The 101,509-nt window shown below is 39.1% G+C and overlaps 7 protein-coding genes and 1 non-coding gene across 15 annotated transcripts; 4 read left to right on the forward strand and 4 right to left on the reverse strand.

The window, feature by feature from the left end:
• The first annotated feature begins 9,869 nt into the window (after positions 1-9,869).
• LOC103718419 (exopolygalacturonase-like) lies at positions 9,870-12,734 on the forward strand. Its single transcript, XM_089928965.1, has 6 exons — positions 9,870-10,044; positions 10,777-10,917; positions 11,175-11,351; positions 11,509-11,798; positions 11,902-12,130; positions 12,255-12,734. Exons 1-6 carry the CDS (start codon positions 9,892-9,894, stop codon positions 12,477-12,479), a joined length of 1,215 nt encoding a protein of 404 aa, XP_089785091.1. The 5' UTR covers positions 9,870-9,891; the 3' UTR covers positions 12,480-12,734.
• Positions 12,735-13,125: 391 nt separating this feature from the next.
• TRNAQ-CUG (transfer RNA glutamine (anticodon CUG)) lies at positions 13,126-13,197 on the reverse strand. The gene has a single exon. It is a non-coding gene; the product is annotated as a tRNA-Gln (tRNA).
• Positions 13,198-15,386: 2,189 nt separating this feature from the next.
• LOC103718420 (CMP-sialic acid transporter 2) lies at positions 15,387-24,825 on the reverse strand. Of its 2 annotated transcripts, XM_008807234.6 has the most exons (15): positions 24,589-24,784; positions 22,442-22,505; positions 22,262-22,322; positions 22,058-22,169; positions 21,757-21,836; positions 20,108-20,183; positions 19,919-20,019; positions 18,885-18,956; positions 18,630-18,678; positions 18,480-18,521; positions 18,207-18,328; positions 18,040-18,099; positions 17,918-17,966; positions 16,154-16,248; positions 15,387-15,971 (listed from the first exon to the last, which is right to left on the reverse strand). In XM_008807234.6, exons 1-15 carry the CDS (start codon positions 24,613-24,615, stop codon positions 15,914-15,916), a joined length of 1,068 nt encoding a protein of 355 aa, XP_008805456.1. In that variant the 5' UTR covers positions 24,616-24,784; the 3' UTR covers positions 15,387-15,913. The 2 variants fall into 2 exon arrangements, with proteins under 2 accessions (XP_008805456.1, XP_038983990.1); XM_039128062.3 differs by lacking the exon at positions 22,442-22,505 and having other exon boundaries at positions 24,589-24,825.
• A 4,288-nt stretch (positions 24,826-29,113) lies between these two features.
• Positions 29,114-57,123, reverse strand: LOC103718421 (citrate synthase, mitochondrial). Of its 2 annotated transcripts, XM_008807235.6 has the most exons (20): positions 56,637-57,123; positions 56,099-56,172; positions 55,887-55,949; positions 55,103-55,144; positions 54,099-54,164; positions 53,897-53,962; positions 53,643-53,756; positions 51,463-51,526; positions 50,424-50,506; positions 47,233-47,282; positions 47,074-47,151; positions 46,424-46,552; positions 46,268-46,310; positions 46,031-46,117; positions 45,312-45,413; positions 44,730-44,837; positions 44,586-44,636; positions 30,199-30,272; positions 29,748-29,799; positions 29,114-29,663 (listed from the first exon to the last, which is right to left on the reverse strand). In XM_008807235.6, the coding sequence occupies exons 2-20, from the start codon at positions 56,147-56,149 to the stop codon at positions 29,571-29,573; spliced, it is 1,416 nt and encodes a 471-aa protein (XP_008805457.1). In that variant the 5' UTR covers positions 56,150-56,172; positions 56,637-57,123; the 3' UTR covers positions 29,114-29,570. The 2 variants fall into 2 exon arrangements, with proteins under 2 accessions (XP_008805457.1, XP_038983972.1); XM_039128044.3 differs by lacking the exons at positions 29,114-29,663; positions 29,748-29,799; positions 30,199-30,272 and adding an exon at positions 44,304-44,482 and having other exon boundaries at positions 56,637-57,071.
• A 13,391-nt stretch (positions 57,124-70,514) lies between these two features.
• LOC148714790 (uncharacterized) lies at positions 70,515-72,121 on the forward strand. Its single transcript, XM_088714675.1, has 3 exons — positions 70,515-71,529; positions 71,602-71,657; positions 71,816-72,121. Exons 1-3 carry the CDS (start codon positions 70,515-70,517, stop codon positions 72,119-72,121), a joined length of 1,377 nt encoding a protein of 458 aa, XP_088570801.1.
• Positions 72,122-75,604: 3,483 nt separating this feature from the next.
• LOC148714791 (uncharacterized) lies at positions 75,605-77,210 on the forward strand. Its single transcript, XM_088714676.1, has 3 exons — positions 75,605-76,619; positions 76,692-76,747; positions 76,905-77,210. Exons 1-3 carry the CDS (start codon positions 75,605-75,607, stop codon positions 77,208-77,210), a joined length of 1,377 nt encoding a protein of 458 aa, XP_088570802.1.
• A 6,199-nt stretch (positions 77,211-83,409) lies between these two features.
• On the forward strand, positions 83,410-83,901 carry LOC148714792 (VQ motif-containing protein 25-like). Its single transcript, XM_088714677.1, has one exon. The coding sequence runs from the start codon at positions 83,410-83,412 to the stop codon at positions 83,899-83,901; it is 492 nt and encodes a 163-aa protein (XP_088570803.1).
• A 10,094-nt stretch (positions 83,902-93,995) lies between these two features.
• Positions 93,996-98,095, reverse strand: CNX2 (cofactor of nitrate reductase and xanthine dehydrogenase 2). 6 transcript variants are annotated; one of them, XR_605834.5, is made up of 7 exons: positions 97,907-98,095; positions 97,600-97,655; positions 96,025-96,663; positions 95,641-95,813; positions 95,297-95,502; positions 94,231-94,299; positions 93,996-94,080 (listed from the first exon to the last, which is right to left on the reverse strand). XR_605834.5 is itself a non-coding variant. In XM_008807238.5 (7 exons), the coding sequence occupies exons 2-7, from the start codon at positions 97,648-97,650 to the stop codon at positions 93,997-93,999; spliced, it is 1,203 nt and encodes a 400-aa protein (XP_008805460.1). In that variant the 5' UTR covers positions 97,651-97,655; positions 97,907-98,095; the 3' UTR covers position 93,996. The 6 variants fall into 6 exon arrangements, 4 of the variants coding, with proteins under 4 accessions (XP_008805460.1, XP_088572416.1, XP_088572415.1 ...); XR_015975468.1 differs by having other exon boundaries at positions 93,996-94,129; XM_008807238.5 differs by having other exon boundaries at positions 95,297-95,488; positions 95,646-95,813.
• Between the last annotated feature and the right edge of the window lie 3,414 nt (positions 98,096-101,509).

Consider the following 101,509-nt stretch of genomic DNA (forward strand, 5'->3'; position numbering starts at 1 on the left):
CACCTGTTGCATGGCCAAAAGTCACAAGCTCCCGTTCAAACCAGCTAAAATCTCTTCTACGAAGCCTCTTGATCTCATTCATTCGGATGTGTGGGGTCCCTCTCCAACACCATCGGTCATAGGTTTTCAGTATTATGTCTTGTTTTTGGATGATTTTTCAAGATTTTGTTGGGTATATCCTCTGGTGTCAAAGTCTAATGTATTCTCTACATTTGTACAATTTAAAACAATGATTGAGAATCAACTTTCCACCACAATAAAGATGTTCCGTTCTGATGGGGGTGGGGAATTTAACAACCAATGCTTTCATAATTTATTTTCCACTTCAGGCATCGTTCATCAGATGTCTTCACCTTACACCCCTGAACAAAATGGAGTAGCCGAAAGGAAACATCGTCATCTTCTTGAGGTTGTTCGAAGTCTGCTTCTTCACTCCTCTGTTCCGACTGACTTCTGGGTTGAATCCTTACTCACTGCCGTTTTTCTTATAAACAGACTACCCTCTCAGTCACTTCATCATAAATCGCCATATAAGATACTCTTCGATCCATCGGCATCCCGACTACAGTTTTCTAAAAACCTTTGGCTGTAGGTGCTTTCCTTGGCTTCGGCCTTCCGCTCCTACCAAATTCTCACCCAGATCTGCTCCCTGTGTCTTCTTTGGTTATTCTTCTAAACATAAAGGCTACAGGTGCTATAATCCCAACACAGGTAAGATATTCATTTCTCATCATGTCACTTTTGATGAGAACTTCTTTCCGTTCTCAGTCGCCAAGGACACCTCTTCCTCCCAACCATCACTTCTTCCATATCCTCTATTAGTCCCAGCTTCCTTAACACAAAGTTTGCCCACTTCTTCACCAGTCACCTCTATTACTACATCTCATTCCTCTTCCCATTCCCTTCCTTCACCCAATAGCTCTATTTCACTTCCACAACAGCCTACAAATATATATCAAATTTCTACTTTAGTACGGCCATCTTCAGCTCGTCCTCCACTCCGCCATCATATGGTTACAAGGTCCCAAACTGGAACACTTCGACCGCGAAGGATTCTTTCCTTACTCACCAAGGTGTCTTCCCCAACTGAACCAACTTGTTTTTCTACTACACATGCCGATCCTCACTGGAGGGCAGCAATGTCCCAGGAGTTCAATGCCCTACTAGATCAGGGAACCTAGGAGTTGGTTCCACGGTCTCCAGAACAGCACGTCCTTGGGTGCAAATGGACATACAAGATTAAACACAATTCAGATGATTCAATAGCAAGATTTAAAGCTCGATTGGTGGCTCAGGGTTTTCAACAACAATATGGCATCGATTATGTTGAAACTTTCAGTCCGGTTGCCAAGTTCCCAACAATTCGAGTGTTGATCGCACTTGCTCTATCATCTCAGTGGGACATTCGCTAACTCGACGTCTCTAATGCCTTTCTCCACGGCAAACTTGATGAGACAGTTTTCATGGAGCAACCTAGAGGATTCACTGACCCCCTTGGAGTGATCATGTCTGTAGACTGAAGAAAGCTATCTACGGTCTGAAGCAAGCTCCTCGACAATGGTTTGCCACATTCTTCGGTTTTTTACAAACTCTGGGATTTCGGGTAAGCACAGCAGATCCTTCCTTGTACCTACTTCATCAAGGAAACACACAATCTATGTTTTGATCTATGTCGATGACATCCTAATAACCGGCAACTGCAATGCGGCTATCACTGAGCTCCTTCTCAAGCTGCAGGGTAGATTCAAGATCAAAGATCTTGGAATCTTATCTCATTTCTTGGGAATTAAGGCCACTTACTCTCCATCTGGAGTTGCCTTAAACCAATCAACCTATGCCATTGCTCTGTTGAATAAGGCTGGTATGCTGGATTGCAAACCAGTACAAGCACCATTATCCTCAAAGCAGCAACATACCTCAGACCCAACTTTGTTTTCAAATTCTGAACTATTTCGAAGTCTGGCAGGTTCTCTACAATACCTTACCATCACTCGGCCAGACATCTTCTTTGCTGTCAATTACATATGTCAATTCATGCATTGTCCACTACAGATTCATTACTGCATGCTAAAACGGATTCTCCGTTATGTTAAAGGAGCATTAGCTCATTCCCTCTTCTACAAATCAAGCCAACCGACTCTGTCTGCATATTGTGACTCCGACTGGGCAGGGAACAATATTGATCGTCGGTCCACAACGGGGTACTGCATCTTTCTAGGCACCAATCTTATCTCTTGGTATGCGAAGAAGCAACCAACAGTAGCCAGGTCGTCCACCGAAGCCGAATACAGGGCTCTAGCTATTACAACAACTGAACTTATCTGGCTTCGACGACTTCTTCAAGAACTGCAGATCCCTGTCACTTCTCCTACTGAACTGTTCTGTGATAATATCTCAGCCATGACCTTAGCATCGAATCCTGTATTTCATGCTCGTACAAAGCATATTGAGGTAGACTACCACTTTGTACGTGAGAAAGTTCGGTCCAAGGAAGTACATCTTGCTCATATCTCCACCCAAGACCAGCCGGCTGATATCTTCACCAAAGCTCTCCCAGTGAAGCGACACTCTCTCATCTGCTCCAAGCTTCATGTTCTACCAGACCATTCCGCTTGACGGGGGATATTAGCTCACCAGTCTCGAAGCATAGCGTCGGAGCCTCAAAAGAAATATCATCAGATGAATCTCCCAGGCGCTCTACCATACCATCGGATACCATTTCAGAACATTTCAGTTGAAACGCTTCAAACCAACTATAACAATCATAACTGATTCCTAGTAATGTAACGGGGTTTATACAGAGTCTGTTAGACTCTAACAAATTCAACAATCTCTCAGACATAGCTCTATATAAAGCTATCGTCTGAGAGTTATCCGTGTGGAAAATATATACAACTTTCTTCTCTATCATTCTTCCTCTGTTTTCATGGTAACTTCTTCAATTAGGCTCTTTGATTGTGTTTTACTTCGCTACTACTACAATCAGTGTTAGGCAAATGTCTATTATGTTTACATTTGTCTGAATGACGAAATGATAAACATTTAGCATGAGCTGCAGTTTGAGATGCCTCACAAGCATGCTGGACTAGATTATGGTGATATTTTTGGAATTTTGAAGTTTAAAATACAATTTGTCGGGCAATATCTTCGAGGTTTCAGCACTGCAGCACTTCTTTTTAAGGGTATAGCACCGGCCTAACTTTGATATTTAGCACAGTCAAAAAATTATTGTGTGATCTGGAATGTGATGGCACTGTTAAGATCTCAGGTGAACTTTCACCTGCATCAAAGAGCTTGTGTGATGCTATTACATTCCATTCGCCAGGGCCTGTGAATCCAAAATGTTGCAAGGTACGTATAACCTTGCACCATGAAGGAATTTTGGAGGTAGTGGTCGAAAATGAAAAGCTTGCACCATGAAGGAACTTTGGGTAACTCCTGTCACTGGGACACCTGCAGCTCTGTTCATTGCAGGCATGTTTGGGGGGGGGGGAGTGGGGGAAGAGAAAGGCATATGGTTCGAGAAATTTTCCTGCTACGTCGATTCCCATGACTGAGCTAAGAGCTGCTTGGGAAGGTCTTACAAATGCCATTGTGTTCTTACATTGCAAGGAAGTAATATCTGAAGGTGATTAGGCCACTGTCATCGCATGCATTAATGGTTTGATTCATACTGCAGCCTCTAGTCCTCTACTCCAGGTTATTCAGAATATTATCTCGTCACTCACTTACTTCAGGGCTAACCATTGTGCCAAGGGAGGCCAATTTTATGATGGATTGGTTGGTAGGCTGTGGTTTTAATTGTGATTTCTAGGGTGGACTCCTGTTTTGTCTTCTGAGCTTAATCTCTTGCTGCAAACGGATGCAATGGGCTGCTGTTATATTCGTCGATCATAGAGCTTAGATACTGGGCATTTTGGTTGGAGAATATATTCTGGTTTGGATTCCAGAATTTTTGCAGCGTGGTCAAAGTTCATATTGAATCAAAAGCCAATCAAAGTAGCTCTCTCCTTATTGTGTATAATTCAAAAACAAGAAGGATTGACAGATCATTAAAAATCACATCGATTCTTTCTTACTATATAAACTTCCCTAATGTATCCAAGTGTGAGTCCCTGCCTTTCTCGCCTCGCCTTCCCCGTCTGCATGTTTCCTTCTTACATTCCTCTCGTCAACCTGTTTTGTACCATTTTTTTTCTTCAGTTTTTTACTTTAAAAAGTTGAAATATGAAATATGATGCAAAAAGATATTTGGTTTCGTTTTTTATTTTTCAGTTTGAGAAGTAACTTTCATAATTTATGAAAAAAACGGATGTATTTTTTTTTTTTAACATTTACTATATTTAAAAATAGCCTTTTTAGCCATAAAATCAAATCGAGTTTTAACTCACATATTTTTTTTCTCTCTTGGCTTGAGCTAGTAGGACCACAAAAAAGATTGCGAGGTGGCCCTAGTAGAATAGCTCCCTCCACTACCAAATATTTTTTCCTACTTTTTGTTGTGAAAAATAAAAAACAACAGTAACTACCAAACAAGTTTTTATTGTCAAAAATTTAGAAAAAAAGAAACAAATTTTTTATTTTTTAACCTTTTTAAAAATGACAATGATGCCAAACATAGTCTAATTAGTAAACATAATGCCAAAGATCCAAATCCTTCCTTTATCATTGTTATTTATTTAAATATATTTATTTTTATTAAAAATAAAAATATATGCATCATTCGTGCCATATTTTAGTGATACATAAACGAAAGAGTACTCTATAAGTGTCGTTATGATCAAATACTCCTTATTCAACCAGTCACATATATTTTTTTTTAAGAAGAAAGAAAGCATACCCGTCAATTCATTTTAGTAATAGATGAAATCAGATAGTGTAAAGTAGGAGAAGAAAAAAGAGAGTATCAAGAGATAACAAAACACAAGAATGAACTGAATATGGAAAAACAGACCATAATCTTTGCCCAAAGCAGCCCAGCATCTCAAACTGCCTCACAATGAAATCAGCAAAACTTCAACTGCCGATGCCAAAAATTAGTGGCACTCCAACAGCCATTCGCAAGGCACAGCAGCCTTCAACCACCATGTCCAAGGTTTGAAAGAAAAAACAGCCATACTTTTTTTCTTGGGTAAACAAAAATTCATTAAACCATTCTAGTGTAAATACAATCCTGAGAATCAGGAAAAAAAAAAAGTCTAACAGTTGTGAAGGAAAATCAGGTACAAATATCCATAATGTAGATCCTGCGTGAGCCGCAACATATGACGCCATCCAATTTGCGGCACTATTAACTTTTCTGAAAATATATTTAGCTTTAAATGTGTATATTCTTAAACAATCTGTCAAGGATGACTATGTAATTCTGAAGAAGTTGAAATTGTCAACGACTTTATAACTGTCATAGAATCACCTTCCTGTATGATATGAGAAGCTTTCAAAGTATTAATTGCAAAGCACATGCCTTTCGATGCAGCATGCAGTAATCGACTGTGATATCAAATAGTCTAACTTCACCAGCACTAATCGAATTTTTAATAACAAAACTAGCTCTGCCCAGCTCACCTCTATCCAAAATACTATCATGAAAAATTAACCTTGAGGAAACCATGGGTGGCACTTAAGTGAAATAAATCATATAGAGAGACATAGAAGCCGCAATAAAAGAGGAGCCACAATTTTTCCCAGCTATCAAGGATACCTCCGAGTGAGTTATATCCATATATTCTTGAGCCTAACTGCTTTTAGTGAAAAATACAGTCATTTCAAGCCATCCAAATATTATAAGCAATATAAATCATCAAATTGGCCTCTCTATTCCTATTGTCTCTAGTTGACTTGTCCTTAAGAAATTGAATAAAATCTTCAAGAGAAAAAGTAGGAACTATTGCTGCATCAGAAGATAGGGGCTTGTCACTATACCTGGGTCACCACTTTGCACTGTAATAGAATATAAGATGTAGACTCCTCTATCTCTGGACATAGATCACAAAATGTTAGAATATGAAAACCATGGTATTTCAAAATACCATGACTATGGAGTCGATTCCAAGCTATCTTCCATATGAACAGTGACACCCTAGGAATGCACCCCTAATTCCATATCCAACCAATACATTTGGATAAAGGAGCTTCTTTCTTACAGAATTTATACAAATCCACAACTTTAAACCATCAATCCAAAGGAAGGTCCCCATTCTAACTTATCTGCAGCATCTCCATCTAATATAGGAATAGACCAAATTCTATAAACCAATTCCTCTAGAAAGAATTGCTAAATCAAAGTAAGATTCCATTTATTCTCACTTGCCACCATAAGATTTCTAACTCTAAGATTCTGCAAAGATCGAGTATCAACAGGAGCAGGCCAACAAGCAATGAGAGTTTCTGAAATCCAGGGATCCTGAGTCACATTATTAGAAGCCCCATTACCTGCCATCCATCTAATATTAGATAAAACCATTGGAGCATGAGAACATAACTTCCTCTAGATGGATGAACAAATCCATGAACACACTAGAGGGGAACTAAATGACCAAACACCATATTTTGCTCTCATAAGAGAAACCCACAATCCCTCTTATGACAACATAAATTGTACTGCATGTTTGGTTATCAGAGCTTCACTCTGTACCACCAAAGAAGAAATCTGCAGACCACCTGTTTTGAGCGGCTTGCATACACAATTCCAAGACAACAAGTATTTACTACACTAACTTCTCAAAACCATCTTCTGAAAACTCAAGAAGCTATGTACCTCAAAGAAATTGAGAAATTAATTGTACCATCCTTATCCTTTAACCAACATTCTAATTTCTATTCATGTGCTCCATGAGAAGTGTGAGAAAAAAAATCTACGGGTGGTTAAGATCTATGTGAGCATGTATTTAATCTTCTATCGACTATACATTGTGTAGATCTTAGATATACAGAGCCAAATAACCTAAATAATAACTTATAGCTAACTTTTTTAGATGAGAACCTAAATTATTGCAAATATATCAGAATAGATCTAGTCTATGGCCCATGTGGATAAAGATATACTACAGTATGTGTAAAGGCCCACATTTTTTTGGGCTTGGGGTACAATCCGACCCATAAGAAGGGGGAGGGAGACTCCCGATCGGGTCTTCTCCCTCCCCTATTTTAAACCCATCTTCCTCCTCCCGAATCCACCGAAAAAAAAAAGAAGAAAAAGGGGGATTGAATCTTACCTAAATTGAACCAAACTCCATCTATAAAAGATCCCGAAAAAAAAGGGGATCCGTGAGAAACTTGGGTTGTTCGCCACCGATCTTGCTTGAGGAACTCGCCGCCGGAGGTAAGGTGAGCACCCTCTCCTCCTTCTTCTTTGTCTTTAGGCCACCGACTCCTTGGAATCCGGCCGGCAAGCCGCCGGACTGATGGGGGAAAGCCGAGTCTCTGATCGGCCTTCTCCTCTTCCATTCAGCCGGCCATCGCCGGGCATAGCGCACCGCCGGCACCGCCACAGGTCGACGACTATGGGGCGTCGCCGGCCATGGGCCGCCTGCTGCCGAGCACCTCCCCCCTTTCCGTCGAGAAGAATGAAGAAGAGAGAGAGAGAGAAAGAAAGTTTATTTGGGGCTTCTCTTCCTTTTCCCTTTTCTCTTATTATATTTTTCTTCTTTCTCTAGTTGGGGCTCTCTCTCTCTAAACTTGGATCCGGAGAGATCATTGTTTTGAGGGTTATGGATTGTCATATATTTTGGATAAGTTTTAATGATGATTTGATTTCGTAGGGAAACAATCTATTGGACGAGAGGACGCTGAGCAGAGTTCTGCGCATCCCAGTTTCTAGATCGCCGTGAGGGTGGGTGAATAGTTTGTCTGAGTTTTTCAACAAAGGGTAAGGATTCCTGTACGCCGACCTGCATGATATAAATATTTTTTGCACCTATATATGTATGATGTGCTATGATACAGATAAGTTAGAAGAAAAAATAGCTTTATATTAAATTATATTTTGATCATATTTGCTTGTGATTGGTATCATGATGGATGCATGCTTATGCATAACCTACACCTGCATAATTGGATTTATGAATGTGGTTCTTATGATATGAGGGTATTAAACCATATTTTGATCACATTTGTTTGTAATTGATAGTATGATGGATACAATCTTGAGCATGACTTACACTTATATAATTGGACTAATGGATATGGTGGCATGGACTAACCATGTTATTTTGATTACCCTGTCACGGGCCGAAAACGTGACCATGGTTAGTCTAGGTCAGAAATAAAGTGGAAAAAGGGATTGATGTGTGATTGTGAATTGATTAAATGAACAGGGACTTTGGGCTTATCTCGTTATTATTGATTGCCCCATCACAGGCTGGAAATGTGATATTATCGATTGTCCCGTCATAGGCTGGAAATGTGATGCTATCGATTGCTCCATCACAGGCTGGAAATGTGATACTATCGATTGCCCCGTCACAGGCTGGAAATATGATACTATCGATTGCCCCGTCATGGGCTGGAAACGTGATCGAGATGTAGCCCAAAGTTGGAAAGATAATTGATCTGGATCAAGTTAATATAGAATGAAAAGAAAAGGCATTAAAAACAGTAATGAAGATTTATGAGCTATCATATGCTATATCATTCTTATGTGGTTGGACTTTCATTGATGTTTGATGTGCATACTTATATTGATTATTTGAGTTTTTTGGAAATTATTTATGATTTCATGAAATGTGCATCGATTTGTTGTGGTTTTCAAATCTATATTATTATTGTGTTGGTGTGGATGTGTAGGGATTCTTACTGAGTTGTAAAGCTCACCCCCTTTTTTTTCGTTTTCTCTTTTCAGATGCATAAACATGGATGGGTTGGGCGCGGAGCGCGAGTATCAAAGTCATTAGCTAGTTAGTTAGTTTATCTTTCTTTGATGTCGATGAACATTTGAAGATCTTGTAATTGAACCAAATTGATTATTTGGACATGTTAGATTTGTCAATTTGAATTAATTAATTAGTTGTGGATTTATTGGATTTTTGTTTATCTTAGGCCTTGCATGATCTTTAGGGCACTGCTCTAGAGCTCATGCGGCCGGTCACGTACCGGACCTGGGTGCTGGGTTCGGGGCGTGACAGTATGGGTCCATTTTAGTTGACCATGGGACTTAAATGGATCTATGCCCTTAGCCGAGGATATTAGGGCTTAAATGGGAGGAATATGTGAGGACCCGTATGGATGTTATTTAGTCTCACATCGATTAAGTATCGGATATATCTTGAATGTATAGGATCAAGAAACCCGCATAACATCTTGTGGTTAGCTTTTTTTTTGGATGAGATGCCAGATTGTTACGGAAGGCTCACGGCGAACACCGATTCTTGACCTTCAAAGTTGCCAACAACTTCTAAACCCAGCTGGCCTCTCCCACTTACATCACACGTGTATAATGAAGATTAGATATGCATGCAAGCGGTAGTTGCGCAGAGTCGGATATTTGAATATATCAACAGTATTTTATTTGATTATCCAATTAATGAATCTGACCAAAGTCGGGTTGACATCTAACTAATTACAGTTAACATATATTGGATCAAAATTGTTATCCTATTCAAACTAAAACTCAAGTACTAAATACGGGATAAGGTCGTCGTGCGGAAAACAAAATTTCCACCGGGTCAACGTGCATGAGTCCTATTAAAAGAAAGATATTTTAACGGTGATAGGAGTGGGGGAAGGAGGTTACGGTTAGAAAGAGGCGTGTGAGTGGGGAGGTAGTTTACGGAAGTTAAGGAACTCCACACGCCCCTATCTCTAAACTTAAGCATCAACACGTACATATATTGAGCTATTCGATTAAATAAAACGATAATTTTTTGTTTAAAAAAAGGCCAAAATAAAAAAGAGATGGAGATGGAAAAGAAGATGAAGCTCTTGTTCTTGCTTGCATTGTTATGCCATGGCTTTAGCATTACCGATGGTGGGAGGGTCGTAGGCCTAGGAACGTTTAATGTGATGAATTTTGGAGCCCGGGGTAATGGCGTGACCGATGACAGCCAGGTTCGGCACCTCCTCCTCCGCCTTCCTTTATACTTGATTTTTCTGAAGTTTTGTATTGGATTTAAAGGGCTTGATTTTTCTGAAGTTTTGTATTGGATTTTAAAGGGCTTGTTCTTCGTTACCTATGAGCTCTGCTCCTGCTGCAATTTTTATTTATTTGCTTTGCTTTCTCTAGTTAAAACCTTCTATGTTTTGAACTAGTGGGTATTTTTTTTCTCTCTTATTACTGAATATAAATACTGTTATTGTCGCCAGTAATATAATTTATCTGATAATTGGTGAGAATTTATTTTTATGTTTTTTATTCCTTCGAAATTATTTTCAAAACTCTTAAGCTTCTATTCTGCCTCGTAGGAGGTCTACTTGAGTTGAATTCAGGCCTCTTTTTTTTTTTTTTTTGGTGAAGAATTCAGGCCTTTTCTCTCAAGGCTCGTAACAAGTTTACAGTCTAAAGGTCGATCTGTGAATGGGCTCTCACAGATCTGGAAGCTTAATAAATTTAAAAGTGTAACACCTAAGCAAAAAGATTAATTATTGATTCTTCCATTTTGGAGCAAGCTAATTGTCATTATGTTGTAGCTTAATGGGGGCTATGAGCTCATTCTGCCTTCACTTATCGGAGGTGGTGGAATCCTAATTAATCTTGCCTCTCTCTCTCTCTCTCTCTCTCTCTCCCTCCCTTCCTCTCTGTCTCACCACCTTTCTTATTTCTTCCTTGATTCTGCAATGCAGGCATTCCTTGCAGCATGGAAGGCTGCATGCGCTTCCACGGGTGCAGTTAATCTTGTGATTCCAAGCGGTACATACTTCCTCAACCCCATTAAATTCCGAGGACCTTGCAAAAATGTCCAGTCCTTGACGGTCCAAATGAAGGTAAGTTTATATGAAGAAATCTTTGGAATTCTACTTCAGTAAAATTTTCTTTTCTTTTCTTTTCTTTTCTTTCTTTAATTGGTTTTCCCGAAATTTCCTTTCAGTAAAACCACGCTCAATCTTTAATAATATTTTAGAGGCATGGGATGAATGATTGATCAATATAATACTCCAAAATCACATCTTCTGCTTCCTTAATGATTTTTCTTCTTGGATGCTGGTCTTGGCTTAAACCTTATACCTGAGGGTGCATGCAGGGGACTTTGAAAGCCTCGACTGACTTGAAACAATATAAAACAAGTGGCGTGTGGGTGGAATTCGGATGGGTAGATGGCTTAACTCTGACTGGAGGAGGGACCTTCAATGGTCAAGGGGAAGTCACTTGGCCACTCAACACATGCCCCAAGCAAAAAAATTGCAAAATCCCACCAACCGTAAGCAGTCATCATCAATATTTTTTAAGTTTCTCTTGTGCCAACAGCTACATCATACTTAGAGATGGAGATGGAAACCATTTGTTTCCTTGCATTATAAATAGACGCACCTCAAAAACCATAAGCTTTCTTAAAGATATACCTCTTTTGTTTACAGTCGCTGATGTTTGTAAACACGAACAACACCATTGTGAATGGCATAAAATCCGTGAACAGCAAGTTCTTCCACATTGGCGTTTTGGGCTGCCAGAACTTCCAAGGAAGCGGTATCAAGATCACTGCGCCGGCGGAAAGTCCCAACACCGACGGCATTCACCTCGAGCGAAACTCCGGGGTGAACATTTCCAATTCGGAGATAGCCACCGGCGATGACTGCGTCTCGGTCGGACAAGGCAACTCTTATATCACGCTTAATGGCATCAAATGTGGACCGGGTCACGGCATCAGGTACCAAACCCTACTCAGTTCGATCCCTCCGTAGCCATCCTTTCTTGCATGAGCTAACTATAGTCATCGTCATCTTCGCCGGCGGCGGCGACGGTAATGATAGTGTTGGAAGCCTAGGGAAATACAAGGACGAAAAAGACGTTCAGGGGCTAATCGTTCAGGATTGCACACTTACTGAGACGGATAATGGCATACGGATCAAGACATGGGCCAACTCTCCCACGAACAGCATCTGCGCCAACATGACATTCGAGAATATCGTCATGAACAATGTAGCCAACCCCATCATCATCGACCAGTCATACTGCCCCTACGCCAGTTGCCAGTCCTCGGTGAGCGAATCAATCCTTCATTAGGACCAAAAGAACACCATTGCTGACCTTGTACATCTACATTGGTTTGCCTTCGAGTTGGCCGGGAAATCTACATTGCTAACTCTCTCGTGCATTCCTGCAGGCATCATCGAAGGTGAAAATAAGTGACATCCACTTCAAGAACATTACAGGGACATCGAAGACCCCGGTTGCAGTGACCCTGAGGTGCAGCAAAGGGATACCTTGCGAGAGGGTGAGCCTCGACGATGTCGACCTCAACTTCACCGGCGAGAACAGCACGTTCGCCACGTGTCTCAACGTCAAGGCCGAGTATACCGGGACCCAGAACCCCCCTCCATGCCAGTGACCGGCTCTCATATATATACGAAGGGCCAAGTGTAAGCCATTCTTTTGCCGCAGTGGGCAGTATAGTATTCCTTCGTGTCCCCACGGAGTCTGATGTTGGGTTTTCTGTACGTGGGTGAGCTTTTGTTTCGGTTTTATACTCTATTTATAGAAAGTTTAATACGTATATATACAGAAGATTGTCACGCTGTTCGAGTCCTGAAATGATTATTTTTGTTTATGCATGCCGGCTTGCAAGAAGCGGCGGCTTTTGGTTCGGTCGTCCTTCATGTTTTGCATGCTAATGGAAAGTTATAATTTTTTTTTTATGGATGATGGCTGAAAGATTTGGTTTTCGAGCATTAATATCGAATGACAATGGAGGTTTGATACATTGAAAATAGCAAAATGTTCTATGAAGAGATACGACGGTTCTGCTAAATTGGAATTTTGATTACGAATTCTTGCAAAGAGTTACTAATCCAAAAAGAAAATTTAAGATGTCAGTTTTGAATTGAAGAACAAATTGATTTTTGGGATTATGAATTGTTGCAAAGAATTGCTAATTTAAACGAAATTTGTTAAAAATTGGCATTTGGAACAAAGTACCAAAGTGGAACTCAGTTTTGGTAAATAGATATTAAATTTTCAACGAGAAGAAAAAATAAAGGTCCCACCGAGATTTGAACTCGGGTTACTGGATTCAGAGTCCAATGTCCTAACCACTAGACCATGGGACCGTTACGTTAGTTTATCCTTTCTAAACGTAAATATACTTAGTTTACACTATTCATGTTCTCTTAATAAATATAAAGGACCGCCCACATGTATGGCAAAATTCGAAAAGCCTAGTCTCACCGATTCACAAAACGCTATATAAGTCATACCTCAAATATCCCAAAGCAGGAATGGGGGCACCCAACCTCCATGGGGCATTTCAATCCACCTAACTAGTTGACTACCATGGCCGAATCAACCTCTAGCAGGATGGCGTTGGCCCTCAATACATGCCAGATGTTGGTATTCATTTAAGTAGCAGTAAAATGATAAATTTCTCCAACTGTGTAAAAACAAAATGATTGAAAATTATATCCACTATTTTGATGCTTTTGATGTATTTACACAAATCATGTATGATGTATGAATTCATCAGGTTAACCAAAAAAAAAAAAAAATCCACTCTCAAACATCATTCAAAAATATGTGTCCACTCTCTCACACAGCAAACGCTTTAGTCATTTCAATTAAATGATGGCTCACCGCTTTTTATTCATGAACGAAAACAATTAAAAGTTACTTCCAATCTCAAACATAAGTGGAAAGGAAGAAGAAAAAATAATTTAAAACAAACAGGCCAAATACAAATATACAATCAGCCATTTCACCGGATCCCATGAGGACATCCCTCACTCATCTTCCACATAGCCGTTCAGGCTTCCCATTATTCCTCTTCATCCTTGTACATCCGTTCTCACCTCATCTCGGCCCCCATGAGTTCTTCACAACCCTTGGATGTTCCATACTCCATGGCTGCCACCCCATGATCCAGTCAACTTCCACAAGGTCCATCGAGAACCCCTGAAAGCCATAAACTCTCCTCATAAAACCCAGGAAAGGAAAGCTGCATGTAACAAAGGTGGCAAGCCTCTGCCCATTGTAGAACTGTCAGTCTCTGCCAGAAGCCTCAATCGTGAGAGAATTGTTCTTCTTGTATGAGAGATGGAGAGGAATACGGGTACCCATATATTGGTTTCGACGTCTCCTGCGTTGCTCCCAAGCAGAATATTTGAATTTGCTGGAGGAATTGGGGTCAAGAATGCGAAGGACTGAAGCTTGATCGAGTGGGGCTTTACTTTCAAGCATGCCAAGTAAAATGGCGTGCCTTGCACGGTTACTTGGTGTTGAAGACCATTACAGTATTTTCTAGCCGTCAAGATGTACGGGTCCTTGCCAGAGCCTCAAGGTTGCCATAATTTTGCCTTGAGCAGACAAACCCTGTGGTTGCTACTCAAAACAAACCCTGTGGGTTGATCAACCAAAGAAGCAGCAGCAGTACAGATATCATTAGTATAATTAGATCAATCTGTCACGCGTACACTGAAGGCAGTCTCTCTCTCTGAGAGCAAAATCTGTGCAGCCGTGGCAAGACTGCATTATACCTGTTAGGGATAACTAGCATCTAGTATTTCTGGAACCCTTTCGTAGGAGAAGAAAAGAAAAAGCTGGCCATTTAAGTACTTCTCAATCATCTTATCAGATCAATTCAGAAGACCATGTCTTTCTTGTACAGTGCAGTAGTTTCGAGATAGACATTCTTCTTGAAATATAACATCTAGATGGCCTTTTCAAGTTTACACATATAATGTTGGCATTCAGTCTCAACTTTCAATTTCCAGCTGTCACTGGTAGTTTAACAACAAAAGTGCCGCATAAATATACACTGGTCATTGGCATGGCAGTATCATCAACCAAATTGCATTTGAAACAATGCATCTGGAACCATGGCAGATAATTCGTTCTTGTAGACAAGAAAATTGATTCCAATGAGGGAAGATTTGATTCGGAAAACAAAAGAACACTGCATTAGCTTTCACGTCGTCATTTGCATAAACTCCAAATATTTTCTCTGACAAAGTCTTGTCACTTCACGCTATACTATACATGAAAAATTAAACGTTCATCAAGTCACCTAGAGTGGTACAGGAAGGCAACCATGTAAACAGTAAAATAGTATTATTTAACTCCCAAGCATATAAATATTCAGCATAAATTTGTGTTCGATTTGTGGCCCTTGAGGTATCAGACTCCATTTTGTGTTCAGATATACCTGTGTAATACAGTTCTAGAAAATGCCATAATAATGACTAAAGCATTTGCCGAGTGTTTAATCGTGGAAAAGACCCAGCACGCAGAGCAGAGCACACTTTCATTTCAGAGAATCGTAACAACTTCTATATGATAAAATCAGGTGAATACATGATACATTAGCACTCAGTCCAAAAGAATTGTGTATCATTATATTCTGAGTCCAGTAAATTTGAGTAAATGACAAAGCACTCAGCAAATCCATATTCAATACCGCTCAAGCATTTGCCTTCTTTTGTTTAATTAAATTTCCGTGACAGTGGTTCCAAAGTGCCATGAAACAGCTGAGGAATACCAAGGACCAAGAGCCTCAAAATACCAGCACTTCTGCAGCAAATACTAGCAAAACAGCAAGGGCTTAAATTCCGGCCTTCTTCCAGACTGCTCGTCCACCAATCACTTCGATGCATTAAGAACTGATACAAAGTGAGATCCAGATATGATTATGGGAGTGTGACAACACGGCCATTAGCACCAAGAAATTCTACAATGCTGTTTGGCCCTGTGAAACAAATCCCAGTTCTACCAAGATAAGGATATGCAAGATGGGGTGGAAAGAGTTCTCTTCGACCTCCATGCCATGCAAAAAACTCATTTTTGCGGTTGTGGCTTTCCAATAGAGTGTAGATATACGGAGACCGAAACAACCCTGAAAGAAAACATGCATTTAAGATCAAGAGTAGAATTTGGTTTTGGGTCCAATAACAAGGTTGGAGATAGTGTTTGAACATTGGCGACCTTGAGGTTTCCCAATTTAATATTGCTCACCAATCAAAATGAGAAACTACTGTATCCTTAATCAAACCATGGAGCTGGAGTTCAGATGCTTACGTAGATCCAAGGAAGAATGCAAGGGAAAGATGGAAGCCAAAAAGAAACACTGATACAACAGCTGTCAGAAGCATGGCAACTGAAGTTGAATAGACCTGTACATAATGCAAGCATAAACAGTCAGGCAAAATGACACAACTAAAATTCAAGTAGCGGGACATAACTGGATTCATATTCGCTTCTTTGAGGGGGCGTTTGGTATGGGGCGATCATCCTAGGATCAAGAGTGATGTGGGTGGAGGTGATGAGATCACCGCATTTGGTTGCACTACAGTGATCCTACGTGGCGGTGATCCTAAATCACCTCCACTCTTCAAATCACCGCCCAACCCGGTGATGGGATACCCGTCCTTGAGGTCAGAAATTCAAGATCACCTCAGGGCAGTGATCCTGGGTTGAAAGTTAAAGACAAAAATACCCCTCAATTTAGCAGAAAAATTGATATATCAATATACCATCAATATATTATGTCAATCTTATATATATATAATATTATGTTGATATTATATATTATATTAATGATATATATTATATTATAATATATTACTAATCATATTATTATTGAAGGATAATATATTTTATATGATTAATAAATATATGATAAGGGCTATTAAAAGTAGAATATGTGATAAAATTATGGAGCTATTATAGGAATTAGCATATTGATTTACATTTTTGATTCATGAAAATTAAAAATACATAAAAAATCCATTTAAGATATATCAGGGGTATTTGTGGTATAATGTGGTCGATGATCTTGGATCCCCGTACCATACCAAACAAGTTACTCCTGAATATCCGGAGATTTTTAATCACTGGAGCATGACCTACCAAACACATTGATCTTAGATCACTGGGAGTCAAATCACCCCAGCATTCGGATCACCGGAGATCTTAGATCACCATGGTGATCTTGTTGGGGTTACCAAACGCCCCCTGAATGACTTCTTCCACAGTTCTAAAGGAGCGAAATACTGGTCTAAGTCAGATGTGGCTTATTTTAGCTGAATTGTAGGTATATCACTTTTTGCACTTACAACATAAAATTTAATCATGTTCGCCATTGTGTTGACAAAATGGCGGACTAGCTTGCTGAGGAGATGAGATTGAGGGATATCATTTTTTTTTTGATTTTTTCCCTTCCGATCTATGTCAAAGAAGCTCATGTTTTTGCAATTATCCCATTTTCTAACTTTCACACCATGAAAACTATTATGAATTAAAAAAGAGAAGCATCCAAACTTATTTATACCTATCAGAAATCATATGGGCCACAACTCAGGTATATTCTGTAATATCTTAATGAAAATTCAAACTTTGCATCATGTGGAAGCTAATGTTTTACAATACTAGCAGAGAATTGATAGCTTAATTTTGGGAAGTGATGGTGCAGCAATCTTTGAATATGTGAGTGGTATTCCACAAACTACATACTGCATTGATTTTGCGAATATGTGAAGGATTTTATCGGCAACATAAAGCCAAATAGTCCAAATTTTGTCATTAAGCACATAGCATAGTCCATTATTAATTCTGCACATCCAAAAGCAAGCCACTGACCAGAAGGTTAGCATCTTTTTTCTATTTCTAAATGCAGTTAAGCACAAGGAAACCCATCCATCCTTTAAATCTATAAGCTTGAAAATCAACTATAAGAAGATGGCATTTACTATGTATGTGCGGTGCAAAGCTCTACAAGCCTACATAATTAACATAATAACTTTAGTTGATACAATAACAAAATGCAACTTCCACTGTTTTTACCTTCACAATGTTATCGGCATATTTCATAACCATTGATACAGCAATGCCACTGCACATAAATCAATAGAACTCAGATAAGTGCAAACATGGAAACTACATTCTCAGTTTTTTGATTAAGATACCTGAGTGCATGATTGACAATCATGCAAACTGTAATAAATGAATAGCCATGAAAGAATCCTCTGCACAGCAAGGCATAAGTCAGCTCTATCAAATTCAAGATTATTGAAACCAATTTAAAATTTAATGATGAATTATTAAAAAGGGATAAATGATTCTGAATGCTCACTTGTTCATGACTTCATCATAATCCTGAACAATAATTGCGATTAGATTAAAAATCATTCCAAATATGTACAACCAGAAGTTCTGCACATTAATATTTCTTGAAGGGCGTTTTTTAATAATAGCCTGCATGGCAGAAAATAAACATATTATATAGCACGCCAAGATTAGAAGCTATTGCTGAATAATACAAATGATGGAGACTTGCATACAGTTTTTCAACAACATGACAAAATAAGAAAAATGAAATATCCTACATCCACAATATTAAGTATACCTCTGTGTATACCCCAGCAAAGCCACTTAGAAGTGCCATGACCTGGTAAGGAAATTTTAAATATTATTACTTGTATAAAGTCCAACCAATTAGGTAAGAGAATTCCTCAAGTAGAAAAAAAAAAAGTGCTCCACATGATCTATAACTCACAATGGCCATCACCCAACCTTGAAAAGGAGTCTGAAGAACATGATCAGAACTGCATGAAAGATAATGTCTTATGGAGTTACAAAGCCAAAACTTGAAAGAATACCCACAAGGATATTATCGTCATTGATAAAGAGACTGCGTGAGAGAGAGAACCTATGCGACTGGCTACAATTATCATTAACGTGTAAGAGTAGCTGGCGGACCTATGGTTCATAACAAAGCCCAGCATATGAATAAATAATATATTATGCTTACGAAGGGTTAAGTTGAGCTGTAGTGCACCCTGCACACAAAAGAATAAAAGCTGCCCACTGGATTTCACTTAACCTGAAATAAAACAATTAATACAAGGAGCAGAATTAGCAATTTTTGAATTTAGGATATGAGCTAGCAGCAAAAGTAAAGGAAAATAATCATTTGATCCAAATCAGAAAAAAAAAATGAAAGCTCATTTTTTAACATTTCTGCAAATTCCTCAAATATGAGTGACATAATAAGAAGTTTTATCACCAAACCCTGCTAATCAAAGTCTTGTACAACAGTACAAGGTAAGTGCATGATAGAGATTTCCTTTCATCATTTCAATTCCTCCTCTTGATGTGTAGAAATTACTCAGTTATGAGAAATATCAACTTGTACTGACATATGGTACAGAAGTTGGTGTCGACATAGCAAAGGTGACACCAACTACCACATGTTGGTACGGCATGATATGGTATCGAGAGGTACACCGAGTAGCGGTTCTCTACCAATACAGTATGCCCAGTATCGACCGGTACAAATTAGTACTTCAACCCTGATGCTAAGGCTGACTTGATGTCAACCCTCCCATTAGTCATACTTGGTGCTGTTTGACACAGAAATGCTTATGGAGGGGGCTTCACTGCCCACACCATGGTAAGTAAACTGCAGATCAACCAATTGTCATCAGTGCAAACAACACCATAAACAATAAAACAAATAAACACTCCTATGCATAAAGAAAGGGTGTCACAATGCACGAGGCTCCTGCTACTGCAGGATCTGGGGAGGGTTAAATGCACGCAGCCTTACCCCTGCATGCAGAGAAGCTATTTTCGTATTTCAGATCTGTAACACCCAAGTCACGATGGAACATTCTTACCATGGTGCCAAGAGGCCCACCCTCTACAAACAGTTCAATGCATAGTATACAAAAATTAACATCATCTAAGTAGCCTAAGTTAATAGTTCTCATCAGAAGATAAGCAACTGCAGTCGCTCATCAGAAAAGTAAACAACTATATTCTGCTAGATATTAAAGTTCTTACCTCTTTTTTAGAATGATACGATATAACACACCAGTGCTGATAATGTTTAGGTTCTTCAAAATTTGGTAAGCAGGGGCATCCACATATGCAAAGATGTAATACTGGTAGAAATAAAATATCAATTGGTTATAGTATTCATTATTGCAAATCCAAATCTTTACCATCAAAAGCATCTGAATAATAGTTTACCTGTAGTAAGTTTTTAATGAGGTAAAGTATTGCAGGAATAGGATAAACACTAACTTCATCAAAAGATGTATTTAACCTGAAAATTACAAGATGATACACATAAGAGCAACAAGATTAATTAATAAATACATAATCAAACATTTAATCTAACTTCTAAACCAGTCAAACACATAGTTGGACACTTGGACAGGACTTCTTTGTAAGGTTAATATGTATAAAGGATCTAGTAACAAATATTAGCAAGAAGACCAACATATCAACTAAGGACAAACTTAGAGCCTGCTTGTAATTGTTATTGCCTTTGCATTTTTGTTTCTCTCCAAATTAGTGAAATAGCACATGGAGATTGATGCTGCAGATAGCATTTTCACAAAACTTCTGCTATTTTTGGCTTTCATTTTCCCTTTTTTCCTGAAAGCAACAAATCTCTTCTTCCAAAAACTTTAAAAGATTTAAGAGATAATTTTGCAAAAAGGGTTTCATCATACACGAGTAAGACTGGAAATGGGCCCTTTGGATCAAGCCTTAGGCCAAGCCCAAGACTGTTTGGGTTGCGCTTGGGCCTAAAAATAGGGCCCGAATAAATTTCGGGCCAGGCTTCGGCTTGAGCCCAGACCAGGCCCCACCCAAAGCCCAAGCCCAACGTCTAACCCAAAGCTCAAGCCTCAAACCCAGCCCGATCTTGGCCCAAATTCATTAACAAGATTTTGCCAAGAGTCTTTAGGATTGGGCCTGAGCATTTTGAGCCAATTAGTTCAAGAATTTTGAGTGAATCGGCCAATTTGGGTTGAGTCCAACCTTTCATCCTAGACAAGCTTTGGGCCAAGCCAAGCTCGATCTTAGTCCAGGGTTTTGAAATAAACTTCAGGCCTAAGCCCGGACAAAGCCCAAAAAGATTTTTCAGGCCGAGATCAGCTCCAGCTCATTTCTTTCTTGGGTCTTGAAAAGAAAAACAGAAAACAAAAGCAATACCAAATGGGTTGGTAGACACAAATGCATAAGCCTATATAATGAAAATTACAATTCACAAAAAAGATAGCTCTATATACCACATATTCATTAAAAAATAGATAGAATGATTCCAACTATACTAGCTCAACTGTTTTCATTTCTAAATGCTTCTCCATGTGAGATGCATTAAAATCCTACTTATGTAAGTAATTAATTGTCTATATAGACTTTAATGAGAATAACTCTATAGATGACTACAATTTAATAGGACATATTAAGTATCTTTTATGGTAAAATTTGAATACAAATTATGTGTTTCTAATGCTGCTTTGTTAGTGAGCATGGTACATCATTAGCAATTTGTTTCTCTTATCACTTTGTTCAACTAAACAAAAAAATTAAGATGGAAAACTGATTAACATTTCTAACATATTGTAAGAATTTTAAGTTTCATATAAAACTTCTAAAAATTGAATGAGATGCTTTAGTAAGTTAAACAAGGTTTAACAATCTTAGTAAACTTCTATTGCTACCTGTTAATAGCTACAAAATGTTGAGGCACAAAGGCTAAATAGAGAGAATTACATTCATATAGGTAGTTCCTATGCAATAGTTTTTTCTTTGATTTTAAATTTTTAAAGAAAATGGACTTGTAATCAGGTAAAAGGACAACCACTTTTAGTAATGGAAGAGCTTACTTATTGTCTTCAGTGACACCTTGACTCCTCCAGATTTTAGCAAGGGCTACAAGTGACATTGCACATTTTAAAGCCTCCACCTAGTCAAAAAGAACAGAAAACAGATACAACATCACAAAGAAAACTATAAAGATTTCCAAATTCACAACTCTCTCTCTCTCTCTGGCCCCCCAACCCAGACCCATGCATGCACACACATAAAAGCAGATATAATTATCAAGCAACATTTCTTCAATTTAAAAGAACTAGTCAACCAGGACTTGCAGCTTTATTCATTTGACTGAGACTGCTATTCCCTCACCGAAAAGTTTGCTGTTGTCACACTGTATTCATACTTTCCAGCTCTTTTGGACCAAACAATCAGTATTGCCTGTGAACTTGTCAGCAATGTTAATGCAAGTGTAACAATTGATCTGCCAAAGCCATGAGTACAACAAGAAAATCATATCAGACGGTCACTTTATTTCTTTCATCATGTAATTTAAATACTCTGAAGCAGACTTACTTTAGCTTCCAACTAGACTTGGTTGAGCCACCTAAAGAGCTAGGCGCGCTATTAATAACAACTGCAGAAACAAAAATAACTACATGGTTCAAAAGATGGACATGGAGCTGGAAACCAAAACAGGCAGTTACCCATCAAGTATGGCTTCAGGAACATAGCTTAAACTTGAAAAAAACATACCACCAGAGAGAGGCTTCCTATGTAGACTCTCTATATCATTTTGAGATGTATCCTCATAGTTTTCCTATAAATTGCATACCAAAAATTTATTATATTCAGTAATAAGGAAAAATCATCAATAAAGCCCTCATAACTATAGAGCAAAAGATGAAAAATGCTTCAGTTCGATGGTAAAAGTCATGGTCTGTGGTTACTGGAGGGTAGGGTATATAATAATCATCATCATAATCTTTCTTATAAAAGAATCTTAAAAGAAACCCATAATTTGAACTACAAAGGAACATTTTAGCAGTTTTTTGACTTCATATGTACTATCATACTGGTTTTCATATTTCATTCAAGACATGTAACTCTAAAGACAAACCCAACCCCCATTCAAAGAAGAACCATTAGAGGACCTCAAAAAAGTGTCGAAAATGATAAACAAAAACTCGGCCATTCAACGGGACCCGTACAGAACCGGTACCGTACCGGTTTGGGCCACCACCGGTACCAGTATGGCGGACCTTGCTTGTTATAATGCTTGTATGTAACAGTTTATGCTTAGACTGAAAAAAAATCAATTCAACTAAGAGGGATTTAAATGAGAAATCAAAACAAAAAGTATACAAGAAAACTGCTGAAATCAAATTGATCAGTTAGTAGTTGCAAAGATACCATAGATCAACTAATATGCATTATCTACAACTCAAAGAAGAAACATCCATGTATCAAGAAAAGAACAAACAACCAATCCAACCTACTAAAAGTAATCAATCACCATGTTGCCTCAAAAAGGTTTATATTCAAAATTAAGAGGACCTATCTTCTAGCATGGTCATGAATCTATGTTCATATATTTGTGGATACATATCCACGTATATTAATTTGTGTCTACATTGTACGCATAAATATATCTATGGGTGTGCACGCGTGCACACAAATATACATCCTATGAAGTAAAACGGGTGCCTTCTTACCCTAGTTATTTCTCCATCATGCCTCCCTCAATTTCCTCCTCCACTCCAAAAAAAGGGTTTTCTTCAACCTATCTCTCCCCCCTCATCTGCCTGATTCTCCTAAATCTATCTTCTAAAAATAAAACTTCATAATTTCAATATATATCCTTTACACAAAAAACATACCTAGATTACAAGTACCACAGAAATGAGGAAAACATGCAGCAAAAATCATGAGACTTGAGTTTAACCAACAGGTAAATTAGTCGATTAAAGTATTAACAAGCAAAAAAAAAAAGAAGCAAAACATGGGATTTGAATCTGAAAACATAAAGACGAGGAAGATGGGCATCAATTCTAAAGTTGGTTGAAAGAAAATCACTCCAAAAGGATAGTGAAGCTTTAACCAAGACATGTACATAACTCTAAAACTATCTCGAGAACCTAAATGCAACAAACTACACCGCGTGCATACAAGTGAAAGACTGACTCTCAACCTAAAATCTATATAGACTGCAATTTTCCAGGAAAAACTGAAAATTGTTAAAATAATTGCCTACATTCAAGTAAAATACATCATCAAATTCAATTATTACTTGGATTTCATTTGAATAAACCAAGGATTCTAATAAACCATGCAGTACGGATTATATACAGAAAAAAGGTTTCAAATAAACAACTAACACCAAACAAAACATAATGCCCAACAAATAAACCAAGGAATATACACTAAAGATATCAAATGCGTCATTCAAGGAAATTAACAGCAGTTAATTCCGAGTTCACCCCTAATTAACCAAAGAACATTCACGCAAACAGAGAATGTAGACGTGCATTCGAAGTGGAGAAGATGAAATCAAGCACAAACCCAAGACACATAAACAATCAAAAACAAGAAAATTAAAAAAAAAAATCAAAACTAAACAAAATCTAGCTCACTAACTGCCTAATCAGCGCCTCATATCAACACATCAAAGCAACCCCAGTGCTCATATCAAGAACCCCAACAAGAAACCCCAACCGAAGGAACCTAAGAAGAGTCATTTCTTTACCCAGGAAATGTCTCTAGGCCCCGACCGGATTCAAAAAAAAAAGAAAAAAGAAGGCCCTTCAAGTCACTTTCTTGAATCGCTTACAGAAAGGGGTTATCAATTAGAAACGCCAGGATATAAAGAGAAACTGAGAAGAATGGAGACAGATCTCCTTCACCTGATCTTTGATTTTGCGGTACTCCATCTCTCGTCGAGCGCGGAGAGAGAGTGAAGTGATCTGATCGCTCTCCCTTCTCTTTCTTCACTGCTCGCTGGGCTTCCCACCAGTCCCCCTCACCGACGAAACCTCGATGGCGATCGAAATCGTTATAGCTCTCGAATGGGAGCCACATCGGCTGGGAACCGCGAAACGCGAAACATCTTCGTCTGCAAACAGGGACGTCGTAGACGTGATGATGGGCCCCACAGAATTGTGTGGCCCAGCTTGCGAGCCTGTTGGATTTCAAATAACCCAAATGGGCCGGGCTTAGTTGGTGCTTAGGAAGAGATGCATATATGGGATCCGCATAGCCGCAGACATGAGACCGGCCAAGCTCTCATGAGTCATGGCCGCAGCAATTCATGTATCTCAATGAAGTCAGTTCCAACAGTGGAGTTAATGGCAGCTTCTTAAGGCTTAAGAGGGAGTTCTCTAGAGTGGTGAGAGAAATTTGTCTAAAGCGCGCTCTGAGACTTATTACTTTTTAATTTTTTTGAATGTATTTACACTAGATTTGTGTGAGGCATCTCTTATAACAAAAAAAAAGAAGTGGAGTTAATGGCAGCTTGGTATGGCTTGAGAAGGAGTTCTCTAGAGTGGTGAGAGGAAGCTGCCCTATAGCGCTCCGAGACATGTTACTTTCTGATTTTTTTGAATGTATTTACACTGGACTTGTGCGAGTCATCCATTGTAGCAAAAAAAAAAAAAAGTGAAGTTAATGGCAGCTTGGTATGGCTTAAGATCAACAATGAGAAATTTTCAGAATGGCAGAATTGTGTTAGAGGAAGACTCAGACTAATAAGATAATTTCAGATATTGAATTTAACTTTTTTTACTTTTCTTTGAATTGGAAAAGTTATAATAAGCACATGGTTCCATGATCAAACATCAGCAAATACTTAGAAAACATATTGGTCGTCAAACACTGCTCTTAGCCAAGCCACCATGATTCTAGAATTACTAAAATACTTCACCTAAATGAAAAATTTGGATTAGTTTTGACCATTCTAAGATGAAATACCATTCTACAAGGATGTTTTATGTTTCAGGGACATGTTCCTCAAATTTGCTTGAAGAACTTGATGTTTTTTGATGTCCACGATTCCAACATGCAGCTAATAACGGTTCGACTCTTTTGTTCTAGTCTTATGCGGAGATCTTTTAGGAAATTTCCTTCTAGTTTTCCATTAGAGACATTATTAGCTTTCATCAAAATTTTATGTTTATATAACCCTATAATTTTGCCTCTCTTTTTTTGTATCTAGATCAAAATTACATTTACATTTGGAATGTGTACAACTCACCTATATAAGGTGGTCTAGGATTTCGTTTGTGCAAACTTGGGTTTTAATAATAACTTTACGGAGAAGAATTTCTTACACCTCTCTGTTGTCCTTGTGGTTCCGCTTTCTTTTCAACTTGTAGTCTTGTTTTGGGGTGGTATCAGTTGTCATCAAAGCACAATCTCTCCATGGTATGCTTCATTGGAGCATGATAATTGGTGGTCAAAGAAGAAACCAAAACTAGCTAGAACTAGCAAACTGACTAGTTGTTTGCAATCAGCCATAGCAACAAGAGCGTGAGCTACGAGACATTGAGATGGATGAATTGATCAGAAAGCAAATTAAATTATTAATGAGTGCCTTGCACACGAGAAATTATACTCTACACACCATGCCGATCACTTGCTCTTTTTTGTGACCCTATTTATCATGTGTTTGTCTCGGTGATTGGTCTCTAGAAACGAGACAAGCTAGTTGGCATGGTGGTGCACGGCGATGCTAGTCCATATGGTGTAAGGTATAATCTAAAAAAAATTAATGACCTACTATCTAACGTTACAAGGGCAAATTAGCTCGTCTTCTTTCTGTGGGCTAATTATCAAGACGAGCACATCTTGAACGAGGCTCACAAAAAAGAGATGAGATGATTGATATGGTGCACGGCAATATGGTGCATGCAGTGTAGGATATAGTTTCATGGTGTACTCGTCATCTTCTGCTGGGTACAATCAGGAGGCTGTTCATGATGGGAAATGAGGCAACAATAGATAGTGGGTGCTTGGTCTCCTTCTCCCTTGGCAAGAAATATTTTGATAGTGTCCAATACATATGATTGCTATGGGTGCTTATCATCTTCTACTGGGTAGACCACGGCAATATGATGCCGTTCATGATGGGCGGAGAAACACTTGTCTGTTAAGGATTATTTTGGCCCCTACGAAGAAGCATTTTGCTTTCCCCAAGACTCAGAAAGGTATTAGTTTGGCGTCCATGAAGAATATTTTGGAGGCTATCAGGGAGATTGGAGTGATTATGTTAGTAGTAGAGTAAAATGGAGGAGCAGGCATTGTTCTGCTGGAGGAAGTCAGGCTTGTGATTCAGGAGTATCATGTCCTTCAAGATGAGTTGCCCCTAGGGTTGCCAGCCATGAGAGAAATTCAACATCACTTGGACAGTTGGACCTTATTCCAGGTGCTAACTTATCCAGGTGCAAGTTTTGGCAACATGAGTGAGATATTTTAGTAAATTTTGAAAAAGGGACTTCAGAAGTTATAAGACCAGCCTGGAAATTAGTATCAACAACACCATACTCTTTAGTCTCCACGTAGAGTGTGGAATTGGAAACCCTATTTATTTACTTTAGACTTTTTATCCATTAATAAAAAATAATTGTAACATTTATCATAAAGAGAATAAGCTTCAAGAGAATAATTTTGAGTTCTTTTAGAGTGGAGCTATGCAAGCACGAGATAAATTTTTCAAAAACCAGATCTTTTTTTTAAAAGCATGGATCCTCTGTAGTGTGCGGTTTGCACCGCAGAGTGCTATGCATCTTCTGATGGCATGTAAGACACTACAATCTCTCAGCATCAGACGGATGTCACAAAACAGGGGGTTCCCATCCCCCTTCCATCCCTCCTCCTATATCCAATCAATCACTGTGACCAAGTCTTTCTCAAGAAGTTATGCGCTCAACTTCCAACCTCCGTCTCGTGTAGGAGATGCTCTTCCAAGCTGCCCTAAGCTCCGCCTCTATAACTGAGAGCCCATCGACACTCTGCCCGCCCACTACAATCATCTGTGAATCGTGACCTCTGATCACAAAACCCACACCAGCCCTGCTACCGACAACAGAACTACTACCATCAAAGTTCACCTTTAGATAGCCGGAAGGTGGGGGCTCTGAAGACATAAGGAAGAACCTGGGCGCTAAAGCATCCGAACGGGGGTCCCAAATGTCCTTGGCCATCCCAGGTGAACTCGTCGTCGTAGTAACCCTGATGATCACAGTCGCCTGGATATAGGCTCTCTCCAGAATACTCCATGGAGACTCCCACCTATCGTCGAAAACCCTGGCGTTCCTATCCAATCATATGTGGTATGCCACATAGGTCAATCGGATCCTCCACGCTACCGTCCTTGGGCTCCACGCTACCGTCCTTAGCTAGTGTAGTAGGTCGCCTGCAAATCAGGTAGCCTGGCACTGTAGAAGGCCCGCACAGCTCTAGATCTGTGCTGCCCGCTCGCATCGAAGCAACACATGACTGATGAATTCCTCTACATCCGAGCACTAGGCACAACTCGGAGTGATCCGAACACCTCTCCCCGCTAGCACTCTCCTCGTAGGTAGGCATCCCCAAGCCACTTTCCATAGAAACAGGGCCATATGAAGGTGGATCCGCCACCTTCAGATCTACCTACCATTCATCTGCCTAACAAACTCCCCTCCCATCACCCTTGGATATCCGTGATGCATACCCTGGATCTGCCTGTAACCATCCAAACCAATATGTCTGTCACCTCTACATGTAACCATCCAAACCAATCTGTCTGTCACCTCCACTGTGGGTAGTGGAATAGCCATGATCAACTCAACCAGCTACACCCTAAAGAGCTCCCAAATCAGCGGCCCTCTAGCCTGGATCTTTTTGGTAGAGTCCCGCAAACATTTCCGGACTCGTGGTTGTTTTTCACCATGGGCTTCTATGATGGCAAAGGGACCGGGTCAGGCCTTCCAAATGCGCGCGCGACCTGCTGCTTTCAGCTACGTGCTTGCAGATACGCAATCACGCACGATCACGCCTCTGAAGGCACCTCCAGGGAGTGATAGGACGGCCTCGCGCGTACGAAAGACGAAAGAGCTGACCCGTTCCGCCAGCAAGAGAGTTTGGCCGAGCTTGGGAAGCCGCGGAGGTTCTCGGGCGGCAAAGTTCGGTCACGGGGAGTATGATTGGCTGAGATGGCCTCATCTTATCAGAGAACATAGCCAAGCATCCATGGATCTCCACGATGACACCCTACTCCAATTCTCTGTTATCACATAACAAAGGCAGCGACACACAACGAGTTTGTTTAAACATCTTAAAAACTCCTAAACAAACCTAGATGCAGATTAGTCCTTAATTCATCTAACATCTAATGAGAAACGTTCCAGCTTCTGTAGGATTTTGTTACGGAATTAACCTTATCAACCCCCATAGTAACCAATAAATATATCATGTATCAAATAATTCACCAGGGATCACAAATATCCACAACTTCCAGTTAGACTGTTTCCAACTTTCAAGGTGAAGGAAGGAAAAATAACGGCCCCAGCAAAAAAATATAAATTGGATCCGTCACTGAGCAGTTGAAACCTCCAGATCCCAGGGGAACAAGTTTGACCCATTGGATATTACATCAACAAAAAAACTGAGCTGAAATGGTGCTCATCTCTCAGGCTCCAAGCCGTTAAAACATGAGATCACTCACTCTAATCACAGATGATGGCCATCAAAAGTTTTTGACTGCTTCATTAGAGAAGAATGGCGCTCAGATTATTCTACACAATGAAACAACGCATACAAGTCTCGCCTCTCGTGTCCCTGTTTCTCGTAGTACAAGAAAATCGTTCTATCGTGATTAATCTCCAACCATGATTCATTGACGCTTACACGCTCAAGCAGCTTTCTTGCAGTAGTTTTCAAGCCATTCCATCGTGACACTCTTTGGCCTCTCGAGTGGTAATCCAAGCGCACGATCCCATATAAGCTGGAACATAATAGAAGATTAGAAAACCTCACGCAGATAATTAAACAATCGCCTGAGGAAGTAGCAGGAAAGGGTTGCACGAACCTGGGAGCCTATCCCTATGCTTCTTGAGACACCAAATAGAACGGTGTAATACCTGCATATACCCAAGTTTTTATTGATTACGTCAGTCAGCAAACTCAAATGAGTATGTGCAGTGCTAATTATATGATGCCATGATCAGAATAGGCAAAGCTTCTCCTTGCCAGATATACCACAGAATACCTTCTGTGGCATCCGACCATCAGCTGGAGAACAGTAGAGAAATGAGGCTTAGATATGAAAATAAATCCAATATTATATTTAATTTAGATAATGCCCTTTTTAACCACCATCTAATTATTCCATGGCTCCAGGGTGGGCTATCTCCTGTCCGGTGCAAAAGTTTCCAACAGGAACAACTTTTTGGCACGATACTTTCACTAAAGAGATTTTCCCAAGATGAATATGTGGGTATGGACCTTGTAGCCCTGACTTGAAGCTAAAAACAGCCTACCTTGCTTCAGATAAACCAAAATGGTTCAGCAAAACTCCACTATGAGCGTCAACATTGGGCCATGGGTTCTTGACCTGCACAAATCGCAGAACACGCATTACTTAAGAATATAGTGGAAACTATTACAAACTAGAACTCAAACCTACTTGACAGGATAACATCCTAGACATGTTCAAAATCATGTTTTTGTTCATGAATTTTGTTAAAATAACAAAAACAGGAGATGAAAATTTTCTTAATGTATTAGAGGTTTATTAATTTAGAAATAAATGTAGTATAATATCACAAAGAGCTTTAATGTAGTCGTGCATGTCCAAATTTTGGATCAGTATTTCATTAGCCAAATCCTTGTTATTTTTGAGATAGCGACATTAGGATACAAATGTTAAGAAAGACCACAACTAAGTTAATGATATTTTGCATCATTCAAATCTTGGGACTCTTTAATCTGGAAAATCCCGGATGAGAAACAAAGACTGGAGTACAATAAGTGGAACTACTCAAAAAAAAGTATAATTAGTCGAATACCAGAAGGATCCAGAAATTTCCATCATTCTAAATTTTCCAGCTAATGCTGTTTTTTCCTTTGGGTGGAGAAAAATAATTGTCAAGACCTTAACTGCTAAGTCTATGCCACAATTAAAGGCATCATGCCTCAACAACCAGGCCTGGAGAGATTATTTCAACTTCGACAAACTGAACACTCAGATCAACAGAGCTTCTCATTCATCGGATCCTTCACCAAGAGAATATTAGAATAAGACTTAGATAATCATGTCCTTGGCTTAACTAGTTCAAGAAAACCATCTGTTATCTATTTATTTGTGATAATGGCCAGGCTTTAATCAAAAAAAAGAGAACAAAAAGTTAAACAATGTATCCCATCAGATAGAGAGGATCTACAGAGCACCATGTTGCCTACATAATAATGTTGCTTGAGTGACGTGCAACTATCATTTTGTTACAAGTTGTTACTCTTAAAATTTCAACAACGGGTTTACCTTGTTTACCTCCAAACCGTGATACTAATAATTCAAGGAAGACCCCGCAAGATGGGTATAACAACCCTGGGCCTTACCCAAAAAAGCTATCAAAAGGTGTTATTTGGGTTCATTATCCTTAAATAAATACCAAGGTCTACCCAATGCTTAGCCGATGTTGGACTAAATATATGCCCGCACGGGTCATCACATATTTTTCCTTTTAAGCCCTGGTGTCCTTACCAAAGTAATTATCCAAATCCATTGAAAATCCAAACACAAATACCACAAATCCTCATAAATCTAGTCACAAACACCACAATTGGCCCATGGTAGACCCCAATGGGCTCATGTTGTAGTATCCCCTAGTCCACGTGGACCATGAGTTGGGTTCGCTCAAATCCATTCAAATACAAACACAAATACCACAAATCCAATCACAAGTACTATAAATCCAATCACAAACACCACGATCGGCCCATGGTAGACCCCAACGGGCTCATGTTGTAGTATCCCCTAGTCCACATGGACCATTAGTTGGGTTCGCTCTGATATTATTTGTAATGACCTCGAACATCATCCAAAAAGGCTAACCGGAAGGTGTTATTCAAGTTCCTTGGCCTTGCATAAGTATTTAAGATCTACATAGTGCATAGTTGATTTGGGACTAGACAAATGCCTGCATGGTTCCTCACAATAGGTATCTCGAGAAGCAGTGGTTCAATGCTGCAATAAAACACTAAACTAAGTAGTGGATTTGAATATAGAACCCTCGATAGAAATTTACTCCTACAACAAGTCATAGCCTCAGTAAGATTGTCCCTTTGGATGATCCTACCAAGGTTGCCCACGGAATACTGGAGGAGATCCCTAATTCTTAATATTGTTGTTACATCAAGGAGACCAGCCTTCACGACAAGTTTACAAATCAACACAAGAAGGCCAATGCTCAACTCTTGTGCAAGTAGATCTCTCAAATCGTTAAAGCTAGACACCTCCATTAAAGCCAAGCATCAAGTAGTTAATTATGAGAATACTTCTATCGCCTACTTTAGATGCATGGTCAACTAGAGGAGCAGTGCACTCACCCAGCAAAATAGATTAACTAAAAACAGCATCTTTAGCCATATAACTTCATAGAGGTTGAGGGATTAGATGACTCTGATGCAATGCTCATATCATCAAAGATGATGACCTATCAAGGCCCTATCAGCAGACAAACAATATAGAAGCAAATATGGGTAGAAGCAGGGACTCAACTCAACTGAAACTGGAAGACACTCGTCGAGACTTGAATGGGTGGCAGTAGTCGACAAAATCGACTAGGAGACAATCACCAGACAAGGACTATAATCCTTAACGCCACATTGCAGAGTAGTGGTGATAGCAATGATGCACTGCCAATAAAGGAATCAACCTCAGGATCGACGTTTGATTCCTGACAAACTCAAATAAGATAATAGAAGCTCCCCCTATGGGCAGTCAACTCAGCACTCATCTTAATGATGTTCAAATGAAAGAGAGCACCAATCAGGAGGATTCGGTACCAGACCATTGGATGCTCAAGCTAAAGATCAATGGCCAGAAAGGATTGGGCTCGCTAGAGGAGAGCAAGCCAAAAGAAACTTGGCAAGGCTAGGCCTAGTGGAATATAGGCTGGTAAACAAGTCCATTCCAATGTCCGTTACTCAATAGTTAACCATCAAGCCCAATTCAAATGAGTTTAAGCGGACATCCGATGTGAGGAAGTTGGCAAAGATCGATACAAAGTTGGCATCTTCCTTCATTGATAAGTCTGTGAGCTAGGGGCAATTTCAAATTCCAACTCAGGCTGTTCATATAGTCAAGGCAGTAATTAAGGGAGGCCATGACCAAGGGGAATCTACTTTTAAACTTCAAGTTGTGAAAGGTATAGAGATCCTTGCCAGTACTATGACCGTAGATGACCGAAGGGATTGCAACAATCAAATGGCAAAAGGGGAGCTACCCTGAAACACCCACCACACAATGAAGATCCTAATATGAAATTGCAAGGGGACAAGTAAGCCATCCTTCGACAGTGCAACGAGAAGGCTAACAAGTCTCCACAGTCCAAAAATTTGCATATTTTTGGAATCTCGATTGTCTGGTCAAAGCCATGAGAATGCTAACGGATGCCTTCCAAGAACTTGGAATTTCCATGCTATTGATTCCTGTGGGCTTTCGAGAGGGATTATTGTGATTTGGCAAGCAAATTGCAGAAGTATAAATTTATTACCGGTTGTGCACAAGAGGTACTTGGAGTTATTACCAAACCACAAGGAAAGCCATGGATTCTTGTTGGGATGTATGATAATACGGAGCATAGAGGTCATAGAACACTATGGGATGAAGCACCCATGGTTATTCAACAAGGACTGCCAACATTAATCACAGGAGATTGAAACTGTGACTGAGGTAAAAGATATGTACAGATGCAGAGCATTTGCAAACAAAATTTGAGTCACAGAGTTTCGACAGTTCTTTGATGATAATAATTTTATGGACCTTGGCTACACCAGAATCTGCTATACCTGGTGCAACAATAGACAAGGAGTCGCCGGGGTAGAGGAATGGAAAGATAGAACATATGCCAATCGATGGTGGATTAATATCTTCCTTGAATATCAGGCAAATCATCTTCCTAGAACTTCTTCCAGTCACTAGCAACTTCTTATAAATACTACTTTGTTGCCATCAATCTAAAGCTTCCTTTTGAAAAATTCTGGTTGGCATATCCACAATCATGGAGAATTGTGAGAAAGGCATGGAATCAACCAACAACAAGGCATGCTATGAATATTCACTTAGAAGCTGGACCACAGCAAGCATTATCTTCAAAGGTCAAACAAAGAAATGGTGAGAAATATTTTCATAGACTAGGGGCCATTGAAAGAAGAACAGATTGGCTTCAGCATAGAGAGGTCCAGTAGGTGGTCTTTCTAATGTTGAGATGTTGGAGCTTAGAACTAATCTATGGGAGCACAGTTCATTGTTCCAACAATAAGAAACTTTCTGGTGCCAAAAATCTAGAATTCAATGGCTACATGATCAAGGACTGCTGAACCGGTACCGGAACCCATACTGGTCGGCGGTCGGTCCGGTTCGGTACCGAACCTGAACCAGTACGACTACAGTGTGCAAGTTCCGTACCGGCACGTCTATTTTTTTTTACTTTTCAAGAATATTTAATTGGTAATCCAAATCATTGAAGTTTTTCAATGATTTTAAGTGTAATTTGATTTTTTTGGGGTTTTTTCTTGATAATTTTTGAATTTTTTTTATGTTTCTATGATTCTGATTTAACCTAATGATGCATTTTATTGTTTATAAGTTATACAAATTATAAAATATTTAGTGAGATATTGCATGCTACAAGAAACAACATAAAATATCCTCAATTCAAGTAGTCGTGTAAAAAATATAAAATAATACAATCACTTATATACATTTAAAGTACAACATACATATGGATATTTAAAATCGAGTTGAATAGCGATGACTTTCATAGATATCCGGATCATAAGCATAGTCAGAAGGTACATCAACCCATTCCTCTAACCAAGCGGCATTGTAGTCTTGTACGTCCCATAACGAAGGCACGTCGTCTTATAAGCACTCTCGGATCTCTTACTGAAGCTCTAGCTTTGAGAGGTGTCATTTAGCTGATAATACGGCTGTGGCGGAGCCCATCTGAATTTGTCGACAGCAAAATCCAACCCATAAGATGCTCCGGGCTGCATAAGGTAATAACCACCGAAAGATGTCTCAGACGTACCATATCTATGTCCGTATCCGTATAGATCATAGGCTACTTGTGATTGCAGATAATAGGATTCAGTATACGACTCGAGATCCGATGCGTCTATGAATCTTATTCCACGTGCGTGGTCATTTGCATCTGCACGTGTCCTCCTAAATGACTTCGAGGAGCCCGTCTTCTATATACAATCGTATTCTCGCAGGCTCTACCTGATCGTGCATTATGGTCCCTATCCTGTGTAGCATGCATAAACGGAACTCACCGGTGTATCGAAGACCACTCTGCGACTGTCTCATAAATAGTGGTATCCTGTCCTTCACTCTCTTCATGACCATCAGAACTGTCATCGTTGCTGCTCTAGGACTCCTCGATACTCTCCATTGGGGCTGCAGGTGCCTTTTATTTTTTTTTTGGTGTGCTGGAAAGCTGCCTTCTTATCTTTTATGCCCCTCTCTGTCTGGCTAGGTCGCCCTCCTGACCGAGTCGACCAGCTAGCATAGTGGCCTTTTCTAAGTATCTCTCGATTATGTCTCGCACAAGGAGTCATGCGGTGGCTGACTCTTCTGTGGCTGTGGTTGATCAGCTATAGGAATGCGTGGAATATTGCGCTCAGCTCATTGCCTTGCATCGATCCTAGCCTTGCTAACTATGAAGTTGGCCGATCGTGGAGGCAATCCTGCCTCGTCAAGCTCCAGCTCCAAACATAGGATTATCCTCATCATCAACGAAAGCACTATGAATCGAATCTGTATACTTGAGCTCCGCTTCCTCCTGAATACACTTTAGCCTCAACCTCAGATTGTAGTGAACATATATAAGGTCGTTGAGACACTTCTGTGTCAAACGGTTCCTCTGCTTACTGTGGATGAGGATGAAGATGGACCAGTTGTGCTCACAGCCACTCAAGAAGACCATCTGGGAGAGGATCCGGATAGTTATCTGCTTAAGATTTTTCGTGAACATCCCAAAATAAATCCACCATTCAATTGCAAAAATATTTTAAAAAATAGATATAAGATAGTATTATATTAATACCCATCTAACGCCCGGTAAATGTCCTCCTGATGTATAACATACCTGGATTCATACTTGTCTTACTCACGACAGCTGCCCGCACTCCAAAACTGTAAGTACCCTCTCTCAATAATTTGATCTATGAAAAAGAACTGCATTGTACAATATTAATAATAGAAGATACCAATTAACTTATACATAGAGTTGCGACTTTCGGATCAAACTCTATCTTGTAAATGGCATTACGCAGAGCGGTTAGAAGTTCATCATCCATAGCAATTTCAGTTATGTTGTACTAAAACCAAGAGTTTGGGTGTATGCTGCACATAGAGGAGACCATCTTGGTAAAATTATACAAATACAGGAGCAGTCTAATTTTCAATATTCTTACTTACCTACTAGATGCAAGTTCCTATCCATTTGGTAGTCCCGCCGCCGCTCAATGATGCCGATGTACTCTTGGGCATGGGTTGAATCTACCTCCATGACTGAACCTTTGTCCTCTCCATCATATGATACATGAAGCCTATCTGAAGGTACCTCTCGCTATCTACGGCCCGAAGTACTTCGTACAATGGTCTGATAGCCTTCACTATCACAGTGGCCCGCTACTAGAATGTCTGTCTCATCACCAAATGATCAACATTGCTTCCTTCAATGTCGTGCTGGGCATATCTACTTTTCTGCCACTCGGAACTGACAAATATCTGACGTAGGGCTACTTTCTTCTTAAGAAGGCTATCAAGTGCAACATAGTTGGTAGAAAATCAAGTGACTCATGGTCTCAAAATCTCTCTCCTACATACCTCGTCATCAGTAAAAGGACTCAGGTATGGCTATAAATATATCCGGTGATGGTATGGGTTGTCTCCACTGTCTGCTGCACCCTACGATTTTTCGTAATGTCTATCAACATGAGTTCGATATAATGTGCAGCATATGGGATTTAAAAAATATGTGGCTGCCACTCCATCAAGATCTTCTAGCGGCCTTATATTGTGGCTCATTATCAATGATGATCTGCATGACATTCTCCTCTCCTACCTGATCAATCACCTCTTCCATAAGTTTGAGGATGTATGCGACATCATACACTTGATCAGAAGCATCAACCAACTTATGAAAGAAAGTTTTTGTATTACAGTATGTCAGAAAGTTGATGATGCTCTTCCTGGTAGGATCAGTCCAACCATCACACATTATAGTCAGTCCATATATGTACCACTTGCTCTTGTAGGAGGCAATCCATTTTTCTAGCTCCTTATTACTGTCAAGAAGCTCACCGTAAATATCCTTCGGGCCTGGAGGATCTACACCAGGACCGGTGGCCTATATTGACGAAAATGACAGACTTTTAGCACGTATTATTGCCACATTCGCTGGGATGTGGCTACAGTGGAACCAAGATCCAATAGCTCGCCATATATCCTTCTTCAGCATTGAGTCAACCCTCTGCTGCTTCGAATCTCTGCTGGAGAAGACATGTGGATCTAAATCATGGATTGCTGCTCCTGGTAAAGTGGTTTATTTAGTAAAAAACCCACAAAGCGAATGATTAGTATCATGAAATTTCCATGTATCTTGTTCCCGAATAAAGCAACAAAAGTACCAACTGACGATTACCAGATGTATTTATATGAGGCTTAAGATCTTGGTGAATATGAGAAACTGCTAAATGGCTATTGACTAGAATCACCACACTACAGGGTAATAAGGATGATACGAATGGGCCATCAGTATGACACCTATAGCTGCAAGGCTCCATATAAAATGGATGGCATAGCAACAAGGAAGCAATGGAGTAAGGTACGCCGTACCGGTCCAAATCGAACGGTACGGGGCGTACCATATCGTACTGGTTCAATTCTCTCTAGATGACTTCTTTTTGCTACCAAAAGTCTCGAGCATAGATGCAATCCAACCACCGCCTCTCCTGACGGCCTCTCTAACTGAGAAGGTCCTCCTAAACTCTGAATCTGCCCTGCTGCTCGTAGAACCAAAGCCCATCTCATAGTATAAGGGTCCAAATCGAGCCCTATGCTTGGCCACCTCATCTAGTTGTCACTAATCATCCAAGCTCGCCTGCATGGCATCTTGGATTTGTGCCTTCTCGTCATCTAGAGCGGACACTTTCTTTGACTCCCTGGAGTAATAGAAAAGTGGCCCTGCCGCTCAGCGGTCCATCTCCGCCTTCTTCTTGGCGAGCCTCTTCTTTGCTGCTCTGAAATCAGCGAAATGCTTCATCAGCTGCCGAACCTTTTGTGAGCATTTCCAACATATAGATACATCGGAATAACCATCAGCTAAGTGCTGCTTCAACCTGGTCACGCTCTAAGTCGTTTTTTTTCTTGATGGCACTATTTCTGCATGTTTATCAAGTACGCCAGTTTATCAATTATTTAAAATTAGCAAAATATTAATACGATAACGATAATTTTTTTACCTCAAAAAATACGTCTAATTTATCTAATACATAACCCTAATTTTTCATATCTTTTTATTTATATATTTTGAATAGTTTTTAATGTTAAAAAATCATCAGATATCATAAATTCAGGAAAATATGATTTCTACCTCAGAAATGACTTCTAAATTATGTAATACGTACTACTAATTTTTTATAATCTTTGTAATTAATTAAATATTTTAAATTATTTTTTATATTTAAATTTAATTTTTCAATATTAATATTTTAAAAAATTAATTTCAGCTCAGATTCATGTAGAACCCAATAATAAATGCTACATATATTTTTCTAAACTCTCGAACATGCATAAAAGGCTACTTATTTTTTATTTTTTTAAATTTCGACATAGTCTACTGTGCGCATGATCGCATCAAAACTTGAATGAATGAGCACCAAATTTTTATATAAAGTAGCTTGCATGCCCTTAAATACGTGTCTAATTTTATATTTTTTTAAAAAAATATTCGTTTTTAATCCAAATATATATTTTTATTTTTTTAAATTATATATAATCCAAAAATTAAAAAAATTTATGTCAGCGTATATATCGTCCATAAATCTACAACATATAAAAAAATCAAGCCTAAATCAAAAAATTTTGAATGATTTTTTCTTATTTTGCAATTTTTGAGCTATTTTTTCAAGCCCTCCAAAAAAGAAAGGAGAGGAGAGAGAAAGCACCCCTTATTTAGCTTTGACTCTTTCTTCTGATAGCCTGAATTGGTGTTGTTTGTAAATTTTTTGAAAAGAGAGCTCTGGATCTGGATCAAATTTCGTTGGGAAGGCCTTCTCGGACCTTTCCAATGCCACTGTAGGGCTTTTAAAGCCTCCAGCAGACCAATGTGGCATTATTGAAAAGGCCTTCCCAACACCTTTTCCTCAATTTGCAAAATCACTGTGGTAATAATCCTATTCGCATCGAGTCGACTCAGTTTGGAACCGGGGCCCCCTCCCCCCTTCCTTCTTTTGTTAAAAGGTGTTGCGAAGGCCTTTCCAACACTTTCTTCTCTATTTCGTTTAGAGTCTTAAGGCCTAAATGGCTCCCCCTTTTTCTCAATTTGCAAAATCACACTGATTCAGCACGATTGAAGAAAAATCCAAGGCTAAATTAGGTGTGCTTCCTCTTTTTTATCTCATTTTCTCTATTTTTGGGGCTAAAAAAATAGCTCGAAATTTACCAAATAAGAAGAGATCATGCCAAAATTTTTAATTTGGGCTTGATTTTATGATATGTTGTAGATCTATGAATAATATGCATAATGACAAATTTTTTTAATTTTTGAATTATATATATTTTTTAAAAATTAAAATATATTTTTGGATTAAAAAATAAAAAAATAAAAAATAAAATTAAAAAAATAAAATCAGAAGCTTATTTAGGAGCATGCAAGCTACTATTCAAAAAAAAATTAGTGTACATTTATTCAAGTTTTGATGCGATCATGTGCACAGTAGCCTAGGCCTAAATTTAAAAAAAATTGAGAAATAAGTAGCCTTTAATACATGCCTACATAAGTAAAAAAATATATGTATCATCTATTATTAGGTTCTACATGGATCTGAGCTGAAATTAATTATTTAAAATATTTATATTTAAAAATTATTTTTAAATTTAAAATTTACTAAAAATATATAAATAATACTAAAAATTATAAAAAATTAGTAGTACATATTACATAATTTAGCAGCATTTTCTGAAGTAAAAAATATATTTTTCTGAATTTATGATATTTAAACATATCTTTAAATTTAAAATTATTAAAAATATATAAATAAGAAAATATAAAAAATTAGCATCAAAAAAATCGAAATCATAGAAACATCAAAACAACATCAAGTTTGCCTTAAAATTATTGAAAAAATTGAAAAAATTAATCACCAATTAATTGAACTTGAAAAACTCAAACAAAAATGGATGTGCCAGTATGGAACCGATATGGGTTCCAGTACCAGTTCAGCAGATCTTGGTTTTTGATAATATCAACCTACCCCAAGAGATTATGCATGGCTGAGAATGTGCTTCATCTTGTTGGAGCCTTATAGTCAACAAACGAGATACGAAGAGGGCTTATGATAGAATGCGTTGATACTTTGTTGCTAAAACTCTATAACATGCTGGTTTTCATAATAATGGATTTGGCTAGTCCTCGGATGTATTACAGAGCCCTCCTTTGGCTTCCTAGTAAATAGATCGCTTAGTCAGTTCGATTCCATAATTGGTTAACACCAGGGTTGACCATTGTCACCTTTAAATTTCATTCTTCCTGTAGACTCGCTCTTGGAGGCTATATTCTGCAGTGAATGAGGGAAGACTCCAAGCTTATTAAGCTCATGCCTCAGCTCTCTTAGTAGCCTGGGTACCAATACCAATTGCATTGTATTCAGACAGGTTGTACCGGAGTACTGTAAGGAGTCAGGCCAATTAGTGAATTTGTCGAAGTCTACAGTTAGATTCAGTCCTAAACTGAGATCAACATTGAAGCAACAACTGAAAGATATTGGGTATTGCTAAGTCTGCTTCTTAATGGCAGTATCTTGGAGTTCTAGTTACTGGTTGAAGGCCCACCAATGCTGAGCTTCTCCCTATTACTAGAACGATCTCTGATAGGCTCAAAGGGTGGAAATAGAGGTCATTAACGATGATGGAAAGTATATCAAGTCAGTCCCCGTGCCATGCCTGTTTACTTAATGTCCAATTGTGAGATACCAAAGCAAGTCATTAACAATTTGGAGCAGAGTATAAGACATTTCTCCTGGAATGGCACTGATTGTGTTAGGCAGACTCGTCTTCTATCATGGAATGCAATATGTCAACCATAGAATGAAGGGGGCCTTGGTATTCAGTCACTCATTGGACGAAGAGAGGCTCCTGAAGCAAAACAAGCAGCTAAATATTTGTTTCATCCAAATAGCTTATGGTCGTCCATTCTGAGAGATAGTTATGCTACATGGGATTTTGAGAGCCTCATATTCCACTAAATGCTTCATTTATCTGAAAGGCTTTACTAAGTATGCCCCTGTGGTTATGAATCATCTGAAACGGTCAATTGGTAATGGGTTAGGTATAGAAGTTATTTCTCAGCCTTGGTTGTTGTCCATGCGCTTAACAAAACACCAGCCCTTGTGATTATAAAAGGCCCAAAGGTATTACGGTGGCGGACCTCATCACGTATAATAGAAGTTGGAACATAGATCACATTCACAGTATGCTGAGGAGATGGCCGACAGGACTCATGATGCCTATTCCAAGAACTTCGATTCCTGACAGATTAGGATGTGCAATAGTGGCTTTCTCAATCCCAGAGTGAAATATACAAGATCCTACACCAGCCTATTGCTCCGAAAGACACCACTGCACACTAGTTTGGAAGACCAAAAATGCATCCGAGGATCTCTCTTTTGGAGGTAAGTATGTTGGGACCAACTACCTTGCCGAACATTGCTAAATGCTAGAGGAGCCAATGTAACACCATACTGTGATTTATGCCAGGATGAAGTGGAGGCAGCAGCTCATGTTTTGATTGAACGCCCTCAAGCAGCACAAGTGTGGAGCATGGCACAGCTTTTTACTAATGGAAATGCAAATCTACCTACATTCCAAGAACTGATAGAATACCTTCTTCAAAACCATGGAAGAGGATCAATGATCGATAGATGTACACATATCTGCTAGGTTATCATCTATGGATATCAATCAAGCCCACCACCCTGCCAGTCAAGTTCTCAAAGCTGCATATAATGCTGCCAATGAATTTAGTTACTCTGTAGCCAATAGATGTTTGGAAACACAGGCCCTGGAAATCTGGAGTCCTCCAGGCCACTTGCCTCTATCCTCTCAAGTGATTTCTTTCACTTGGAAACCTTCATCCCCTAGTGCTGTTAAAATCAATTTCAATGGCTCAATGGTAGACAATGGGCAGTGATATGAAGTTAGCTTTCCTATTAGGAACTATCTTGGTAACCTAATTGTGGCTGGTGCATGTAACTTAGTGGACGCCAACATCCCAACGGCAGAGCTGCAAGCTTTCTGGGAGGGGGTTACCTATGCCATTGAAGTTTAGAAAGTCAAATCACATCTGGCTGGCAGGGCATTCTGCAACTGTAGTGAACTGGATTAATCACGTACCAGCTGTCAATGCGGATGTCCATCCTTTGATCCATCATATCTGGTATCTCACTGCTAAATTGGACAGCTTTCAGGCAATGCACATCCACAGGGAAGGGAATGTTGCAGCGGATTAGGTTGCATCCTTTGCAGCCCAACATGCAGTCCCATTTTGTTGGGACCCTCAATCTGTGATGTCTACTTACAGTAGAGTAATACATAATTATGTATCCTTCTTTCCACCAACAATAGCCTAGATAATATACTGAGCTCACTGCAGAACACCATCTAATGCAGGCATGTGAAATGCAGCATTGACTCCAAGACCATGGTAAAGATAATGTCTAGTTAACATCTGATATTCGTTCACACCATCAAGAAGGAATATTAAGATGGCTTTTCCCAAATAGAGAAAAAAATATAGATGCAAATTAATAATATATGCCAAATACTAATCAATGGGCACGAGGTAGACTGATATAAAGTAAGAAAAGCCACCAATCAAGTAAATGTATTCACACAAAGCAAGGTAGTTGGCCGCCAAATATCATAACAAATATAGCAAAAACTAAAAAGAAGTAGAGAATTATTAGGACACGGGGGAAAAAGCAAGCATTCTGGTAGCCTGTTGCTTGTGTACTTTGACACAGTCGACAAGGATGAATCGCTCAAAAGACCAAAATAAACCATGGGCCTGATATATCCAGATGATAATACCATGTCCTAAGCACAAAATGGACAACCGCACATACAGCAATTATTCCAAAGGAGCAGCAATAAGCATGCATGCACAAAAGCACAAAAGCACACTCAAGATGATGTAGCTCAAGCATATAATCCTACTCAAGATGATGCAGCCTGAACTTATGACCAATCTAAATCCTATTGTTTATGCCTTCATATTTTAGGACCATACACATCAAGGAAAAGGTAAGAATGAGGTTATAAACCAAGTACTGACTTGTTTGCCATAAATTAAATTGGAATATGTAAGAAAATCAAGTACCAGTTAAAGATAAAAACAAAATTGAGCCAAGTTGGTGCAGATCAGAAAGGATGAAAAAGGAGCAAGATGTACAAACAGACACAACTGTTATGGAGAAGGTAGCTTGACCCAATATCTTGGACAACGGTCAAACACTTGAGGCGGCAAAAATTGTGAAGGGATAGCAACTAAATCCGCTGGGTGGCTTAAAAGAGTTTACCACATCATAAAGAACTAATGAGGCATCTACCAAAGCTTTTGAAAAAGCTGAGAACCTGTGGGCTGAAGGAAACACATTGGGTCTAGCAAAAGCAGTAAAGATGAGGAAGTACAAGACACTTCTATCATCATTTCAAGCATGTTTCTTTCTACTTTTTCAACAATTACACTAAATGCACCATAGCATGGATAAGATGAGAAACATGGGGCCCATATGTTGAAAAGAGTAAGCAGAGCATACAAGTCTTTTTTTGATTCAGCTAGATGATAAGAGCCTGAGGGCAAAGAGTCCTGACCCTAACAGTAAAATTTGCAGTAGCAGGACTATGCACTGGCTTCAGGGTTAGAAAATTGAGGAAAATCATACCGCTCATTCTCAACTCTTCCCAGTAGCAAAAAACTCTTTACACACTCATGACAAGCATTTTTTTTTTTCAACATGAAGTGATGCTAGTAACGTTCCCTTGAAGCATTGGACTTTAGCACCAGCTGCAAGAGCCAACAAGAGTACATGGCGTATGTCTTGCACATTCAACCATATAAAGCCCCGCATATTTCTGAAAGAACTGAACCCCCATGGCTCCAGACCCAACTGACTTATGTCAATAATACTTGACTAATCCATAGAGTTTCCAAGAAAGTTGACCTCAATGCTACCTAAAAAGAGGCCGCCACCTGAGGCTTGTAAAGGTATTCTCTTACCTCAAATTACTAATAACGCTCTACTCATGCTCTGGACAAATTGATTACGTTAACCTTATTAAAGCACAGATATCTAGATTTATCTTAGTACAGGCAAAAAAAAAAGAAAAAACAAGACATCTGAAAAACATTACCTTCCCTAGATGAGTAAGTATTGGAGGAACAACTTCATACAACTTTGAAACCTGAAAAAGAAAAGTAAAACAAAGGTTAAGGAACAATTTTCAACATAGAAAAAGCACAGCAGCAATTATATCAGAAGGGTTTATAGAATTAACCAGCTGGAACAGTGGATCATCTGGTAAATGCTTCAATGCAAATTCCCTTTGGCATGTATATCTTGGATCTGTTTTACGTAGAACTCCATGTCCATATCCAGGAACAACCTATAAACAATTAAAAGAGTGAAATGGAAACAAGAAGTAGTGCCAGCACGAGTACTTCTAAGGTTGGTTTCAAACAGGGATAAAAAGATACACTGAAAAAATCCAACAAATTGCATAGTGGTCTTAAAAACAACTCCACAAGCAGAAGGGCAAGAATGTTCAGAAACCCCTTTCCAGGAAAAGAGGTAAAAGTAGAATGAAATAAATCACCAGATTTTCTTTCATTTCACTTGTATCTACTCAATCTACGATATAACACAAGCCAGCCAGACTTTCTTCACATCCTGAAAATGATGTTATATCTTCATGTTTCTGTATGGTTAGTGCAAGAAGACAAGGAGAAACCTCAATCTTACATCAGTGCACATTTTCCTCTTTTTTCGATGATCGTATTAATTTATTGTGCATCCATTACAACACTAAAAATATTAAACTGCCGCCTGGTCTGTAAGTATGATCGACTAAATGAGTTACCTTGCCACTATTTAAAGTCTTCCAAATATAGTCTTTCAACTGTTCAGTTGTAATGTTTTCTCCACACTCTTCTACCAGGGATTTGATCCATAGCAGCACCTCCTGCAGCAACAAAACAGAAAAAGTTAAAACAGAAAACATAAGACTGTTGTGATGTACGTCTCCATTACATGAATACTGCTCGATTTGTGAATCCTTGTGCAAGATAATCAAAAATAAGCTGGTAGAAATTAAGTAATTAGCACTATCATTTCAGCTATGAGTACAGCCAGAGAGAACAAGAACAGATTGGCAGTACTGTAGTCTAACAACTTCTGGAGGACAATTGTTTGTCATATAGCATATATGCTTCTCATCACTATGTTTAACAGAACAAAATAGAAGAGACACTACTAACGAGCATTATAAACTAGTAAAATGGTATGCGTACCCCAAAATGTACCTGGAAAGAGTATAAACTGGGTTTTCATTGAACCAAAAAGGGCAAACATGGCATTTTGGCACCCTAAAAAAAATCCTTCACCAATCACAAAAAATGCCAGGTTTACACCCTTCTCCAGCATATACTGGGGTATGTGTAGCTGTTCTCTAAAAATAACTTATGATTACTTTTGAAATCATGATTCATGACAACAAGTTTGCTTCAAGATCAGATTGTAGATAAAGCAGCAGCAGCAGATGACAAATAGAAACATGGCCAAAAAAAAAGACTGCATTACCTGATTAGCCAAACCATGGAGTGGTCCAGCCAAACCATTAAGTGCAGCTGCAAATGAAAGATATGGATCTGATAGAGCACTACCAACCTGAAAAAGATGCCAATATAGATATGACAATTAGATTGGACTGCTTCTGGATACACCAACTTCATGTGCTATAGTGTCTAATATGGAGTTGCGCCATAGTAAAAGTAAGATAAAAGCAGAATGAACAATATAAAATAAAGTCTAATTTACCAGATGAGCAGTATGTGCACTGACATTCCCACCCTCGTGGTCACTGCAGAACATAACATGAATCCAAATGTAGAAAATGGAAATGAAATCTGGGGGTGAGGGGGAAATTGGGAAAGGATAGTGGAAGAACAGGGAACATTATAATGGATCAGCCACCTGTGAATTGTTACATAAAGTCTCATCAACTCCATCATCTTTGGGTCATCATATCCCAGCACGTGAGAAAAATTTGCACCATAATCCAGAGAACTGTCAGCAGGTATGATTTGCCCTTCCTTGTAAATCCTTCAGAATACAGGAAAAAAGTCCATCAATACACATGCATCTGAGGTCATGATTGAAGAGCATTACTAAATGTTCCACACCAGCAATTATTTTTTTTTGTAATTGATAGTGTGGCAGACAAGCAGCTTTGAACAAATAAACTAGAGATATTCATGTTCAAGAACTGAAATATGGGAAAAATGAGATATATATGTGCCCGACAATATTAATGGCTACAGCCTGTCCAGTTAAAAAAGAGAATCATTGACACCATGTAGGGAGCCTCTTGTAGAAGTGAAACCATAGTATGATTTTGAATCCCGATTTGGTTATGTCAATGCAGCATCAAAAGCTTGTTCATGGTGCTTACATGAAACAAATAGGGAGAAGATTACAAGTGAACAAGAAAACTTATATGTTATGTACTTGGTAAAATAAAATCAAGTTCACAGAGTCTGGTTCCTACAGGGCTACCTCTGGGATAACATAAGCAGATCAGCATTCTAGTAAAACCACAAGCTCAGCAAGCCAATGAATACTACCTTCGATAAACAAAAGAAGCCACAACTGGAAGTCGTGCAATTAAGTTCATAGAGTCCTCATATGTTGGCTCCCAGAACCTACAAGTTACAATTGTAAATGTTAGGCAAACTTGGTGTATTATTTTTTTTTTATTTGAAACTATATACTTTAGAACTTACTTTGCTTTAGATAACCCTTTATCATATGCCTTTTGAAATTCACTTTCAACCTGAAACAGCATAGCAAGAACTGTCACAAGGAAAACGTCTCCAAATAATATATCTAAAAGATTATAATAAATACAACTCCGCTTGAATTTTTACTTCACTTAAAACATGAGATAGAAAGACATCTACCTTGCATACTACATGCATGCAGCACTACAGTTTAATTTTATCAACCATGACTTATGACCCTGAGTTAACAATCATCATAGCCACTGTCGACACAGGAGACAAGAGTGACCATGCCATTGAGGTGGAGATGCAGATGGTATGTGGGCATGGTATCTGGTCAGTAGACCTACATGATGTTATGTTGGTACACCATACACATGTATAAATTAGAGCCACCAAGCTCTTATGTTTCTCTTAATCTTTTCAGTGTACCTGGACTATTCATCAAAAGTTTACATTCCAGAATCATCAATTGCAAAAAATGCATTTTGAATTAGTATCCATCACAAAAAATGCAAAATATTTAAGAGCACATAAATGGGACATCTGTCATGCATCAGTTATAATATAGCAAGTATCTCAAAGACTAAAAAGATGGTTGGAACTGCCCTGAGGATGGTGGACTTTTGATGTAGGAGACTGTACCAGTAGAGGTCTAATCTTAGGAAAATAAATGAAAAGACAGATTATTGGGAAGTTAAAGCTTGGGGTTAAACTTGTACATGGAAACAAGGGTTGAGTTAGTAGGGCAGAACCATATACAGTTAGTGTACGCATGCTGATAGGTCACATAGAGAATTTTTGTGGAACTTAAGAAGATCTATAGCCTCTAACTAGTAATAACAGTGAATTCGAAACAAAGAAGACAACTGGGCAAGAGAACACTTGAGAGAAGAAAATGGGGGTGTTATCTAGTAGCCTCAAACCATGAATATAGTGCTCCTGCTAAGTTTACAATTTACAGGCCTAACATTAATTCAGTGGCATTATAGGGGAAAATAAATATACAATATTAGAAAAATATAGACTAATCGATAGAACTCCATATAGAAATCCACTAAAACCACTTCAAAACACAAACTTAATTACTTAGAAACTTCGCAGACCAAATAGACACAAAGTGAAAGCTGTAAACAGTAATCCTTACTCGGCATAGGACTAAAAACCTACCAAAGATATAATTTTAAAATTCAAGCTGACTCACAATAATTGAAACATAAATATTTAAACTACTCTTGACACTATACAAATTAAAAAAGAAGCATCCAATAAGTCAAATGAAAACTTGCACATCACTTTATGAAAGTCATAGAAGAATACCTAGCTTTGTAAATCTACTAGCAACTAGGTGAAAGACTATACTAGAATAAATAACCTTAATGGCAATCATCAGAGATGGGTGCTCTATTCTTGGACAAGGCAACTGCTTGTAAAAGAGGAGTGTTCCATGAACTAAAATTTAGTGGTGAAAAAAAAAACTATCTTATTACAAATGTCATATAAGCTCATGCACTAAGGATAGATCCTCCAAAATTCTGTGAACGTAGCGGAGCACAAGGGTTTGGATCAACCCAAGAACCAAATAAAATTGGCCTTGTCAGGTTGGGTTAAGGGAAAACTATACATATATATATATATATATATATATATATATATATATATATATATATATATATATATATATATACATATCAAGTTAATCTTCAGTTATCATATAATGTACACGGCTAATTTTCATAGATTTTTCACCCATGATGTTTGTTAACCATTGCCTTTGAATAAAATATTGGTTTATTAGGCTTTAAGTTGTGACATGTTATATACTAGATTTATAGTTATTTTGGACTTTGTTGTTGTAAGATGCTTAGTTGCTAGAATCGGGAGGGTGCAGGTGCATGTGCAGGAAATGGATACTCTAGAAACACTTTTAGCTTAGGGAGCAGGTGCAGGTTCAAGATTTCAGGAAGATTCCGACATGGGTGCGTAACCCTAGATAGAAGATTCTGACTGCTAAGTAAGATGCCTTCAAATATATTATGCATTGCATTTTGTAAGTCATCTTGCGTTATTAATTTATTTTTCAAATAAAATCAATAGATTTTTTCCTGCTTTGCTTAACTTTTGGGTAATCTCACAACAAACCTGGTCTTGATTGGGTTGGGTTGGGGTTGGTTCCGACATTGATTATTTCAGTTCTTGTTCCAAAAATTAAAACCCACTTGCGTTTGGGTTGGTTCCGAACTAGCCTCTAACCCAAACCAACCTGACCCATGTGCAACCCTATGTGAAGACATCTAGAAGAATGGTATCTAGAAGAATGGTAACAAGGCACCTTTGGCATACAGAAAAAATAAATTCATCAGAAATCAAGCTTGAAAATTCATTATTAGCTGAAGTCATGGCAATAGATTTAAAGTACAATAGCTTTGATCACTTTACTATGGAACAGGACTTAGAAGAAGCTATATAATTGAACAAGAACTTTTCTATGAGAGAGAATAGAACCTATAAATTAAAAATGAAATGTTTGGCATGACTTGGTTGGTTCTTAATTTATTCCAATTGCAAAATTGTACTCGGTAAGGGTTTTATCACAATTGCAATGGAATAAATTATCGAAAAAGCTGAAGTTATGATGTATTTCATGCTTTTAGTTGATAATGCATTAGTAATTAAATTGGCTCTACAAGAGAGCTAAAAGATATAGATAGTCTCACATGTTGCATAAGAGAACTTAAAGCAGATCATGCAACAAGTTTTTCTGCTTTTGGTTAAAAAGATCACCATCAGAGTGTATAAAGGGAAAACATCATGGCTAACATTCTATTACAGGCAACTAGGATATGAAGTTTTAAGTTAATTTCACAACATTTGTGCGCATAATATATTTTTTGAATCTTGTTTCATATTCATGCAGATATTCTGGTAGGTTTTTATTTTACTGTAATACTTCTTCCCTTGCTTATAGCTAAATTAACATCTTTATTCATATATTTATGTTTAGTAATAAAATATATTTCACGATGACAACTCTTATGGGTCCAAAGTCCCACAAAGCAGCTAAACACACGGACGCATGCAGACATGCTTACAGATAATGAGAGAGCAATAGCTGGAAATGATGGAGGATTTTATCTGAAATAATATTTTCAGATATAAGAATGCCAACAGAGTAAATCAAAGCAGAAAATTACCTGTAGTGCCATAACACCAGTGGTAAACTGTGTCATTGGATGAGCTGTTGGTGGAAGAGCATTGATTGCCTTGTAAACATGATCTGCATCAATAGTCCAATTTTAAGATTTCCCCAGTGCGATTTTTAAAAAGGCAACAAAAAGTTAGTTAGTAGTGCATTTTAAGTAATGTGGCCTCGTTGAGGATGCAACCTAAGTAAGTCAAAAATATGGTCTGGATAAACTGTTTCACAAGGAAATGAACATTTCAAGCAAATTGTTAGAACTCTAAAAATATTTAAAAACTCAAAAGGCTTCTTTTCTTTTTTTGAGGAAAATTACACCCTGTAGTGTATTTTCATGACTCCCACAGTTTTATTACATTAGAACAGTAAGGAAGCTACCACTTCTAAATAATACCAACTAGAATTGAAATTGCACGATACTGCTACAATGTAATGAAACAAATATATTCTGTCTTCCTGAAAATATCATATTTCACATGGATGCATATTCAAAACATTTCCAGGTACAGATGATCAATTTTGATGGGGAAAAAAAAACTTGATTAGTCTGTCTTAGGCACTTTATCGTTCAATAGCAATTATACACAAGATACATTGTAGAGACATTTATGCACAGAATACAATTTTTTGCCTGGTGATAAATAAATAGTGGAGCTTGAATAACCAAAAATAATTACATCAGCATCATAGCGTGATCTAACATTCTATGTAACAGGTCTTTAATCTAGTGTTATACAGGTTATCATCTACTTCACAAGGTAATATTTTTTTTTCAACTTCCCCTTTTCAGTCAAAATATTAGAACCGGGATATAAAAATTATGAATGTATAATGTTATTATGCATCTATGAGCTATGACTGTCAATGGTGTTGAAATGTAAAAGAATATCATGATTATAGTTGCTTACAAGAACTACTTAGTTGCATGAATACTTAGTTTATACACATAATATCATGATGTGCACATCTTATGAGCAACCCACAAATTGGTTGTAACACACAAACAAACACAAAAAATAAAAGTAAAAATAAACCTGGGACTTTTGAGCGACTGTGCAGTTCCTTTGATAGTGAATCAACTTGTTCCTTGCTTGGCACCTATGGTAAAAGAAGAAGAAGAAGAAGAAGAAATTAATCCTGAATAAGAAAATATAGTATGAGACAACATTCAACTTTTGCATATATACAATTGACTTGAAAAGGAAAAGGAAAAAATCAATGATAGAGTGCAATCAGATTTATGTGGAATATAGTCAACCTCTATTACACCTAATGGAGATAGTGTGTAGGCAGAAAGCAAAATGGGAAGATTAGATTGTACAGATCCACCAGGTGTTTTTTCAAAGCATGAAAAAAAGTTAATCTACAAGTCATGTTTTTGGTTTGATTCAAATCAAATGTATCCTTTTTCATATTTTTATAATAGTTTCTGTTTTTCCTCTCTTGTTTCTTTTGATGGGGAGTGACTACCCTTTTGCTGGTTGGTAAGAGTGCAAACATAGATCATTTTGAACTTGACTCCAAGGCAGATGAATGACCACTCAGTTTTACCAAAACATAATAAATGGCATGTTCACCAATCAATGCAAAAGCAATGCAGTTTCCTTGAACGAGAAATATGCCAGCATCTTCTCTTTTAAATGCATGATTAGTTTCATGTCTTTAATAATTACAATCCAGATGTTAAAAATTTTCTTTCCAACAATCTCTATACCACCACATCTAATATACAGCACATCCTAAAATATCATGCAAGACTTTGAAAAGAAAGAAGAAACTGGGAAAAAAAAAGAAAGAAGAAAAGAAAAAAAATATGCACTACCACTCTCAGCCTGGAAGATAAGCAATTGAAAAAATGAATATCAGCTGTTCCTTTGCCCAACATCCATTTTGCCTTGTCCTACCTCACAACATAATTTGAACTTCCAGAATATTGTAACACTACCTATTACCATATGCTCACAGCTTAAAATAATTCCTCTAGAGGTCAATCCCTTTATGATTTCCACTTACCATTCCAGCTCCAAGTTAACAAAGATGTCATGCTTATCATTTATCTTCATAATCAATTGTCAGTCCCTTGAACAAACAGCTCCACCAGCCTTTCCCGACAAAACAAATTTAAGAAGTTCCAAAAATACAGATGTCAAAAGTCACTAACTTTACTAGCAAGCAGAGTTCTTCCCACTATTCAGATACTTCAGTTCTACTACCGTGGTAGTTCTAGGAAATATAGATAACCTATCTTTATCAAAAGAGGGAATGGAAAATTCCTTTTTTGATTCTTTCGAACCCAACGTATAAAGAATAGTTCATTCTTCATATTAAAAAACATGGAAAAAAAGATGTTATGGAAAATCAAAGATGCAGATGACTCTTTTATCAAAATTGTCGAGAATCCATAAATCATGTTTTCCAGGTAAAATATGATATCATTGGACAGAAAGATTCTTGATAATATGTCTGAACTTTATGATCACTGACATGTATATGCAACAAAAGCTTGAGTACAAATGCCAGTTGTAATAGTTCGTTACTTCATAGAAGGTGATATCTTATTATATTGCACTACAAATTATAAGAGGTTATTCATCTTTAATGTCGAAAGATAGAACAGTACATGACCTAAATCATGAGAATTGTGGTAGAATTTGACTTGTCAACCCACATATCTCCTGATGACAATCTCAGGTTACTACACAAGATTATGGGGGCCTAGTACAAAGCAAAATGATGTTGTTGAGCATCAATGTCATCACAGATGTGCTGATATTTCTGAATAAAGCACATATCCTGGACTCAAAGATTCAATCAGTAAACACCAATAGAATACCAGCTACATTCTTCACCCATTAGTCCAACAGAAGCATTCAATATCACAATGGAGTCATGCCAAATAGTAATATAAGAAAGCCTACCAAGTGACAATCTGGAAAATCTCCTTACATTAACATGATAAACTTTTTATCTACGCTTATAGGAATTCCTGCAACAAGTCTTTCCCTGATAAACCCCTTTTTGGGAAGCAAATATGCTAAGAACCAAAGGCCTAAATTTCTTTCCCTCCTAATCGCTATTTGCCAAAAATCCTTTTACACCACTATTGAATACTCTCCAATTGTAGAAAGCACGAGTCACCAGAATCTTTTAGACAAGCTTCAAGAAAGCAGTAACAGTAACATATCACTATAAAGATAAGCTACTAAATGATCACCTTGCCAGTCAAAAGAAGCCACAAAAGACCCTCTGGCAAAGGCTCCCCCCCAGGACTCGCAGCAGGCAGCAGTTTCTGACATTCAGGAATAGAGAGGCCTCTAAACCGAATGCCCTGAAAACAAAAGAGTTGTCTAGGTTACCAACTTTGGGAAGAACACCAAGCTTTTAAAAGACAATGTATTTCCAAGCCAGAATCATGTTAAACTGTGATTCTGCATCATATGGCACGTAGAAAAAAGCACGAAGATGCACCTCATCTGGATCAAGTAAAGATGTCTCCCATAGCAGCCCAGTCATTCCTCTCATTCCACCAATAACCTAGGAAAAAGCAAGTTACGATAGAAGAAACTAGTTGCACAATTATCATGTATGGATTATTATATACTCATAAAATAAAATCAACAACTCAACACACTAAAGAATGATAACCAATTGGAATCTTTTACAGATATACCATATCAACAGTGATGTTTCCGAGTTGAACTTTTCCATTTTCTGCCTTCAGTTTCTTCAAGCGCTCCTGTAACACAATAAGAGGCCCAAGTTCATGAGAGTCTATGTCTAAATAGCATGAAGCATAACCCATGATATGGTTACTTTCATCTAAAGGAGTTTTGCCATTCACTGTAGAAAACCAATATATATTACAATAGCCAACATCCATGGTTTATGTGTGTTTTAATGCCTGAAAGAGTTTGTGCTTGAACACATATGCTCATATGCAAATTAGAGAGAATGGGCATATACCAGAAAAAGGGCCATAGCCATATATCAGAGGAACATGTCATGGGCATGGCATATGGCATCCTTTACAACACTAAAAACAAATATGTGTATTGCCTATTATGCAGATTATTACCATGATGAAAATTATGGGCATTTTCAGAAGATAATCAAAGATTTGCTTGCAAGATTTTTCTTTTTTTAATTGTCCATAATCTAAACTTTTTAATAGCTTCTTTTAAATAAAAAAGAGTGTTAATAAAATTAAAATCAGATGTTTGACAACCATGTAAAAAATCCTCATAGGTACAACTTGTTGCTTCCAAATAAATAAATGACCTACAATATCTGCCAAATTGCATATATTTGTTGGGAAATCAATAAAATTCCGGCACATATATAAATTATTTATACCAAGTCGGTAAATCCCAATTGTTCATCCACTAACACCCTACAACAAATACCCCTATGCTCAACCAAGTTTGTAGGACAAGCAAAGGATACATCTAGGTCATAGCATAGGCAGAAAAGGTATCAATTCAAATCATACTACACAACACAATGAAAATTAATATGTGTAACATAAACAATCTAGATTGTGCCAAATCATAAGGTACAATATCAGCATCAAAATTAGTGTGACTCAGAAAACAGTGTTGGCTAAAGTTTAAATCAGAATTAGATGGCATGAAACTAAATAGAGTTTTAATCATGAAGAAGCTTCAAGAAGAAGACCTGTTGCTCTGGAATCAAATCCTTCAATTGAGAATGAAGATCCTGAAAATTACAAAACATAAATCAGATCATAAATCATTAGATCAAATCGGTACAATCATCACAATGAAGACAATGCAGCATTATAGAGTCACAAGAAGAAACAGTTAATTGCCCGATACCCAGAAATCATATGATGAGCATAACAACAAAAATAGTTTAGGATATATAAGAATGCAAGTTGTTGAACTGTGTTGATCAGCAATTAGAGGCTGTATAACAATGAAACTAAAAGTGAGAGAGGAAGTAGATAACCTAGTTGGAATAAATTCAGCAAAAAAGTTTAAAACTAACTATGAGCTATCTGGAAGAGCATTCCAGTTTCTGATAAAGGCTGCACAATGGGGACAAACTATGTAATGGTTTAGACGGTTCCCACAAGGAATGAGCATATATTGGCAGCACAAAAGGGCCGTGTTATAATGGTATGCAGCAACTAGCTAATCTGTCCTCAAGGGACATCAGTCTCCCATGCACATAACACTCATTTGTCATTATTTGATGATATATTTATATACTGAATATACCAATACTGAAAAAGAAAACAGAAAAGAGAAAGAAAATTGACTGACGTCTGTACAAATCAATAGTACCCAAATATCATAACAATAGAAAGATAGTCCTCATCGCTGAGCTCTTTACTACCAAAACAAGATAAAAACTAACTACCAGGCAGCGGGAAAAGCAATTGATGTCATAAGTAGGAACTTCAATCATATCCAGTAGAGAAATATATTAAACTCACAAGATCTGAAGCGCTCTGGATTTGCAACCACCGGACAGAACCCAATGAAGTGGACTGCTGGGCCTGGAATCGAAACCACCAAGAACCGTAAACAATGACAAGAGTAAAATAATCAAACAAATGACAAATAGGGATGAAAAAGAGATTAATAAATTCATACTATATTAGATGTCACAAATTCCAATCAATCAGGATGAAACCAACACACTTACAAGACGAGAACGGAGCTTTGAGAGCACCGCAACGCTTCTGAAGAAAACCATGGCTCCAAGATATCCTCAGAATACTAAACATATCATAACAAAGAACAATCTATCAGATTTGGAACTAAACGATTCAACAATTTTTCATCTTTAGAAAAACACATATAAGTAACCTAATAAAGAAAAACACAAAATCAAGAACTCCAGCTGTGCCCAACGGAAAAACATCGTTTAATACTACATATATCATAAGAAAGAACAATCTATGATTTTAAGCGACTCAACAATTTTCGTCTTTCTTTATAAACAACAGAAATCAAAAATTCAATCTGCGACCAGGGGAAACCAAAAGAACTGTAACAGACACGTCTAGTACGAGAATTTTAGGTACACATGGAGGAGAAAACCAAGCCGGAATCTGACCTAGGGCTAGGGTTTCAAAGAATGCTCTCCAAGATTCTTGATTATTGGAAAAAAGAGAAGAAAATTTGCTAAATAATAAAAGAAAAAGCATTACAACGTGCAAAAAAAAAAGAAAAAGTATCACCTAAAATCTGATTTAATTTCCTCACAGCAAAAGGTGGAAACGAGGGCGATCTTGAGAAAGGAAGGAAAGGAGAAAAGGAGGACGCAGACGAGTTACTGCCGTTTGGAAAGTTCAAATTTATACGAGCACCATATGGAAAGTCCGCTCCTCGACAATATGAACACCGACGCAGAGGCCCCTCCGAAAGCGGCGGCGGACCTCGACAAAATGAACGCCGACGTAGCCGCCTGATATAGATCAAACGGCTAGACCGGGTGATAAAGATATGCCGTATGCAATTGTAGCCGTCTGATTAGGCAAGGGACAGCGGATTAGCGTGCCGCACGGCCACGTGGATTAAAGAGGCGTGTAGCATCATGCCGCCCGGAAGCGGAAGTGCACCCAGGACAATCATCAACAAAAAAAAAAAAAAAAAAGGAACGGTCCCAGCGTCCCGGGTGGTGCGTGGCAAAGGATGTAAATATAAGTAGCTCAAAATTTTGTATATGCTTCAATGTTCCCCGTCACTATTATATTATGTTGGTTCTGAATCTAGCCGATCACTATAGCTGAATCATCTTCTAAGTATATACTGCCTGTGCTCGAAGCACATCTTTCATGAATGATGCCTTTCTATATCGCTTATAGTTCTAATTTCATGACAGACTCAATGAAGATGCACGGCTGCTTCAAATTAAAAGCCGCAAAGAAATTGCCGTTGGATCGCGTAGAGATCGTGCTCTAGTCGGCAAAGACCACGCCCAACAACAGTAATTTGTTTGGTGGACGGCCCAATAAACAACCAATTAGAGAGTTGACAGGTCTGTTAATTCTCAGCTGCCCACTGCCACAAATTATAGGAGAGCTTTGGGAACGGGAAAAATAGAGTGAACAAAGATGAAAAGAGGGGTCAAATTGAAAGAAGAAAATAAAAAATTGAGGGAATGAGGACTCCATTTCGCATTAATCGGTCACGAGGTCTTCCCTGTTATATTCTTTGTTATATATGTTATAACGCAAGTAATTTATCAATTCATCCTAGTGGTATATTTTTTGCCCAACAATGAAAGATTATGAGATCTAGTTTTGGATAGTGATCTCAAAAATATGAATCTAAATAATTATAATGCAGATGAGCCTCCTCCTTGTCTTCTAAAAAATACTATATTTATAGGGCTGTAACTATAAAAAATTATTCTCGATGCATGTAAGGATTAGGCTGACCTGTTTTCTTTATACATAGAGGAATCAGATGATCTGAATCCATATTTTTATTGTTAAATAATAGTTATAGAAAATAATATATGTAAAATATATTTTTTTAATCTAAATTATGATGTTTCTTTAGACAAACATGCATGGTAGAGGGGAAAGAGCTAGTAAACGTTTTCAGACTAGTTAAAAGTTTGAAAATTGTTGTTACAAGCTTATTTTTTTATTTTTTCCAAATAGTTTGAAAGAGGGGGGGGGGGGGGGAGAAAGGTAACTAGTTGAAAGAAAGGGGTGGAAAATGATGACGGTGTGCATGCTATATTTAAGCGTTAGGCATAAGAGTATCTAGAGGTGTCAATTTATGACTAAACCTATTAGCCCAAACCAAAACCTACCCACTTTAATGAGTTCAAGTTTGGCATGAATGGGCATGTGTGAAAAATGGATCAACCTGCCTACACTCATTTATTAAATGGGTTGAGTTTTGGTTTAGAATTTTAACATGCTTTTTTGTTCTTCCAAATACAAGAATTTTGACATGTTTAACTTATTTTGATCAGTTTAATAATTATATCAGGTCAACACCCAACCTATTTTAATCTGTTTAAAACCTAATTAACATATTTAAAACCTACTTAACCTACTCTTATTTTGTTTAAACTGATCTACTTAACTTGCTTAACCCGTTTAAACTTATTTAACATGTTACAAAAACCTACCTATATTTTAACTTGATTCAACCAGTCATGCAAACAGGTTATGCAGATTAGGCTAGGTTATCTATTTAATAAATAAGTATGGTTTAAAATTAGATTTTTGACATGTTTAACCGACAGATTAGATTCTGGTCGGATTTTTTATCTAACCTATATTCGACCCAACCTATATCCAATCCAATCCAACAGGATTGCCACTCCTAAAAATACCACTCGTTCCCCCAGTCGATGTCAATTTCCCTTTTACCAGCATAGATTTGCTTTGAATCCAACGGCCTCTGGTGCTCTATTTACTTGAGCAGAGTTACAAATATATTTTATACACATGGAAAGATTTCATTGGAAGGACTTTTTAAGTGAATATTTCAAGATCTTGGCGAGCCCCACAACGTGACATGATAGAGTCTTGTTCTAATTGTACATTGCCTCTTCACTTCCCGGTTCAGTTGAATGATATCAAAACATTTGGATTCAGCCATTGACTTTGGAGATATTAAATCGGAAAGTCACTGTCGAGAGCATCACCTTCAAGAGACTGCCAATTGTCCCAAATGAGAAGATTAAAAGGAGGTCCATATACTATAAAAAATAAAAAATGCTAAAATAATGGCTCCAATCCTTGCAAATAATTATTAAAAAAAAGGTTATTAAAAAGATAAGGTCGATCAAGCGACACATGGCTATTAGCCATCCATTTAAGTAGTAATACACATGGCTGTATGATATGATGGTCATGGTTGAGTGTTGTATTAGTATTTGTTTTCCTTAATCAAGAATAATGAATATTTCAGCTACAATCAAACAGCTTTACAATACTATGAGTAAACATTAGAGATGTCAAAGCTAAGAAGCCACAAAATAAAAAATACTCAGGGATCATCAGCATGTTCGATTGATCATAAAAAAACACCAAAGCTTTGTCTTGATAATTACAAACCCGAACCAGAAAGAGAAAATGTCGTGGAGTATATTCATGTCCAAAAAAAGACCAGGATATGCAAGTTTATTTTTCCATTCTAATATAGCATATATGATGCATGCATAATTTTATTCTTAAATAAATAAAATTTAAATAAATTAATAAATTTAAATGAAGAGAAAATGTCATGCATTCTCTTTTTTATGATATAGCTCAAGGTGAAACTGCTGGATTCTTCATAAAAATACCCTATAATCAATCAGCTTCTACAATATTATTGTTGGGTAATTGAAAAAAGGTCACCGACGGAGCTTGCAAATATGCCAAAGTTTTCCAATGGATTATTCAGAGGAAAGAGGCTCCATAATGTTCAAAATGAAATGTTCGAGATGTGTAGAAGATAGTAGAGCACAAGACTGTTCAGTGTGGATTGTTTACAACATATATTAATACTGAATTTCACTTGATTGCCAAGAAGTGGTTGTTGAACTGGTTGTCATTGTTTCTAGCTGTCTATAGAGGAGCTGCGTTGCTTTTCCTCTGATCTGTTCTTAGATTTTACGACTTTTGGATTTGTAATATATTGACTTAGGAGAAGAATGCTTTATTCATTCCTAAGTGGGGCCTAATAAATAGATCATAACCACAAGCGTTTATGAATGACAGAGAGGAGTATCATGGATTAGTTTTGGTTATTGGACCAGTTGGTGTTTCAGATTGCAACATGACTGAAAACCAATCCTAAAGGCTTCTCTTTAGTTTCATGATGAACTGAAAATACTTGAACTAACGAAGGTACATGTCAGGCAGGTACTAGTAATCACTCATACAACTCTGACTAATGGAGGAAAAATATCACAGTGTTCAATTTTATTTAAAAAATGAAAACTGAAAGGCATTCAGTTTAGTTTCATTGTAATTCATTTCAGGGTGGCCTAGTTTCATTCATTTTTGCATCAAAAGCTATTTAAGCAGTCATTTTTTTCATGGGGAAAGAAATATATCATAAGTTTTAGGTGACATGGTTGTAACTACGTGACGTGGCCTGGGCACTCCCCATCTCCTTATTGGGCCATTGGCTTGGGCCTTGGGACTCAGTTCGCCTGTGGTGCAGTGGACCTAAATTTCTGCAGGCCTGGTGCACATAGAGATTGGGCTGGGCAAACTTTACACTAACGCTAGTATGAAAAAAAGGGCATCTTAATCCAGAGTTTACCCCACTATTATTCCAAAAAAAAGGCATTATAATCTAAGTTTTACCCCGCTAACCTAATCGGTCATGTCAGCAAGATAAGATTGTTTTTTTTTTTTTTTTTTTTTTGAATCTGGAGATAAGATGGGACACTCATATTGAAGATATTTAGCTCTGGATGGATCTAAGTCAAGCCTGGCTTGCCTTCAATCTAAAGTTTATGAGCAACATTTTGAACTATTTTTGTCAAACCAAAGCGAAATAAAGAGGGTATAAGGTGCAGTTCTTTTTTTATAACCACGAGTATCTTGATTGATGAATCATGTTTCAGTTTAGCCTGAAGCTGGTTTGGTTAGTGAAACTATTGAAATAAGCGTAAGTAGGCTAGAATCAAAGTGAGGACATCAGCTTAATTGGTCTGGATCGGGCCCTTTTCTACATTCGTACTCGTGAGTGTGTGAAAGTCAATTAGTGTAGAAGACCCTTTTTTACCATTCTTCTCCCAATGGCCAGCCCGGCGTTTAAACGTCAGGCTTGTGCTCAAGCCGAACCCTTGTACATTTGTACGAAAATAGCAGCCTGGGTTGGCTTGAAACCAATGCCACGAATAAAGATAGAAAGAGGCGCTCCTCTTAAGAGTTAAGACATATTTCGTTGGAGGGAGTTGGGCTCCAAAATACGAATAGGAATAGGAATGAGTGACTCTCATTCTAACTATTTGGTCGAGAACCGTCTCATTCACGTTCCAATTCCAAGAGAAAATAGGAATAACCCAATTCCAATGCTTTCTAGTATTCAAATTCCATTTTGATTCCGATTTCAATCATGAACCAAACATATTAAAAATATAGTCATTTCGATTCTCATTCCTATCCATTCTGATTTCTATTCCGATCGTGAAGCAAACACACCCTTATGTCCTCCCCACCTCTTGAGGGTGAGTATCAAACCATAATCTATTGCCAAAGTGGTAAGAGATGACACCATCCGGATTAAAGTTTAATGGTGAGCCAAATTATACTGCAAAGATAAAGTCTTGCCTGAATTTTTCTTTTCCTCTCTAAATCAAGTCTTCAGGCCATTTGGCCTGTCCAGCCCATTGACAGCCTTTGCAATGCTAAGAATTTTGCATCTCCCTTGTTTTGCTAATTTGGTAGGCTAGATTTTCCTTTGTTTCATCTCAGTGTCTCAAGGCTACTAGTGTCCTTGTTAAATATAATAGCTATAAACTCTGAACCTAAATAAGGCTGCGTTTGGTTCACAACCGGAATCAAAATTAAAATCTGAATCTAAATGGATTGGAATGGGAATCGGAATGGTCATATCCTCCGATGCATTTGGTTCAAGACCGAAGTCAGAATGGAATTTGAATACTAAGGAAGAGTAAGAATTAAGTTTCGGAATAGGAATAAAGTTCTTTCCAACTAAATGGCTGGAATGAGAGTTACTTATTCTCATTTCTATGCCAGAGTCCAACTCCTTCCAACCAAATATATCTTAAACCTCCCCCAATGCCAGCTTCTTGGTAATGCGCACTTTGTGAGGGACCAAATTGGTCGGACTAGATAATGACATGTGACCAATAAAAACTAGCAGCAAGAATTAGAATTTCATGCGATCGTAAAAACTCACCATCTTCAAGTTCATGATTTTGGACCAGTTCAAGGATCCAAACTGCAATTCCGAACAAAATTTTATCAAGCCTAGCTGCATGTTTCTGGGCTCGTAACTGTTGTTGGACCCTTGTGAACTAGATTGAAACAAGCCTAGCAACCTGGTCCAAGGCATAACCCACATTTCTTGGAACAAAAGATGACCTAATCAATCTTGTTTGATTCCAAGAACAAAATTTTACATCCATGCCTATCCTCTCTCATTCACGGAAGCATCGTCATCTTGTTATGTCAACAGAAGAAATATTGATTCGACCGTTAATTTCACATATCTAAGGTCATGCCTTCACTCAAAGTGGTGATATTGGGAGGTGCTTTCGGATACTATGCTCCGTACTATGCACTATATGTGACTATTTCACCAATAATTGCAGAAGGAAAGGGACGAGGAGAAGCAAGTGGGGTTTTAATTAAGAGATTTAGCTGTCACCACCTCAATAGCAATTTGATTTATCGGTCACTATTGGGTTAGGGTTGTTCACATACCCAAGTTAGGCAGACAAGATCTCCAATGAAACTCCCAATCCCCTAATGACTCTGGGATCTCCAAGTGTTTGATAGGATTAAACATAAAAATATGTTGTGCCAAAGCAAAAAACGTATAAGTAGTTCGATTTGAAGTAGATTGCATTTCGTCATACTTTGCGAGCACGAGGGTTGAATGATTGATGGTCAATGACTTCTACTCCACCAAAAAACAAAGCAATCAAGCAATAATGCTTTAATATACTGTTCATCACCAGACTTTTTTTAGCCTATGCACAGCTTATAAGGACATTTTGTAGGGGTTGGTACAACTTATTAGGACATATAGTGGTGGTTAGCATTTGGGTTGCCATTCATAGAAATTTCTCTTCTTTGATTATAAAATTGGTGGCAGTGCCTTCTAATAGGTCAGTCCGAACTTGTCAATTCTCTGAGCACAAGGTTTGGCAACCCTTGAACTGATTGCTTCTAAGCTACCTATCTGTGAATTAATAAGCAAACAGCAATCAAAAATTCTGGTAAGTATTTCTTCTATCAGCAAATTCTTAATTACTTGTTGAATGGTCTGCTTGTTAGGATTTGGTTGAGCAGCCCACTGTAACTCAACATGTTAATTATAAAATGCTGTCTTTATATAGGTTTATCATTTTTTTCTGAATTTATTAAGTCGAGAATTAGATTTAGATTACATACTATCAATCATCCAATAAACTTCTTGGGCTGTATTCATTTCAAATTCTCATGAAATCAAATGATTGGCAGTTCTCATCTTTTTCAAAAAAAAAAAAAAAATAAGAAAATAAAGACCTAATGGCGCTGTCTCTCTTCTTTAAAAAATAAAATAAAATAAAAAGTAACTATACTTATCACCATTCTGTTATGAGTCTTCCAAGAGAAAAGGATTGAGATTGTCTCTTTTTTGTTATTTTTCGAGCATTATTTTGCTGCACCGTTCTAAAATCCATTGCAGGGTGTACCTTGAAGTCTTAAATCTGGTGTAATGGTGCAGACTTTTGATTGCGTTTCCTTTATTGACCACATATGTTTGGCCATTTTATTTGATTTGTAGAATGGTGGCAACTTCACTTTTTAACATTGTCATCCATAACAAGAATTGATTTGGATATGTACTTGCTTTCAACAAAGAGGCCATATGTTGAATAGCATATTTTACAAAATATTAGTTTCAAAATGTACAATCTTATTGCCATCAATATCATTCAAGCTTTTTTTTTTCTATCATAATTAATATAGTCACACTGCATAAATAGCCAATATTAAGAAACTCCTATTATCTATGCTTATCTAACTACATTATATTAAAAAGAAATTGCACTATATCATCATGATTGAATGCATCAATAGCCCCCAAATAGAAAGATATTAAGATGTTTAATCATCAAAATACCTGATTTTAGTTTAGCTTGCGAATTTACCAATTTTTATCCCATCAAGCATAAGGGTTGAATAATTGTAATTGGCATATATCCTTAGTGAAAAATGAATACACGCAGGTATTTTATTGTATAAACTGACGAAAAATCCTTGGAGGTGTTTCCTGAGTGGTTGATGAGGATTTGCCATGGAGCCTCAATGATTGTTCTAAAAAAAAAGGTGTATATATGAAAATAACTTAGAGACCTTTTGAATAAAAATTTTCTTAATAGGAGATTGTCTTACATAAAGAAGACTTGGTGCTTGGTTTCGCTTCCAACTAATCTTCCTCTCAATGATTTTTAGAAGTTTAGGGGACAAGAGAAACATCCGGACACATGTTAAAAATGTCCTATATAAAAATACTTTTTGCGACTCTGAAAATTTATATGATTTTTCTAAAAGAAAGAAAACTCACATATACTAACATGACCAATTGTTTCTCGATCTGCAACCTATCCGAAAACAATGGAAATAGGAGTTAATTTTCTGTGTGAAGTTATGATGCTAAATATCTCTTAGAGAATAACAAGCATGCATGCGATTTTTCTTGGTAAAAGAATGCAAAATGTTATGTAGGAGGACAATGCACAAGTTTGTTGGCATAGTTTGAATGTGTAGTGTGGAAAAACTAGAATCATTGGTTCCCCTCAGAGTAGTAATAACGAATAAATAACATCTCGGTAGTGATTCTTTTAAATGGATGTACGGTCCATTTGGTATTGCTTTTGTTTTCTTCGTTTATTTTTCAAAACTAAACAAAGAAGTGCTGAATAATCTTGTATGATGAAATCATTTTGTTTTTTTTTCTCCAAATTTTCAAGAACCCTAAATTCTACATCAATCTCCACGTAGAAGTTCACTAATTTAAAGTGAAACAAAAACAAAAAGAAAATAAGGGTGCTAAACAGGCTTTTAGTAAATAGAAAACTGAGGTCATTTAAATTCCCTCCCTTTAGGCATTTCCGCAAGCAAATTTTCCCTCTTTAAACAGTTTGATGGTTGCCAAAAGAGTTTCATGGTTCTAAGCAAAAAAAAAAAAAAAAAAAAGAGTTTCATGGAAGTCAAAGGGAAGGGAGAAGGGAGGGGGGGGGGGGGGGGGGGGGGTTGGGGGGGTAGAGCAAATGGCTGATGGTTTTAAGACCACTAGTGCAACCAAGAGCTGTTATTTCTCAATTCGTACACAATAGTAGTAGGGCCAAGTGCCATATTGTATTTATTCACTCAAACACTAATAGAGAGGTATTGTTTCTTAATAGGAGCAGCAGGGTACAACTGTACCAGACAACATGATGGTCAGAATGTGCACCTAAGCTGACATGTACCCACAACAAACAGGAAAGTTTGAAACAAATGCTGGTATCCCCCCTCCCACCCAACAAAAATAAAATAAAATAAAATAAAATCAAATATCTATGGATTCAAGAAACCATTTGGTTGGAAGTAATCTAGTATAGAAAGATGAATCATAAAGAGGGCGGAACTCTAAGATGATTGCCGTTGGGGGCCGCCAGATCTTTGTTATCTCGGTTTCGGAGGCAGAGTTGAGGGCAACCTGATCTGGCTTGAGTTATATTTGACGCTCTTTGCCTACATGTGCTTTAGTATTGGAGGGCGATTCGACAACAGTCATCAGTTGGATCCAGAGGAGCGCGAGGGGTGTGGGCGATAGCCACCCGTTGTTCAGGGACATTTGGGCTATGGTGTATGGGGGGATGGCCGTCCAGTCTAAGCATGTGTGTCGTGAGGCCAACGGGGCAATAGATTAGGTAGCCTTTTATGTGGCTAACCATTCTGGAGAGACCTTTTGGCTAGAGGAGAAAGACTTATCCGAAGCACTCTGGAATGTGTTATATTTTGACTTTCTTGGATGTATTTGTACCCGTCATGTATGATACATCCGCTTTAGCGAAAAAAAGAAGAAGTAAAACAAATACCACCAAAAGATGATATTTATTTTTCTATAATAAATTACGGAGTAGAGGTAATCTAAAAATATTATTTCTTAATAAAAATACCCTCACTTATGATATATTAATATTATATTAATTGTATTATATAATTAATATTAACTATATTAATATATATTATAATAATATATTTTAAGAAATTATAAATATATTAATATATTGAATAATAATATATTTAATATATTGATATATGTATGAATAACTATTAGTTATTAATAAATAATTAACAAACATTTATTAATCATCAATAAATCTAAAATAGGATTTATTAATAAATATGTTAATTATTAATGAATCCTAACAAACATACCATAATTGATTTATAATAATAAATATTGGCAGCATTTATGTAAGTAATTCAAAAATATTTATCAATTCATGTAATTATATTTCAATATTCAAAATAGCTAATATTGATAGAGTTTATATAGATGGGCTATAAATGACCAATAAATAGACTGAAAAAAATTATTACTTGAATTATTTATTTAAAAGTATTATTAAAATTTTAGCAATATTTTGTATAAGATAACCTTTAACCAAATAAAATAATTTTTTCACGAACCAAATATAATAAAATTTATTTTTTCTACAATCATTTTTTAATTAATAATTTTTAAAAAATATTAGAATATTTTATAATATGATATGTCCCAACCAAACGAGCTCTAAATTGTTGACTATTTTTTTTAATAGTCAAAGCTACTCTCAATCTGGGGTCCTTTAGCGAGGAATAAGATATTTTAGTAGTAATAGAATGACCCTATGAAATAACCATTTCAAGAGGAAAAGCGATCCCTATTCCACTTTTTTTATTATATAAGATCTAACATGAGTTATACCACTCAAAAATGTACAAACATTTGAAGCTTATCAAGTTGGTTGGTAAGTGGATGTCTTAATGGAAGAATATGAATAAGCAATAAAGAGGGTCCTAAGATTTGGTGCAGGGTTCGAAACTAATAAAACCAAAAAAAACAATATTTTTAATTGATTCTCTTTTGCATAAATTTTATGAAAGCAATTAATCAAAAATAAAGGTAGAACCATGCATAATCATCGAATCACAACCATACCTTAGACCATTTAAATTCTAGGCCAAGGCGCAATGTATACAGTGCCAGTGACAAAGGAGCTCCTTTGGAACTCTTGATATATATTCGCAATATTTATCTATAAACATATGCATATATGTATCGTCGCTAATTTGGGGGAGAGGGGATTAAAAAAGATTAGCTCTCCGTTTTTTTCCTATCATATGCTTACTTCATTCCTCCAAGACTGCTTACAACCAAAATTAAACTCTAAATTATAGCATTCGGTCAATCGGGACGCGTAGATTGCATTAAAAAATATTGGAGAGTTCTGTAATGTCCGGGCCCACAACCTACTAGGCCCAATAGAAAAATAGGCCCAGTTAAGAGTTGGGCCCAAATTTTACTGTAGCCAGTATAATGATTATTATAAAAAAAAAACGAAGGGATAAGACCGACAGGGAAGGGTGACCCCCACCCCTGCTGGCAGTCGATGCCGGCGCACCGGAGACAGAGGGGGCGGCGGCCATTCCCGGAGAGGGGAGGCATGGAGCGGATGGGACCTCTCAGAGAGGGGGGTCTCATCTTCTAAACCACTATTTAAGTCCCTGCCGGCAACCCTAAGTCGGAGGCCCCCAAGAACACTGAAAGAGAGAGAGAGCCGAAGCCCTGGAGCCTAAGGCGGAAGAGCCCTGAAGCTCCAAGAGGAAGGAGGGACTACGAGGGGGAGGAACGGCCCAACGGTAACCAGCAAAAATCCAGGTAAGTGGCCCTTAGGTTAAATAATAAAGTTTTAGGGAGTGGAGATACCCCTCTGTAGGGTATTCTCCCCTCTGTTTCATGAAACAGAGGGGAGGAGACTGGCACAGAGAGGAAGGAGACCGGCACGGGAGGGAAGAACAGGAGGAGGGCCGTGGGCCGGACCCACAGGCTGCGGGCCGGACCAACAGGCCGCGGGCCGGCCTGAGAACGGCCCAAGCCGAGCCCACGCCACCCGGGCCGAGCCCAGCCGGACTCGGCCTGTGGGTGACAGGCCCCGGCCGTGGCTGCCCTAGGGCTGAGGGGCAGCCAAGGGCCGCCGGGTCTGCCGTGCCGGCGACCAACGCGGCCTCAAGGCCGCCAGCCTCAGCTGAGCCCCACCTCTCCGCCGGCCGAGAGGTGGTGGCGAGACTCCCACAAAAAAAAAAAAAGAAAAAAAAAAAGAGAAGAAAACGGAAGAGGAAGAAGAACAAGGAAAAAAAAAAAAAAAAAAAGAAGAAGAAGAGGGGGATACTTACCGCGGACCACGGCCTTACCTCGCCGTGGTCGGAGCCGGAGAAGTTCTCCCGAAGGAGATCGGCCTCGATCCCACCTCCCGGCTCTTCTCCTCTCCTCCGGCACCACTTCGAAGGAGAGGGAAAGGGCCGGCCTCCCACCATCGCCGCCCCGAAGGGGAAACACCACTCCGGGCTGGTAGATCTGGCCGGGGAGGGTTCGGTGAAGGTCGGAAGGAGGAGGAGGCGGTAGATCCGGCCGGCGGAGAAGAAGAAGGCCACAGATCTGGCCGGAGGAGAAGAAGGGGAGCCGGAGAAGAGGGCCGGAAGCATGGGCTTCGGTAGAGACAAAGAAGGTGAAGAGCCGGAAGCCTCTGGAAGGGGGGGAGAAAGAACCCGATAACGGGTTCGCGGGTCGGATCCGAATCCGAACCCGCAACCCGTTAAGCCCAAAGAAAAAGAAAAAGAAAAAGAAAAAGAAAAAGAAAAAAAAAAAGGGGAAAGGGTTTAGCCAAATTTGACTAAACCCGAGCCCAATCAAATTTGGGCTAAGTCTGGACAAGCCAGACTATAAATTTAACCAAAATTAAACCCAAATTAAACTTGGGATTAAGCCTAATGACCAATTAGAAGGCCAATTAAACCATATGGACCCAATCAAGGCTCCAATATGAACACATTAGACTTGGGCTAAATTTCGGGTAGAATCCAAACAAGTAAAAGGAAATAATATGCTCATTATAATGTGATTTTAGGTGACTCAGGATCCGTCACCAGGACGTAAGAAACTTGGGAGAAAACGAATCACTGTAAGTAACCTGTCCTAATCCTGTTATGGATCATGTCATGTTATTAATATTTTCCTAAGCATTTATTTTAAGTATATATGTTTCATGCATGATATGTTACAATGCATAAGTAACTTGCATGATCCCAGAAGCTATGGCTATGTATGCAACATGAGGATGCTGATATTTTAATCATGCATGCAAGTTAGTATAATGAAATACTATCTAGCCAAGAGGCACTATAATGGGCTCAAAGATGCTACTGAGAATGACTGAGCTGCCAGTGGCTGAATAGTAACTGAGCTGCCCCGCCAGTGGCTGAATAGTAACTGAGCTGCCCCGCCAGTGGCTGAATAGTAACTGAGCCTGCCCCGCCAGTGGCTGAGTTGGAATTGGGCCTGCCCCGCCAGTGGCTGAATAGTAACTGAGCTTGCCCCGCCAGTGGCTGAATAGTAACTGAGCCTGCCCCGCCAGTGGCTGAATAGTAACTGAGCTGGCCCCGCCAGTGGTCGAGTCTGACTTCGCAGTAGCATCCGAGAGAAAAAGGACCACGGCATGCCGGGGGCACGGTTTCATATGCATATATTATGAAAAATTTTGTGATTTGCACTACTGCTTTGTTTAAATCGCATACTTGTTATGCCATGATGATCATTAGATAAACGTGCATGTCAGCTTCTCAAACCCTGATTTACATGTTTAGCATACTGGTTGATCCGATAGGATTATGCAGGATTACTTACTGAGCCGTGTAGCTCACATCTGTTTATGTTTCGTTTCTTTCAGATCCTCATCAGTGATCGCCATCAGATATGTTTTTATTTTGTTACAGAGCTTCGTATTTTTGGAAGAAGCTTATATACTTTTGTATATTTGAATAGTATAGAAGTTCTGTATTTTTGGTTTTCAAACTTGAAGGTTGTACTACAAAACTTTTAATATATATATAAGGATGAATCCTTTTGGCTACCTGCTACCCCTGTATGAGGCTGCGTGCTACTGTGGGCGATAGTCGGCAATAGCACGGCCGTGTCACGGATCCGGGTCCGGGGCGTGACATTCTAGTGGTATCAGAGCCTTAGGTTAAACAATAGGATAACCATAAAATGCCTAAGGAAAGGGGTAGTTAAGAATGCCACCGTCATAGAAAATGTTATAATATGCTAGTTTATCATAACCTCACTTTAAAAATTTTTGACTGTTAGGCGATCATTAGGAAGATATGGACGACGACCAGAGACCACCCTCCCCGGAGCCTAGTGAGCAGTCGGTTCCCCCAGATACTCCACGATCTGCAGCAGGTCAGGCAGGCCTAGCCGGAGTGTACCAGCTTATGGCACAAGTGCTGCAACAGCAGCAGATGATGCAGCTGGCCGCTATGCCACCGGCAGGCACCTGCTATGAGAGGTTTCGCCGACTAAACCCTCCGACCTTTGAGGGTGGGCCTGACCCTATGGCAGCAGAAGCATGGATCCGGGAAATAGAGAAGATGTTCCGAGCTCTTCTTTTCCCCGATGAGGTGAAGGTCCGGCTGGCGACCTCTATGCTGACAGGAAACGCCGAATACTGGTGGACGGCCATGGAGACGGCTTATGCCGTTGACGGACTTACATGGAGGGACTTCAAGAGGTTGTTTTACAACCAATATTTTCCGGATTCAGTCAACCAGTCTAAGCAGAATGAATTCTTGGCGCTGACCCAGACCGACCGGATGTCTGTTCTGGAGTATGCCAATAAATTCAACGAGCTGGGACGATTTTGCCCCCAGTTCATGGAGGAGGAGAGAAGTAAGGTGAATCGGTTTGAACAGGGATTGAGGTACGGGATTCGATCCCGAATATCCTCTCATCTGTTCTCAAGCTACAAGGATGTACTGGACCGAGCCTTGAAGGTTGAGGCTGACCTGATACGGTCCGGGAGGGAGAGAGAAGACATGAAGAGGAACCGATCGTCGGGAGCTCAGAGTAGTGGATCCGGGGGCAGCAAGGGGTCGGAGCCCAAGAAGAAACAGAACAGAAGCTGCCCCACCTGCGGTAGGAACCATGGCGGACCCTGCTTAATGAAGACCGGAGCTTGTTTCTCTTGCGGGCAGATAGGACACATCGCCCGCAACTGCCCGAGTCGAAAGAAGGACGAGCCCAGACACACTGCACCAGAGGACCAGAGATCAAGGGGTAACCCTCGAGTTTTCGCACTGACTCGACAGGAAGCCAGTGCTAGCGATCAGGTGGTGACAGGTACACTTCTGGTCAACTCGGTTCCTGCCCTCATTCTATTTGATTCTGGTTCTACGCATTCTTTCGTGTCAGTTAGCTTTTCCAGACAATTACATAGCACATCTGAGAAATTAGTGGAACCATGGCATGTTGCTACACCCCTTCAGAAAATCGCAATTGTTGACACTAAACATAGAGATTGCATAATTCAGATAGAGAAAAAAAAAAAAAAAAGAAGAGAGAATTAGAGACAAATCTTTTACAGCTTGACATGCAAGACTTTGATATTATCTTGGGCATGGACTAGGGTGGTATTTCGGATACCTGGGGAGCAAGAATTTTTCTTCAGGGCGACATACCCCTTCAGGGTGCTCCCACATTGCACTTCATTTCCGCTTTGAAAGCTGGAAAGGCTCTGAAAAAGGGGTGTATGGCCTATCTGGCCTGTGTAAAGAATGCTCAGAAAGAGATCAAACTGGAAGATATTCTAGTAGTTAGAGAATATCCGGATGTTTTTCCGGAGGAATTACCGGGATTACCCCCAGACCGAGAGATCGAATTTGATATCGACCTCGCACCAGGAGAGGGGCCAGTCTCCAAGGCTCCTGATTAAGCTAAGGCTTCAGGCTGCCCAGGATAGACAGAAAAGATGGGCTGACAGAGGAAGAAGGGCCTCGGAATTTTTGGAGGGGAACTTTGTCTTCCTAAAAATTTCACCATCAAAGGGTATTACCCGATTCGGAAGACACGGCAAATTAAGTCCTCGCTACATTGGCCCATTTGAGGTTCTTGCTAGAATAGGCAAAGTTGCCTACAAATTGGCCCTACCTTCAGAGCTATCAGGCGTACACAACGTCTTTCACGTCTCCTTGTTACGGAGGTACGTCCCGGATCCCAGCCATGTGGTACCACATGAACCTCTGCAATTAAATAAAGATTTAACCTATGAGGAGGCTCCCCTGTGCATCATAGACAGAAAAGAGCAAATCCTCCGAAGGCGCACCATTCCCTACGTTAAAGTCCAGTGGACCAACCACACTGAAAGGGAAGCTACCTGGGAATTGGAGGAAGAGATGCGACAACGCTACCCTCAGCTCTTCGAGAACCAAGGTATGTTTAATTTCGAGGACGAAATTTATTTAAGGGGGGAAGAATGTAATGTCCGGGCCCACAACCTACTAGGCCCAATAGAAAAATAGGCCCAGTTAAGGGTTGGGCCCAAATTTTACTGTAGCCAGTATAATGATTATTATAAAAAAAAAACGAAGGGATAAGACCGACAGGGAAGGGTGACCCCCACCCCTGCTGGCAGTCGATGCCGGCGCACCGGAGACAGAGGGGGCGGCGGCCATTCCCGGAGAGGGGAGGCATGGAGCGGATGGGACCTCTCAGAGAGGGGGGTCTCATCTTCTAAACCACTATTTAAGTCCCTGCCGGCAACCCTAAGTCGGAGGCCCCCAAGAACACTGAAAGAGAGAGAGAGCCGAAGCCCTGGAGCCTAAGGCGGAAGAGCCCTGAAGCTCCAAGAGGAAGGAGGGACTACGAGGGGGAGGAACGGCCCAACGGTAACCAGCAAAAATCCAGGTAAGTGGCCCTTAGGTTAAATAATAAAGTTTTAGGGAGTGGAGATACCCCTCTGTAGGGTATTCTCCCCTCTGTTTCACTGATGAAACAGAGGGGAGGAGACTGGCACAGAGAGGAAGGAGACCGGCACGGGAGGGAAGAACAGGAGGAGGGCCGTGGGCCGGACCCACAGGCTGCGGGCCGGACCAACAGGCCGCGGGCCGGCCTGAGAACGGCCCAAGCCGAGCCCACGCCACCCGGGCCGAGCCCAGCCGGACTCGGCCTGCGGGTGACAGGCCCCGGCCGTGGCTGCCCTAGGGCTGAGGGGCAGCCAAGGGCCGCCGGGTCTGCCGTGCCGGCGACCAACGCGGCCTCAAGGCCGCCAGCCTCAGCTGAGCCCCACCTCTCCGCCGGCCGAGAGGTGGTGGCGAGACTCCCACAAAAAAAAAAAAAGAAAAAAAAAAAGAGAAGAAAACGGAAGAGGAAGAAGAACAAGGAAAAGAAAAAAAAAAAAAAAAAAAAAGAAGAAGAAGAGGGGGATACTTACCGCGGACCACGGCCTTACCTCGCCGTGGTCGGAGCCGGAGAAGTTCTCCCGAAGGAGATCGGCCTCGATCCCACCTCCCGGCTCTTCTCCTCTCCTCCGGCACCACTTCGAAGGAGAGGGAAAGGGCCGGCCTCCCACCGTCGCCGCCCCGAAGGGGAAACACCACTCCGGGCTGGTAGATCTGGCCGGGGAGGGTTCGGTGAAGGTCGGAAGGAGGAGGAGGCGGTAGATCCGGCCGGCGGAGAAGAAGAAGGCCACAGATCTGGCCGGAGGAGAAGAAGGGGAGCCGGAGAAGAGGGCCGGAAGCATGGGCTTCGGTAGAGACAAAGAAGGTGAAGAGCCGGAAGCCTCTGGAAGGGGGGGAGAAAGAACCCGATAACGGGTTCGCGGGTCGGATCCGAATCCGAACCCGCAACCCGTTAAGCCCAAAGAAAAAGAAAAAGAAAAAGAAAAAGAAAAAGAAAAAAAAAAAGGGGAAAGGGTTTAGCCAAATTTGACTAAACCCGAGCCCAATCAAATTTGGGCTAAGTCTGGACAAGCCAGACTATAAATTTAACCAAAATTAAACCCAAATTAAACTTGGGATTAAGCCTAATGACCAATTAGAAGGCCAATTAAACCATATGGACCCAATCAAGGCTCCAATATGAACACATTAGACTTGGGCTAAATTTCGGGTAGAATCCAAACAAGTAAAAGGAAATAATATGCTCATTATAATGTGATTTTAGGTGACTCAGGATCCGTCACCAGGACGTAAGAAACTTGGGAGAAAACGAATCACTGTAAGTAACCTGTCCTAATCCTGTTATGGATCATGTCATGTTATTAATATTTTCCTAAGCATTTATTTTAAGTATATATGTTTCATGCATGATATGTTACAATGCATAAGTAACTTGCATGATCCCAGAAGCTATGGCTATGTATGCAACATGAGGATGCTGATATTTTAATCATGCATGCAAGTTAGTATAATGAAATACTATCTAGCCAAGAGGCACTATAATGGGCTCAAAGATGCTACTGAGAATGACTGAGCTGCCAGTGGCTGAATAGTAACTGAGCTGCCCCGCCAGTGGCTGAATAGTAACTGAGCTGCCCCGCCAGTGGCTGAATAGTAACTGAGCCTGCCCCGCCAGTGGCTGAGTTGGAATTGGGCCTGCCCCGCCAGTGGCTGAATAGTAACTGAGCTTGCCCCGCCAGTGGCTGAATAGTAACTGAGCCTGCCCCGCCAGTGGCTGAATAGTAACTGAGCTGGCCCCGCCAGTGGTCGAGTCTGACTTCGCAGTAGCATCCGAGAGAAAAAGGACCACGGCATGCCGGGGGCACGGTTTCATATGCATATATTATGAAAAATTTTGTGATTTGCACTACTGCTTTGTTTAAATCGCATACTTGTTATGCCATGATGATCATTAGATAAACGTGCATGTCAGCTTCTCAAACCCTGATTTACATGTTTAGCATACTGGTTGATCCGATAGGATTATGCAGGATTACTTACTGAGCCGTGTAGCTCACATCTGTTTATGTTTCGTTTCTTTCAGATCCTCATCAGTGATCGCCATCAGATATGTTTTTATTTTGTTACAGAGCTTCGTATTTTTGGAAGAAGCTTATATACTTTTGTATATTTGAATAGTATAGAAGTTCTGTATTTTTGGTTTTCAAACTTGAAGGTTGTACTACAAAACTTTTAATATATATATAAGGATGAATCCTTTTGGCTACCTGCTACCCCTGTATGAGGCTGCGTGCTACTGTGGGCGATAGTCGGCAATAGCACGGCCGTGTCACGGATCCGGGTCCGGGGCGTGACATTCTAGTGGTATCAGAGCCTTAGGTTAAACAATAGGATAACCATAAAATGCCTAAGGAAAGGGGTAGTTAAGAATGCCACCGTCATAGAAAATGTTATAATATGCTAGTTTATCATAACCTCACTTTAAAAATTTTTGACTGTTAGGCGATCATTAGGAAGATATGGACGACGACCAGAGACCACCCTCCCCGGAGCCTAGTGAGCAGTCGGTTCCCCCAGATACTCCACGATCTGCAGCAGGTCAGGCAGGCCTAGCCGGAGTGTACCAGCTTATGGCACAAGTGCTGCAACAGCAGCAGATGATGCAGCTGGCCGCTATGCCACCGGCAGGCACCTGCTATGAGAGGTTTCGCCGACTAAACCCTCCGACCTTTGAGGGTGGGCCTGACCCTATGGCAGCAGAAGCATGGATCCGGGAAATAGAGAAGATGTTCCGAGCTCTTCTTTTCCCCGATGAGGTGAAGGTCCGGCTGGCGACCTCTATGCTGACAGGAAACGCCGAATACTGGTGGACGGCCATGGAGACGGCTTATGCCGTTGACGGACTTACATGGAGGGACTTCAAGAGGTTGTTTTACAACCAATATTTTCCGGATTCAGTCAACCAGTCTAAGCAGAATGAATTCTTGGCGCTGACCCAGACCGACCGGATGTCTGTTCTGGAGTATGCCAATAAATTCAACGAGCTGGGACGATTTTGCCCCCAGTTCATGGAGGAGGAGAGAAGTAAGGTGAATCGGTTTGAACAGGGATTGAGGTACGGGATTCGATCCCGAATATCCTCTCATCTGTTCTCAAGCTACAAGGATGTACTGGACCGAGCCTTGAAGGTTGAGGCTGACCTGATACGGTCCGGGAGGGAGAGAGAAGACATGAAGAGGAACCGATCGTCGGGAGCTCAGAGTAGTGGATCCGGGGGCAGCAAGGGGTCGGAGCCCAAGAAGAAACAGAACAGAAGCTGCCCCACCTGCGGTAGGAACCATGGCGGACCCTGCTTAATGAAGACCGGAGCTTGTTTCTCTTGCGGGCAGATAGGACACATCGCCCGCAACTGCCCGAGTCGAAAGAAGGACGAGCCCAGACACACTGCACCAGAGGACCAGAGATCAAGGGGTAACCCTCGAGTTTTCGCACTGACTCGACAGGAAGCCAGTGCTAGCGATCAGGTGGTGACAGGTACACTTCTGGTCAACTCGGTTCCTGCCCTCATTCTATTTGATTCTGGTTCTACGCATTCTTTCGTGTCAGTTAGCTTTTCCAGACAATTACATAGCACATCTGAGAAATTAGTGGAACCATGGCATGTTGCTACACCCCTTCAGAAAATCGCAATTGTTGACACTAAACATAGAGATTGCATAATTCAGATAGAGAAAAAAAAAAAAAAAGAAGAGAGAATTAGAGACAAATCTTTTACAGCTTGACATGCAAGACTTTGATATTATCTTGGGCATGGACTAGGGTGGTATTTCGGATACCTGGGGAGCAAGAATTTTTCTTCAGGGCGACATACCCCTTCAGGGTGCTCCCACATTGCACTTCATTTCCGCTTTGAAAGCTGGAAAGGCTCTGAAAAAGGGGTGTATGGCCTATCTGGCCTGTGTAAAGAATGCTCAGAAAGAGATCAAACTGGAAGATATTCTAGTAGTTAGAGAATATCCGGATGTTTTTCCGGAGGAATTACCGGGATTACCCCCAGACCGAGAGATCGAATTTGATATCGACCTCGCACCAGGAGAGGGGCCAGTCTCCAAGGCTCCTGATTAAGCTAAGGCTTCAGGCTGCCCAGGATAGACAGAAAAGATGGGCTGACAGAGGAAGAAGGGCCTCGGAATTTTTGGAGGGGAACTTTGTCTTCCTAAAAATTTCACCATCAAAGGGTATTACCCGATTCGGAAGACACGGCAAATTAAGTCCTCGCTACATTGGCCCATTTGAGGTTCTTGCTAGAATAGGCAAAGTTGCCTACAAATTGGCCCTACCTTCAGAGCTATCAGGCGTACACAACGTCTTTCACGTCTCCTTGTTACGGAGGTACGTCCCGGATCCCAGCCATGTGGTACCACATGAACCTCTGCAATTAAATAAAGATTTAACCTATGAGGAGGCTCCCCTGTGCATCATAGACAGAAAAGAGCAAATCCTCCGAAGGCGCACCATTCCCTACGTTAAAGTCCAGTGGACCAACCACACTGAAAGGGAAGCTACCTGGGAATTGGAGGAAGAGATGCGACAACGCTACCCTCAGCTCTTCGAGAACCAAGGTATGTTTAATTTCGAGGACGAAATTTATTTAAGGGGGGAAGAATGTAATGTCCGGGCCCACAACCTACTAGGCCCAATAGAAAAATAGGCCCAGTTAAGGGTTGGGCCCAAATTTTACTGTAGCCAGTATAATGATTATTATAAAAAAAAAACGAAGGGATAAGACCGACAGGGAAGGGTGACCCCCACCCCTGCTGGCAGTCGATGCCGGCGCACCGGAGACAGAGGGGGCGGCGGCCATTCCCGGAGAGGGGAGGCATGGAGCGGATGGGACCTCTCAGAGAGGGGGGTCTCATCTTCTAAACCACTATTTAAGTCCCTGCCGGCAACCCTAAGTCGGAGGCCCCCAAGAACACTGAAAGAGAGAGAGAGCCGAAGCCCTGGAGCCTAAGGCGGAAGAGCCCTGAAGCTCCAAGAGGAAGGAGGGACTACGAGGGGGAGGAACGGCCCAACGGTAACCAGCAAAAATCCAGGTAAGTGGCCCTTAGGTTAAATAATAAAGTTTTAGGGAGTGGAGATACCCCTCTGTAGGGTATTCTCCCCTCTGTTTCACTGATGAAACAGAGGGGAGGAGACTGGCACAGAGAGGAAGGAGACCGGCACGGGAGGGAAGAACAGGAGGAGGGCCGTGGGCCGGACCCACAGGCTGCGGGCCGGACCAACAGGCCGCGGGCCGGCCTGAGAACGGCCCAAGCCGAGCCCACGCCACCCGGGCCGAGCCCAGCCGGACTCGGCCTGCGGGTGACAGGCCCCGGCCGTGGCTGCCCTAGGGCTGAGGGGCAGCCAAGGGCCGCCGGGTCTGCCGTGCCGGCGACCAACGCGGCCTCAAGGCCGCCAGCCTCAGCTGAGCCCCACCTCTCCGCCGGCCGAGAGGTGGTGGCGAGACTCCCACAAAAAAAAAAAAAGAAAAAAAAAAGAGAAGAAAACGGAAGAGGAAGAAGAACAAGGAAAAGAAAAAAAAAAAAAAAAAAAAAGAAGAAGAAGAGGGGGATACTTACCGCGGACCACGGCCTTACCTCGCCGTGGTCGGAGCCGGAGAAGTTCTCCCGAAGGAGATCGGCCTCGATCCCACCTCCCGGCTCTTCTCCTCTCCTCCGGCACCACTTCGAAGGAGAGGGAAAGGGCCGGCCTCCCACCGTCGCCGCCCCGAAGGGGAAACACCACTCCGGGCTGGTAGATCTGGCCGGGGAGGGTTCGGTGAAGGTCGGAAGGAGGAGGAGGCGGTAGATCCGGCCGACGGAGAAGAAGAAGGCCACAGATCTGGCCGGAGGAGAAGAAGGGGAGCCGGAGAAGAGGGCCGGAAGCATGGGCTTCGGTAGAGACAAAGAAGGTGAAGAGCCGGAAGCCTCTGGAAGGGGGGGAGAAAGAACCCGATAACGGGTTCGCGGGTCGGATCCGAATCCGAACCCGCAACCCGTTAAGCCCAAAGAAAAAGAAAAAGAAAAAGAAAAAGAAAAAGAAAAAAAAAAAAGGGGAAAGGGTTTAGCCAAATTTGACTAAACCCGAGCCCAATCAAATTTGGGCTAAGTCTGGACAAGCCAGACTATAAATTTAACCAAAATTAAACCCAAATTAAACTTGGGATTAAGCCTAATGACCAATTAGAAGGCCAATTAAACCATATGGACCCAATCAAGGCTCCAATATGAACACATTAGACTTGGGCTAAATTTCGGGTAGAATCCAAACAAGTAAAAGGAAATAATATGCTCATTATAATGTGATTTTAGGTGACTCAGGATCCGTCACCAGGACGTAAGAAACTTGGGAGAAAACGAATCACTGTAAGTAACCTGTCCTAATCCTGTTATGGATCATGTCATGTTATTAATATTTTTCTAAGCATTTATTTTAAGTATATATGTTTCATGCATGATATGTTACAATGCATAAGTAACTTGCATGATCCCAGAAGCTATGGCTATGTATGCAACATGAGGATGCTGATATTTTAATCATGCATGCAAGTTAGTATAATGAAATACTATCTAGCCAAGAGGCACTATAATGGGCTCAAAGATGCTACTGAGAATGACTGAGCTGCCAGTGGCTGAATAGTAACTGAGCTGCCCCGCCAGTGGCTGAATAGTAACTGAGCTGCCCCGCCAGTGGCTGAATAGTAACTGAGCCTGCCCCGCCAGTGGCTGAGTTGGAATTGGGCCTGCCCCGCCAGTGGCTGAATAGTAACTGAGCTTGCCCCGCCAGTGGCTGAATAGTAACTGAGCCTGCCCCGCCAGTGGCTGAATAGTAACTGAGCTGGCCCCGCCAGTGGTCGAGTCTGACTTCGCAGTAGCATCCGAGAGAAAAAGGACCACGGCATGCCGGGGGCACGGTTTCATATGCATATATTATGAAAAATTTTGTGATTTGCACTACTGCTTTGTTTAAATCGCATACTTGTTATGCCATGATGATCATTAGATAAACGTGCATGTCAGCTTCTCAAATCCTGATTTACATGTTTAGCATACTGGTTGATCCGATAGGATTATGCAGGATTACTTACTGAGCCGTGTAGCTCACATCTGTTTATGTTTCGTTTCTTTCAGATCCTCATCAGTGATCGCCATCAGATATGTTTTTATTTTGTTACAGAGCTTCGTATTTTTGGAAGAAGCTTATATACTTTTGTATATTTGAATAGTATAGAAGTTCTGTATTTTTGGTTTTCAAACTTGAAGGTTGTACTGCAAAACTTTTAATATATATATAAGGATGAATCCTTTTGGCTACCTGCTACCCCTGTATGAGGCTGCGTGCTACTGTGGGCGATAGTCGGCAATAGCACGGCCGTGTCACGGATCCGGGTCCGGGGCGTGACAAGTTCCTTTCTCAATTGCATGGTATTAGATTCTTGGAAGGTAAAACTTGTCTTGAAAATAGAAGAATGCTATGTTGTTATTTCCTTGAGCAATTAATACAGATAGGTTTTTATTCTTTGAATGATGTAATAGTGTCATCTTGCCCACAACAAAAATTAATACAAATAGTTAGCTTTCACACTGCAAATTGTCTATAAGACGACGAATAGGAAAATTTCACATCAACTGTACCAACGCAAACTTCTTGGAGAAGGTCGTATGGAGGCCCAGTTTATTTGTCGACCCAAATTGGATGATCCAGACCGTCCAAGGAGAGAAGTGGTGATCACGCTCGTTGACGAGGTGCTGGCTAGTGGGCCCCGCGTCACGCCTTGGCCGACAGCGGTTAGTTGCCGGAAACAATGGGTCGAGCTGTAACCGGGCCTAGATTGCGCCACGTGGCAGGCTGCGCGATCCCGCGGGATTCCGTCAGCCGGCGCGGTTGTCGTGCGCCCCGGTGCTCCCGTCACCGCCCACGCGCGCATCCGACGGACGCTTTTGCACGGAGGATCCGAATCGCAACGCCCCCACTCCCGTAGTTGCATCAGCCGGCTTCTTCTTCTTCTTACTTTATTATACGGAACGTAAATAAATAAATAAACAATAATCTGCCATTGAGAAAAGAATGGCTAACCCTCTGATATATCAGAGCCATATTTAGTGGCGGTGTAACTTTTTAAGTCAAAAATATTTACAGAAAAGCCAATAAAACTGCAGATTTGATAGCTTCGTACGTATCCAACTACTCCGAAAATGTGCTGTAGGTTGGAAAGAATGAGCTGCCTAAAGTACTACGAAATTTATTATTTTTTGATTTTTTTTTATGTGCACGTACTGAAATTGTTTGAATCATTTAAAGTCCACATTGCTTATCTCATCCCATATGGATCCCCCACACGTTATGGCCATCCCCCTCCCTCCAACCACAAAAAAAAAAGAGCCTAGAGTGATTCATGAACGGCATCAATATTTTTTAATGCTTTAAAGAAATAAGAAATAACTTAATACAAAAAATACTGTCTACAGATGGATAGGTTAGCTTGTGGGTCGCATTGATGTGTTGGTGCCGGGAAGAACACAGCAATCAAATTAATGGCGGTTTCCTGTCCTCTAATAATTAATTTATATAAGAATGGAATGGAAGAGCCATTTGTATACGAAACATGAATAAATATAGAGACTTGATCTTAGAATACCTCCTCTTATTGCTATTTTTTTTTTTTGCAAATAGCGTATGCTGAGTTCTTGGGGTTGGATGGGAGGGACGAGAGCGGCACTCCGAGTAATATAAGGGCAAAAGAAAGCGTCAAAGGATTGCTAAGAGATGGGCATCCAAAGACAAGAATATAATGGAATCTACAAGGTTGTATGTAGTTTTGTGCAACCTTTTCCATGATGATTAAGGTGGAACAGAACCGTCCTATTATAAATTTAAAGAACGAGAGCAACACATCATAAAGTAAGCAAGATGTTGTCAATTGTCATCGTAACTCTTGCTTGAAGTTTGATAGGGTTGGTCTTGATGTGGCTCCGCAGTTGTCCCTTCTGCCGGTTCAAATATTCCATCCCCCTGCTCGGATTGAAGATTGTTTGATATGAGCTTCATGTTAATTCCAAATGAAGAGCCATAAATTAATGTAATAACCGAAGTAACCCTAACATGTTGCTAACCCCGTTCATCTTGAGCTTGAAAATGCTCGCAACTCATCATAGTAAAATGAGTCATCAAATCAGGTCAGCTTCATTATTTGGATTTCAATTATAAGGCTAGAAGCAGCTCAATATGGAAATAATACATTCGCAAAGTTATCGTATGTATGCCATCATGATCGGTAATTAAATGTCTAATGCGGTGTTTAGTCCATGTATCCTGCTAGGGCTCTATCCATCATCTAGAGTAATTCGACACTTTCTGAAGCAAAAATTGGAAGGGCTTGGTCTCTCGAACAATAATGCTCAATTTGATAGGTTAAATAAATCTAGTCTTCTAACAGAAAATCTGTAACTTAGTTGTTACTCAGTGCATCATCAAGCTAGTGCAAGTCTGCAGGGAACATTTAAGTAATTTCTTTTTACTCTATAAATAAGAGCCGCCCGATAATGTTGATTGAGTTAGAGAATAGGCAGGCATATGTTGGCATTCCAATCTTCTTTCTCCTTTTGGGGCCTATCCGAAAGAGAATCTAGTTAGCTTTAAAAAAATATATCAAACTAGCATGAAATTTGGTAAAAAGAATTACACAGCTGATGTGCAGCCTTTCTTCTACTCTTTTCTCTACAAAGTTTGTGCATCAAGCAAATTAAGAGCGAGGAGTCAGTTGTACATCAGCCATGCAACTTACTCGTTAGAGATTTCTAGAAACACTGTTTTCAACCTCTAAAGTTTAGCCACCAGTACAAGGTAAAACTTCAAACCTAATTGCTTTGAGTGGTAAAGCTAGGATGTGGAAAGACATCCCATTCATTTGTAGTGTGGCAAGGTCAAGGAAAAACATTTTTATGCCAATGTCTTAGCAAATGAAGAGAACCTTTCCTTGTCACACTTGCATTCATGTATCTATATATGCAATGAAGCCTCCTCTTTTTCCTTATTCCATATTGACTTTTATTTTTTTTCTCCCTCTTCAGGCACTCCAACTCATCTGAACCTTGCCTGCAACCAACCGTCGTCCGTCGTCCCAGCTTCTTCCCGTTTTCCTCCCTTCTACCCCATCAATATATTATTATTGACCTCTACCCCACCCATCTATATAACCCTTTCTCCTCCGTTCTGCCCCTTCAAGTTCATCCATCCACCATCTCTCTCTCTCTCACACACACACACACGCACACACTCGTTCATGGCAAGTGCAATTAGAGCACCGCTCATGGAAGACATAATGAGCCAAGAAGCTTGCGAGAGGCCGGCGACGCTAGCCTTGCGGAAGGACTCGCATATGATATCAAAGATGAAGCCAAAGATCAGAATAGTGCACGTATTCGCGCCTGAGATCATAAAGACCGACGTCAAAAACTTTCGGGAGCTCGTGCAGCGGCTCACCGGGAAGCCCACGAAGAGAAACGGTGGCAAGGAGAAGGCGGCACCTGCCGTGGTCGATTCAACGGAGACCATGGGAATGAGACGGAGCTACCGGGAGTCGTGGGGTGGAGAGAGAGTTAAAGGGGAGCAGGAGGAAGGGAAGAGGGGGGGGTTGCGGACGGAAGGGAGTTCGGGTGGGTTCTTGAGGGGGTTCGGTGATTGGGACGGCATCTTCCAAGGGCTTAGTGATTTCCCATTGCTTCCTTCGAGCTCTTCTCGCGTGGATGTGACTGGAAAGGCACATGTCTCTTAAGAAGAAGGAACTAGCTAGCTAGGATTGGAGGTTTGAAGTTTGCTTCGCTCGATCTTCTTCTTCCTTGTTCTGTTAATCCTTCAGAAGGTGGGATCTGTAGATGCATGGGTTTTGAGTTATAATTCTCTTAGTTTGATACTGGAGGTGATTTTTATATATATATATATTATATTTCCTTTTCCTTAACCATGGATGTAAATACATGAAAGGCATACTGATGTTTCATTTATTTCTTCCTCAAGCTTGAAGTGGGGTTTTGGATAATTGCTTACGCTCTTTCACATCTATTCTTCTGTTCCTGTATAAGTTAGCTATGAAGCAAGTCATGGGTCCTTTGATGGGATATTAGATATGATCTCTTTTTTCCCCCTCTTCCTTTCCCATATCCTTGCTACAATTTTGCATTTATTCCTGCACAACCGGCTGCTCTTGTTTGGAATACATACTGTTTCCTCTCTCTCTCTCTCTCTCTCTCTCTCTCTCTCAGAGTAGCGAGGTTGCAGTACGGCAAGGAGAAGGTTTCAGTAGCGAGGTTGCAGTACGGCGAGAAGAAGGCTTCGGTAGCGATTTTATTACTTGCATCCTTTTGGTGGTCCATGAAGTTGTAACTTTTTTTTTCCTTAAAAAAAAAAAAAAAAAAAAAAAAAAAAAAAAAAAAAAGGAAAGAAGAGGGTGAGAAGAATCTCACCCGCGTAGCAAACTCCACTAGCCTCCCTCCCCACTGGAGAATATTCGATACGGGCAGACAAGTTTTACTCATATCCCCCATCGGTGGGAAGCCTCACGCCGCGCGTTTCGAACCTGAGCCACTCCGATGGAATCAAAGTCCTGTTCCCACCGTGCTACCACCGAGGTGGTATAAAGTTGTAACTTGCAGGCTTGGATTATTGTCCCTGTTGGAAGTGGACCTTGTCTGTGTCTTGCCCTACAAACCGTGTGGTGAGGAAGGTGCATAGCAGAATGCGCCTAGTCAAACTATTTAATTGGGTTCCCTTTCACATAGGACAGCAAATTGGTGGCCTTGAGGTCAAGGATTTGGAGAAAGACCCATTCCATTTACTCAATAAGTTCGTGTTAGCTGGGCGGTCCAAATCTGGATTAGGTTTAGATTGAGTGTTAATTTCTTGGCATAAATATCACATGCTAGATATTTTTTTTGAGCTTGCCTTTACTTAGAATGGTCTGCCTTGTCAATTCCAAACCAAATTTGGCTTTGAGCATTTAATGAATCTAGGAATCAATGTTCTAAATCACATCCTATTCCAGTGAGAAAATGAGATCAGGACAAGGCGGGACTCTAAAATCTATCCGTCATGGGGAAAGAAGAAAAAAAGAAAAGAAAGAAGAAGAAAAAGAAAAAAAAAAGAAAAAAAAAGAAAAAAAAGGAAGGCAAAATGAAGAAATGAAAGAAAGAAAGAAAGAAAAAAGAAGAGAAAATATATATAAAAGAAAGGAAATAATAAGAGGAGAGAAACGGTGGGTACTTGAATGGCTGCGAGGATAGGATGAAACGTGGTATCCTGTTTCATAGGATACTCCTATCCTACAAGATTTAAAATATTGCTAAAAATAATAAGGATAAGAACCCAACATCGAAGTTTATTAGTTGGCCCAACTTGCAAGCATATTTGAATTATCTATAGTAGGTAGTCTCAAAAGGTTTGATTCAATTGGTTGGCACGGCGCACATTTTATTAATGTATGTGTTATGATGAAAGGAGTCCATCAATAAAAAATTATAAGGTTAAAGAAAAGCTCGAGTGTTGGCCCAGAAGATTCAAACGACGACACCAAGATATGAAAAGATGAAAAAGAATAGATTCTAGAGAATAAGGAAGCCATAAATCCCAGTATATCAAAAAAATTTCAGGGTGCCAGGGAGGGACCGAGCATAACAATCCCACAGACACCCATTCATGCATCTGCTTTCATTCAGAACTGCATGCCCGAGCCTCATTTATGGAAATCAACTGTCCGATGTCTTGGATAATCCAAAAGTCTAGCAATTGCATTAGGCAAAGACCTGTTATATGCTTCCTCTTGCCTCCTCTCTTCAGGCAAGCTAAACTCCTCCGAATACTGTCATCAAGTATCCGTAGTTTTGAAATAAAAAGAAAGACCTTATGATCTTATTACTTAGTCGAAATAAAAAGAAAGACCTGGTGATTACATCAGGTCAGATGTTACCTTTACATATTTATAGATTTTTTTGGATGAATACCCTCTTAAAATTTATATTTACTTTTGTACTCTTATAAAATACTGTTTTTGCACAAATAGCCCTAATATAATAGTTCTTCTAATACTGTTAATAAAAACAATATTTATTTTAATTAAAAATAAAATAGAATTTTAAAAATTAATTTTTTGTCTTCCATTACGATTGCTTTATAAATATTTCTTTTTGCGCATCTACCCATTAAAAGTATTTTAGTCATTTTAATTTGAAATCGTTAATTTTTTAAGGATGCTAGATGGTGTGGGTACATATGCAAAAATAAAAATAAAAAAAAGAATACAATAACAAACCAAGTATTTTACGATGGTGTGTGTGTGTGTGTGTATATATATATATATGTATATATATGTATATGTGTATATATGTATATATATGTGTATATATATGTATGTATATATATATATATATATATATATATGTATGTATATATATGTAAATATTATTTTTGAAAGAATATTCATATAAAATTTGATATTTAAAAGAATATTCATTCATGAAATAATAATAAATACCTAGATGCCGATACACCTTAGATACTAGCCGACATGATTCTTTGCTCTATCTTACTTGAAAATAATATCTACCAGCCGAAGCTTCCGTAGCCACCGAATACTTCAACCGCCTAATTTAAAAAACAGTAGGCTATGGCTGGAAACTTATTGTTAGGTCAACCAAACATGAGAGCCATTGGAGACGACTTAACCTCCGAAGCTTCCATTTCTTCGAGTTGCATTCCTCGCAAGCCAGACACTGTTACTGTACAAGTCGGTAACAATATCTCTATCAAAACTCTCCGTAGAAATTAAGCTTGAAGATTTGATGCTTAGAGATTAAGCTTCTGTCTCCATATTGCAACACCATATCATAGCCATTCATTCCTTGAGTCTGAATTTTTTAATCCATATTGGATCTATCAAGTCGCATTAATTAACATTGAAAACAATTTTTTAATCATATGAACAACTGTAGTGATCATGCACAAGCAAGATTCTCTAAAATCTAAACGAGCTGTTGTACCCAAAAAAAAATCTAAACGAGCTGGCTTTGCAATTGTATCCGGCTTAAATTGCAGCCACCCAACTTCCAAAAGATTTAACTTCTTAATGCTGCATGACCATCTCTGAAGCGTCTCTCAGCGCATGGGGCATTTGGATTCATACGAGTTATCCAAAGTTTCTGCAATAAGAACAGGTATTCTAGGCATATCAATACGGCTCTCTGCATCATTACTGACAGCAAAGAAATGAGAAGTTTAACTTCCATTGGTAAGTCCCAGCTTTAGCCATGAGATTACAAGTACTAGGTCACCTGATGCATACAAGATAGTCATGATTGCAAAAAAAAATCCAGATAAGAGAACAAAATGCGAGGCTATTTAGTATGCCAAAGCCTTAGCATCCAAATCATGCACAGACGAACAATTAATCATATCGTTTCACCAAGGTTTACCCTCTCCTGATAAAAAGAAAGTAGTGTATATTTGCTAGATTTTTTTGCATATATACCCTCCAAAATATACAAAATTATATAAATACCTTCATAAAATTGCTCTTTGCATATATACGCCCATAAAATACTTATTTTGTATGTATATATTTTTTCCTTCTTTTTTATATATATACCCTACCATCTTATGCCATTAAAAAAATAAATAATTTAAATTTAGATTGAAATATCCTTACAGGTAGACGCGCAAAAAGAAAACTTTATAAAGATATACATGCAAATAGAAACTTTGCAAGGATATTCATGCAATTACGCATATTTAGGAGAGTATACATTTAAAAGATCCAATAAAAAATGATCAAAATTCAGTAAAGATAATTCAGTTGTTCTTAATAAAAAATGTAAAAAAAAAGAAGATAAATTATCATGTCACATGATCTCATATTAATATCAACTCTTATAGAATGAATCATGTTATTTTTACGAAATTCTTGCCTCAAAAATAAACAACACAATATTTACTAAACACTAAAAAATATTTTACTAATCTAAGCATCTTTATTTAATTTAAATCTGATATGCTTTAATCTGTTCAAAATAATAATGATATATAGATATCATAAATTTAATAATAATAATTATATTAAAATTAAATAGAAAATAGCACTACCAAAATGATCACCTAATATTCCAACTTAACCGAGGCATGATCTTAAAAAAAAAAATAGACAATGTGGATCAATGTTTTTTTTACTTGTTGATCCAACTGAATTATAAAAGATTAAGCAAGTTTCAGCCGAGTTTTGATTTTTTTTTAATAAATTTTTTGAATGTATTTCCTTCTAAATATAAAAAATTATATGAAAACCCTTCTAAAATTTCTATTTATATGTACACCCTTACAATCATTTTTTTATATCTACCCATAAGGATATTCCAGTTATTGTAGTTTTTAAGCAATTTATTTTAGAATTTTTACATACATACCCTCCTAAATATTAGAATTTGTGCGAATATCCTTCTAACATTGCAATTGTATGTATATCCTCATCAAACACTTGTTTTGTATGTATCCCTTCTTTTTTTTTTTGCATATCTACTCATGCCATCTAATGCCGTTAAGAAGTTAGCGGTTTAAAATTAAAATGATGAAAATACCCTTGGCGGGTAAACATACAAAAAAACGTTGATAGGGGTATACATGTAAATAGCAATTTTAGAGGGTTATTATGCAATTTCATATATTTAGAAGGATATACACGCAATTTTTTTTTGGATTTTTGCATAAATTTAAATATTGTAATTTGCGTGAATGCCCTCCAAATTGATATTTACGTACATGCCCTCACAAAATACTATTTTTGTATGAATACCTTTGACATAGCGATTCAACTAATATGATTAGCCAAAATCATATTTATTAAAATTAAAAATTAATTAAAATTATGAAAGTATTTTTTTATTCTGAAGCGGCTAACAGGTAGGGGTACAAATGGGTTAGGTCAGGTCGGGTCATGCGTGACCCCGACCTAATCTGATTTCTTATTCGGATCCTAATTTTGGACCCAGACCCGACCCAATAGAAGATCGAATCAGGTCGGGTTAGATTTATGGCTACAATTTTTGACCTAATGGGTCATTCAAGTTGGGTCGGGTCCATGTATAACCCGAACCCGACCCAAAAAAATTCGAGTCTGAGTCAAGTCCGGGTCATGGGTATTGTTTTTGGCGCTTGCCAAACCGAGCAAATCCATGGACGACGGCAGCGACGTCGGCAAGGTGGGCAAGCCGGCAATCGAGGGAGCGACGAGCATCGTCGATGGCAGCAAACGGCATCGGCGGCAACAGGCCGAGGAGGAGGACAACAAGGACGATGATGAAGGTGACCATGAGGCGGCACCAGACCTTGGGGATGATGGAGAGGACTTTGGGGAAGGAGAGCTCTTTGGCGGTGTAGATGGAGGCGACGAAGTAGACGACAGCGGAGGTGGAGAGGACGAGGAGGGCAAGGAGGTAGGTGGCCTTGAAGAGGAGGAAGGCAGACCATTCGGACGAGGGGCGAAAGAGGATGTTGGATTTGGAGGGGGAACCTAGGGGCATCGTCGAGGGTGTCCCCGTTGCGGTTGATCTTGGAGAAGAGAAGATGGGAGACATAGATGGGAGCAAGGTAAAGGATGGAGAGGAGGAGGACGAGGGTGATCTGGGAGAAGAGACGTTGCCATGAGAGCACGATCTTGGACACCTTTTGGCTCCAAATCCATGCTAGGGTTAGGATTAGGGTTTCTCTTTGTGGGGAGATTGGGGAGGAATTGGGGGGAAAGATATAAGAGAGGAAGGAGAAGTATTTTGGGAATGAAGAGGGAATGGTGGACTGGTGGCGGACTTTAGATTTGGAGAATTGCCCCTAGTCTTCTATCTAAATTGGTTGTAGTACCAGTCGTTGGATATCAATTTAATGGCCAACAAATTTTAAGCGGTTTGCACCAGCGGTCTACGGGTTCAAATAATTTTACAGATTCGGGATAGGTCGAGTCGAGTTGTAGGACTGAAAACTTAAAATTATCCAAATTTTAAATAGGTCGGGTCGGGTCTGAATTCAACAAACCAGACCCGATCCGAAATATAGAATGGGTCCAATTTTAGGACCCGACCTAGCCCCATAGGTCATCCAAAATGGGTCGGGTCGAGTTGGGTTACGGGTCAATCCGACCCATTTGCAGCCTTAGTAATATGTTAACATGTCTCACTGAAAACTAATATCTCTATTTCCTTTGAGAAATTTTTCGATCTCTCTCGACCCTCTATTTCACTTTTCCGTTTGAAATCAAAACCATTCTCTTGACTCCCTTCTCCCCCATAGACATCCCTTCATTATATCTTTTTTACACAAAGATTGAGAGGTCCTGCCTTTAGCTTTATGAATTATTTTAAAAAAAAATATTGTAAGAGATTTGCAACATTTATTTTTTAGTGTATAAGATTTGCAATGTTTATCTTTTAGAGTTAGAAAATTTCTTATGTGCAGACCGGCCAGCTGATTTAAAATTACTGTGACAAAATTGATCCCATATAGTACATCTTTTTTTCCTTAAAAATTGAAGCACCGAAGAAAAATGGTTTAAGGTACGCAACGTAAGGGGTGGCCTTCAACCACATGGTCACGAAGGTTATTAATAAGTCTGAAGTGTTCAAAATTCTTCAATAATTTTGCTTAGTGATAATTGATAATGTTCTTATACCCATGAGTATAGCAGTAGCAAGAAAGCTTAATCATTGCAATCTATCATGTGTCCTTAAGAGTTTCTAATCATTTTCTATATTCTAATACATGCCCTCATATATGCACATATAACAATATATATTATAAGTTATGTTTTGAATATATAATGGTTATTATAAATAAAAAAGAATAAAGTAGAATAATCCCATGATTAGTGAAAGAACTTCTATAACTTTTTTTGTTATTTAATTGTCGAATCAATTTTTTTCTTAAGCAATATTTTTATGAAAAACATTGATAAGCATGCACTAGACATTGAAATAAAAAAATAAAATTTAAATTTTTTGCATGTAAACCCTCCTAAATAGGTAAAATTGTACGAATACCCTTGCAAAATGTTGTAACACAGGCTTCAGCATGTTACTAATGACCCCTCAAAGCGATGCTATAGTGCTGCTGTGCAGGCAACAAGAGATCCACTGGAAGTCAATTATCTGGGTAATATAAATACTGATCTCATTCGGCCAAGAAAAACTACCAGTGCTCCATAGCTGACCATATTGTGAAAGGCAGTACTAACAGATCAATTGAGAGGCACAGAATAACTCACCATAGGGTGCTGCAATCTGAATATATTAATTCTCCCATAAGCAGAAAAAGAAGCACATCCAATAGTCAATATGGAAGCATCATACAATTGTATAGAACTGATGCTACAACAGGGCGTTGTGCTATCATCATCTTCAATGACAAATACAAAAACTAGAAAATGATATTTGTAGAGAAACTCTGTTCATTCCCTATGAAACATATAAAAAAGTTACATCCTTGTAATAAAGAAAATAATCGGCATGACACAAATAAATGACATTAGCAAGGATGCTTCTACTCAGATACATATGCAATAATGCTGAAATTCACTTCCAAAGTTAAGCCTGGAGATGACAAAACTTGTTCTACTTTTGAAACCCCACAAACCAATTCAAAGTATCAAATTGATCCTTCACTATTCTTTTTCTGTGGCAATTGAAAGAAATCACTTCGTTAGAATTTTTTCAATATGGTTTCAACAATGTAAAAATATGAGAGTAGACATCAAACAAGTCTACATTTAATTAAATTCAACACTAGGAAGGACTTATTCGTTAGGTCAGTATCGAACACCAGCCAACAAGTCTGCATTTAATTACATAAGCAACAAGTCCAGCTATTTGATAAGGCTTTGATATATAAAAGATGTCATTGGCAAACTCGGGGTTATTATAATAGATCTGCAAAACCAAATTTCAAAGTTTCAAAATCCCGATGTACTGGAAATTTAACAAAGAAGATGCTGCAAAATTTTTGAAATGAACTGCCTCCATTTTTTAACTTTTCCTGGACCAAAAATGCCATCTCTGTTGGTGATAACCAGGAAGAATGAGAGAGAACAAAGTATTCAAGCAAAGTCTATGTTGAAGTTGCATAAAAAGTTGATTCATAATATGCATGACCAGATTGCTTTGACTGAATTTGTGGTGGAGATAAGAAATAAACATGGAGAGGGAAATTGTTCCACATATATAAATCCTGATCCCAACACACTGACAAATTCAGAACAAAATTACCAGCACAAAAGTTCCTAAATCATGAAAAGATTGGGATATTGTAGAAGCTTAAAATACGGACAACGGAGATAGACTGCATGTTCACGCACTCTTTTCAAAGTAAATTTGAAGAATGTATTCAAGAGATTCTAAAAGAATTTCAGAACATTTGTGATCAAAAAAGGAAAAGTGTTTCACTAAGCTGGAAAGGAATCATGAAAAATATCAACAATAAAATAATTAGTATTGTTATAACATTTCATGATAAATTAGCAAATATTGAGGGCAAGGTTTCAAACACATTAATGACTAATGAGGCTACCATTTTGCTTGAGAAAAATGAAATACAGAAATTAATGCGGCCAGAAACAGCTTGCATAAAACTATTCAAATTCTCCAGGTAAAACTATAGCTTGCAGAGTAACCTATGAGCGTGTAAGATCAGCAGATAAGCCTCAGCTTGAACAAAGACTCAAATCGTATCTGATGTTATTTACATGCCTAGTAATTCTATCTGTCGGTAAAAGCATTTAATTCCTATGTCAGTTTCCATGCAATGGTAAGAATCCGTGTTTTAAAAGGGAGCAGCAGTATGCATGCCATCAAAGGACCACATAGTGCATAGCAGTATGCGGACCGCATATGCAGGTGTATTTGCTATTGTTATTTTTTAACTATTTAAACATAAACACAATATATTATGTATAATAATGATAGTGATATTTTTTGTATGGATAATAACAATATCAATAATAATCTAACTACCAGCTGTGCTTAGTGCTTAGTACCTAATAATAGCAATAAAAAAGGGTGGCCTAATGCACGAGACTCCCACCATTGTAGGGTTTAGGGAGGATCAAATGTACACAGACTTACCCCTACATAAGGAAGAGCTATTCTGTATTTCAAACCTGTGACCTCTAGGACACAATGCAACTCTACCATTGTGCCAAGGATCACCCTCTACCTTTATAGCAATAACTATAAATTAATTAACATTCTAATATTAGGCCCGCTTGAAGCCTACATCAAACCATCATCTAGAACCTGCTACCCCTGCTTGGGCCCACATAATATTGGGCTACATATGTGACTCCAGAATGTGAAGTGCACTCAAATATTAATTGTACAATACTAAGAATGCTGTATATGCAGCTACACAGTGCACACTACTAAGTGGACCGCCCTTCACTCCATTTGCGGTATGATTGGTTATAGTAACTGCATATAGAGACCGCACAAGCATATGCAAGCGCATATGCAGTAGTATGTGGCACTTCTTAAAATAGTCATAAGAATATACTATTTTTTGGGAAAAGTATGGATATTTATGTCCCCCAGATACAGTTTACAGATGGTTATACAAATTTTGTAGGTAAAAATGGAACTCCCAATATTACCCATGATCTGGAGATATGTTTCGGCTGAACAGAATTATATTTAAGTGGTTATGTATTATCTGCTTATAATGTGTATGATTATTATGGATGTCAGCCAGGCAATGTTACCACACGATTTTCTGATCATCTTCCTTTCAATACAACATGAACAAGACTAGAGAAATAACAATGCATAATTAAAGAGCTTGATCTGGACAAAATACCTCAGCCACCAATATGTATCATTGGCCTATTTGCTGTCTTTGCTATGTCAAACATCCCGGCATGTGCAGCTTTCTTCCTCTTTACCTGAGTTAAATGAAACTGCACTTTTAAGCATCATATTACGAGCTAGAAACTGTAAAATAAACCAAGCCAATGAGTCTTTTATAAGTTTCATAATTATAAAATGGGCATGCGCATTATTAAATACAGTGAGAAACCAAAATTTATACATACCGCAGCCCCGATTATTTCCTTTAATACAAGATCATCATGACCAGCTCGTAGAGGATCTCTTAAACTTACCTACAGAAGTTACAAATACCAATAATGTAAGTAAGTTTAAACATTCACCAAGGAGGGTTTATACCTCCTACATTCATTAAGTTATGGCAAAGCATGTAGAGCAGGTGTACAAATCTAAACACTTCATCGACCTACTCTTGGAGCTAAAAAAGCACGGTTTATAGTATCAGACATTAATAGTTATCTTACTATAATATATTTTGGCAAACAAAATAAACCAGGGGTGATGCAACTATGGAAGCAACAAAAAAGCAGTACTAAAAGAAAACACAGAAAGGACAGTACCAGCTCTGTAAGGTCTGTAAAATGGACAGACAAGCATGATTTGTGTAACTGCACTACTATGATTAACATGTTTAGAACCTGGTCAAAACTAGCCCCAAAAGAGGCCTGAAGACGATTTTTCTTTGTGCTCTTCAGATACAGCCATGTGGGGTTTTATAGGCTTCCAAAGCCTGTGTACTATTTATGCTAGTCGGATATTTGCACTGGACTTCATCTACTACTAAATAGATGGTGGCATAGACCAGCAGTACTCAAATTGGTCGTGCTTGTTTACAGTTACTGAATTAGTTATTTGGTTTTGGGCAGTTATCTTACTGCATAAGTTGAGTTTGTTCAAATAATCAAATGATTAACCTACTCCAAGAACTCTGAATATTAAGCTATGGTGCATTTCTGAGATAAAACTAGGCCTATCAGTGATGCATGTTTGAAAAAGGGTGTCTAATGCATGTCGTAGTATCAGAGATTGATAGTTATAAATGAAGGAATAAATCAGCTACTAAGTGCATACGAGATTAAGAACTTGCATGATCTTACCTTCGTGGTATTTCTTTTTAAGAACATCTTTTCATAATAGTAGCATAAAACAGCAAGAAATTGAAAGGCAGAATCAATAGAAGATGCTAGAGAGAACTATTGAATGCATTGATATCAATCTGTACGTTATATGAAAAAGCAAAAGGTACAACATACATACAGGAAGGTAGCATACCTCTGATGGACCAAAAAGACATACTTTAAAGTTCCCATCAGCTAAGAGCCGCAATCTATTGCAACCAGAACAAAAATGTTCGGTCATTGATGTAATAAAGGAGACAGTTCCACAATGTCCGTCTATCTTGAAATTCTTTGCTGTATCTGTAGCATGATCTCGAAGCCTCTTTACATCCTTGAATCGTTGCCGCTGCTCCACACAAACTAAAAGATCTAATTTTCTATCTTGTTATATAATTATGGAGCACATACACATGAACAAACATACAGAAACACCACACACGTGCTTATAAGCAAATATCCTAATAATCAAAGCCACAGTGCATCTGTCAAGAGTTGTACCTTACCACTCTATCCAACATCTCTGCATACGAAACCAGCTTTTTTATATTCCAAACATTTCCATCAAATGGCATGAACTCAATAAATCGGACATTGATTGGCTTCTCTCTTGTCAACTCGACAAAGTCACAAATCTCATCATCATTTATTCCACGCATTACAACGCAATTCACCTGGTACAAACAAATACAACAAAAACTTAATCTTATTTTGTAGGAAAGCATTAAAAAAGAGCAAGGAAAGCAGACAGAAAAGATATTCCATGTAAGTAAAATATAGCAGTTAAAGAAGCTAAAACAACCCAGAAACTTGAAGGAATAGCACGATGTTAGTAAACAGCATATCAGGAAATAAGCAATAAAACAACAGCAAAAAGGCACATACTTTAACAGGATTATATCCCAGCTCAATAGCAGCATTTATTGATTCCATAACCCTTCCATGCCCTTTACGCCTAGTCATGAACTCAAATTTTGCCGGAACTAATGTATCCAAACTAATGTTTATTGCACTGAGCCCACATTCTTTCAGTTTGGGAAGTTTCTTTGAGAGCACAACCCCATTAGTGGTCATAGCAAGTGTTTTTAGCCCTTTCAAGTTGGAAAGATGCAAACATATCTCTTCAATGTCCTTCCTAATGGTCGGCTCTCCCCCAGTCAACCTGATCTTATCCACCCCTTCACTGACAAAAAGGTCTGCAAGTCGAATGATTTCATCATGAGTTAGGAGCTCAGAACTGGGTGTCAGCTCGACGCCTTCAGCTGGCATACAGTATTGACACCTAAGGTTGCAGCGTTCTGTCAACGAGATCCTCAAATAGTTGTGGAATCTCCCAAAAGAATCAGTTAGCATATTAGCAGAGGCATTATCTTTCGGTGGTGGTTCAGACCAAGCAGCACATGAAGTTGCACATGCCACTGTCCTGTAACAGCTTGCAATATCACGACTGGAACTGCATTCATATCTGGTTCTGGATGAGAAGAAACTGGTTATACAACCAAATCCGTATCTACATGCACCAACCTGATCACAAGATTCTACAAGTCAATATCATTACTGTAAAAATCCCCTCTGCGAGTCATAAAAAGCACGCAAAAAACCAGGATGCCAGAGAACCGCTAACAGAAACATAAAGTTAAAATATATCACAATTTGGAGAAGAAAAAAAAATCAAATGGTGTATGATCCTGTCTGCACAGGATGCATTCATCACACTGAGGAAACAACGATCATGATGTTTGTGTGAATGACCATCTTTTTAAGGGGATAAAGAACTGCAATTGTATAAAATTCATAATGAACTGGTAAATCATTTCTCTCTAAAGGAGTAGCAACTTATTACGAAAGCAAGGCAACAATCTAACATCAGCAATGCATTATCTAACTCTCAGCAGAAGTTTTCGGCGAGATACTAACAATATAAATTTGGAACAAACAACAAGCACCTCATAGGTCAACAAAAAGTAAGAAAATTCCCATTTAATTGATAATATAGTTTAAAACAAAGAAAAATATGAATTACAAGATAAATTGACTAGCAAACAAAAACAACAAAGATGGAGAGCATATCATAGAAAGCACCCAATAAGCAGACAAACTGACCTAACCAAAATGACAAAGTTTCATCGGTATAACGCCCAAAGACTTGGAATCCAGCTTTTCCATTCTTTTTCTTTGTTCAGTAAGAAACTTTTCCATTGTTCGGTGCCAGCATAAAGCACAATTATATTATCGACAAACTTCTATTTTGAGATATATATATTATCCACAAATTTCAAACATAAAAATGGTACAATTCTGACAGAACAAGTTAATACACTCAGAATTAGGCATACAGCAAACGACGTATTTGCCAAAACGAAATGAACACCGATTTTGATTTTACTTATCAGTTATCAATTAAGCATGAAAAAAAAAGTAGTAGTAGTAGTAGAAGAAGAAGATAATGTTTCAAATTACCAAATCATTCGATCGCCGAGAACCCAACCACCAAACGCATCGTGGCATCATCAATTCTGAGAAAAGAATACATATAAACAAAAATAAGTACGAGATGAAACGAAAGAAACCCAGTTTAATTCAAAGTCTAACAGACTCGATTCCCATCATCAATCCACATAAATAAAATATCAAACAATTCATAGGCAAGAAACAATTCAGCCCGCTACTCCCTGCTACCAAGTTCAAATACAAAACAAAGCCCTTTCTCCCCGCTACTCCCTGCTACCAAGTCACAAAATTACAGAACAGGGGAAAGCGGAACTACCTCGGTCGATGCTCGAATTCTCGTTCGACGCTCCAAGGAATTACCAAGAAGAGTTCGAAAGCTCCCACGGATGGATATATATAGGAAGCCGCGGACCCCGAACAAAGACAAATCTGGAAGAGGCCGGGAAGGTGCTCTGATCCCGCACGCCTCTTTCTTCCAATTTTAATTTTTACAATAACGGCGTACGGTCACCCGTCGCGAGCAAGTTATTTAACCTTTACAACTTTTTTTTTTTTTTTTGTTTTTGATAAGAATACAAACTGGTATCAGCCGCAACGTATTTGTGACGTCATGCACTGCACTGATGTCTTGTGATAGATTGGGTTTGGGCTCAAGAACCGCACAACTAGATTTAATTAGGGGAAGAAACAAGCTGAGAGGATTAGCTACTTGTGCTTGGCTGTGTTGCTTGGCATGAACTTGAAAATCAAATTTGAACTGGATTTAACTTAGAGTATGTCTATATTTAAAATTTTGCTAACGATATTAGTCAAATATGGTCGGACTAATCTGTGTTTGGTTGAGATTATGAGGGAGATGATTAGTGAGGTTGGAAGGATCAATGGTCTCCATTGTTGTTTGGTTCCAAAAAAAAAAAGAAAATAGGGATGAGAAGAAGCGATTGCACGTCCATCTGGTCCACCAATTTGTATCCTTCTAATTGGGAGGATGTAAGAAAGGATGGGTAATACATATGAGGAATGGTTTGTATGTTGATAAAATTATTCCACATTAATTTTAATATAAAATTCTAACACTTTTTTATTTTTTTATCTATATTCACTATTTTTTAGTTAACTATTTATATAAAATTAACTAATTATTTAGATTAAATTATAAATTAATTAGTTATTGTATAATTAAAATATTAATTTATATATAATTAATTTACAAATTTATTTTATTGAATTAAATTAAAATTAAGTACTTATATAATTTCTTATATATAATTATAAATTATAAAGATCATAAGTATATAAATTGGCTTATCTTTTTAGTATAAAAACAAGTGTTATAAATTGATAATAGTAACTTTTTTTTTATCAAAAGATAGTTTAATAAAAATATTATACAAATATCATCAATTTTTTAAATTCTTTTTATGTCAAATTGATGAGATAACTATGTCCATCTATCCTTCATATTTTACCAAATACACAAAAAGATGGATGGAAAATCCATCTATTATTTTTCTTCTATCCATCCTTCCTCCAATACATACTTCGTATCAAACAGAACTGGTCTCGGAAATTTTTATATTTGGGTCACGTATTGCTGGAAAAGTTGAAATACTGCAACAAAGGATTGGGCAAAAATCCAATCCAACTTGCCCGAGCTGCATTTCTGTGAAGAAGGGCATCTCATCTCTGCGTCAATATTCTTCCCTCTACCTCATGGCCCATGGTTTTCTGAGGTCCCCGACGTAGGGATTTCTGAGGGCTGGTGCGAACCACATCTCTCATGGAGCCCAGTTGTCCGATGAGCATGAACGCATGCAATGAGAATTATAAAAGTCCAGTGATATTAAATTGTGGATTGGAGCGTCATTGCATACATCTTAAGCACACAGATTTACATAAGAAATTGCAATTATTTGTCGCATCTATGCGGTGGACCTTGTCGCATCGTGTGCCATTGAGGTTCCATTAACCTGAAGTAATATGTTTTATATGGAGGCAAGGAACCTCATAAATTAACAAACTTCCCTTAAGAGCTTCAGTTATTTAGTAGAATATTGGTGATTCACATTTGAGTTGTATTGATGAGTCTCTTGCATCGGCTTCATGTTTACCTCATCCAAATATATAATTATTCTCCTAATATTTTATCTTGTTGTTTAGACTAAATGAATAGATAATACTTGAATTGCTCTCTTTTTTTTCAGTAATATACTTGATCATACTGTTGACTAAACACAGCACAGTTAACCTTAAATGGCTCCTAATTGCACAAAAGAGTAAGCTATCCTTATACAGTCTTTTCAAATGCAGGTTATGCGAGTGAATGTCACGACATACACCTCTCGCACCAGTGATAGAGGCTGGACTAAATGGTCGAGCTTACTTGAATTGCTCGTTTTGTAAGAGTAATGTCTTTATTTTTTATTGATATACTTGATCATAGTTTTGACCAAACACAGCATAGTTAACCTTACATGGCTCTTAGTTATACAAAAGAGTATGCTGTCCTTGTTCAATCTTTTTCAAAGTGTAGGTTATGCAAGTGAATGTCATGACATACACCCCTAGCACCACAGGTAGGGGCAATTGCATGGTTCATGAACACATATATATAGGGTAAAGATTTATGTTTTGAGATTTTTGATGAGCACGTTCTTTCTCTTGGATTATTTTTACACCTCCCCCTCTTAATTGTCCAACGTAATTTTGCAAGATTTTCTGATTACGAAATTTTGACACATACAGTACATCTTTACAAATTATAAATGGCTCCAGTCCCTCCAATTGATCAAGGAGGGGAAGAACGGAGAAAATTCAAGATTTTTTTAGAATTTTTTTGTACGCGAGATTTGGAAGTTAAATGTGAAATTCTTCATTTGTCATCTTATTTGTGATCACATAAGATGCATTAAACATTTGATGAGAGGCATCTCCTTAAAGTTTGCTTCATATATGCGCCAGTTCCCACTCAAGATTACCGAAATTTGAAAAGAAAAATAAATATAAAGAAAACTAAGTTATTTAATAGATGGTTGCAGCTAGTTGAGCAATCATGGAAGAACCCGACCACTTTTCAGAAGTGGACATTAGATAGGTTGTTCCACCATCATTTTCTCCATCTATGTGAAAGGAGATATTCTTTGGTAGGAAAGAAAGGAATAGAATCCATGTCATGCTCTTTTTATAGCGTCTCCTTGAAAAAAGCTTGCAATCTTCATAAAAAGAAGTATATAATGGATGTAAGATGGACAGCCATGACTATATTTAAAACTATTTGGATAGATGTTTGCAAGCTCATGAGACTAAACTGCCAGAAGACTCTTCATTTGAACTGATAGCGGTAATAAAGCTAATTGTGGTATATATGTCACCGCCCGAGAGCAGGCCCGCCCTGGCTACACCAGCAGCCCAGTCACGACCGCCCATCCCTATGCAGCCGTCCCCGGCCATCATACCACGGCGGCGCCCGGCCAGGTCTCCGATGACCCTACCGGCGGTCATGTGACCAGTGGTACAGTGGAGTCCCACTCCATCGGCACCCAGACAGTGACTTCCAGGCCAGCCAGCCGGCCATGGGACTGGTGGTGGTTACACCTAAGAAGTGCTTGGACTTGGCTGGTAGTAGTAGTAGCGGCTTTAGCAGTATAGGCTTCCGTCTGGTATATTTACGACTTCGTGTTTCCGTTTTTTGGTAGTTTGTGTGCTGCCTTGCGTCTTACATTACGTTACGAGTGTTAAGTTTAAGTTCAGAAAATTTGCGCCTATTGTAGGGTAAGGAAGTGTTTCGGCATTGCGAACCTTATTCAACAGATGCTTCTCTGAGATGAGAACACGACTTTTGCTAGTTGTGTCGGATGAGATACGTGAGGTCAATTGGACAGGTACAGAATACTAGCTATCAACATTTCTAAACACATTC

This window comes from Phoenix dactylifera, chromosome 2 (genome assembly GCF_051530095.1).
Source record: "Phoenix dactylifera cultivar Ajwa chromosome 2, Ajwa_hap1_PhDact_Kaust_v1.1, whole genome shotgun sequence".
Taxonomy (NCBI): domain Eukaryota; kingdom Viridiplantae; phylum Streptophyta; class Magnoliopsida; order Arecales; family Arecaceae; genus Phoenix; species Phoenix dactylifera.

What these genes read in the sequence shown, in the direction of transcription:
- LOC103718419 (XM_089928965.1), top strand. Translation starts at nt 9,892, where the DNA reads ATGGAGATGGAAAAGAAGATGAAGCTCTTGTTCTTGCTTGCATTGTTA. An exon ending in GCGTGACCGATGACAGCCAG is followed by an intron (nt 10,045 to 10,776) that starts GTTCGGCACCTC and finishes TCTGCAATGCAG; the next exon opens with GCATTCCTTGCAGCATGGAA. An exon ending in ACGCCAGTTGCCAGTCCTCG is followed by an intron (nt 12,131 to 12,254) that starts GTGAGCGAATCA and finishes GCATTCCTGCAG; the next exon opens with GCATCATCGAAGGTGAAAAT.
- LOC103718420 (XM_039128062.3), bottom strand. Translation starts at nt 24,763, where the DNA reads ATGTGGCTCCCATTCGAGAGCTATAACGATTTCGATCGCCATCGAGGT. An exon ending in TGACAACAGCAAACTTTTCG is followed by an intron (nt 21,837 to 22,057) that starts GTGAGGGAATAG and finishes CTTTTTGACTAG; the next exon opens with GTGGAGGCTTTAAAATGTGC. An exon ending in ATTGTCAATCATGCACTCAG is followed by an intron (nt 17,967 to 18,039) that starts GTATCTTAATCA and finishes ATTTATGTGCAG; the next exon opens with TGGCATTGCTGTATCAATGG.
- LOC103718421 (XM_008807235.6), bottom strand. Translation starts at nt 56,149, where the DNA reads ATGGTTTTCTTCAGAAGCGTTGCGGTGCTCTCAAAGCTCCGTTCTCGT. An exon ending in CTGGTGTTATGGCACTACAG is followed by an intron (nt 47,283 to 50,423) that starts GTAATTTTCTGC and finishes ATGCTGTTTCAG; the next exon opens with GTTGAAAGTGAATTTCAAAA. An exon ending in TTTGGTTTATCTGAAGCAAG is followed by an intron (nt 29,800 to 30,198) that starts GTAGGCTGTTTT and finishes GGGTATATGCAG; the next exon opens with GTATTACACCGTTCTATTTG.
- LOC148714790 (XM_088714675.1), top strand. Translation starts at nt 70,515, where the DNA reads ATGGACGACGACCAGAGACCACCCTCCCCGGAGCCTAGTGAGCAGTCG. An exon ending in TAGCGATCAGGTGGTGACAG is followed by an intron (nt 71,530 to 71,601) that starts GTACACTTCTGG and finishes CTTTCGTGTCAG; the next exon opens with TTAGCTTTTCCAGACAATTA. An exon ending in AATTAGTGGAACCATGGCAT is followed by an intron (nt 71,658 to 71,815) that starts GTTGCTACACCC and finishes GGCATGGACTAG; the next exon opens with GGTGGTATTTCGGATACCTG.
- LOC148714791 (XM_088714676.1), top strand. Translation starts at nt 75,605, where the DNA reads ATGGACGACGACCAGAGACCACCCTCCCCGGAGCCTAGTGAGCAGTCG. An exon ending in TAGCGATCAGGTGGTGACAG is followed by an intron (nt 76,620 to 76,691) that starts GTACACTTCTGG and finishes CTTTCGTGTCAG; the next exon opens with TTAGCTTTTCCAGACAATTA. An exon ending in AATTAGTGGAACCATGGCAT is followed by an intron (nt 76,748 to 76,904) that starts GTTGCTACACCC and finishes GGCATGGACTAG; the next exon opens with GGTGGTATTTCGGATACCTG.
- LOC148714792 (XM_088714677.1), top strand. Translation starts at nt 83,410, where the DNA reads ATGGCAAGTGCAATTAGAGCACCGCTCATGGAAGACATAATGAGCCAA.
- CNX2 (XM_088716288.1), bottom strand. Translation starts at nt 97,650, where the DNA reads ATGATGCCACGATGCGTTTGGTGGTTGGGTTCTCGGCGATCGAATGAT. An exon ending in ATGTTGGATAGAGTGGTAAG is followed by an intron (nt 95,520 to 95,640) that starts GTACAACTCTTG and finishes ATAACAAGATAG; the next exon opens with AAAATTAGATCTTTTAGTTT. An exon ending in AGGAAATAATCGGGGCTGCG is followed by an intron (nt 94,130 to 94,230) that starts GTATGTATAAAT and finishes TTTATTTTACAG; the next exon opens with TTTCTAGCTCGTAATATGAT.